This window comes from Camelus dromedarius, chromosome 2, assembly GCF_036321535.1.
Source record: "Camelus dromedarius isolate mCamDro1 chromosome 2, mCamDro1.pat, whole genome shotgun sequence".
Lineage (NCBI taxonomy): Eukaryota > Metazoa > Chordata > Mammalia > Artiodactyla > Camelidae > Camelus > Camelus dromedarius.
The window spans coordinates 117,189,109-117,314,666 of NC_087437.1; the positions used below are offsets into that span (position 1 = coordinate 117,189,109).

The following is a 125,558-nucleotide window of genomic DNA, read 5'->3' on the forward strand; positions in this document are numbered from 1 at the left end:
GAATACTGACGTGTGCTTTTAAAATAACTTTAAAAAATTATAAAAACAATACCTAAAAAAAACCCCACAAAAACTATTTGTCGCCTTTTTTTTTTGTTTTGTTTTTAATCCTGCTTGGAAAGTACAGAGAAGGAGGAAGGAAGCAGAGTCGCCTCCGACTCCACAGAACTGGGACTCCTGATGTCACGTTCGTGCCCTTCGCTCCTCTAAAGTTGTATAGATAGCTCTAGGTTTTGTGCTTCTATTAAAGGTCCAGGATCTAGTTTATGGCTGCATATGAAAATAGACATGTGTTTGATTTAAAGTACAGCTGAAGCTCTCTTCATGCAAGTTCGTTCTCCTTTCTATTTATGGTAAGTCAAGCAGGGAAATCTTTCTATTTGCAAATCCACAGTCATTTCTGTCAGAGGTTAATATAGTTCTTCTGTTGCCACCGCAAGTGGGTGGAATGCTAACTAAACTCATTTACTCTTCCCTGACCTGGTCAGACTCTGGCCGCCCGTGGTTTTTCTTACACAAACATAGCTCTCTGTGGGGGCGGTGTGTGTGTGTGCGTGTGTGCGTGCGCACCCGGGCACGCTGATGTTCCTGTCAGTCTATATTTAATTGGCTTTAACACTGTATGAAGCCTTCTCTGGACCACCTTAGAGCATTGTGTTGTCTTTTTCCTTCCTCTCCTCACCTGAGCATCTTAAGTAGTATCAGTATGACTGATCTGCCACCTAATTGTGTATTGACTTGTGTCTGCTGTTACCTGTTTTTATTCCTAATGTTTTAGATGTTTTTGTGTGTGTGATAAAGGGTTTTCTTCCTGTGAATGCGGCAAGTGCCTTCAGGGTCACCGACTGTTTCTTGGCCTTTTTGTACCCCTCCCAGCATGTCTTTAGTAATTACCCAGGAATATTTAATTAAAAAAAAAAAAAAAACTCAGGTAATCGTTTTCTACTAGGGCCATGTATACCTTTCACAGGAAGATTATTTTCATAGTTGAGGGGTTACCAATGAACACTTACTAGAATCTTGTAGGGTGCTGCTCTCTTACAAGTCTTCAGGACACAGCTGTTCGGTGGTGTCACCAGATCCAAAGCTCCGTGTGTGGTGCTCTGCACACCCTGCGGATCCCGGGGCAGACGGCTCATTTTCTCTCTGGGTTCACTGTTCTTGTTTGGGTGGGTCCGCTTTTCTGCCCGCACATCGGCAGCACAAAGTGTGTGCATCCCTCTTTCCACCCTCAGAATACTGACTCCTGCCACTGAGTTCAATCTTAAATTGAATGAATATTGTGTAGCTTTTGCAGGTATGTTTGTTGTTGCTTGTGCTTTTGGTGTCATCTCTAAGAATCCACTGCCAGAGCCAAGGTCAAAGACTTACACCTATGTTTTTGTCTAAGAGTTTTAGCTTTTACATTTAGGTCTTTGGTTCATTTTGAGTTAATTTTATATACAGAGAGGGGTAAGGGTTCAACTTTATTCTTTTGTATGTGGATATCCAGTTGTCCAAGCACCATTTGTTGACGAGGTTATTTCCCCATTGAGTGGTCTTGGTAACCTTGTCAAAAGTCAGTTGACTGTCGATACGTGGGCTTATTTCTAGACTGGCAGTTCTATTCCATCCACGTGTCTGTCCTCACACCTGTTCCCCAATGTTTTGATTACTGTTACTTGGTAATAAGTTTTGAAATTGGGGAGTATGAACCCTCCAGTTTTGTTCTTTTTAAAGATCGTTTGGCAATACTAGGTCCCTTGCAATTCCATATGGATTTTAGGATCAGCTTTTCAATTTCCACAAAGAAGTTAGCTGGGATTCTGTAGGGGCTGCTGAGTCTGTCAGTTTGGGGAGTACTGCCGTCTTAACGACATCAAGTCTTCCAACCCCTGAACATGGGTGCCTTTCCATTTATTTAGATCTTTAGTTTCTTTCAACAGTGTTCTGTAGTTTTCAGATGACAGGTTTTGTACTTATTTTGTTAAATTTATTCATTAAGTATTTTATTCTTTTCAATATGATAAGTGGAATTGTTGTGAAGTTTAATTTCAGGTTTTTTGTTACGAGTGTATAGAAATTGATACTTGTACATTGATCTTGTTTCATGCAACCTTCAGAACTCATTTAGCAGTTTCAGTAGTTTTTTAGTGGATTCCTTAGCATTTTCCATGTATAAGACCATGTCACCTGTGAACAGAGAGAGTTTTACTTCTTCCTTTCCAATGAACACTTTTTCTTCTTTTGTGTGCCTAACCGCTCTGGGGGAATGTCCAGTATGATGTTGAGTAGAAGTGATGAGTGTGGACTCACCTCTCTTCATCTGGTTTTGGTGTCAGGGTTCTGCAAGCCTTGTGAGAGTGAGCCAGAGAGTGTTTCTCCTGGTTTTGTATCCTGGGCCAGGTTGCTTAAGGTCTGAATGATTGACTCTTTGCAGGTATGTTGAACTTGCTGGTAAAAGCTGGGTTTTCTCTTATTTTTATTGGGAGGTTTTTAACTCCTGATTTCAGTTTCTTTAGTGATTGTAGGGTTATTCAGTTTAATGTTTCTTCTTGAGTCATATTAGGCATCTTAGTGTGGGGATTTATCTATTTCTTCTCAACTTCCAAATATACTGGGATACAATTGTAAATGCTCTGTATGTGATGGGAAATACAAGCTTTAAAATTGTGGGGGGTGGTCTTCTGTGTGTGTGTCCATTAGGTCAGACTTAACCAGTATCTTACCCAAATCCTTATCTGTAGTTACACTACTGCTCTTTTATTTGCTGAGCTGTCCATTACTGATGAAGGCACTGTGATGTAGACTTGCAGTTATGTCAAGTTTTGCTGTGTGCTTCTAAGTTATTTTTAAATGTATGTATGTGTAGGACTCATGTGGCTTCCTAGTGGATTGGGCTCTTTTCTACGGTAACCTGTGTTTTCTCCAGTAATAATTTTTGCCTTCAGGTCTGTTTTTTTTGATAAACACCAACTCTCATTTGAATGGCCTTTGCCTGGCAAGCCTTTTGTCTCCCCGTGACTTTCTGTATCTCAGTGGCTTAGATATATGTGTAGAGAGCACACAGCTGTATTTTAAAAATCCAACCCATATTGTCTTTTAACTGGAACATACTGAAATTACTGATATATTCGGATTTATGCCATATTATTTTGTGCTTTTATTTTTGTTTTTATTTGTTCCACTTTTTTCTGTTTTCTTTTTTCTCCTTTTCTGCTGTTTCAGGAGAACCTGTAGTTCTTTCCTCCTCCTGTGTTTCTCCCGTGCGTCCCTTCACTGCTCACACAGAACACTCTCCTCCTGACACTTCTGATCACCAAATGTGTGCGGCTTTTACCCCATAACAAGCAATTCTCAGGGACACCAGTGGGTGTCCAACAAGTTAACTCAATTCTGACACTCTTTACCTGGCGAGATCATCAGATCCCACAGGTTAAGCCCATAGGACTGCTCCCCACTTCAGATGCCCGTCCCAAGTCCAGGTTGTCACCTGTGCCTCTGACTGATCAGCTGTAAGTCAGAGGGTCCCACGGCCCCCTCCTCAGGTTGGATTAATTTGCTAGAGTGACTCACAGAACTCAGGAAAACCGTTCACTTTCTGTTCACCAGATAATTATAAAAGGATGTGGTAAAGGACAGAGATGAATGTGCAGAGGAAGCGATGTGTGGGGAGGGTATGTGGGAAGGGGCAGGAGCTTCTGTGCCCTCTCTAGGCACGCCAGTCTCCCCAAACCTTCACGTGGTCACCAACCCAGAAGCTCCCCACCCTGCACTTCTGGGATTTCGTGGCGGCTCCATCCCGTAGGCGCGGTCAATCATTAACTCCATTTCCAGCCCTTGTCCCCTCTTGAGAATGGGGGGCAGGGCTGCAAGTTCTAAGCTTCTAACCACGGCTTGTTCTTTGTGGCGATCAGCTCCCATCCAGGAGCCACCCAGTCACCTCGTTAGAACAAAGGACACGCCTGTCACCCAGGGAGTGACAAGGGTTTCAGGAGTCCTGTGTCAGGAAGGGACCAGACGCTGGGACAAACGATGCTCCTGGTGCTCCTGTCACTTAGGAATTCCCAGGGTTCCAGGAGCTCCGGGCCGGGAAGCGGAGGCGGAGACCACCATACATTTTCTATTATCTCACCATTACTTTTGTTTTTCACGTCCCTCTGCCATACTTTTTGAAGTTATTTGATTTTTTTGTTTTAGTGCTTACACTAGAAAATTATCAATGTTTAAGTTAATATTTTACTGTCCCCATCCGCAGCGTAACCCTAACTTCCCTCCCATGCGCACCTGCGTGTAGTTAACGCGGTACAGCTATGCTGGGCTCCAGCTTCCGTTTTTGTAACCCCTCGAGGCAGCACTTGTGTACAACAGTGATGTCTGTTTAGAATTACTCACACATTTGCCACTGTCTTGCATGAGAGATCTTTTATCTCAAAATACCCTCCTTCTGCCTGAGGTCTATGTTAGAACAGGGTTAACAAACCACTATTTGAAAAACTAGGCAGCAGCTGGACGTGGCCCGTAGGCGGCAGCGTGTCTGTTTTATTGGAACGTAGTCAGGCCCGTTTACACGTCGTCTGGGCTTTTTCCTGGTGCAGCGGTGGAGCTGAGCAACGGTTATGACACAGGGTACCTGGCCCAGGCAGCCGAAAATATGTAGTATCTGGTCCTTTCCAGGAAAAGTTTGATCTTGTCACCAAACTGGGTTTGGATCCGCTTGCCCACGGCACAGCAAAGCCAACCTACTGACACCGGTTGTGATGAAGGAATGTACAGTGTTTATTTATTTGCAGGGTGCTGAGCAAGGAGAGTGGACAGCTTGAGCTCAGAGGACCCGAACTCCCCGATGGACGGCTTTTAGGGGAGGGTTTTTATCTTATGTTTTAATTAAATATGAGGGGAGTAGGGGAGGGTTTTTAAAGGCAACATTCAGGGTGAGGGTTGCAGCTCACGGACTTCCTTCTGATTGGTAACAAGGTGGTTCTGAAAAATTTAATCATTAGCCATCTGGTTCCAACCAGTCTGGTGTCCGCTGCTGTTGGTCAGTGTATGGCCACCAGCCTCCACCTGGGTGAGGGTCTTAGTTTCTGCAGAAGGACTCAAAGGTCTGCATCAGATGGTTACGTTTATTCCTTGAGGAGGAACGGGAACTCTGTTTTACTGCTGACTGTTGTTTAAACTGTTGTTACTTTCCTTGCTTGATTGCTTTTCCTTTGTTTCTGCCTGCCTTCACGTCCCTAATTAGTAACTGCTCGAGTCTGCTCTTTGGAACTCTGGGAAGGCCTAGGCGACTAAAACCTTTTTCAATAAACAAGAAGCTGGGACATGGAGGGCCTTTTGTACCTGGGAGGGCCCCGCAGTGTCCTGCTGGGTCTCAGTCTCTGCTTTAGAATTTCCTTTGGAGAGGCTCTGATGGTGGCAAACTGTTTTCACTTCTCTGAAAATACATCTCATTCTTTTTTCCCCCGAATATGGAATGCTTCACAAGGTTCATGTCATCTTTGTGCAGGGGTGGTGCTCGTCTTCTCTGAATGGTTCTAATTTTCACGTGTGTGCTGTGGAAGTGAGCTCTCCCTTATTGTTGGTACTTTCAGAAGGTGTATGATTCTGGGGTAACAGTGCTTCTGTCAGCCTGTTAAAAATACTGGCCAGTCTCCTGCCTCCTTTGTTGCTCCTGAGAAGTGCAGTTGCTGCGCCTTTGATGATAAGCTTCTTTTTTCTTGTAGGCGCTTTTAAGATTTTCTCTTTGTGTTTGGTGCTCTGCATTTTCATTGTGATCTAGCTGGGGGTGAATTTCTTTTTATTTCTGCTTATTTCGTTTAGAGTTTATTAGGCTTTCTAAATCAACGGATTCATATTCTTTGTCAGTTCTGGAAACATTAGTCCTGCTCCATTCTTGAACTCGATCAGGACCCTGTGGGGCCCTTGAGTACCCAAGCCCCTCTGTGTCCCCTGTTTCTTATTTATAGGGAAAAAGTTTCAGTCTCCTAGACCTTCCTTGGGTTCCAAAGGGCAGATTCAAGTGGTTACTAATTAGGAAAGTGAGGAAATATAGAAACAAAGGAAAAGCAGTCAAGAACAATAGTGCAGTAATTGAGGGGGGGGGCAGGGTATAGCTGTAGTGGTAGAGCACGTGCCTAGCATGCACGAGGTCCTGGGTTCCATCCCCAGCACCTCCATTAAAATAAATGAATAAATAAACCTAATTACCTTCGCCCCCAACAAAACAAAACAATAGAGCAGCAGTAAAGCAGAGCCCTAGTTCCTCCTCCAGGGGCATGCATAACAATCTGATGCACATCTTGGAGTTTTTTTTTACAGGAACTAAGGCTCCCCCCACGTGGAGGAGGGTAACTTTAGGCTGAGCACATGATTCCTGGAACATCTCTGTTACCTCCTCACCAACCAGTCAGAAAAAGTCACACCAAATTTTGCCTTTAAAAACTCTTCCCTAAGACCCATCAGGAAGTTGGAGTCTTTTGAGGACGAATGGCCCGTCCTCCTTGCTGGGCCCCGCAGCACACGTTTCTCTGCTCCAAAATGCGACATCTCGGCTTGTTTGGCCTCACGGGCATCAGGCACGTGGACTTGGGTTCAACCACATTCTCTCTTCCTTTTTCTTCAGAAACAATGTGTTAAACTCTTTCTCTCTATTCGTGTCTGTGAACCTCATTCTGGTATTTTCCTTTTGCCTCGCTGAGCTTTCCTAGGGATCATTTCTTCAGCTCAGTCTTTCTACTTTCTTCAGTCTGGTCTCTTCTGCTGTTCAGCCTGTTTACTGAGTTAATTTAAATTAAAGTAGTATATGTCTTCTGAGGTTTTTGTTACATATACTGAGTAATTGTTCTTTTTATTCATATTTTTAAAAACTTTTATTTCTTGAAACATTTATTTTCTGTGTATTTTTAACTGGGGAAAAAATGCACAACATAAAAGTTGAGAATTATGTTTTGTTACTCCTGAGGACTATAGCCCGGGAAGGCAGCCTGTCAGATAGCTCTGAAGGACTGTTCCAGAATAGTAAAGCAGGAGCCAGGATATATAGGAGTTTTTAGCTGGAAAAAAAAAACAACCATGTAGTTGAACTTCAAAAGATTACTGCTAATCACAAAAAATGGGCATCTCAAGTTAATGATTTTAGTGCTTTTCTATGTATGGGAAGATGCAAGAGTCTGGGCTTTTAAAATTATTCCTTTAATATGCTTCTTAATTATCTAGGGCCTGTGTCCTGTCTTTCTCTGTCCTGAGCGCCCCTCAGGGTGCACCATCAGGGGCCCCTGCCGTGACTGATGGCTTTATGGCCATGACATCCTTTGTTTACTGAAGCTGCAGGTGACTTTCTTTGTCCCCATATACTACTACTAAAATGCGGAGTGTTTGCAAATCTGATCCTGTTGCTCCTTGCTTTCTTGTGTTTTTTCCTTACCTCTCTGGGGGAATTTCTTGAGGGCGGGGTTAAAGGTAGGTTCTTCTTGAGAAGATTTGCATTTCTACTGCCATGGGGGTACCACCAGCCTAGATCTCTTTAAACTTTAATTTTAGATTATAGAGACCAGGTAACCCAATTTCAGACTCTCCAGCAGGATGAGGGCTGCTTGTGGCTACAGAGGTTCAGAGTTAAGACAATTTTGGTAGCGCACGGCGGCTGGATGTCCCAGTTTGTGGGAAGGACCCCCTGTTGGGCACCTACTTGGGCTGACTTTGTCCTCTGGGTTTTGTCCTGAAGGCTTTTTGGATACTTAGCAAATGCCCGCTAGGCAGAAGCTGACTTCAGAGCTCTGCTTCCTTGCCACCCTGGGCACCCACTTTCCCTGGTGTTTACCAGCTGAGCAACTGATTAAAAAATATGTTTGTATAGTTAATACAGCATTTTTAGCTTTTTTACAGCAGGAGTGACAGAGTATCTTGTCTACCAGACTACAGGAAATGGATTTCTTGTTTTTATTTTAAAGCCTTTTTTTCTCCTGATTATAAAGGTATGTTCATTATAGGATATTGGGAGGAGGTGGGTGTAGCTCAGAGGCAGGGCATGTGCTTAGCATGCACGAGGTCCCAGCTTCAGTCCCCAGGACCTCCACTAAACGACAACAGCAACACAACCCAAACAAAAAAGGAAATCATAGTAGAAAAAATGCCAAGAATAAACTTAAAAATTGGCCACAATCTCATTCCTCAGAGATAAAAGGTTAGCATTTTAGTTTATTACCCTGTAACTTCCTATGCATATAATTTTAAAACAAGATGACTACAAAGTAACGGGCACAGATGATGTTTTTATTGAGTAATTCCCCACAGAAGCACTTTTAGGTAGCTCCGATTTAAAGTTATGATTTGTGCTTTTGTTGTGGGGAGGCATAAGGAAGAACCCCTTGAAAATTCCTCCATCCTCTGTAGAGTGGGGTTGGCGTCGTGAGACTGTGGTACCATGCTGGGCAGCGTTTCAGGAACGCTTTTAGTAAATGTCTCTGCATTTAGAGCTGGGCAGTTCTGTCCTTCCACGTGGGTTTGTGCATCTCCCTGTATGCGCCTCCAAGGATTCCAGCTCTCCTCCCCTCTCCTGCTCCCCCTTTTGTCCTGCCTTCTCTTTTCCCCTCACTGTGGTTTTCATAAAGATCAAAGCTTATGCCAGTCGTAGTATGTATCTCATCTTTGGTTTTAAATGCAATTCTTTTTACACCACGACTTTTCACTCCCTTTTGGAAGTTTATTTTACTGTTCTCAGTTTTCAAAAGTGTGTTGATATTGATGAAATACAATTCGTATTTTCTGGCAAGACAAGAAAATTCAAACATAAAAACTTTCTCTGCTGGTTGGGCCTCCCCCTCCCTTGGGTGTGTATCATACGTCTGCATTAACCAGTCTCCTGAGGAGACATTCCTTCTTAATCTCATGAAAGGTCATGACTCCTTAGAAGATAACCTTCCGTCTTAATCTGGTAAGGTGCAGTGACCCCACTACTTTGTAGTGTAGATCTGGATTGTGTAAACTGTCAATAATACGTTTGACATATAACCTCTGTCTAAAAAACTTACATAACTGTGCTTTGACCTCTAATGGGCAGAATTGCCCTCAGAGCTTTCTGAAAGGCTGTCTCCCAGGTTGTAATCCTCAGCCTGGTTCAAATAAAATTTCCATTTCTTTCTTAGATCAACCATTATTTGCTCTTTTTGTCAAAAGTATTACACACCAACCCATAAACATGTTTGGAAATAGTATGGTCTAAATCATAAATAAGTTTCCCTTGTCAATAAATGAAGGTAAGTTAACGGATTAACACTGGGAGTACAGCCCCCTCTGTATAGTCCGAATATAAAATATTCCGGGTGTAACAAATACATTCATTAGGACTGAACAGCTCACTTGAATGGACACGAATTATACCATTATGCTTGTTTCTAAGAAGATTGACAGAGAAAGGGTCAAGGTACAGGTGTGCAACAAATATAAATAAAAAATGCTGAACCGTAGGTGTACATGAGGAAAGTGTCACCTACAAAGGCAGGACATTAGACGCCCAGTTTAGCGGAATAAGAGAACACTCAAAAATAATTTTCATAAAACCAAGCTTGGTCATCACTGCTTTTTTTAAAATTTAAATTTAAAGAGAGGCTTCTCATTATATGGGTTCCTTTCAGAGCTGCTTCCGTGGTTTTAAGTTAGAGTCATTTGACTCCTGACACAGTTCTCACTTGCAGGAGATGTGTATGTCTTGGGTTGACTAACTTACTGGCTACAGAGGCTCATGGAATATTGAACCATATGATAAATCAGTCTTCCAAAAGATAGTGGACATGTTTCAGTTGTAGGGAAAAAAAAGATGTAATTTTGTTTTTGAAACGTTGTTCTTGGCTAATGTACAGTGGATTTTAAAGTCAGATGAGCACTAGAACAAAACCTTAATTATCCAAAGTCGATTTAAGTAGTGAAAACACATACACGTATGTAATTAAAATGGTAAGATTCAAGGCACATAAGACCAGAATATCAAACCAGAGTGGGTTAGGATATTGATTATATTTAAATAATTATTTTCCTCTTTCCTTCTGTCGGTGAAGATGACCTGATAGAACTGACCACAGTTACTTTAGAATCTCCGAAAGCATTGCTGGCGGAGGCCTGACCAGGAGGCACGCGGTGCATCTCACTCTGCAGCCTCTCCTCAGGCTCTTTAACGACCGCAGGACCAGCTTGGTCGTTTTTTAAGATGCAGCCTGAGCCGAAGAGCTCTTCCATCAGACTGCTTTTCTTCTCCCTGAAAGCCGTGTCCTTCCCGCTTGCTCGGGAGGACCTCCCGCAGGAGGGCGGGCCGGCGCCGGCCGGCCCCTCGGGCCTCGGCTCCCCCGCGGGCCCGCGACGCCGGCCGGTGCCGAGCGCGGCCCTGGCGCCGCCCGGGGCGGCCGCGCCCCCCGCGGCGGGGAGCCCCTGGTGCAGGTTTTCCGTGGCTTCTGTGAAGGAGTAACGCTTTCTCTGTCTGAAGGGTGTCTTGACACTTGGAGCGGCGTTTTTATCCGGCACGTCGCCCGTGTCATTGACTTCCGGACTTCGTCTAAACTCTTCTTTTCCTGGCTCGTCCTCCTGACCGCCTTCCCCTTCAGGATGGGTCATCTGAGCGCCTTTCGGTGGCAGTTCCTGTTGCTTCAGTAACGTGGGTTTCCTGTCTGGATCGGCCACTGTCTCTCTCTGCGGCCCAGCGTTCTCCAGAGACGGCTCTGCTTCCGGACGCCCCCCGTCCTGGGATAAGCCTGTGTTAGAAACGCAGCCAGCTTAGTGTCTTTAAGAGTGATGGGTTTCTACTGCAAGCTGGATACTTAGCACACTGAGCTACACCTCCGGTCGGGCACATTAAAATGACAAAAAGGAAAGAAAATACATGCATCTGACACTGGAATACAGAGGAAGGCGCTGTCATGTGAATTTATACACACACCGAATAAATGAGAATCATGAAACAAGAGAAAAATGGCATTCATAAAATTTGCGTGATCTCTCCTCCTTCCCCGGGCGTCTGCGGGGCACTCTGCCTGGAGTGCTCGTCTCGGATGACCCCATGGGTCACTTCCTCCCTCCTTGCGAGTCCTACTGAGGTGCCATCGACACCCTCATCTCCCCACCACGGCCCCCTCCCCACCTCCTTCTCTGGCCCGTCTTTGCAGCGCCTGCCACCTGCTCACCTAAACGTCCCACACATCTTCCCGCGCACCCAGGGCGGGCATGTTGCCCTCTCCGCTGCCCCCGCCCCCCAGTGCCTGGATCAGAGCCTGACACACAGCATATGCTCAGAAAATAGTTGTCGAGTGAGTGAGTCAACTTCCTAGGACGATATGAAGTACCAAAAGGACAAAAAAATAGGTGGAAAACGTCAATGGACCGGCGACCACAGCAGGACCTGCACCAGGCAGCGTGGCTTTCCGGGTGGGGCCCGGGGTGTTAATTAAACTTCATTCTAAGGCCACAACGCACAGCTCAGGTGTGGCCCCTCCCGGCCTGTACTGAGGCCCCTCCCCGCGGCTCCGGGGGAACCTGGGGGGCTATTCCCAGTGACTGCTCTCTCCAGGGAGGTTGGGCCTGCCCAGCCGTGTGCGGTTTCACCCGATTTCCCTTGAGCAATATGTTAACATGAAAACGGGGCAGCATCTTCAAAATTCTGAGGGAAAATGATCTCCAACCCGGAATTTTCTTTCTAGTCAATTATTAGTCAAGTCTAGGGTCGGATAATGACACCTCGGGATGAAAGGCACACAGATTTACCTCACACGCATCCATTCTCAGGGAGCAAGTAAGAGGGTGTGCTGGCAGGATGTGATGGTGTTAACCAAGGAAGGGGAGGATTTGGCGGAAGAAACAGAAGGCCCAGTGAAGAAGGGGCGCCAGGCGCCAGCGGGAAAGGTGAAGGGACGCCCCAGGATGACAGCTGTGCTCCAGAGGGATGGGGCACAGGCCCGAGGCCAAGGGGCTTAAGCATTAAGGGCTGACCCTCCAGCCTCCAGCATCCCGGGTCCACTCTGACCAGGGCCTGGCGGAGGTGTCCCCACCCTCTGGTCCCAGCAGTCTGGGTTGGCCGAGGACCCTGGTTTCACCCCCCAGGAATGCTCTGCTCTGACAGACTCCTGAGAGCTGGACATCAGCTCTGGGATCTGAGCAAAGAAGCACCGAGCAGCCCACCCGGGACTCTCCCTGCACCTGCAGAGCAGCCCTAAGGCCACCCGGCTCCCATGGGCCCCTCCTCCCAGGACCCGTGACCAGGGCTCTGGCTGTGCCCCAGGCCTTCGGGAAGCTGCAGCCAGCCTCCGTCCAGCCTGCCTTCTCTGGATGCTTCGTTAGTCTCCATGAGGGGTAGCGCTGCCCTTGGCTCAGCTGGGTTTGGGTTTGTGACTCAGTTTTTCAGAACTGAACACGTTGTTGAAGGGTCCGCGCAGGATAGGGAGGGTGAGGAAAGCAAGGGATGACTGGCATCAAACTGAAGAGGGTGGTGTTTCTGGGGGGCAGGGGAGGGTTGTGGTCACGAGGGGCCCACGGCGTGTCCTAGGGGACACCCACGTTCTGCTGCTTAAGCAAGGAAGTGGCTTCACAGGTGTTCATTTTACAACGGTTCTTTAAATGGAAGATCTCTCTTTATGTGTACTTTTATACACACACAGTAATTCACAATTAAAAAAATAAACTAAGCGTAAAAGAGACAAATCGACTGTACTTCAATTAAAAAAAAGACTAAAGGAGACTTAAAGAGCTGTTAAAATTACCTTCTTGTTTTCTCTTGGAATCCTCTTGGTTTGGGAATTTGCTGATACAGTGAGAAAGTGCATAGATTATTTCAGTTGGTTTTTCTTTATGCCCAATGTTTCCTGTTGTCTTTTTACCCTGTAATTTAGAAAAGCAGCAAAAACACATTTTGGAGGTACAGATAGTTTTACATTGTGTTTTATTCAATGAATACAAAATACCTTTTGTATAGAGCAAGTGATCATAGACTATTTTTGTAAAGAAATGTTTAATTAGACATTGCAAGAATTCAAATTTGCTGTACCTTAGTTGCCAGAGATGGAACATCTTCTGATTTTTGGGTTTCCTGGTGTCTCACACTTGTAAAGGAAAAACTTCTCCTGTCTGCTTGTACTGACTTTGTTGAAGAAACTACAGAACAGATAAATCATGTGTAAGAAACATATTTTACATTTGGAAGCAATATTGATTTTACATATAAAATAACACAGAAGTTTGTGATGTGATAATAAAACAAAATGTACTAGATATTTTCTAAAGGTTTTCAGTAAATTAATAACATTTGCCAGTTTCACTTTTTCACCTCCTATTTCCCCTGTTTTGTCTCATTTTGGGCCACAAGGGTTATGGGTTCCCAGGCAGAGAGCACCAAACAAGCAGGAGTTAGGCTGGGTCAGCACTGCTGTTGGAGGACACGGCTTCCCTGCTTGCAGAGGGGTTCAAAGCTGAAGACAGGCGGGGGGAGGGTATAGCTCAGGGGCAGAGCCCGTGCTTGGCATGCATGGGGTCCTGGGCTCAATCCCCAGTACCTCCATTAACAAAAAACACCAAAAACCAAAAACCAAAACTGTAGACATGCAATGGTGAGAGGGTGAGCCACCTAGGTCTCCTGTGCCAGAGTTCTTGGCCACTGATGGCTGCGCTGCCCACGCCAAAGGGCATGACCACTAAACCCAGCAGTCCCTTTCCTGGAAGTGTTATTCCATTTAAATGACCCCCTGCTTGATTTTAGCGTCCTCTCTGCTGGCTGTCACTCTGGTCTATGAGCCAGAAGGGAACAAAGGAAGGAAGGCCAGGAAATCTGAGGTCACAGCCTTTAAAAGTAAACATGTTGTTACTTCTAGCAAAATGAGAGGGGAGTGTTCCTACTGAACGTCTTCTGAGCAGAATCTTGGGCTGGGAGATCTGGAGGGGAAAATAAGGACGTCCTGTCCTGAAGGAAAAAATACTGCTCAGCAATAAAAAGGTGCAAACTAACCACATGGCGCAACATGGATGAATCTTAAAAACGTCATGCTGAACAAAAGCAGCCAGGCACAAGAGAGGACCTGCTGCATGAGCCCACACAGGAAATTCCACAACAGGCAAACTAAGCTATTGTGACCCAAGGGAAACCAGAGGTGGCCGCAGGCCGGGGACGGGGGACCGCGGACTGCCAGGGCAGGAGGGGGCCTCCTGAGGAGATGGGATGTTCTGCATCTTGGCGGGGTGGTGGTTACGTGGGTACACGCGCTCGTCAGAACCTACTGAACTGCACACTTAAAATGCATGCATTTTATTGAGGTAAATTGTACTGAAATAAAGGTAACTTTAAAAATCCACACACTGGCTAAGGGACATACTTAGAAAGGTCAGTATCTGGCAGACGTTTTGCTTCAAGCTGAAAAGTTACCCTCTAACCTGCCTGAGTAAGGACAGAGAGGACAGAGGATGGGAAGACAGGAAAGGATCTCTCTTCTCCTCTAGCTGTTTCAACCATGTTAGGTTTCATTATTCTAGAACCACAAAATGTTTCAATGCCTAATACAATGATTTTTTTTTAAATAAAAAATTTTTTAAAAATTTTGATGATATAAATTAGGAAAATCTGACTAGAGACTTCAAAATAGATTCTGAGCAAACACAATGAAAACATACCTTACCTTTTGGATAATCTTCTTTGTCATGTAGATTTTTAAGTATCCGATTAGTATAGATGTTTCTAATTTCCAGCTCTCTGTCCTTCTCCTAAAGGGAATTGTAGTACCAACATTTCTATAAATGTTTGCTTTTTCTCAACCTGAGGTTCTTGTAAAAAACGATTTAGGGTGAGCTCAGCGGTCTTTGAGCAAAACTATAGATTCCAGCAGAAAGAGAAATGGGCCATTTTGTTATATATCATTTCTGACATCAGAAAGTACTAGCTTTTTAACAGTGACAAACCATTGTGATGGGGACAACATTTCTGAAGACTCTGCAAGCCAGTTCCTTTCACTGTAGTTTTTCTGTCCCCTGGGACTGTGTCATGAAGTTTTTGTTCTGTGTGGTCCAATACGGTGGCCACGAACCCCGCTGTGATTTAAATTAATTACAAAAAAATTCAGTCCTCAGTCATACGACCCATATTTCAAGCCCTCAGTCGCTGCATGTGAGTGGGGACCACAGTGTTGATCTGTGGGACCGAACACTCTCCTCACACAAAATTCTGTTAGACGGGGCTGCGTTTACACAGCGAGTGCCAGAGGTGCAGCCTGCAACAAAGACATTGTTGTTCAGCTTTATATCTCAGTGCTGACTTTTTAAAGTCTTGGCAAAACAAAAAGTTTGAAATCCTAGTTTGTTGAGGGAAAAAAAGGTGTTTTTTTTTGTTTTTTAAATTGAAGTATAGTTGATGTACAATATACAAGTTACAGGTGAACAATATAGTGATTTACAATTTTTAAAGGTCATACTCCATGAATAGTTATTATAAAATATTGGCTGTATTCCCTGTGCTGTACAATATATCTTTGTAGCTTATTTTATACATAATAGTTTGGACTTCTTAATCCCCACCCCATCCTCCCCCTCCCCTCTCCCCACTGTTTGCTCTCTAGATCTGTGAATCTGGATTTGTTTTGTTTTATTCACTAGTCTGCTGTATTTTTAAATTGAATGGGGTTCTGTGTCCCCTTAGGCTCAAATCTCTGGAATAGTCAGGAGTCTAAAACATCCTTAAAGTTTCTACTTCTCTTTCCCTTGGGTCGGCCCTAGAGGTGACCATGAAGCATGAAAGGCAGTCTCATCCTTCCGGATGAGACAGGACTGGTGGGAGGTAGGAGTATATCCTGAACGCAGGAGGGACCATCGGTGAGAGGCCTGGGTTCAATGACTGAGTCAGAGGAAGTGTCACAATGGGTGGTTTTAAATTACTTTGTGTAACACACTCCCTGGGTGTCTTATTTTTCTTCCATGTATTTTTTTTAACGTATCTTAAAAAAATATTTTATTTGTTATTGTATTATTTAATTATTTTCATTTTTGGTGGAGGTGGGGGGTTAGTTAGGTTTATTTATTTTTAGAGGATGTACTGGGGATTGAACCCAGGACCTCGGACATGCTAAGCATGCACTCTACTTGAGCTATTCCCTCCCCTCTGGCTTATTTCACTTAGAATGACGATCTCCAGGTCCATCCATGTTGCTGCAAATGGCATTATTTCAGTCTTTCTTATGGCTGAGTCGTATTCCACTGTGTGTGTGTGTGTGTGTGTGTATAAATATATATATATATACACCACAACTTTATCCAGTCATCTGTTGATGGACATTTAGGTTGTTTCCCTGTCTTGGCTATTGTAAATAGGCCAATACTTGTTTTTGATAGTAGCCATCCTCATGGTGGTTTTGATTTGTGTTTCCCTCATAAACACTTGAGCATCTTTTCATGTGCTAGTTGATCATTTGTCTATCTTTGGGGAAATGTCTATTTCAGTAATTTTTTTCATTTTTGAATTGGGTCATTTGTTTTTCCATTGTTGAGTTTTCCGTCATGGTCTCTTTTCTGTAAGTTCCCACCATCATCTCTTTTGTTTGTTTCACTTTGCTATTTATTTGTTGTGGAAACTGGGTTGTTTGTGCTGTAGAGTTTCCCACAGTGTGATGTTGATTGTGTCCCTGAGGTGTTATCTATCATGTTCCCCTGACCCCTGTATTTCTTTTAAATTGGTTGTTAGATCTAAATGTTTAATCAATCAAGGTATAGGTTTTTTTGGCAGGAACACTCCCTGGGTGGAGGTGTGTACAGGAGTCAGGAAGTGCACAGCGTCGGATGGTTTCCCTTTTGTGACGATCATTGCTTAGATTCACTAACTCATTAAAAGTTCCAAAATAGTGATATTGTCATCCTATCATTCCTTTGACATTATTGATCAGAATGCCTTTACAAAGAGGATCTTCCCTCCTCAGAAACTATTTGATTACTCCGGGTATGGGAAAGGTGAAAGTAATTGTTTCCTTTCCTTTATTTACCAGTTTTTGAAATAGTGTGCTGGTTCCCTAGTATACTCAAGATGACTAATCACTGAGGTGTTCTGTTTTGTAAGCAGCCTTATGAATTTTTTGATTTCTATACATTTGATAAGTTTCTGTCCACGCAGTTCCCTTTATCAGTCCTTAAACCGCCTCATCTCTGGCCAGTAGGAACCTATTCCAGACTGATGGCTCCTGAGTCTCTCTGACGTTCCCCTGATAGTTCTTACACTTTTCTTGCTTTTTTGTAGGACAGTGTCCCGGGCTCACATAGTACGTCTTTCATGCTCCAGACCTAGAATTTTTTTTTTAAGGTGACTCAGTTCTTTTTAGTGGGTTATGGATTTTGAAGAACAAGCTTGCACTAGGGGTGTTCATTGCAGGTGAGTTGGTCGCATTAGGAAATATGTACTTATTTTTAAAGATAGAATGTCATAAATTCATACTTTCATTTAAATTCACAGCCAGGTCTACTATTTGACCTTATCTGACTTCTGTATTTTCTTTCTTCCATCCCCAAATCCCAGTTCTCAATGACATGAATATAGTTCACCATGTGGTTTATCTCCTAAGATATACACAACAGTCTCAAAATCACCATTCCTACACTGTCAGCGGGAGTGTGTTTCACTAGGCACATGCAGTGAAATTAACGTGCTTTAGGTCGCCTGGAATGGTGTCTCTCTGCGACATTATGCCAACAGTGAATATGCAGTGGGTTCATTTTTTTCCTTCATTTTACTTTGGATTTTTAGGGAATGATTTCCAATTTTTTTTACATTTCATTCTGCTTCATAATTATGCAAAACATTTACATGGTTCCAAAGTCAAATCTACCAAAAATATATTTGAGGAAACCTAGGTTCTACAGCTGTCCCTTCTACTTGCTGCTCTCTCCCCACTTCCGTTGTCATCCTACTACGGGTTTTTCTAATTATAAGCAAATATGTGGATGTATTTGTTCTGTCTCCTTTACTTACATGCTGGCATGCTGCACGCTCCTCTGCCTGCCTTTTTCATTTATCAATGTATCCTGGCGATTACTCATATTACAATGTAAAGAGTCCTCATTCCTTTTTACAGATGCACAGAAATCCATTGTGTGGAGGTATATTTACTTTTCTTTTTTAAAATAAATTTTGGATCCTTCTTTTCATTAAATATTTTATCAATCATTAAGCTTTTCTCCTGTCAAAATTGTTTTTTAATGACTGCATAGTATTTATGTGCATATGGTTGCATATGATAGCACAAATTTATTTTAAAATTCCCTGGTTGTGTCTCCGTGTGTGTGTGTGTGTTTGCCTCGACCAATGGATCTTGAAGCCTCTCCTGTTGGATTTCTAAGCTGGTGGTTATGGCCACGCCCATTTTCTGGCATATTCTCTCTGAAGTTTCCTGAGGCTCCAGAGAAGAAAGGAACAGGACTCTCTCCCTGCTTTACAAGGGAGAGCTTACATCCAGCTTTCTCCCCTAATATCCTTCCCCTGCCTCTCCGTGCTCTCATGGCTCCCAGGAAATCTGAACTCCCTACCTGTCATAAAAGTTAAAGATTCTTGTTTTAAAGAATCGAGCTTAAGATTTACTAGTTGAGGCTGAAAAGACCTGTGTTTCTTAAGTATCTTATCAAATACTTTAGAAATCTTCAAGGCAGCAAGAGCAAACTCTGAAAAAGTAAATATTTTTAATTCTCATTTTTTAGAGCACACTGTTAAAATATTGAAGTATAGTTGCTGTGCAATATGTAAATTACAAGTGTATAATACAGTGATTCATAATTTTTAAAGGTTATACTGCATTTATAGTTATTATAAAATACTGGCTATATCCCCCAAGTTGTACAATATATCCTTGTAGCTTATTTTATACCTAAGAGTTTGAACCTCCTACTCCCCTACCCCAGACTGCCCCTCCCCACCCCCACCCTCACTGGTAACCACCGATTTATTCTCTGTATCTGTGATTCTGTGTCTTTTTTGTTACGTGCACTAGTTTGCTGTATTTTTCAGATCCCACATATAAGTGATCTCATACAGTATTTGTCTTTTTCTTATTTGACTTGTTTCACTTAGCATAATACCCTCCAAGTTAGGGCACACTTTAAAAGATAGTTTTGCAAGCGTATTGGCAAGTGAGACTGTAAAATGAATTTATGTATATATAAAATAGATATGCTAAAAGGGTTTACTGTATAGCACTGAGAACAGCATTCAATATCTTGTAATAACCTATAATGGAAAATAACCTGAAAAAAATAACTGAATCACTTTGCTGTATACCTGAAACTAACACAATATTGTAAATCAACTATACTTCAACTAAAAAAAAATAAAAAAATAAATAAAATGAATTTATGGGCCTCTAAAATTACTCTATTTTAATAATGTTAATTTTTTAATTGAAAAACTTATTTGGGTTTCCACTAAAGTGTTAACAAAAACCAGTAATATTACTTCATGTGATGACATAAAATGATAAAGTCTTTTTAATGATAGATTAGAGCTTTAATTTTTCTAATTACAGTACATACTCACCAGGCTGTTAACTCATTCTAATAATTTCAGATCCTCTATCTGTTCACATGATGGTAGGGAAAAAAGTTAATTTGAGAAAGATATTCCTAAAGTCAAGTAATTACAATTTATATTAGGCATAAATAGCTCTGATATTTTGGGAAGTGGAGTTTCAGAAATTCTGTTACATTTTGCTTTGGAAGAAGTACCTTAAGTTCCTGCTGCAGGCGCTTGACTTCCAGCTGCAGAGCGTTCGTAGCTGCGTGAGCTGCTAAGGTTTTCTGGCTCTCGCTGGCCAGCTGCCGGGTAAAGGCTTTGTTGTTCAGCCTCAGCTGTTTCTCCAAGTTCTGAAAACAGTATACATTTCAACTCTTCTAGAACCAATGTAACATTATACAAAACTTCAAACGTAATGGAACTAACATGTATGAAAAGCGCAAAATTTTAATACAATGTTAGTAGGTGGCTTGTCTAGAGGGTGTGTATTAGAACTAAAAAGCCCCCCTGCCCCCGACAAAGTGAAAAACCCCTGGTCCCAGCTTTAGAGAATAAATGTTTCCGGCCTAATGGTTTTTACATTCTGCACTTGATAAAAAAATTTTTTGAGCAGATCTTGAAAATCAGTAAATGTAATCAATGACTTACTTTAAAACTAAACCGAAGCAGGTCTGTTGAAACGAAGTGTTTTGCTGACCTGGCACAGCGCACTCTCTAAAAGGCTTTCAAGCCTCTCTTGCCAGAGCTGACCAGTGTCAGCGCAGACCGTCCGGGACTACGATTCCCCGGAACTGAGACTGGAGGTTGTGATCGGAACTCAGAGCCACACCACTTAGATGGAGTAGAAGACAGCAAAAGGACTGATTTAGCACAGTGACCGTCTCCAAACACACAGGACTCACTGCTGCATAGCCACCTTCTCTCTGGGGTGAGACCTGTCTTACTGGAGAATTGTTTGATCTGGATTTTGACAGCAGCTTGGCTAAAAGGGCTTTTCTTTACCTTTTTTCCACAAAGTGTGGTCTCCCCCATTCTAACATTAATACTTTCTCATTAAAGAAAAGTGGGAAATATGGTAAGCTAATAGGGTGAAGTAATTGCTAAAAAATCCCACTTCCTGAAATATTAGTATTTTAAAAAATGCCTGTGTTTTAGCCCACAAACGTTTTCCCCCCCACCAAATGCCCTACAACCAAATGAAAGTTCCCATACAACCAAGTGCTTCTGCCAGGAAAATAGCGAATTAGTTCTTGAATTCTTTTTGGCTTTGGTGACAGCATAAAAACAGGAATTACTTAAACATGTGTGTGTCAAAATCTGCGGATGAGAGAGAAACACACTTCCTGTTCCATGACAGAAGATGTTAAGATGAATCCAATTTACCTGAAAGGCCAAACAACGGAACTTTGGTCTAGTAGTTACATGACTGAAAAACGAGGTTGCTCTTTACTTTCTGTAGCTCACATGTCCATTTTATGTGAGAACAGAGGACGATTTTTACCCAAGAAGAAATAACTGAGATAAAAAAGGGGTTAAAGTGAACTTGATATCTTCTTACTACTTCAAGATCGTAGAAAATACTTGTCTCTCACCACTAAGGAATTAAACAGGAAATTGATTCCATTTATGTTCATGTCCATCGAGACCAAAAAATACCCAGTGTAAAACAGGCAGAATTCTCAATATAACCGACGCGTTTCTCCCAAATTACCCTTCATAACATAATCCCCAAGCTTTTGACAGCCGGACACGGCTGAGGAATATCAATCTATTCATTTCTTCAATGATTTAAATTCCTTTTCCATATTTGTTCCCAGGGATATTATTTGGGAAAAATTCCTGTTTCTAAAACACCAGAAGTGCCTCTGTGGTAGTGGCTGGACAAGCTGGAGGGGGTACCAGGAGAGGTGCTGAGGAGATGCAGTTTAGGGTTTAGGGAAGAGCCTTTTACTAAGCAGTCTGAAGTAGAGGGTTGCTTTCTGAGAGGTTTCACACAACACAACCCAACCCAGCAAAACCCCTTCAGCACACGAACAGACACCCCTGACACCAGCAGCTGGACTGCTGGAGAACGGTCACGTCCAGACAGTGAGCCCAGCCACAAAAGGAGCTGTTTCTGCCTCTCCTCCCTGCCCTCGCTGTCCCCCTCCCCATCGGACACCACCGTCTGTGTGCTGTGCCCAGTAAAGCAGCTGGTCACGCTTCACCCCACGGGGGCAAGCATGATGAATGTGCCCCCTCTTCATATTAATTTTGGAAACTGAACATTTCTAGGCCTCTGAAATACAGACCTGTATTTTTTTGTCATTTGCCTCCATTTTTGTCGTAAGAACAGACAATCTTTGAGTAAGTTCTTCCCTCTCTGCAAGGTTTTTGTCTTCAGAAAGCTTCTGCAGGGCCTGCAAGGCATCTTTCGTCTTCAACAGCTCGCTGTCTGTTTCTCTAAGTTTCCTAGACACAGTTCTCTCCTTTCCCTGGGATTTCCTAAGTAGCTGCCTTAAATTTTTTACTTCATTCTGATGTTTAACCATAATTTGAGGTAGATTATTTTGTGAATTCTCGTATTTTCCTATCGCTTTCAAGTGCCTAAACTGAAGTTGTTTCAGAAACTGGTTTTCTATGGCTGTGGCTTCCAGTTTGCGGTGTAGATCAGCTAATTCATTTCTCAGTTCTTTAATCTTATGAAGTCTTGCTGAGAGTACGCGGTGAGTCATAGCATCTCTTCTCTGCATAACCATATTGATTTGAGAATTAAAAAATGCAGTATTCCAGTTGTGCTTTTTTTCGGCTGAGATTTCCTGCTGGCCTGTGTGAGCAGATAACCCAGTTTGTTACTAGTGATATGTCTGTAGATATGTAGGTCCATAAATACACACGTATGTGTAATACCCCCCCCCCCCACTCACATACACACGGACACACGCCAGCTGGAAGGGGAAGGAACTGACATTTAATGAATACCCGTGCTTTAGGCCAGGTATTTGTATTTAGCTATCTCATTTAATACAGTTCTGTAAGGTCAGTGGTAGTCCGTTTTATAGCTAGAGATGATAAGTCATTTGTCCAAGGTTACATAACCAACCACAAAGTGACATAAAACAAATGGAAAGTAAGGTCTTCTCTGACACTAAAACCTGTATTTATTTCTATTATAAATCACAGCCGAGAGTCTAGACTCAGTAGAAGATGTAATACATTGTTGGATGAGCCCTTGTCATGAATCCCTGGGCCAGAGCGTTCCTGAATTTTGGGGGTTTATTTTTTGTGGTGCACCTATAGTGTTTCCATAGTACTCCCAGCAGGGTTGGCGACAGCGTACTTTCATCAAAGATGATTTCTGTGGTGAAATATATGACTATATTTCACTCTAAGTGAAATTAATAAAGATCGGTTTCATGTCAGTTCAAATTAGGTTTTTTACCAGATCAGTTTTGGTGCCAAAGATGTGAAAGACGTTTGGTTTTCAGAGCTTTGTAAATTTCAAATCCAGATAAGGGATTCGAACTGTGGAATCTAACTGTGCACGATGTATGTCCTGTTGTGATAATCTCTACAAACGGCCAGACAGACTTCTAACAGACTCTTCCGTCCTGGGCTTTGCCAGGGATGTGGGACCCCCACCTCTGGAGATAAAGGTCTGTTAACTTTTTGAGAATTTGGAGGGAAACTGTGGGTCCTTCTCCCTAGAAAAGTTCACAAATGCAAACAGAGACAAAAAATGCAAAGGATTTCCTGGGGTCCCCAGACATGGGTCTTAGATTAGGAGTCCTTGCTCTGTAACTAGGAATAAGGGGAACTGGAGAGTCTAGATGGTCCAGCAGTAGCTCAGGGGGTCCCAGGCACAGCTGGTCATCGCAGGCTGGGGGTGGGAGACAGGCTCTGGGTAAACCTGACAGTAGATGTGCCCCGCAGAGAGGAGGCTCTTATTTCCCACCTGGAGACTAGGGGCAATTCTTATGGTCATAGTGGGAAAAGAGTTCCAGCTATCTCTACATAGGGATTATTTACAAGCCTAGGATTGCCCACGTGTGAGTAATCACAGTCTGGGCAGGAGGTCAGGGAGCGAGCAGATTGAGGATATCACACAGCCCATCCCAGTTTGGACCATTAGGAGCTGATGGTGTTGGCACTTTTAAAATCTACAAGGAAATGACATTATTAACAGCCTTTTGAACCAACTCTCTTTCTAAAGATCGTCTTTGCCAATATGCCTCACCGGACTCGAAGACCATCTTCCTGGGCTGTTGAGACAGATATTTACATTTCATTGGTGATGCAAACCTTGATCCTTCAGCTGAGATGAAAGGCAGAAACCCAGCGAAATCCAGGTACTGCGGTACTCTGCAACACAGCCTCCTGTTAACTGAAAACGGAACCAACCTCGCTAGTAGGCTGCAGGACGGGAAGTCGTGCCGGGGGCTAGGCTCTACATTCTGAGCCTAGCTTTCCATTCTTTTGTAATTATCCTTAATTTCTCTATTTCCTCATTCCTTCCATAAACATTCACTTATAACACACATTTTCAATCTAGGAAAACAGTAAAACTGAATATGGACCACTGCAAATACTAGTGCTTTAAATAACAATGTGATTATAACCAGAAATTTGGTCTTGGTTGGGAAATTTTGCTTCTTACCTTTAGGCTGGGAGATTTTAGACACATTATAGTTTTTCTTCTCCTCCTTTTTTTCTTTCACTACAAGCTTCTCTAAATAATTTTTAGTAACAGCTGTTTCTGAATATTCAGAGAGAAAGTCTTCTGAATAATCGTACTGAGAACTTAAACTTCTGCAGGAACACTGAGACCTGCTATAATCAACACTCTTATCCGAAGCGTTACTGTTTCTTTGAAAACTGGGGCTGTTCCTCCTGGACTGTGCAGACCTCCTGCCGTTTTCTAAGGCCACACTGGGGAAATGTCCGTCTAGATTTGTTTCTGGTAGATCAGCCAATGACATAGTAAACAACCTAATAGAAGAAAAGTATTTTTAGATTTACAGCTATTGACAGTCAAATGAACCTATGCTTTATTATATTTAGAAATGCGTAATCAGGAATGCAAGACAACACATTATTCTGAAGTATTTTCTGGAAAAATTTTCAATTTGGTTTTTATATTTTTTTCTACATAAAATATGACTCCTGAGACTGAACTTTGGTGCGATTACATTCACAGGAAATATAAAGTTCACACTGGATAACAGCAGTGACTACGATTTATAAGTGAGTGAATTACAGTCTCATTCTCCAAAGCTGGCTGTTGGTTGGGATTTTCTGCCTTGATCAGAACTGAAGACAATGACAGTATTTGCTAAGTTTGGAGGGCTGCTGTGAAATGCAGCATTTAAGGAAATTTGAACATATTTGTGGAGATACACACATTTTTATTTACTAATGATGAAATCACATACTTCGGAGATTAAATAAATAGAGTAGAATATAATTAATTTACTAGTTTTCTAGAGCTGCTGTTTGTTTTGAAATTAAACTCTTAGTTAATAGTGGGTTGTAAACTTGATCCATGATTATAAAGTTCTTTATGCTTTAATTCAGGAAATTTGCTTTCCTTTCTAACCTTCATTTAAACTCTTCTGACATGAATATGACCTCCCTGATTATGTCCCATGTGACAACAGAAGAAACAGTTCAGAACATGCCAGCCTCCCTGGGAAAATCATCTGGGGCTTGGAACCTTTGGAAGGAAATCCACCCCATGGAAAATTTACGTTTATTTAATAAAGACCTGACCAGATTTTCATCCATACAAACCCCAAACTTTTATAAATAATGGATTTGGGAAATTCAAAAGTCAGTCTGTTTAATTATGAAAAATTTAACTGTTCAATGTGAAAAATCAAAATCTTTTTTGGGAACAAAACAATAGTAGAGTAAGGTAGCCTTCAAAGAAATGTGTTTAAAAGCCAAAAATGAAAATGAAGTTTGATGCTGTGATCCTAATTTCTAAAAACTAACTGCATTAAGATGTACATGGAGTCGCACTGCTTTTATTTAGGGTGAATTTGATTATAATTAAGTACATTTACAGTAATTTAAACATAGTAGTTCTTAATTTACAGATCAGGAATATTTTAGTTTAGTGAATTCATCCCCAAAGCAACTTCCACAGATGCTTCTGGGTTCTATGTAGCTAAAATAACTCTTCAACTTTTTGCTCCTAGCACCTCGCTTAAAATTCAGTGGAAAAATATTATGGTGTTTCATGTCCACTTTAAATTCTTGGTATAGGGCATAGGCGGTGGTATCAAAGTTGATGGAGCTGAATAATCTGTGCACAGACAAGGCTAGATGGTAATGTCTCTCATGTGTTTTGCACAAACTCTCCCACACTTGCAGGGGGTCTGCAATACTACACTGTGTTGTCCCCACAGTCTAAGGACTCTGGGAGAGGTGACAGCCCACAGTTAAATACACACTCTCTAACAATCCAAAAGTTTCATACAAAAGTTATCTCTGAAGAACACAGTGCAGCTCCACGATAGCTCAAGACGGCTACAAGAGAGCTTGTCACCGGTCCTGATCCTTGAAAATCTACAAATAGTGGATTCCAGTGCACACCGACTCCTGACACTGCTGATACGCCCTCTTAGTTGTCCAAAGTGAGAATTTAAAATGCAGAGAATAGGAAATCAAGCACAGAAGGACTTCAAATATATACTCCCCGTAAATAAGTAATATACCCTGGTTTAGTTACACACCAGATGGCTCCGCGTTTCTCTGTAATGCTGCCACCAGAATCCCTTTTATATGAGTCGACCTCAACCACAATTGAAACAAAGTAATCCATCTCCCAAGGGTCTTTAAAAGGGTTATCTTTTCACTCAGTACTTTGAATTCTCCTATTTTATCAAGAAAGTAAGAGAGAAATTAGCTGGCATCAGATCCTTCCTAAGAGGGGTCAAATATCACTCCCTCTGCTGAGAGGTTTTTCCTGTTAATCAGTTTCTGCCTCTTTCTGCATCTGATCGACCCTCAAGGTTTCTCCTCTTCTGATGAAATACATCAGGCAGTTCATAATCTCCCTACTACAGGAATCTTAGCCCATGCAATATTAGTGCTACTAGCACTGTACTTAATATTTAACTAGTGCGTTTCTACCAACCACGTCCACACCATCTCATACTAAGCGCAGAAAGGGAACAGGCTCGGGCAGGGGAAGCGACTGTCCATGTTTTCCAGCTTCAGGGTCAGGACTTTTTTCATTAGGCATCATGACTGCGAACAACACATTGGTGGTAACACCACACAATCCTACAGCACAGAATCCATCCTTCCAGACACATTCTGCCGTGTAACTGGGCGGAAGCACAGGCAAAACCCTCAATTTTGAAGCTTTGCATCTGGGTTAAGAAGAGACCCGGATATTGATGTAAGAGACCCCGAGGGACCAAAAATGTTCTGCTGTAGCCCTCGCAGCCTCGCCTGTCCTCGTCCCTCGGAGCTGTTCCTCCTCACCCTCTTGCTCATGACCTCAGCCCCTAATTTCCTCCCCACCCACCTTGAGGAATCCAGGTTGCCCCAAAGTGGTTGCTAATCTGTAAGAATTTGTCTTTGACCAGCTGTTCCTGACACAAGCTACCCTTCAGATGACCCTTCCTGCTGAAGCCCCATCAAAACCCCCTCCTTCTTCCCCAGCCTAGAACATGCCTTCTCGTGCCCGCCTTGGAGGATAAAGGCTTACTTCGAGTGCTCTCCGTGTGACAGTCCCAAGTTGTCCAACAGCTGCAAGAGTGGGAGTGTGACAGAGCGGAAGGTGACAGACATTTGAAGGCAGACTGACGTGGGTTTGAACCTTGGCCTGTCATTTACTTAGTTAAATGACCTTGGCCATCTGTAAAATGTGACGAACAACAGCGATTTTTTAGGGCTGTTAAAAGGGGGAAGTAAGACAGTGTTGGAATCACAGTGCCTGTCACATAGTAAGCAATCAACAAATACTGGTTTCTCCTCTTGCAAGAGGAATTCTGGGGCAAATGCCAGGACCATCAAGGGCACTGCTGGCGTCTTCGTGTGGGAGGTGCAGACAGGAGTCAGTCTATTTGCCCCTCTACTGTTTTCCCGGGGACAGCACCTTGACCAATCCCATCTGATTGAAGACTCCCTGCAGACAGAGACTGGGCCTTGTTCCTGTTGTGACTTCAGGCCCAGCAGAGTGCTGCCCCACAGGCAGTATCTGTAAATGCCCGAATGACGGCCACGCCACCGCCATCACCTACTGTATGCCGAGCATGGAGGTAGGAGCTAACATACACTGCTTAATTAATCATGACAACAGCTCAGTGAAATAGGTATCATTAACTCTACTTTATGGATGCAAACGAAGGCTCAGAATGATGAAGTAACTCGTCTGAGGTCACAAAGCCAGTGACTGGGAAGAACCAGGCTCTGGATCCAGGTCTGTCTGCCTTTAACCTTCCTTTCATTACACATACTGCTTGACCCCAAACAGACCTAATTTGATCCAATTTGTTTATCATTGCAATCTCGCAATGTTAAATTGTGTCAAGACTTATGGGAAGCCTATGGGAATTACTTGCTACGTGGCTTTTCATTGTTTCAAAATCCTAGAATATGTGAAAATAACCACTTATTCCTTCATTTGTCAGACTTGGTAGGAACAGTGAGATGACGAAGGTAAGGAGGTCAGGGTGGGGAGGTGTCGTCTCCACTCCTAGATGAGAATGTTGAGGTAGGAGGATGTGGTCCTACCCCCCTATAATTAAAAAACCCTCCATCCGAATCACATGGTCATCAAAATGAGCTTTGACTGCCCCATGGCTGATACAGTAGAAAACTAGCCATCCTGGTCTCTCACTTTAACAAACATTGATGTAACACAGAAAAAGGGAGAAAAACTCTAATGGAAATCCATCGGAGCCACATAAACCTTAATGTCTATAAACATCTCTCCTAAAACAGTTGTACCAGATGAAAATGCACCCAGACGGAAGGCTGTCTAGGGTTAGCTGTAAGAGAGGGGCATTTAAAGGCTTCGTTGCCCCCTCCCTGTGGATTGGCAAGAGTCATGGCCTCTGTTGAGGGCTGCACTGTCCCCTGTGGGTCTCTATTTTGCAGAGTCTCTATAGCAAGGAGACAGTAACTGTAGTTCTTTTAAAATGTTTGAAATATCACAATTAAAAATGTCTCAGTGACTAGGAATAGACTTACCATATGACCCAGTAATCCTGCTCCTGGGCATATATCCAGAAGGAACCCTACTTCAAAATGACACCTGCACCCCAGTGTTCAAAGCAGCACTATTTACAATAGCCAAGACATGGAAACAGCCTAAATGTCCATTGACAGGTGACTGGATAAAGAAGATGTGGTATTTATGCAATGAAATACTATTCAGCCATAAAAATGACAGCATAACGCTATTTGCAGCAACATGGATGTCCCTGGAGGATGTCATTCTAAGTGACATAAGCCAGAAAGAGAAAGAAAAACACAATATGAAATCGCTCATATGTGGAATCTAAAAAAAAAAAAAAAGAAGAAAGAAAAGAAGGAGACAAATGAACATAAATACAAAACAGAAACAGACTCACAGACGTAGAATACAAACTTGTGGTTGCCAGAGGGGAGAGGGGTGGAAAGGGACAGACTGAGTTTGAAATTTGTAGATACTGACAGGTATATATAGAGTAGATAAACAAGATTATACTGTATAGCACAGGGAAATATATGCAAGATTTTGTAGTAGCTCACGGTAAAAAAGAATGTGACAATGAATGTTGTTTGTTCATGTATAACTGAAAAATTGTGCTCTACAATTTTTGTAAACTGACTATAACTCAATAAAATAAAATAAAATAAAATAAAATAAAATAAAATAAAATAAAATAAAATAAAAAATAAATGTCTCAGTGAGAAGAAGCCTTGGTAGCAAAATTGCTTGTAATCTTTCCTGCTCGACAATTGGCTATTACTAGTCAGAATGAGATGTACCTTGAAAGCATCAAGCAGCTCTCTGGAATATTCAGTCTGTTAAACGGTGGTTTTTTCATTGGTCTGTTAAAAATTGATTGATGACTAATATCAGGTCTATACCTACACTTTTACGTTGATTAAGTTGTTTTAGAGTGTCTTTGTAGTAATAAAAATAGGCTACACCACATTGTTATCAGTAAAAAATGTAGGCAGTCTCCACACATATAGATTTCTGATTTTGTGGTGTATTATTGAAAAATCTAGGTTTTAAGCCAACCACCTAATTAATTGGCTAATTAATTTAAAGTGTTCAGTTAAGGAACATTTATTCAGTGTCTTCCAGGTACTGGGGTTAGGAAGAAGGCAAACTCTGTCTTCAAGGATTTGAAAATAAAGTTAGTAATTAGTGCTCACTATGTACTTAGCATGCTAGTTTTTGATATATCAAATTTATGACAGTGTGGAGTTCAGATTTTTTTGGCAGCATCTATATTTTGAACAGTGTTTACAGCATAACTGTACCCATTTTATTGCACTTGAGGCATGATTTCATTATGTTCCTATCATTTTAGGGCTCATAGCAGTTTCCTTGCTGTCCGTCGGACTGAGGAGTACGACCCACAGGTGAAAACACTAATGGAAGGACATGATCCTGTCGATGATGCGTCCTTTCTGGCATGCACGCACCATGGGGAAAAGGGATGGCCACTTATATGTACAATAAATGTGTATATCACATTCAGTTAATTATTTTTATTATAGTTTTTGTTTATCATTAACTATATTATAATTTTTATTATAATTATTCACTTAATTATAGAATGGGAAATAAGAATGTTCAAGATCAAGATATATATCTGAATAATTCTGAGTATTACAACATTGTGTAATTGCCTTCAATTTTGCTCTTATAACAGGGCAGACCAAAAATAAACATGTGCAAACACATTTTAAAAGGAACTAACGCATACCTGCCGTTTGTTACCAAATGTCCCTAAGATGTATGAGGATCAACTTTATGTTCTGAGCGGAGGGTTCTTCACACTGTAGTATTTATGAGGTTTCCAGGGTAGTGTTTATGGACATGCTTTGGTCTCTTTTTAAGAAAATAATGTATTTCAAAAAACCTAGAATGATATTACAAAAGGAAAATGTTAAAAGCTCACAAATAAACATTTATGTAAGAAGAAGAAGAACAAAAATGTGAACCAGTATCAATCTGTGTACATTTATTTGCATATGGATTGCTTCATACTTCATACCCTGTAAGGCTTTTTCTCTATCAAAGTGAATCAGCTGCTGGCAACTGACTGAAAAATTTTTGGTTGTAATTATCAAACAGTCCTGCTGAAACAAGATGTGAAGGTGCCCCAACAGAGCAGGGCCTCTCAAAATTTGGGGCATAAAACAAAAGATTCACATGGCTCACCTGTGCCTTCTTTCCAGTACAAAGTTGAACATGAGTAAGGAAAGGTTTTGGATTTTGTGTTATAGAAAATCCTAATTCTTAAAGGTAAATATTCTGTAGCAAAGTTATAATACTTCACAGGGACCATTTAGTTTTGGTTACGACCGTTTCCCAGCCCCAACTATTGTGTGGGTGGGAAACTGTATTATTCTTCACCAGTCCTGCTTCATGGGAAACAGCAGTGCGACTTACAAGATTTCCCTCTTTTCTCACCCATTCTCAACACTTCCTAGTCTCTTTCCCACTTTCTTTTTCCTCTTAGCACATAGCATCAATCTAATGTATGTATTTTACTTATTTAGTTGCCTGAACGTTGCCTGAACGCCCCACTGAACTGTACGCGTCATGGTGGCGGTACTGTTGACTGTTCTGTCTACTGCCGCATCCCCTGTGCCCAGAAGAGTCCCTGGGAAATAGTAAGGGTTCAACAAACATCGATGAAATAAATTAGTGTTCAAGGTGCCTCTGTTTCCTTAATTCCTGTCTCCATATCCACTACTCCTGGCAAACTTCTCGCTACTGCTGTCCCAACTCAAAATGCCCTAAACGAATGCTTTCCCAATATGATAAAGAAATACCTATCTCAAACTAAAAGATAACCGCATGCTTAAAAGTGAAACATTAATTTACATTGTTGTAAGGGTTAAGATAGAAATGCCAACTACCACTTCTGTTAATTAATTAATATTTTTCTGGAGGTACTAGCCAATGAAATTAGACATGAGAAAGAAATTACAGGTGTAAATACTGGAAAAGAAAAGGCAAATTATTTATTATGTGCACATAACATGATTTAAAACTTAGAAAGCCCCACACAACACTATAAAGAGAATTCAATAAAACTATAGGCTACTAGATATAAAAATCAATCTTCCTATATATTAATTAAAATGACTTAGAAAATAGATGAAGAGCTCCCACTTATCAGCTAAAAAACTAAAAATACCTGAGACAGGTTAATTCAAATAATACAAAGAAAACTCTAAAACAACTGAAAGAAATAAAAGAAGATTTATGTGAGTGGAAAGACATATTGTGTTCTTATATAAATAAGAAGGACCAAGGGGATAAAGATGTAAATTCTCCCTAATTTAATCTACATAATCAAAATACTCCTAGTAAAGATGTCAAGAGTAATTTTTTAGGAATTTGACAGAATGATCCTAAATTTATATAATTATGAATATGAAAAATAAATATGAGAGAACACAAAGGAATTTGAAAAAATGATGAGAAGGGACTACCTCTATCAGATACTGAGCTATAAAGCTACAGTCATTAACAGAGCTGGATACCAGTGCTTGAATAGATAAAGCAATGTAATGAGATAAAGAGTTCAGAAACAGAAACAAATCCATGTGCAAACCTAGCATAAGATAAAGGTGGAGAGAAGCAGACATTCAGGAAATGAGATTGAGTGGCAATGGGCTATACATCCGTCTGGAAATCAAAACAAAAATGAATCCTTATTTCATTTTTTATACTTGAATAAATGTTAGATGAATTAAAAATGTAAATGTTACTATATGTAAAATAGATAAACAACAAAGACCTACTGTATAGCACAGGGAACTATATTCAATATCTTGTAATAACCTGTACTAGAAAAGAATCTGAAAAAGAATATACATAAATATGTATAACTGAATCACTTTGCTGTACAACCTGAAACACTGTAAATCAATTATACTTTAATAAAAATTGTAAATGTTAAAAACAAATCTTAAAAAGCATGGCATGTGTCAAGAAATAAAGCTCACAAACCACAAAAGAAACTAGTAAAACTAGCTACCTAAAATTAAAAAAAATTGAGTTATAATTGATTTACAATATTATGTAAGTTTCAGGTGTACAATATCATGGTTCTCACGTTTTTTAAAGGTTATACTCCATCTATAGTTATAAAATTTTGTCTATTTCCCTGTGCCGTACAATATATCCTTGTAGCTTATTTATTTTATACACTATTTGCACCTCTTGATCCCCTACCCCAAACTTTTTCCTTCCCGCTTCCTTCTCCCCACTGGTAAGCACTAGTTTGTTCTCTATAACTGTGACTCTATTTCTTTTTAATATTCACTAGTTTTTATTTTTAGATTCCACATATAAGTGATATCATACAATATTTGTCTTTCTCTGACTTACTTCATTTAGCATAATACCCTCCAAGTCCTATATATATCACATCTTCTTTATCCAGTCATCTAGTGACAGACACGTTGCTTCCAAATTTGGCTATTGTAAATAATACTGCTATGAACACTGAGGTGCATATATGTTTTTGAATTAATGTTTTCATTCTCTTCGGAAGTATTTCTAGGAGTGGAATTGCTGGGTCATGTGGTAATTCTATTTTTTATTTTTTTAGAAACCTCGTACTGTTTTCCACAGTGGCTGCACCAATTTACATTCCCATCAACAGTGCATGAGGGTTTCCTTTTCTCCACGTCCTCACCAATATTTATTATGTTTTTTTTTTGATGATAAGTATTCTTTTTTGTGGGGGGGGGCAGGTAACTAGGTTTAGTTATTTATTTTATTTTTGGAGGAGGTACTGGAGATTGAACCCAGGACCTTGTTTATGCTAAGCATACGCTCTACCCCTTGAGCTATACCCTCCCCCATGATGATAAGTATTCTGACAGGTGTGAGGTGATATCTCATTGCAGTTCTGATTTGCATTTCTCTGATGATTAATGATGTTGAGCATCTTTTCATATGCCTTTTGGTCTTTTGTATGTCTTCTTTGAAAAAAGTCTACTCAGATGTTCTGTCCATTTTTTAATGGGGTTGTTTGTTTTTTTGTTGTCGAGTTGTATGAGCTGTTTATGTATTTGGATATTAACCTCTTATTGGTCATACCATTTGCAAATGAGTGTATCATTTGCAAATATTTTCTCCCATTCAATAGGCTTTTTGTTTTGTTGATGGCGTCCTTTGTTGTGCATAAGCTTTTAAGTTTAATTAGGTCTCACTTGTTTATTCTTGTTTTTGTTTCCTTTGCCTTAGGAGATAGGTCCAAAGAAATATCGCAACAATTTATGTCAAAGAGTGTTCTACCTGTTTTCTTCTAGGAGTTTTATGGTTTCCAGTCTTAACATTTAGGTCTTTAATCTATTTTGGGTTTATTTTTGTTTATGGTGTTGGAAAATGTTCTAATTTCAGTCTTTTACATGTAGCTGTCCAGTTTTCCCATCACCACTTACTGAAGAGACTGTCTTTTCTCCATGTATGTATGAACAGTACCAGCTCTGCCAGTACAACCAGCCATCTGGCCTCAACGGTTTAATGCATGAAATTTGATGACTGTTCTCAATGACTTCTCAGGTTCAGTCCAGCATGAAAATCCGTAAATTAAATAGACCTATATATATACATATGTGTGTGTGTGTGTGTGTGTGTGTGTGTGTGTGTGTGTGTATGTGTGTGTGTGTGTATCAATCAGAAATTTCAAGCTTTATTGGATAACATGGAATTGTGCCATGGTCAGTTTGGGTGGTTATAGACAAGTTATGTAGGTTTCGGTTATTTAACAATTTTATATATTTTATGTATTTTTGACAAAAAGCTCAAATTCATTACCAGACTCAGCAACCAAAGAAACGCCTTCAGGGCTAGAAGCTGCGCCTCTCTACTCCCACCAAGTGGGGACAAATGCCACTACTGCACGGGCTAAAGGAAAAGTCAGCGCTCTCGGGCTAAATTTACAGAAGCACAAACTTTCAGCTCCCCCTCCTGGCCACTTCTTTTTAGTGTTGACCTGATTCTTTTTTACTAGAATTTTCATTCTATTTTAATAAAATTGCAAGACAATATCCCACATTTGACCTTACACATTTGCAATTTGCCCATTTCACCCATTCTTTCAACACACAGGTAAGAGTGGTTACCCTGTGCCAGGAGCTGTGTGAGGCGTGGGGGAAATAGAGAACACGGAAATGTTTCTGTTTCCGTGGACCTGATATGTCAGTAATAAAATAATCACCGTAGGGACTGTTCTCAGCGTTTTAAAGGAATGAGCTACAACTCTGTGAGGACGTATGACAAAGATCCAGACTGATCTAGACAGTGACCCGGGAAGCTCCCCCTAGAGGTGCCATCTGACTTGGGAACTAACTGGGCAAAGAAGAAGGGAGAGCAGGAAGGCAGAACACTGCAGACAGAGGGCAGTGCCGAGGCTGGCAGGGAGAGGAGGCCCACGTGGCTGGGGCCCAGGGGGAAGGGAAGGGTCAGTGGTCTTAGATGGGTCTCCAGAGGTAGGTGGGGTGAAGAGCTGCAGGGTCATGGGAAGGCAGGTTTATGATCTGGATCATTTATGGAAGAACAATGGGCTATGAGCAGTAAACGAGAAAGAGAGCCTGGGGAAGGGATGACACCATCAGCTCTGCCTTTTGAAGAGGACTCTGGCTGCAGGGCGGAGGAGAGAACAGAGAAAAGGCAGAGAGACTCAGACTGCAGAAGGCTGGATAGAGGAAGGCGGGAGCTCAGACTAGGGTGCCCATGACGATGAGGAGATGGGGAAGATGCAGAGGTGACAGTGTCACCACGGCTTGGTGACCCCTTGGATGCTGCGGTGAGGGAAAAGGTCAAGGAGGAATCCTAGGTTCCAGTGGAAGGGGGCCCCGCGGGGTGGGGGACTGTCTGGTCTTGAGGATGTAAAGTGTAGGTGTCTGGGAGGTATTAAGAGGCAATGCCACTCAGCTAGCTGGACTCGGGGGTCTCGCTCAGAGAAGGCCAAGCTGGAGAGATAAGGCTGGGGGGTCAAGAGCGCGTAGATGGCGAGCGTGGATTGGTGCCCCATGTCAGAATACAGGGCGCGTGGGAGGAGGACATGAGGACTGACACTGCACTTTGAGGAACTGCAATACGAAGGGGCCCAGGAGAGGAGAGCGAGCCAGGACGGAAGCAGGAAGAGCAGATGGCTGGGTGTCGGTGAAGGTGCCGAAGCCAAGGCAAGGCTGGGTTTCTAGAGTGGGATGTGAGCAGCAGCTTCAAATTTAAATGCTGCTGAGAGACGGAGCAAGAGGAGGCCTGGGACTGTCTGACTGGTGGTTTTTGTTTCACGGCAGAGATGACACTGGAAGGCAGACTGGAGGGGGCTGAGGAATAAGACAAGGGATGGGTGCACTGAATACAGCAATTTTTTACAGAAGTTTGCCCATCGAAGGGGATGAGAAATTGGGCCATAACTGGAAGATGAAGGGGAACTGGGGTAAGGGAGTTTGTGTGTTTGCTTTTTCTTCTTTCTTTTGTGATGAGAGGCTCGAGCATCTTGAAAAGCCCAGGTAAAGAGCCAGCTGAGATGGAACAGGTGATTACGCAGGCCAGAGAATCGAGAGCTGATAATGACAGCAGAGGGATTCTGACGAGCAGGAGGAGGGGAGATCCAGAGCACAGGGAGGTTTACAGCTGTGGCAGCTGGGGACCGAGGAGACTCCCACCACGTCGCTTTACCCGTCTCTCTGAAGTGATAGCCTGAGGGGAGGCAGGAGGGCGGACATCCCACAGTCCCTTTGCGAGTTTCAGCTGCCCTACTTTGTTACTCTCGTCAGGCAGGGTTTCACTCCATGGAAAAAGAGACAATGGAGGCCGGGGTTTTTTGACTGGCAAGGAGACAGGTGTGTGGGGGCCGGAGGGCAGGGACCTGTCCTATCCATCACTGTATCACTGTGACTGACTGGAATATCGGCGCCCAGGTACTTACTATCAAAGTGATCGGCACAGGAATGAACATTTGTCTCCATTTCAGTTTGCTTCTTTTGGTACTTCTCTAAAAAAACCAAGAAAGAAAGAATAGGGAACAAACAGAGCCTAAATTCCTACATGACTTCTTTTTCTCACTTGGAAGAAGTCTATGCATTCTTTTATTCTTCCGTATGGTCAGTTTTAAAGTTCTTGCCCTAGACACCCTGTCATATACTTAAGAAAGTTAAAGGGCATCTTTCCATTTTTAGCTGAATCCTAAGGTGCTAACTTAGCATCCTCTACTTGGTTTAAAAGTCGTAATTCTCAAAATACATATGAAAAAATACTGTATTCTTATCTATGGAAACTGTAAAATTCATATCCTTTTTTCCCCCAAAGCTTCTGTGAAATAACAGAGAAAGGAAAAATAGCATGGCTGTCTATTCTCAAGGCAGGGAGACCAAATAGGCCACTGAAATAACCCAGGCCAGGACCAGGGTGGTGATAGCCGGGGTTGGGAGAAACGGCAGGATTGTGCACCTATTCTGGGTACATTTTGAAAGATATGTTGACAGACTGAATGTGGGGAGGGAGAAAAACGGGAGTCAAGGAGGACACCAACGACCAGACAACTGGGAGAGAGATTTTCAGCGACTGGGGTGGATAAAGGTGTGGGAGGACCAGGTTTGGGGCAATGTTTTGGACTTGCTGTGTTGGAGATGCCTTAGACATCTAAGAAGAGATGTAGGCAGGCAGACATGGGTCTGAAGTTCAGAGGAGGGTCAGGGCTGGAGATACACCTTTGTGGTTCATTGGCATTTAGGTGGGTTTCGAGACTATGAAACAAGATGAATTCATCTAGAAAGTCATTCTAGATTAAAAAAGAAAAGGTTCAAGGTCATGCTCCGCAATGAAAAACTGGTCTGAAAAAAGTTACCTGTGGGCCAAAGCCTGCAAGTTGGGGGAGGGGGTAAAATCGGCCCCCGTCTGTCGGGGGTGGGTAGTGGGGTGGGGTGACTGGGGCCTGGCCCCTTCCCCTGGTGGTACCCGGGCCAGCTCCAGGCCCACCCCTGCCCGAACGCCTCCAGTGGCCGGACCGCGTGCGGGCGGGCCCCCGGGCCAGGGTGGCTTGTGAGGGTGCTGCGAAGGCGCAGTCACGCTGTCCGAGCAGGGAAGGACGCCGAGGGCGGCTCTCCACCAGGCTGCACGCGCTTTGCCGGAGGAAGGTGCGGGACGATCCGCTACGTTACCAACTCGAGTGAAAGCCAGGCAGCGAGGCCCGAGCTCGGCAGGGGCTAGGGTTGTGGGACCGGGCAACACCGGAAGGCTCGGAAAGTTTAGCAGGAGGCTCCGGCTGCAGCTGGGCGGAGACCTCGGGCTGCGGCGGCGGCGGCGGCGGCGAGGCGGTTACCTGCTCCGCGCGACTCCGCGGTAGCGCCAACCCCGCGGCCTCCGGGCTCGGACGCGTCGCCCTGGAAACTGGCACGAGGGGCCTCCTGGGACTGGTCTGACAGGAGGGGAGGGGCCAGGGGCGGGGCCGCGAGGTCTGCGCGCACGCGCACTGGGCACCGCGTCTCGCCGGGCAGGGGCCAGCGGTCTAGGGCCGGGGTGTGAGTCCCTCCCCACCTGACTGCCTAGAAGTTTGCAAGCGGGCCTCCCGCCGTCCCTCGTTGGCGCCCTGGGCCCGCCTGCACCCTGGCCGCGCCCGATGCACATAGAGGGTTCCCAGCCTGGAAGGGGCGTGGACCGAGAGCGGAGCGCTCCTGTTAACGTCTCATAAAGATGGATTTCTTGGTGAAAGAAATTCTTGATAATAAAGCAGTATGTGTTGGTGTTGAGAATTTACAATGTATAGGAAAGTACCAAGAAAAAGTAAAAATCACCTCAATTTTAGAATTATAGGTGATTCTTATGCAGCGATTGCATAGACATTTTTAGTGATATAAGGGTATAATTAATGAATGTTAATATTACTCTCTTTTCTCTTCCTCACCTCCTCTTCCTCCTCACCTCTTCCATTGTATCAATGCCTTATTGAATGTCCTTGTATATGAATCTTAGGGGTCACCCTGTAATAGAAAAAACAAATCTGACTCCATATGAGATCTCTTCCTTTGCCTTTAACCCTGTGCCCTGTTTTCTGGGCTTAGTCTTGCCAGCCCTGCACTCACGTAAAGATAACAAGTTGCAGAACAGAGAATAGCATTTGTTTTGTTGGAGGTTTTGCAGGAGCACCGTGAGCTGGCCCACGCGGACAGCTGCAGGAACGAAGAGCTCCTACACCAAGAAGTTTGCAACAATCAACCACTCCCCCTCCCCTGTTTTCTTTGTATGTTGGTTTTTTTTGGTATAAAAGTAACCTGTATTCTGACTGGGGGAAGATGGTTCTCTAAGACGTTAGTCTGCCATCCTATCGTCTGCTGGCTTTTCCAATAAAGTCGCTATTCCTTGCCCCAACACCTCATCTCCCAATTTCTTGACCTGTCCTGGAGTGAGCAGAATGAGTTTGGACTCAGTAACAATCCCTGACTGTTTTCTTAGGATAAATTCCTCCAGGATGCCACAGCCGCCTCCTCCATGAGTAGCAAGAGACTTAAAATAAGACTCACTTATCTTAAGAGGACTTAAATATTTGCTCCCTCCTTTGCCCCTAAGGCCCTTGGTCTTGATTTTGAAACCCATCAGAATTGGGTCGCTAGCATTTGAGCTTCTTACTAGATTTTTAATTCTTCTAATTTTCAACACAATTCATATTATCTATACAAATAAGATGGAGAGAGCCTGTTACAAATATCATTAATTTTCCCCCAACGTCTTGCTTGTTGGAGTCCCCGGTGCTGACAAGCCAACTACTTCCCTGCCTGGTCTGAGATGTCAGTGAAACCTTACACGGTCCTCCGCTTGTCAGCTTCTGTTCTTTAGGAGAAACAGGTGGGACAGGGAGAAAACTAGAAACAGGCCACTCATAAAGGAATCTATTGTCTGACAGTTCATTGAAGTTTTTTTCTTAATCTGCCAGAAAATTTTAAAGTAAGGAAGCCGCCCTTTATTTATTTAAAAACTCCTGTGGCAGGGCTGACTCTTCCTGTATGTTTGCCAAAAGCGCTGTAAACACAGCCTCCTGCGGCCCAAGACGGGGTTTTCTGAGCTTTTCCAGCTCCCGAGAGCGCCTCCCTCCTCCTTCCTCCTCCCTCCTCCCTCCGCCCGGAGGCATCTCTCCGCAGGGCTCTGATTGGTGCGCAGCTCAGCCTTGCCTTTTAGGGACTGCTGTCGGCCTTTTAAAATGATAAGGGAAAGAAAGGGTCCAGTGGCTGCTTTTATCAACCAATCAGATATTTTCCTAACAGATCCCCCCGTGTTCCCAGGCCAATGGAGGGGAGAGCCCAAGATGCCTGGGCTGCTCCTCGGAGAGGCAGGGCTTAAGTCGCGCGCGGGGCAGGAGCTCGGACAGCCCCGGGCCCCCGCCAGCCCCCACCTGGCACTTGTCTGTGTCCCTGTCAGGATTTGTCCAGCGCCGCGTTCCCTCACAGGGGTGTGGGGGGGAGTCCTCTTCCCGACTATCAAAATGGTTATCAAAGTGTTTGTTGCCACATCTTCTGGGTCCATAGCGGTAGGTGTCTGATGGAATTTGGGGAAATTTCTTCCTGTCCTATTTTCCGAATAACTCAGACTTGGAGGTAGCAGGAGCGGGTATGGCCCAGCGCTGGCCTTAAATTTCTTTTTGAGGCGTGTGTAAGTAAACGCGGCTCTGCGGATGCCTGTGAGCCCTTTGCTTTCTGCCTTGGTTTGAATGGTGTTGAAGAAGTGCATAAAATGTGTGATCCGGGGTAGCTGGGTGTGGAAGGGGACTCGAGGAAGGGGGCGTGTTTGATAGTAAAGCTTTTAACATGTGATGTGTGTCATGTTGTGCTGCATGTATGATAGACTCAGAGGCGCTTTTTTCTTCCTTTTCTTTTTTTTGTGGAGTGTTTCTGCCATTCATTCTTTAAGACTGAGACTAATTTAAAATTGCAAATAAATGGCACTTTGTGTAACAATATTTGGAGCAGATGATGGACCAGATCACTAAAATGACCCTGGGTGTGGGTGTAGTTACTTGCGTATGTGATGTAACCGTAAGGAAAGTGTAAAGTTAGCATGTGTAAAACTATTTATTATTTGAGGAAAATGATGTCACAGTCACAAGGGCAAACATCTCTAAGGCCACAGATTTAGATACCCTAGGAATCCACACAGACCCAAATTAGGGACTAAAAGCCAACCTCATAACATTGCTTTGTCTGATTTCCTTGCTAGGAATCACTCATCCACCTCTCCAAGTCCAGCCTGCGTTCTGTGCAGTGCAGACCTGCCTTAAGAAATAGGGGTAACAGAGGGACCCGTTTCTCCTTGGAAAGGACCCAGGCTTTAATTTTAGGCTTGAACCTGCAGTGTCTCCCTGGGACTGAAATTTCCACCAGCATTTTAGCATAGGAGGCTGTGGGGAGAATACAGTTTTATTAATCCTGAGAGTTGGAGACCAGCAAAGGGGCTGTTTCCTTTTATATCTAGTTCCTGGGCCTTCTCAGCTTGCAGCTTGGGTTTCAGTGGTCACTCAGCCAGGGATGATAGCCTAGGCGAGTCGCTGGCAGGGGAAGGAGCCCTAACGGCATCTCCTGAATGCCGCCACCCCCAGCCCTGAAAGTTCTTATGGTTTCCACAGAGGGTAAGAAGAAAACACAAGAAAAGAGCCTGGTTGTCCCTTCTGAGCACAATTGATTGGCAACTGTGTAGTGATCTCTTGAACATCTTTTAACAGGAAAAGGTGAGGAGGAATTCTTAATGTAAAACTACAGAATCTCTTGTGGCTGTTGATGGATGACCTCAGAAACTTTCAGTTCATCTAAAAAAGCACATTTTTGGATCATTTAGATTAAAAAAATTTTTTTTAAAGAAAATGGCTTTGGTAGGTTTCAAATAGGCTGTTGATGCTCATTGCTGGAAACTTTTACCACTAACCTGCCAATCTTTTACATATGCTGTAGCCCAGGTTTGAGTGGCCGTGTGTATCCTTCCGGAGACAGTGGACAAATTGTATGGATTTCTTAGGATTATTTGGTGTCCTACATTCTTGAAGTTTGGGAGCACGATTTAGTTAGCCTGGGAGGATCTGGAGGGGTACTGTTCATTCCAGGATCTCAGACAATCCAAGTTAATTCTGCTGCCCTAAGCACATGTTTTTGTGCCACTTTGGGCTGTATGACCTTGGGAAAGTTTCCTTCACCTTACTAAACCTCAAATTTCCTTAACTGTAAAATGCGGATAAGAATAGTATTCTTCACAGCATTGTCCTGAGGATTCTGAAAATAAGCGTGGAGGGCCCAGTGTAGTGCCAAGTAATAAATATCATCATTATTAATGTTGTAATTACTAGCTACGGTTAGCTAATATAATTGTTATAACCATCAGTTATTATAATTATTAGTGAGTGTTAGTTAATATTAATCAATATGATTGTAGTTATTATAATTATTAGTTATTATTAGATGTCTGCTTCTATGATGACATTTCAGAAGAATTGTGTCAAGCCACATGAATGGAAGAATTTCTGTCTTATCCTGAAGAATGAGAACTGGTTATTTCCACAGTGTCGGTGCTAATGGTTCTTCCTGGCTCGGGGAATTTCAGCCAGAAGCCTCTTTGCAGAAGAACCCAGCGCAGCTGCCTGTACTTACACTTTGTGCGTGGGGGTTGGTCTGCAAAACCTTTACCACTTATTTTTTTAGTCTGTAGACTTTAAAAATAGATTTTTGCCTGGAACCAAGGAGGTCACTATGACCTCTGTTGGATGAATGAAATAAATGAAAAAGGGAAAAAACACATGGTAATCTCTTTACAGGGATTAAATATGCAGCTGCATCTCGCATCTTTATTTTAACAGCTGATGCCAAAGTGTGCTCAAATGTTTTACCACTTTACAGAGGGAGTTGGGTGACAGACCCTGGGAGCAGAAGAAGGCTGCATCTTCATGTGTGACCCTCCTCTCTTCCCAAAGACTGTTGTCACAGTGGGCAAAGGACAAAGGGAGAGAGGACAGTCCTCACTGTTTTCAAGGTGCAAAGATCCACCATCTTTAGGGACAGACCCTTAGGTGGCTCCTGGATTTCTCAATCTTTTTTCCAATTTGTTTTGTTTTGTTTTTCTTTCTTTGTTTTCATTTTGGGGGGAGGTAATTAGGTTTTTGTTTATTTATCTTTAGTGGAGGTACTGGGGAATGAACCCAGGACCTTGTGCATGCTAGGCATGCACTCTGCCCTCCCCCGTCCACCCCTTTTTCCAGTCTTGATTGAGTGTTAATATAGTGGGAAAAACATGGCTCTTAAATTAGATGGAGCTGGATGTGAACCTTGGAAAATTCTTTAATTCCCTGGCTCCTCAGCATTGTTGTCTTAAAATGGTGATCAGAGTTCCTGCCTGGCATGGCAGTCAGGATGAGTGGATGGCATAAGAGTGTGCTGGGTGCCTGACAGCGCAGCTTCCAGACTGGTGGTGCAAAGTGATTTTCCACACATGCCTTGGTTCTCATCAACACCCGCCAAGAAGGCAGGGTTCTGTCCATTTTGCAGATGAGGCAATGGAAGAGCAGAGCCCCTGCCCAGATAGCAACTTTCCCAGCCAGGATGGAAACGCAGGGCACCTCTCACTCAAGTGCAGCGTGCTTTTTACTACAGTACAGTGACCTTGTTTGGAAAGGTTTCTAACTGTACAAGACAACAGACGGGAGGTGCCAAGTGAGTGACCCAAAAATCACTCTGATGCATTGCAGTAACCAACGGTGGCCAGTGACTTCAAGGCAGAGAACAATACTTTTTGATGAATAAATGTAACAGGATAGGAAAACAGCACTCTGAGCCTCCACTGGGGTCCCAAAGGCTCCAAGTGACAGACTCCAAGGACCCTGGACCCTCCAGAGGGGCTGCCCAGAAAGACCATGCAGACTGTGGGGCCAGCACTGGCCATGGTGCCCTGGAGAGGGGAGAAGGGCCCACAGGTGGAAGGGGAGTGTGTCTGGGGTGAGGACTACTGAGGTACTGTGCATGCCCCTCCCCTTGATGTCTTCAAGGCGAGGCTTCCTCTGGGAGCCGAGGCTGTGTCCCTGAGGTCAGCCCAGGAAGCCACGTGGAGAGGAGCTGTCCTTCGCCAGGGTCCAGTGGGGCTCCTTAACAAGGACCCACCAAGGAGGGGGACTACAGCGGGGTGCACCCCAACTCGGGTGGGCATCAGGGTGTGGGCCAGCCAGGTGAGCTCACGTGTTCCCCATGCCCCTGTCCCCTCCTGTGGGCTCATCCTAAGACCCTTCTCCAGCCCTTGGCAGAAGCCAAGTTCTCCAAATAGCCAGATGAGTGATGTGATGCCTTTGGCTCAGTTTAAATCACTGGTGTTGGGGGAGTTCAGAGGGCCAGATTTCATTTTTCTACTCTTTTTTTGGGGGGGTGGTAAATAAAATTTAACACTCTATCATGCACCCAACAGTAAGTCAACTGCCCATAGATGTCATTGCTTGTCAGTAAACAGATCCATTTCCCTCTCCTGTTTTCTCCACGGCTCTTTGACTTTCCAGCAGAAGGAAATGTTAAGTCAGGACTTTGGGAAATGTTCTTCTTCTGTTCAGAAATTATAAAATCAAATGAAACCCTTTTTCATCCCACCCCAAGTCTTGACGCATGATAAATAGAGATGGAAATAATGCTGGTGATGGGGCAGTGGCTGAGGCTCCTGGGAGGGCATTTGAGGAGGGAAGACAGGAGTTTGGACAGAATAAAGGATGTTGCCTTCTGAATGTGTAATTAAAAGTCAGCCTGTCTAAAACAAAGACGTCTCTACTCTTTGAAACAGCAAAGTTATCTCTGAAAATAGCCGAAGGAGTAAGTAACTTATAAAGTGGCATGGATAATTATGGACAGGCTGGAAAGTACGTAGAGAAATCATGATTAGTTAAAATAATAATTTAGTCCAACAACCTGTCATCAGGTCTGGTGGGGTTTTGTAATATTCAGAAATTCAGCCGTGCAGCTATGGAATTTGGAGCACAGTTTCTGAGATGAGAAGCAGAAGGTTGGTCTGGGGTTTACCCCAGCGGAGCCTTGGGGGAGGGCCCGTCAGTGGAGAAATAGGCTGCTGGTCCTTTGATTCTGAGAGATGTGACACTCAGGAATGTGCCAGAGGACGTATGCCAGAAGCTAAAGGGACATTCCATCATTACATACTTGTCTGTATGACTTTTATTTTTATTTTTTGTCTACACTTGCCCCAAACTGAAATATTATCTTGGCCTGGATCTTCCTGATTATCTTAGGGCAGCTAAGAGCAGCCTTTAATTTATTGATCTCATGCTTTTAGTCACTTATTTTTGTTATGTTGATGGTACAAACGTTAATTAAAAAGTAAATGTGTGATTACCATTTACATATGTGTGTATAGGTAATTTATATACAAAATTTTATATATAATTTATATTTTTTATATATTAATTAAAATTTAAATTATGGTATTTTATATTTATAATTAATATAATATATGCAATCAAGTTACCAACCAAACCAAATTATATAGAATTTAGTTTTGGTGGTGATTTTATTCCAGGACTTAAGCATCCAATATACACCTTACTTTTCCTTATATTAAAGAAGAAACACTCTTTTGGTTTTTTTTCTTTTTTGAATGGAGGAGGTAATTTCAGGTTTATTTAGTTCTTTAAACAGAGGTACCGAGGATCGAACCCAGGACCTTGTGCGTGCTAGGCATGCACTCTACCACTGAGCTATGCCCTCCCCCAGGGAAGAAACACTCTATACACAAGATGCTGATAGAATCATTCATTTTGGCAAAAATGAATAAGAAAAACATTTTTTTTTGGCGTACAAATCTCTACAAAATGAATTGGGTTTAACCAAAAGAGAATTTGAATCTCGATGTTAGGTTTGGGATGGGTGTGTATCTTTTACAGCATTTGTTTGGAATCCTCAGTCTAGTCCCTCGCTGAGAAGCAAGTTACATGAAAGAGACAAGAAGCCTCAAAAAAGTCATTTTTAATGACTGTTTTCCTTATGAGACAATATTCTATTCAGGGTACTAAAAATTAAGATATTAGATATTTTCACATCAAAGGAAATTCTAATTTAAAATTTTAATCTTACTTTTAAGAAATGACCATATTCTACATCGTTAGCATCTTTGGTGTGTTCTATACCTCGACTGTACAAATGAATTCTTGACATTTTTTTTCACCCAAATAAGCAGCTTATGAATCTGTTCACGTGAGGAGCTTGGCACTATGTTGTGTGCTGAGTAGGGGATCAATAAATAAGTATTGACTGGTTTGTTCAATTGATCTCTCCCAGAGTGCTTACAGCGGGGTCCACACAGTCTGCTGTAACCTGTTTACCAGTGTTTATGAAAGAGAGCATCGTGCCTTTCTGGGAGTGAATTCTCAGACCGATGTAATTGTTTCTGGGGAAGGAGTTCTGAGCTTTCAAGATGACCAAATGCACCCTAAATGGTCGTTGTTAGATGCAGTCATTGCACGTGAACCGTGGGAAGGGAAAGGGCACTGGGGCATTGTCTTAGGTGTGGCTGGCACTTGACCTCAGGGAAGGAGTTGGGTGAGGGTCAGACAGGGGGAATCTGTGGGAGAAGGGGGTTATTTTACCGCGTTGCTGTTCAATGTGCTGGCAGAAACATCCACCAGCTTTTGTAGCTTTCTTTTTGTCCTTCCCCCCAATAATCTCCACGTGGGCTTGTCAGCTTCCTGTATTATTTCTAAAGCTACTCTTGTCCAACGTGACTCATGTTCCTATTTTCATAACTGTGAATGAAGGGCCTTTGAGGATGGGGGTACTGGGTATTTGAGTTTCCTAGCATCTGTTTCTTTGTAACCAGTTCTTATTTATCTATTTTTGGTGTTAAGGCTTAGCAGAAAATTGAAAGTTATTTGAGAACCTCAAATAAAGCTATGAGGAAATCACCATTATTCTTATTAGGTTGATTATACTGTGATTAAAACGTTGATGAGATTAAAAATTTCAGAATTTAAATGATTACTCTGTTGATCCTTTATAATGAAGAGACGTGATTTTATTGTTTTCCTGGTTTAAATACTTAAAAGTATTCGTGTTGTATGGTATAGTTGGAGAAAGGGTTTAATTTATGTAAACATAAGCAAAACAGTTGTTAGAAACAGCCTAACAGTCATCTTTCTCTACTCCTGAGCAGATTAGGAAGAAACAGCAAGAAGTAGTGGGCTTTCTGGAAGCTAATAAAATCGACTTTAAGGAATTCGATATTGCTGGCGATGAAGACAATAGGAAGTGGATGAGAGAGAATGTCCCTGGAGAGAAGAAACCTCAGAATGGGATTCCTTTGCCTCCCCAGATCTTTAACGAAGAGCAGTATTGTGGGGTGAGAGCTGATTTCTTGGAAAATTCTTCTGCGTGTGTATGTTTATCAGAAATTATTTAAAGCAGATCAATTTCGAGGCAGCATTTGCATCTATTCACATTTTTCAGGTCACGATCTATTTCTTCCATCCAACACCTGGATGGTAGGTCCATTGTGAAGAATCAATATTTAAGATTTACAAAATGATGGAAACAGTCAAATGATAATTCAGGAGTTCCTGGGATGATTTTAGGTTCCTTATTTTATTTTGAAGAATCGAGCTCACTGGTTCAAATAAAATATGCATTCAGTTGGAAAGAAATTCTGATCGGCCTTGCAGGGTGCTCCTTCACGCACTCACACAGAAACAGGGCTGGGTTTTCACTTTTGTAAAGAAATTGCAGAAGGAAAATCCTACTGCAGATACAAGAGCAGTTTGCGTAAATGCCTCTAAATAATTAGAAGCTGTTCTGGACGTTTTGATTACAACAGCAACTGTGTTTTATACCTTTAGTAGTTCATTTTACCATAAAAATCACTTTTCCCTCAGAGTTTACAGATTATACTTAGTAAGGCAACTTGTTGAAAAGAAACATTTAAAAACCCCAAGCATTGTAGAGCATGAGAGCTAGCCATCTTAGGGGCCATGCAGGACTTCCAGGCCGCTCTCCGGACGCGGCAGCGGGTCCTGGAAGGTGGAGGCTGCTCAGGCCCGTGCTGCCTCTGAAGCCTGCAGCCTGGCGGGGGGACCTTGACTCACCTCTTCTCTTCTTGCTGCACAAAACTGCTGGTCGCTTAGCTTACGTTCTCTTTATGACATTTCTCTTCTGAAGCAGGTCCCACAGTCTAGCCTAGGGGCCAAGGCCTGCAGCTGCCCATTTTACGAAGTAAAGTTTTACTGGAGCAAAGTTTTACATCCACATGAATTCATTCACCTGTTGCCTATGGCTGATTTTGCACACAGCAGAGCCGAGCAGTTGCGACAGAGACCGCATGACCCACAAAAATATTTACTCTACACGTTTACAGAAAAGCTTCCTGGCCTCTGATTTGAAGCGTGGATTGTTCAGTTGTTAGGTTTTGTATTAGTGTCCTAAGGCTGAGGTAACAAAACAGCCCTGCCCCCAGATTCACAGAGTGAAGTCCCAGCGCCCAGTGTGGTGGTATCTGGAGACAGGGCCTTTGGGAGGGGGGGTTAGATGAGGTCACGAGGGTGGGGCCTTCATGCTGGGATCAGTGCCCCAGCAGGAAGAGGAGGCAGGACTGGCTCCCTCTCTCCTCGCCCTGTGAGCACACAGCTGGAGGCAGCCGTCTGTAAGCCAGGAAGAGCGCTCTGGTCAGAACCCGACTAGGCCACCTCTGGCCTCCGGAACTGGGAGAGGACACATTTCTCTTGCTCAAGCCCTGTCCTGTCGATGGTTTTTCGTTATGGCAGCCCAAGCTGAATATCACAGTGCTTTAAAGTAACAGAAATTTATTTTCCCGCAGTTCTAGAGGCCTGAAGTTTGAAATCAAGGTGCCAAGGGGGTTGGTGTCTTCTGGAAGCTCTGAGGGAAAAATCCATTTCCGGCCTCTCTCCTAGTTTCTGGTGGCGGCCAACAATCTTTGGCATTCCTTGGCTTGTTAAGGTGTCATGTCCAGCTCTGCCTCCAGCTTCACAGGGCCTCTCCTTGTGGGTCTCTCTGCATCTTCACAGGGCCTTCTTATAAGGACCACAGTCATTGGAACGGGCTCCACCCTAGTCCAATATGGCCTCACCATGACCAACTACATCTGTAAATATCCTTATTTCCAAATAAGGTCACCTTCTGAGGTTGTGGGTGGACGTGGATCTGTTGGGGGGCAGTACAGGGAGGTATGAATTTACATGGCTGTTCTTCAGAGGCTTGTCTCAAAGTCCTGTGGGTCTGTTTTCAGTCTTAATGTGGCCAGCACTTGTGTAGTGGAATGTAAATTCCAGTCCAGCTCTCCGGGATTTCAGCTGGAGTTTCAGGAGTGCAGAGAGCACTTCCTCTGTCAGGAAGAGCCCCTCCCTTACTCCCTGCCCTCCAGCCCTCCTGTCCCCCACTCCCCTCCAGACCTGTCACCTCCTGGCATCACTCCGCCCTGACCTGAATTTCTGAGAACTGTGGCTCTTGTTGGATGAGGAAAGGGAGAATTTTTCTGGGGGAGGGTAGTGGTGATGGACAATTTTTATTTTATTTTATTTATTAAAATGTTTTTTGCTTTTGTTTTTTGAGGGGGGAGGTAATTAGGTTTATTTATTTTAATTTATTTTTTCATGGAGGTACTGGGGATTGAACCCAGAACCTCCTGCATGCTAAGCATGCGCTCTACCACTGAGCTATATACCCTCCCCACTTATTTTATTTTTTATGAAATATTTTTTAATAATTGAAAAATGAATACACGTGCACACAGAACAATTAAAGCGGTTCAGAAGTTGCTTGCAGTGGAAATTATTCTTCCTCCCATTTCAGAGCCCTGTCACTCTGGTTCTGCCTCTGAGGTGGGCTGGCTTCACAGGCCTGCCGCCCGGGAAGTCACACAGGGCCGCATGCTCAAGAGAGCTCTCTGCCTAGTTTGATGCTCCACTGTCGCTGTCTTGAAATTTATTATGATTTTTGAACAAGAGATACCTTGTGCTTTTTACACCAGCCCTGCAAATTATGTATCCAGTTCCTGCTCTGACCAATCAGCGTTGGCAATTTCTGGTTTGGCTTTCTAGAAATTTTTGATGTATATTAATGACTGTATATAACTTAAAAATGGGGGCGTACTCTATACAGTTCGTTCTTTTTACTTAATAATCGTATCTCAGGGAGCATTGCCTAGCTGCACATACTCCTGATTTTAATGGCTGCATAATGTTTCATTGATTGAGACGTTTATTATTGGCAGAGTCCTCTAAGGGGGAACGGTCTTTCACAGCTACAAATATTGCTGTAGAAACCCGCTTAGGCACCCAGAGCTTTGTATTCAGTCTGAGCGTATATGTGTAGGATAAACTCCTAGAAGGTGTGCTGAGGTAGAGCATATATGCATATGCGTATATACGCATCTCACGTTTCAGTAGATCTTGGCAAATGGCCATGGCACCAGCTGACATTTTCAAACGTAGTTTGAGAATGGCTAGTTCCCTGTGACTTGGACAACACTGTACATGCAAACTTTTGGATCTCTGCCAATGTTTTAGATGAAAAATGTGTTCTCACTGCTTTGCCTTGGATTTCTGTCTTTATGGGTGAGGCCTAACGTCTCTTCCTCTGTTGATAAGCTGTCTGTGTTCTGTGACTGGCTGTTTTTCTGTTTGGTTACAGGTATTGTTTGTTGGTTTGTCTGCGTACAAAGGGAAGTCGCCCTTTCACTATCATAGATGTTGAAATAGTTTCCCATGTTTCTTATTTGTCTTTTAACTTTTTAAAGTGATTTTTTTGGAATAAAGAACTTAAAAAATTTTGAAATTTTTTTTTAATGGTTCCCACACTCCTAGTCTTGTTTAGAAAATCGTTCTGTGCTCTAAAATCATCAAGAGAATCATCTTATGTTTTCTTCTAGTATTTTTCCAGTGAAAGTAGGATTTTTAACGTCTTACTTTTATTTTAACTGTCCTAGTTACAGTAGAGACAATATTGAGGTATTTTCTTTCAACCTATGTTAACTCCCAGGGTAAAAGGTTTGCAGGTATTTTTCTGCTATAAAAATAAAAATAAAACCTCAAAGGCATTTCTTACTCTGTTTTGCTGTGATCTAGCAATGTTTTTCATTTTAATTGTGGAGGAAAAAGAAAAGATTTTCCGAGTAAGAAAAAAGACTTCAATTTTTAAGATGTATTTTCCTATTATAAGTATGGCTCTAGTGAAATAAGCATAGAAACTATTTTATGTTTAACTGTATTTAATTCTTTTCAGTTCTGCCTTCAGAGAAATATTAGTCGTTTATCTTACTTGCTGCTTTGCTAAATTTGCTTTTCTGCAGTCCGTGGATATTCTTAACAAAAAAGTGCATTAATGAGGCAGAGGGCTTTGTGTCTAGAAAGTAGTAAAAATGATTGTTTGTATTGTAGGTGCAGATTTTAAAAGGAGACTCAAAGGTTCTGAAGGATATGTCAGGTTTAAAATGGCAGAAATCCAGATGGTAACTATTTCTTTCCACAAGATGGAAATGTGTTCTGTCGGAATAACTCTATTATTTAAGTTGACTCACTAGACTCTGGGGATTCTTGAATGGTCACCCAGAAGCCGTACCTGATGATGGCAGCAGGTAGAGGGGACGTCAAGGACAAGCAGTGGATTTCTCGGCACCAGGGCAGTGAGCAGACTGGAGGGCAGGGCTAGTCCTGAGTACCACCGTGCCCCTGCCAGGCTGAATGCCTGCTGCTCTGTGCAAAGCTGATGAAGACGTTATCCCAAGGGCATGGCAGACAGCTCTTAGCTAGAGAAAGGAGACACCAGATGGGAAGCCAGGCACAGCGGAGGCCAGGTTACCCGTCTGGCAGAGGAGTAGTAACTGGGGGTAGCAAACTGGTCTGGCGATGCCAAGTTGGAGTCTGTGCACCTTAGCCGAGGTGAGGGCTGGGATGCCTGCCTGGACCTGGACACAACCAGAGGGGACCTTGACCGTTCAACAGAGAGACAAGTATCTCTGGGGACTCCGGGCTGCAAGGGAGGACAGGATGCCCGCCCAATTAGGGCAGGGGGAGGGCGTTCTCAACACATCGATGCTACCGAACAAGCAACTTCATGTTATTAAAATTTTATTATGCAATATGCTGGAGATGAGAAAAACATATAGCTTATACACGAGTAATAAAAGTGAACAGCCGTGCACACACCATAGGTTTGAGAAGTGTGATATCCCCAGAAATTTAGAAGCACACTGAGTGCATCACCCCCTTCGCGTCCAGCTCCCTCGGCACGAGAGGGAGCCAGTGTCGTGAATTTTGTGTTCACCATTCCTTTTCTTTTCTTGCATCTCCCTTGTGTATATACCTAAGCAACAGGGTTATTGACTGGGCTTCCTGAGTGTAAGGACTGAGATCTTCAACAAGTGTAGAAAATTATTAGGTATGTATTTTGAGTATGGCTTCTTCCCCATGATCTCTCTCTTTTAAAAAAATTTTAACTTAAAAAAGTTTTTATTTTGGGGGGGGGGATTAGTTTTATTTATTTATTTATTTATTTATTTATTTATTTATTTACTTACTTACTTACTTACTTAATGGCAGTATTGGGTATTGAACCCGGGACCTCAAGCACACACTCTACCCCTGAGCCCCTGAGCTATACCCCATCCCCCATATTATCTCTTAGTTTCTCCTAAAGCACCTGTAAGACGTGTGTTAGACCATCTCATTCTCTCTTCTCATTCTTCTCATTTTTCTATAATAATATTTCTTCTGCATTTCCCATCTTTTTTTCTTTTTTCCTTCTCCAGGTAATGTCTTTGGTTGCATTTCCCAGTTAGCTAAGTTTTTCATCTGATGTGTCTGGTTGGCTATGTAACCCACATTTTCACTTTTAGGAGGACTTTTTGGTTCTTTTCCAAGTTTGCTTCCTTGTTTTCTCTAGTTTATTTCTTGTGTTTTCAGGCTTCTCTTTCATTTCTTTATCTATATTAAATATAGATATTTTATGCTTTCTGCCTGATAATTCCAGGCAGAGATCTGAGTGTGTGCTCCGCGATTTCTGCTGGCTTTCACTCATAGGCTACATCTACTTCCCTATTTATTTTGTCATTTTTGACTCTGAACTGTTCATTTTAAAAACGTTATTTGTGGATACTCTTTGAGGCCTGGAATTTGTTTCTGCTAGTTTCCTGGGAGCTCAATAAAAGCTAGAACCCTTTTACATTGGTTTCTGGATCACACATGCCTTGGGAATTTGGATCACAAGCTCTCATGAATTTTGGCTTGTGTTTAGAATGTCTCAGGGAAGAATGCCTTCTCTTTCACTGAGCACCAAAGTTGAATCAGGCAAGTTTCCTTCCTTTCTAGTTTTCATGGGAGGGTTATTTCTCATTTATACTTACATTGAGCATAGAGCCCTCAATGGGGTTCTACTGTGTGTGTGTGTGTGTGTGTATGTATATACGTGCATGTATGTGTATATCTCTGTCTGTATAGATATGTGTGTCTGTGTATATGTTTATATGCAAATATATGTATATGTATATGTGCACATATTTGCGTATATATGTATTTGTATGTGTATCTATGTATATGTGTATGTCATGTTCTTGCATGTGCATGTATATGTGTATATATGAGCATGTATGTGTATATGTGTGTCTGTATATGTGTATGTATATGTGTGCACATGTTATATATGTGTGTGTGTATCTATATATCTGTGCATGTACGTTCTCATATATTATGCATATATATGTGTATATGTATATATTATGTGTGTGTGTCTGTATGCATATCTATACATCTGTGTATAAATCTGTATGTATGTGTGTGCTTGTATGTGCATATGTATGTATGTGTATCTATATGTGTGTATATGTATGTGTGTGTGTTTTATAAAACTCCACCTCAAGGAGACCCTGGCTTTAGCTCCGTCCCTGTTTTCTCTCTGTGGCATCAGAGTGGAAGATGAAGGTCTCCTGGGTTTGTAAGGAGCTCTCAGCCTGGATGGAAGCCTTGGTGTGTGCTTATTCTTAGGACTCTTGATCTCACGTGGCTATATTCTTTTTTTTTTTTGTACCAGCTTAGCAATGCTTTTATGATTTATTTTTTTCTTAATCTGATTTAAGTTTTTTTTTTGAGTTGGTGTTTCAGGGCATCTAATCTGCCATATTAACATAACTGGAAGTTGAAAAAAACATTTCATACTTACGATTTTCTACATCTATTTGTTAACATCAAGTAAAAAGCCCTGACCCACTGCTCTTCAGTCTGAAATTCTGAAGAAGCTATTTGGATTTAAGTTGAAGCAAAAGACAATCTCCTCAACTGTAGGAAAGCCTGTCTTGACTTGAAAGCTTCTACAGTTGGCAACTAGAGATGATCAGATATTTATCTATAGAATTTTGGGGAAATGGCATAAATTTACTTTATTACATTTTACCTACTTACTACTACTGCTGTTAATGCCTCTGTCCTGTAATCTTTTTAACACCACCTAGAAAGTGTGTGATCCAGGAGTCAATCAGAATTTCTGATACCAAAGAATCACTTACTCATGAAGCTGTATTTCCTTAGCTAAGATTTGAGGCAGCTTACAAAAGTACTGTCAGTACAAAAGAATAAAATTAATCACTGAGAGAATCAAGGCAAGAGGTAGGAAAATAGTGAAGCTTTGGCTAGGATAAACACACAGGAATTACATAACATTTTCTTCCCAATAGAAGTGGCCTGTCTTTGGGTTTAAGCTCTTAACACACATGATAGTAGGGCAGGCAGTAACCCAACCATGTTGATTTGAGGGTTGTCCTGTTCATTCAGGCCAGACTCAACCATACCTGCTGAAGCCCTTGGCAACACTGTTTTTTTGTTAAATTTTTTTTGAGGGGGAGGTAATTAAGTTTATTTGTTTATTTATGTAATGGAAGCACTGGGGATCGAACCCAGGACCTCATGCGTGCTAGGCATGCGCTCTACCACTGAGCTAGTTTGTTTAGGGCTGGACCCACCTGGTGACATGCTGACCTGGGTGTGGCCTGGCGTGGGGGGCGGAACTTCACAGGTTTCACATCTCTCTATAGTTTTTCCCATTTTGGCAACACGAGTGTCTTTCTAAGCCTTCCACAATCCTGTGGCTCCTGGTATCGGAGGGGCCTGAGACAGGTCAGGTCTGGGCCCTTAGAGACTGCTGTGATACTAGCAGAGAAATCCTAAGTTGTCAGAGTCTTTTTAGTCCTGTGTTGTTTGGACCCCAATCAGAGTCCAAATCCATAGGAACAAATTACAGGGAAACCGGCTAAAGACGTGAAACTTTTGGAGAAGCCTTTTACTATGTGTATCTGGGTCTTGTCAACAATTCCTGAACATGGATAATTTGTGTGTGTGTGTGAATTCTCACCGCACTGTAACAGGCAGAGTGAAAGGATGAAAAAAACAAATGTAAACTTCCTACCTTTTGGGGTTAGTCATCTCAGGCAAAGCAAATGAGTGTAATCTTTTGTGTTAGCTCCTAACTTAATGAGTAATAAATATAAAGATCGACTTAGGTCAGTATTCTGGCTCACAAGTGTGCATTGGGTTTAATCATTCTTTTCCTTTGCTTCAAGGACTTTGACTCTTTCTTCTCTGCAAAAGAAGAGAATATTATTTATTCGTTCCTTGGCTTGGCTCCCCCTCCAGGCTCAAAGGTAAGCTTGGATACCCCCTTGGGGCCCAATACAGGTCATAAGAATTGAGGTCAAATTTCACATCCAAGACTGTTTAATAAGTGGTGATCTTTAAATTAACATGGTTTTAATACACTTCTTATTCTGATGGAGTCTTTTGCATAGAGATAATGCATGGTTTCTACTAAAACATGTTTCAAAACTGTGCTTTTATTGTTTTTGCTCTGTTTACACCTTGTTACAGTAAGCTTTACAATACCTAAGTTAAGAAATATCATTGCATTAAATAATCTTAAGTGCATTAATTAAATATGTAAAAATATACATCCTCAGATTATGTCTATGAAATTACTTTGTTACAAATTTCTCATAACAGCTTATATTAGTTAATTTAATAGTGATCTGTGCTCCTAGATGAGTTATTTTTATTTAAAATAAATTGAATTTTGATTTTTTAGTCTGATAGGAGGGAAAAAGTAAGGTCTAGACTCAAGAACAAGATAAGTGTCATCAAGTTTTTCCCTCCCGTGTTGTTTCATCTTTGATTATGTATAATTATATCAGTTAGATAAATAATTATGCTAATAAAGCAAATACCATGAATTTGAGTGCCTAGTGGAGACCACCTGGATTCACTTTTTCTTGTCTTCACTGCATGCCTTGCCTCTTCCAAGTGTCTCATACAGGACTCTCCATAGATACAAGTCAAGCACACATTTGTCTAATTCAGTTACTTAATATTTTTTGGTGGAAGGAGGTAGTTAGGTTTGTTTGTTTGTTTGTTTGTTTGTTTGTTTATTTATTTATTTATTTATTTATTTATTTATTCAATGGAGGGATGGGGGATTGAACCCTGGACCTCGTGCATGCTAAGCACATGCTCTACCACTGAGCTATACCTTCCCCTATTTCTTAATTAATTTGTTTGCTTGTGCCCAGAGTCATTTCAAGAGATTTGTGATGACTGAGTCCAAATTAATTCTCAGTGTAGGAGAAACAGCTCCAAGTCCTGCCTTATGGAGGCGGGTCTGTCTCAGAGGCAGGTGGGCGGGTGTCCACGTTCTTCAGATCACGCGTCTGTGGTTTCTTAGAACTTGGTTAACGTGTGCAGGTGCAGCACCAGGTCCTTCTCCAAAAAGTAACATGTAGATTTCACAGTTGGTTAAGGGTTTTATAGGAGGAAGAAGCCTTGCCTTTTAATGAAATACCTTCTGGCTTTGGTCAACTTAAATGCAACATATTTCACACACTTTATTAACAGTTTTAAAAGTGCTAAAGACATCACTTTATTTATTTGTTTTATTTGGTATAGGAGTTTGTTAACTGAGTCACCTTAGTTTAGCTGTTACGTTTAAGAGATGGCGCCTAGTGTTAAGATACATTTCTTGGTGAGGACACTTCTGTCTTGAAGAAGGAAAGGAAGGGTGGAGGGAAGAGTGTTTTAGGCAACGGTAAAAGCAAGTGCAAAGGCCCTGAGGCAGGAAAGAGCTTGGCAATTTCTAAGACCTGCCATGAGGCCTGAGTCACTGGAGTGAGGGGAAGGGGCACCATGGGAGGTGGGAAGGGCAGGTGGGTGGGCCATGGGCCACAGCAGGACTCTGGAGTCTATTTTAGATGCAGTGAAGACATTATTAGGGTTTTAAGCTGAGGGGTAAAGTCATCTTATTTCCTTCTCTGAAACTCTTTTGGCTACAATGGGATGAATGGATTGAAGAGGCACAAATTACTGTAGTTTTTTGGAAGAGATGATAGGGTGGCTTGGACCAGGGTGGTGGTGGGGAGTACAGTACAGAAGTGAATGACTTTAGTGTCTGTTTTGGAGGGAGAATGGGTAAGAATTGCTGATGAATTGAATGTGATGGGGATGGAATGATTACTTCTAGCTGGTGGGTGTAGATACTCATTCTGAAGAAGGACCACATTTGGAAATGTGGTTGAACTGAGAGGGAGAGTCCAGTTTTTACAATCGAAGACTGCGTCGCGGTTTTCTAAACAAAATGGATTTTTCTATCCCTGGTCAATAATAATCCGGCAGAGCTTTGAAATGAGAGTTTTCCTTTAACCTTTCATAGGTCAAATTCTTAGAGCCACCCTCTCCACCCAGAGTCACAAAAACAGGACAGAAAAGTAATAGAAAAATATGTTCTCTCCATGTTCACAGCAAATCCCAGGAATCTTCATTTCTTCCCTTTGCACAGTTCTTTAATGTTTTTTTCATTCTTCTTCTTGTAACACTACAATTTTTAAACTGTGGCTATTGTCTTCATAATGATCTTTTGAAACTTTTGTCTAATGAGCTATTAAATTGTATCATGATCAACTTACTCATTGCTTTATTTTTAATCTTATTAGTGTATCATCAACTTGTTTGTGCTGGCCTCGTAATGGTCCTTTATATAGCTTGTATAATACTCTATCAAGTTGGTGTGCCATAATTTTCTTTGCTTATATTTTTGAACATTTGTTGCTCACAAGTTTTTAAAAATTGTGAGTAACCCTTTCATAATTGTGGCCATGAAATTCCCAGAGCTTTTAGTGAGACAAAACTGCTTAAGTATTTTCATGGGCCAGAAATGTGCCACCCAATAGCTCTCTGATAGGATGATAACTTTCACGGTGTACCAGCTTCACTAAATCAGTGATCGGTGTGTTTAATCCCCTTGATTTTAGGGCCATCAGATTCTATTTTAAAATTTGGCTTCTGATTTTGTTGTGCTACGAATAGAAATTTGGTGTGATGAGTTTCTATCTTAAATGCATCTTTATAACCCAATGTGTATTTTCATTTCTCTACGAAAAGACTTCTTTGAATAATAAAATTTTATTTTTACCTGATTAATACATGCATAATATTGTAAAGGTCAAACAGTGAGGCCAGGATTATTACAGAAAGTGGTCGATGCTGCCTTGAATCCTCGCGTATGACTTTTCTTTAGTCTTTTATTTGTGCCTGTTTTTGTTTTTCTTGTTCCTGGGAGATTTTAGGATCTTCTTTTCGTTTTGAAGTTGTATGAGGAGCTGCTTGGAATTGATCTTTTCTTCCTCGTTTGTGCTGGGCATTTGCTGGGCTTTTTTAAAATCTGGAAAGTCATGTCCTTCAGTTCTCAGAAACACTGGGGGCACTATTTCTGTGGTCATTCTCTTCCCATTAGTTTCCATTTCCTTTGCTTTGCTCTTTTTGAAATTCCTTTTATTGGGATGTTGCCCCTCCTGGACTAATCATACAATATTTTATTCTTTGTTCTGGCTTTTTTTCACTTAGCTGTCAAGGTTCATCTGGTGGGCAGTACATGTCAGTACTGCTTTCCTTTTTATGGTGGGATAATATTCCATTGTACGAATAGACCACATTTTACGTACTCATTCCTCCGCTGATGGACATTTGGGTTGTTTCCACTTTGGGACCATTATGAAAAATGCAGCTATGTCCATTTGTGTATCTTTTGTTTAATTTTTCTTTAAATATTACTATGTTTTATTACAAGCTGCTTTGCAAAAGAATCACTTGGACAGTTTTTTAAAAACTCAGTTTTCAAATTTTTATTCATTTTTTTTTTTACATTTAAAAATTTTGGGGGGTTGGGGAGGTAATTAGTTTTGTTTGTTTGTTTATTTATTTATTCATTTATTTAGATGGAGGTGCTGGGGATTGAACCCAGGACTTCGAGCATGCTAAGCGTGTACTCTACCACTGAGCGATAATCTCTGCCCTAAAAAATTCAGTTTTTAAAAATGTAAGTGAATAAAAGCAGACAGTTGAAGTGTACATTCAATACCATCTCAACTACAAGGGGATAGACAAGGGACAAAAAAATATAATGAAAGGAATGATGAAAAAAAATGTTCACAGCGGGTTTCTTTAGGAAGATGGTGGGATTGTGGGTGATTTTTTTCTTTAAACAAAAATTCAGATGACAGAGTTCTACTTCAGACCTACTGACCCTCAATTATGAGGGGAGAGGGTCGTGGATCTTCAGTTTTAAAAAGTTCCTTGGTTGATTCTGATGTACACTTCTGTTCAACAGCCACTAAGTTAGGGCTCACTTAGCAAATATTCATGTATATGCCTCTCTAAAGTGAATGTGATGTCATATTTGCTTTAGTTAAAGAACTCAAACATTACAGAGAAACAATGGGGTCACTTTGTTCCTCTCCCCATCCCTGTTTCCCTCCTTTTTGGGGACCACCAACATCATGGATTTTTAAAAAAACTATATAAAACTATGTATTTATCTTCACAAGCAATACATATTTTTTTGTATTTTTAATGGTATTGCAATTTTTTGGAATGTTCTGCAGCTTCCTTTTTTCAAAATCAACATTATGTGTTGAGATACAGCCACACTAATGTATGTAATTCTGTTTCACCTTCTGCTGTGTTTCATCTTATTCAATTGAAAAAAAGGTTAATCTCAGTTTTTAGATCCTTCCCCCGCCCCAGTTTGTGCTTAGGTTCTGTCATATTGTGTGAAGTTCTGTTTGATTAAGTGGAAAAAGGGGATGGCCGTGGAATGATAAAGCCCAGCCCAGAGGGACCTGAGGGGACATCCAGTCCAGAGCCTTCTCTTTCTGGAGGAGGCGGCTGCAGCCCAAGGAACTTGGGTGGTTTGCGCTAATTAGCAGCACTGTCCGAGCTGGAACCTTTGGAGTTGTCAGCATTGCTCGGGTTTACAGGTGTTTATGCCTGGCACTCGGGCAAAGTCCTTCAAGTATCCTTTGGGTAGACGGACACTTGATGATTTATGGAAACGATGTTATTTGTCACAGTATCGTTTTGTAGTAAACAAGTCGTGGAGAAGTGTCAGCAAGGAAATTAATCTTGCTCAAGCTAAAAATAGACACTCTTGAGTATTATGGAGAGAATGTGTGCTTATACAATGATGTTCAGTATCATAAGCAGCATTACTGCTTTTAGAGCACGTTTCTTGTCTTAGGTGGGCTGTCCCAGGCCAAGGGCCAGGTCGGTTTTCCCGGGATAGCTCTGTAAGTATGCACTGTCTTCGTAAGGTCAACCCCAGCTCTTCACAAGCATCTGGTTGTGAGCATCACTCTTAATACCACACTCAGGTGAGGCCTTGGTTGCATAACCAATTTCCAATTATGCCCCGGTAACAGGGGCACAGATTCTTACTGGACCTAGACAAATAATGATACTTCCATAAAAAGTAAAAAGAGTTGAGATTATAGTCATTACCTGTTAGAGAGTTTACAGGAGATTACTTGCCTGTACTGGGATTGGAATTGTCAGTGAAATTAGATTTTCACAACGATCGAGGCTAATGCTATTTATAACAATAAAATAATAATTCAAAGAAAAATAGAAATGAAGGGAATAAACAAACAAAAAGAAAGCTGGAGTGCATTAATAATATTATATGTAGAGGAATTCAAGACCAAAAGCATTAACTGAATAAAAGCACTAAGCTAGGTAAAAGAGGTCTTATATAATGAAAAATGTTAAAAATCTATGAAGAAAATATAACAGTCGTGGATCTTTATGGGTCGTACTACATGACAGTCAAGTACATAAATCAGAAACTCTTACAAATATAGTGAAACTTGTTAAAAACATACCTTTCAATAAACATATTGTACTTTGTACATATTACACACTATTTTAAGCATACAAACACATGGAATGAGCAAGCTTAATTTTTTCCAGCAAACTTAATTTTTAAAAATTTAAAACTTTTTTCTTCCAGCTTTATTGAGGTATATTTGACACGTAGCACAACAGTTTAAGGTACGCAGCATTGTGATTTGACATACATCTGTGATGGAATGAGCCACAGTAAGTATGGTGAACAGGCATCATCTCATATAGATACAGAATTAAAGAATAAGAAAAAAAGTTTTTCCTTGCGTGAGAACCCTTAGGATTTACTCTCTTAACAACTTTCATATATAATGTACAGCAGTGTTAATTATATTTATCATATTAGACAGTACACCCACAATACTTACCTTATAACTGGAGATATGTACCTTATGTCCACCTTTCATCCAACTCTCCTCCCTCTCCTCCTGCCTCTGGTAACCACAAATTGTTTCCTATGAGTTTGTTTGTTTTTGAAGTATACTTGACCAACAACACTATGTTAGTTCCTGGTACACAACATAGTGATTCAGTATATCGGTACATTTCAAAATGATCGCCATGGTAAGTCTAGTTACCATCAGTCATCATACAGAGATATTACAGCATTATTGACTATATTCCTCATACTGTACAGTTCATAACAGTGATTCATTTATTTTGTAACTGAAAGTTTGTACCTCTGTTTATTCCCCTGAGCTCCTAGTTGACACTTTATTTGTAGGATAAAACTATTCTTGAAGCGACCTAAATCTCCAAGTGTTCTGAAAAACACTCAGGCACACCAGCAAGCATCTCGATTCAGGCTATAAATCACAGGCAGAAGAGTCAGCAGATTTTGAGAAGGGTCTCAGATTCTCTTGGCATCCTGCAAAGAGGCATCCTTGGACCCAGTTGCAGTTGGATGTACAATGGGGCTGTGCTCCATGAAGAAAGTTTGTCCTCTTAATCTCCCTTACCTACTTTTCTCCTCCCTCCATTCCCCTCCCCTCCGGCAACCATCTGTTTGTATCTATGACTCTGTTTCTGTTTGGTTATGTTTGTTCATTTGTTTTGTTTTTTAGATTTCACATATAAGTGAAATCGTACAGTATTTGTCTTTCTCTCTCTGACTTATTTTACTTGGCAGATCACCCTCTAGGTCCATCCATGTTGTTGCAAGATTCCACTCTTTTTTATGGCTGAGTAATATTCCATTTTATATAAATATACAAACCACATCTTCTTTATCCACTCATCTGTTGATGGGCACCTAAGTTGCTTTCATATCTTGACTATTGTAAATAATGCTGCAAGGAACATTGGGGTGCATATACTTTTTCAGATGAGTGTTTTCATTTTCTTCAGATAAATACCCAGGAGTAGAATTGCTGGAATATATGATAGTTCTATTTTTAATTCTTTGAGGAATCTCCATACTTTCTTCCGTAGTAACTGCGCCAATTTATAATTTCATCAGCAGTGTATGAGGGTTCTCTTTTCCCCACATTCTCACCAACTCTTGTTATTTGTTGTCTTTTTGATAATAGCCATTCTGACAGGTGTGAGGTGATATCTCATTGTGGTTTTGATTTGCATTTCCTTAGTAAGTAGTGATGTTGAGCATCTTTTCAGGTGCTGTTGGCCTTCGGTGTGTCTTCTTTGGAAAAATGTCTATTCAGGTCCTCTGCCCGTTAAAATTTTTTTTCATGTTGAGTAATATGGATTTTTTGTATATTTTGGATATTAATCCCTTACCAGATGTATTGTTTGCAAATATCTTCTCCCATTCAGTAGGCAGCCTTTTGTTTTGTTGATAGTTTCCTTTGCTGTGCAAAAGCTTTAAGTGTGATGTAGTCCACTTTGTGTTTGCTTTTGTTTCCCTTGTCTGAGGAGACGTATCCAAAAAAAATACCGCCAAGACTGATGTCAAAGAACATACTGCTTATGTTTTCTTCTAGAAATTTTATGGTTTCAGGTCTTACATTTAGGTCTTCACTCCATTTTGAGTTTGTTTCTGTACATGGTATGAGAAGGTACTCCAGTTTGATTCTTTTGCATGTAGCTGTTCAGTTTCCCAACACCATTTATTGAAGAGACTGTCTTTTTCTTGCTGTATATTCTTGCCTCCTTGTCATTGATTAAGTGACCATGAGTGTGTGAGTTTATTTCTGGGCTCTCTATTCTGTTCCACTGATCTGTGTGCCTGTTTTTGTGCCAGTGTCATGCTGTTTGATTTTGTGGCTTTGTAGTATAGTTTGAAACCAGGGAGCATGATACCTCTAGTTTTGTTTTTCCTTTTTAAGATGATTTTGGCTATTCGGGGTCTTTTGTGACAGCAAGCAATTTAATAGATATGTATAGGATATATGTACATACACACAAGAATAAAAGTATATTAGATAGATATTAATAGAATGTATCCTTCTCTTACACTTTCTGAACAATTTCCAAATCTATTATGTTCTTGGTTACAAAGAAAACCTTCATAAATTTCTAAAAGGGATGATTTTACAGACTACATTTTTATCCCAAGTGTATCATTACAACTTGAAAGAGAAATATCATAAAGGCTTAAGAAATAATTATATATACCATTTCAAATAACTCCATATCCAAGGGAAAATGAAATGGAGATTACAAATCATCAAATAATAAGCAAAAGAGATTATTTCATACCCCAAACCCAGTATCTAGCCAAATACCTATACAGAGGAAAATTGCTAACTTTAAATATTATTATAATTAAAAAGGAAAGGTAAAAATTTAGTAAAATAAATATTCAACTTATAAAAGTAGGAAAGCAGAAAAATAGAATAAAAATGTAGGCAGAGGATCAACAAATAGAAAAACCAAGATTAATTTAATACAAAAGGGAAGTATGTGTGCGCATCTCTGTGTGTATATATGTACATAACTTACATATAACTTGAGTACATTTATGTGTAATTTGACTATATATAATTTGAACAGACAAATGAAATAGGTGAAACCCCTGACCAGTTGACATGTTACTTAGAACACTTTCAGTTATACCTGGATCAAATTTTGTTATGCATTCAGAGGGGAAAAGTCTGAATAATACGTTAGTAAACTGTATCTAGCAATGAATTAAAGGCAATACCTCAAATTAAAGTAGAATTTATTTTATCAACATAGTTCATTATATGGAATTTTTAATGAAGAAAATCCATAAGATTGTGTCTATAAATACCAAGAAGATATTTTATATGTCATCAGATATTCCTAGTTAAAAGAAACATGGATTAAAATATAGTAGAAGTAAACTGATTAAATATGATAAATGTCAATTATCAAAAGACAGCTATATCATAATGAACCATGAAATATTGAAGCATTTCTCTTAAAATTGGAAGCAAGATAGGCATGCCTGTCACCATCACATCATTAAACATTGTTTTAGAGGCTGTAGTTATCACAATAAAGTAAAAAAATGAAGTATCTCATGTGTATATAACACATATGAAATATAAAAATTATCTTTATTTGTGCATGATATAATTGTATGCCTAGAAATCTCAAGAAACTCCAATAAAAGCCATTAGAATTAATAAGATAGTTTATGAAATTTCTGGGTAAAATAAAAACATACAAAAAGTAGTAGCCTTTATTTGTATCAACAATAATGGATAGGAAGTTAACATGTAGAAAACAAATCCCATTCAAAATGGTGATAAAAGTCTATAAAATGTTTAGAAATAAATTTATCTGAAAGGCAGACACCAACAAATACTAGTTAGAGAGACCTATGGTATCCTAGGATAGGATGCCTTGACAATAAGAAGTGAAACATTTCTAAAGTAATAAATACATTTACTACTACTTCAACGAAAAACCTATTAAAATATTTTTGACACTAGAAAAAGTGATCTTAAAATGTATTGGAATAGTGAATGCCTGAGGAGAGCCAAACATTTTTTGAAAAAGGAGACTTTGTGTAGCAACTTGCTTTTCTGAATATTAAAATTCATGTTAAAAACTACTGTGATAAAAGCTATATATTTACATGGGAACTGATAAATATGTCCATGGATATGTTTATATATTTATGTATAGACGAGTGTGTTAACGGATCCAAGTATACATATATAACTTAATAAATGACAAGAATAACATCTGTTTTTGACTTAATAGTGTTATTTTAAGTTTGTATATATACATTTGTTGAAATACAGTCAGTTTACAATGTTGTGTCAATATCTGATGTACAGCGTAATGCTTCAGTCATACATGTACAGACATATATTCATTTTCATGTTCTTTTTCACCACAGATTACTACAAGATATTGAATATAGTTCCCTGTGCTGTACAGTATGAACTTGTTGTTTATCTTAATTCAGTGGAAAATGATGGCATATAAATAGTACAGGCACAATTTGTCATCTGTCTGGAAAAAAACAGAGCCCTACTTAACATTATATACAAAATTAGATTCCAGGTGGGTTAAATCTGTAGATGTTAATAGCTGATATAAAATAATAAAACTACATTTCAGAGAATAAAAGTTAGCTAAATTTGTGTATAAAAGGCTACAAAACAAAAAATCACACAAGTTGTAAAAAATCATAGCCTGGAAAAAAAATTTGTGACCTGGTAAAGGCCTAATATTTCTATTATATAAAGAACCTCTGAATATTCACAGTAGAAGACAAACAACCCATAAAAACGGGCAAAACACGTGAAGGCATTTATCTGAACAGGAAATGTAAGTAGCTAAAACTCATGAAAAATATGCCCTTCCTTTTCAGTAAAGAGGAAAATGTAAATTAAGACAAAAATGAAATTCCAGTTTCTCCCCAACAGGTTGGCAAAGATTAAAGCGAGCAGTCGTCTTCACTGGTGACGAGGACAAAGGGGACAGGGACAGGCACCTTGTCCCGTGGGACTGTGAATTGTGGCAGTTTCTATTTTTAGAAGGAAATCTAATCTTCCCCACAATTTTATGCAGTTCAGTATAGTGTTGTTGGTAGAGGCACAGACGTGGGGACGTTCTGAATAACCATCAATCAGGAAATATTTGAATAAATGATTATATATTTAATATGAAGGAGATGTTAAAAATGGTGAGTTAGAACCACATGAATGAATCTGGACAAATGTCCATGAGACATCAAGCTAAAAAATTAAGCTGTGCATAGTGTGTTCCCATTTCTATTTTTAAAAAACCACAAAAATAAAACAAAAATAGCCTCCGTGTCTGTATTACAATAGAGTTAGGTACATATAAAAATTCTGATAGTAAGTACTGTAGGAGCCTGGGGCTGGAGGGTGTGTATGTGGCTCAAATTGTTTCCAGGAGCTTGAAGGGCCTTTGTAATAAAAATAATCCCCCACCCCAGTTTTACTAAGGTATAATTAAAATGTAACATTGTATTAGTTTAAGGGGTACAGCATAATGATTTGGTATATATTTATTGCAAAATGATCACCACAATAAGTTTAGTTAGCATTCATCACCTCACATGGTTACAAGTTTTTTCCTTATGATGAGAAAAATAACCTACTATTTTAAAAGACTGGGAGCCGCTGGATAAGTCAAGAAAACATAAAGTAGAAAGTGTATGCCAGCCCTGCCCCTAACTTGCAGTGTGACGCTTTTTTGCTTTTATTTTCTTGTCTCTAAGGTGTGAGCAGCAGGGACTGCCCTACCAACGTCGGTTTTGGTGGTGCGGTAAAGAGAAGGTGCGGGGTGAAGACAAACATACTTTGAATGATTAAACAATGTTGGGACACAAGCTATTATCCTCAAGAAAATTCTCAACCAGTCTTAATTTATATGATGCAGGTGACAAAATTGCCTGAGGAGGCGTCTTCCCTTCCCAGTGGTGACATGGCCGGAGAGGCACAGAGCGCTGCAGAGGTGAGAGTCGAGTCTCGAACCACCTTCCCAAAGACCTACTTCCTCAGAATGTAATCTTTCTAATCTTTCTAGAATCCTTCTACAGATTCTAATCTTTCCCTGTCTAGTTGTCCATCTACCTCCTCCATCTGTCTGTCTATCTGCCTGCCTGCCTATCTATCTACCTACGTATCTATCTATCTATCTATCTATCTATCTATCTATCTATCTATCTATCTATCTATCTATCCTTTCTATCATCTATCTTTTTCAGTCTTTAAAATTATAAAGCCCCTTTCCACGTAAGCAATAGAAAACCAATACTGCCTAAGTATGGAACCCTTTGGCATTGTCTTCATAAGCCTTAAATGGGTTAATGAACTTCTTGTTAGGGTCTGTCTTACCCTACATACACGGGAGTCGGCTCTGCTGACTGACACCGACAGATCCAATCAGCGACGTCGAAGTTGGCGACCCTGTCCTCCGGTGGCTGTGATTCATAGGTAGAGGTCCATGTTTGCTTCATTTACATGCTGTATGTCTAAGTCAGAAAACCACAGCACACGTGGTCTGGTGTTTACCTGGAAGCTTATCCAAGGTTGGTGACACCATGGGTTTCCTTTCTGACCAGGGAACGGAGAAGACTGAAGAGAGTGGAGAGCACGGGGCAGAAAAAGAGGAGAATGAAGATGCGGGCGACCTCACCGGATCCCAGGAAAAGGATGTGAGTGTTTGCTGTTTTCACTGGCTTCAGTTCAGTTCCACAAGTGTTTTTGGAGCTCCTACCAGGTGTCGGCCGTCCTTCTGGGCACACAACAGTGAGTGTGAAAGTAGGGAGCTGAGGGTGTAGCCGGAAAAAAGCAGGCAATTTTCACTCAGTGCGCTAATTGCCATGTGGGAAGTGGGTAGGCGGCTTAAAGGAAGACTGAGGAAGGAGCCTGGACCCAGGCCTGGAGGGACAGGCCGCACAGGCTCCAACAACTGGTCATTGTGTTGTTCAGATTAAGTTGGGTTCATGTTCTTTCTAACATGAGAGATCTTACGGTTTGGTTATGGGCCGTGACGGACTCCCAGAGTATATCCACCAAGAGGCTTTGTGGGGAGCCGACAGGAGCTGAGGACAAGAGGGGGGCTGTGGGGACGGAAGCCCATGCCAGCTCACATCCAGTCAGGGGAAGGGCAGGTCCTGGCGGAAGCAGGGCCTGTGATCTGATTCTAAAGGGATTCCAGCTCAGGGGCTGCAGGATAAAGGGCCAGGGGGAGACTATGTTGCTAGAAGCACCACGCTAAGGTAGCGGGCGATCAGACAGGCTGCTTATTCAAGGAATTCTGGAGATGTGGCTGGGAACCCAGGCAAGGTGGAGACCTTGGCATCCAGGGAGCCTGAATAGGGTGGGGTTGCCCGCATCCGACTGAGCTACCCCTTGGGGAATTTCAGTGTGCTTCTGCCTTGGTCCAGTGTAGCAAAGGCTGTTTACCAAACCCTGATCGTTTGCATTGATACCTATTTATTGATTCCAGGAGAGGCATGGACAGCTTTTAAAATGACTGGACCCTTGTTCCTAGCAGAAGGAATGTAGTTAGGAAAGGGGCCAAGACTGACAACCCCGCTTTGGAAAACGCGGGTTGTCATCAGTTTGTCTTTATCCTAAGAAATTTAAATTTGAGAGGAACCACGGCAGTAAATTCCCTCATATTTGAACACTGCTATTTCAGAATATTGATAATTTAAGACTCTTTGAAGTTTCTGCTTTGAAGAAACACAAGATCTTCAACCTTGACCTAGAAGTTAGGTAGAGTTTCATGGCAGCCTGTATAATTCAGAGATAATAAATTTAAAATGACATACAGTTTACTTATCTTATAATTTAAATAAATCCATGTTTTTATAATTTGAACTTTTCATGAATTGCCTAATGCACTCTTACAGCATTATTGATTTATGCATTGAAATTTAGTTTACTCCTTATAAGACAGAGACAAAGATAAAACACATTACACCCCAATCCCTTTTGCCTGGGAGACCAAGAGGAAGGTAGCGTGTTTATAATCAGACCCTGCCTCCCACAGCAAGACTGGGATTTGCTTCAGAGGCTCAGCCGCTGGGCTGGTTAATCTGATGATGTGAAAAGCCATCCAGCCTGGCGATTCTCTTTGTAAATATTTTTTTAAAAAATCGTGAGCCCTTTATAAAGTAAATTATAATCTTGTGACTCCTATAGAAATTTAAAAAATCGTTTTGTTATTTTTGCACTGGCTGTGATGAAGAAGTAACTAAATAGGAGACATTCTTATTTTGGATGCACAGAGTATTAACATCAGTGACCCATTCTTTAATAATAGTTGCTCTGCGGGAAGATAGATTTTGACTTCTTCCCATCTGACAAGTCATACTCTTTGACTTACTGTAATTCAGTTAAATAAGAAAGAAAAAAAAAAACCATGATCTGTCAGTGAACATGAAAAACGACATCATCACATGATCAGCTTTGGGACTGACTACATAGAAAACATGATTGAAATTTAAAAAGGAGGCAGAAACGACCTGATATTTAGAATACTCCTTGTGTTTCTGTGCTTCGAGAGCCTTCTGTCGGCATTTCTGGTTTCGGATTGTTTTTCAGGGTTAAGGTAGGAAGGCCGGCCTGGCCATTCGTCCTCACACCTTCCCCGCTGCGCACCCGGGCTTCCGTGGGCTCATTTGTGATGAACAGATAGGGCAACTCGAGCACCGTGTTCGACCTTCCTAACATGGATTTTTAAAGTACCAGTCACATCTTAGTAGGCTTTTCTGGATAATTACTGCCCAGATAAACCCAAGGCTTTTAGATAAAAACTGCTCTGTTGAAACCATCTGGAGAAGATTTCATGGCTTCTTACCTTCTGCTCCTCCCTGCCCATTTTGTATTTGTTTATTTTTGGGGGGAGGTAATTAGGTTCTTATTTATTTATTTATTTATTTATTTATTTATTTATTTATTTATTTATTGGGAAGTAATTAGGTTTATGTGTTTATTTATTTCATGGTGACACCGGGAATTGAACCCAGGACCTCGTGCATGCTAAGCGTGTGCTCTGCACCTGAGCTGTACACCCCCGTCCCCCACCACTGTCTTTACACAGCAGCTTCCCGTGCTCCCTTCTCTGACCAGCACGCTGTGAGGGAGGTAACACCCCATGATATTTGTGCGCTGAGATTTGGTTCCAGAGACTCATGTGCATGGAATGTTGGCGTCAGTGATTCCTCTGGACGTGATGAGATTCCTGCCTGCCCACACCTCCCCCCGCAACCCCGGGCTGGCAGGAAATTCAATCCCGGCGAGGTGTTTGGGAGACTCAGTCTTCCCTAGGGACTCAGAGTCATCCTGGCTTCTCAGTGGTGGCGGGACGGGGCGAGGGCTCTGGTTCTTTGTGGTGGTCACGCTGGGACGTGGTTTATGCTGCTCGTTGCTGCTGTTGAGAGCTGGTGTCTCCGTGTGGGTCAGGCCCTCTGCCCTGGCTGGGCTCCAGCCCTCTGACCGCATTCGGCTGCTCCCTGGGGCAGAGTGCCCAGGTGCTCCCCAGATGCCCCAGTGGTCCCTGACTCAGCCTCTGTATCGGGCGTCACTCCTGGGACACCCACCACCTTCTGCCCACTTCTCTCTTCCACCTGGCTGCACCCATCTCAGCTCCAAGCTCTTCCTTCCAGGGAGCATCTAGCTTCATCGCCTCTCCGAGCCCAGGGCTTTGAAAAGCAAGGCCTATCACTTCTTCCCTAGGGACGGGGAACCAGAGCAGGCACGTGGCCATCTTCTTGGAGTGTGGGGAGGGACAGTGGCTTTCTTCTCTCTCTAATTTTCTGTAGTAGGGAGAGCAAAGTGAGAGCTCACAGCCTGATTCAGCCCCACCATTCCTGATGAGGAATGTGAAAGTGTTTTAACCTTTTATCTGGAAACAGCTACACACTCGCAGGGACACAGTGCCGAGTCCTGTGTGCCCTTCCCCTGGTGTCCCCCAGGGGTGACATCTCAAATGACACAGTAGAGATGGAAACCAGGAATATCTCTGCTAGGTAGACTTACAGACCTTCTTCAGAGTTGGCCATTTTTCAAGCCTTTCATTTGTGTGTTAAGAACCATTTTCAAGTGTGCAGTGCTGACAGTTCCCTCCAGCGGCTGGCGGTGTTAAGCCGAGTGACAGACCCGCTAAGTGAGTGTCTGAGTCATGTTTGTCTCTGATCTCAACTATTGCCCGTGCTTACCCAGCACACACTTGTAGACACTCAGAGGGTGCTCTTTTAATGGGGAAAAATGTTTGTAGAAGAATATCACATTGATTAAAAAAATGAGAAATGTAGACAGAAACCATGGTCTCCTTTAATGACATGGATTTCCCCGTCCACCAACCCAAGCTTCTGGGGTTCTTAACCACAAGATGCTAAGATGTATATTACCTACTTGTTGACAGGTTGGGGCAGCATTTGGGAGGCAAGATGGTGAACACTGAAAAGACCATTAATTTCTGCCTAAGAAGATCTTACCTGTAGGACTTAACAGTCCCCTCCCCTGATGACCCAGGGAGGATGAGGAGACGCTTGTGAACAGTACTAGAAAAGTAAAGGAGGAAAGTGGAAGGTGACTTTGGCATCTGGGCACACCCTGAGAAAGGAACTGCAGACTGGGGGTGTTGTGAGAACTTTGGGAAACTCTGGACATATAAAAGATGCAGCTTATTCATCATTGCGTTTGGTTTTCATCGAGGTCAAAGGTTTTAAAGTTGCATTCTTTCCAACTCAGTGGTCCTCTTCAAAATCTTTTAAGACCTCGGCTTGACTGACTCCATGATTTTGGTCTGTACATCACTTCACTTGGCTTCCTCCGAAATCGGTCTTGAGGATGGTTGCTTAACTGGGAAGTAGGCGTTGGTTTAGGTCCTCAACCAGCTAGTGAGTCTAAGGTTGCATCCAAGTGGTGCCTGCAGATGGAGAGAACCCTGCTCTTGCCCTCAATCTCCGGCCTCCCTGAGATCGGCTGCCCTCCTCCGGTCACTCTGGGCTGGCCCTCCCCTTCCTCTCACACCAGCCACTGCCTGACACTCACCACGGCCGACACCTGTCCTTGGTCCTGGCCGTGTGCCACGTCAGCAGCCTGCCTCCCTGGCCAGGTTCCCAACAGAAATAGCGCTGGTGAGGTTCTAAGGCTTCCCACTCCAGAGGCTTCCTCTGACTAGCTTTCTTTGAAGCACAACAAGGTAAAATGATTTTGAGTTGTAGTTTCATCACGTGAATGGTTCACATCCTGTTCTAAGACCTTGCAAAAGCTTGGCTTAATGGACCATGAGATTATAATGATCTTAAACATAACCTTTTGCCCACATAATTATTTGCTAACCATAAAAATCAATTCAGGCATTATATCTAGATGACTTTTAAGGATCTGCCTAATTCTGATAGTTTACAATGCTGTGAGCTAAGGTTGGACATTTAAGTTTTTATTTAATTAGTATATCCCACCTCCTCCTAAGAAAGATTTCAGGCAGGAGTGGCATAAATACCTTCATTCGACGTTTTATTGACTGACTGAGTGCTGCCCTGTGCCCGGAAGTCCAGGGACTGGGGATGGAGGAATGAAAATGACCAAGTCCAACTCCCAGAGACCTTCTACTCTGGTAGAGCTGGTGATGGTCATATCTAAGATTCTTCAAAGCTTATTTGATTTTTTGAACGTAAGTAGTTCTATGAATTCTGTGAGCAGTTACTTTCTCAAATGTCTCTTTCAAGAAATTAAGGTATATTCAGATATTAATAAAAGTCCTAGTTCTCTTGGTAATTTCTGCTAACTAACCTGTAAAAAGTTAAGACTAGCACTTATAAGTAAGGCCCCCTGCTGCCCTCCAACCTAGCTCTAAGGATCCATTTTTAATAGTGTGTTTCTTGCTAATTCATTTGTTTCAGCTGTACACAATTAATAAAAATAATTGGATTTAGAAACATGTAAAACTCTGTACAGCTGATAATTCTGCATTGCATATCATGAATTTTAATTTGATCTCACGTGGATAGGAAAATTAATGTTGTTTGAGATCCAAAGAGTTAATGGCAGTCTTTATATGTTTATTTATCCAGTACCTTAACCCATTTATTGAGCTTGTACCTCGATTCTAGACAGTGGCAGGGTCCTGGAGATCCAAAAATAAATGAAGACACACTTTGTGCCCCAAGGAGCATACAGACTAGTTAGGGAGACAGATAAGTAAATGTTGATTTTGAGAGCCAATAAAGCCTTCTGGGTCAGGAAAGTCTTCCTTGAAAATATCATTTTAAGTAGTGTCCTGGAAGGTGTCCTGGAAAGTGTGGAGGAAGTTGCATGAGACTTGTCGGCTGAAATAAAGAATGATGAGCCTGAAGGGGTGAGTGGGGGCCAGATCATGATGGCCTTTCAGCCAGCCTAAGGTTTACGGATTTACCTTGATAAGGGAAAGGTGGGTTGTGTCTTAGAACGGTATCTCTGGCTACAGTGTGGAGAACAGGCTGGAGATAAGGAAGACCTGAGGTGGTGTAACCCCTGGAAGGGAAGATGGAGGTCATGGCCGATGAAGGTCAAGGTGTGAGCAGAATTAGGCGATTATAAAGAGGTGCAATCAACCAACACCTGAATTTGCAGCAAGAGCAGGACCCTCTTTTCCTGGATATTATTTTAACATTAAAATTTGGTGTTGCCGGAATTTGTCTGGAGATTCCCAGTGCTGAGAAACCTCTTGGGCTGACTCAACCTGGGCCAGCTGGATCAGGTTTTCACATTTTGTCTTTTCTATTTTTGGGGGGGTTGTGTGGGGTAATTAGGTTCATTTATTTATTTATTGTTATTATTACTTTTTTAATGGAGGTGCTGGGGATTGAACTCACGACCTCAGGCATGTTGAGCATGCACTCTACCCCTGAGCCATACCCTCCCCCCTTACATTTGGTACTTTCCTTGCCAGAATCAGAAATCTGAGAATGTTACTCCAGAACTCCAAGACCGTGAGGCTGGGCCAGGGAAGGTGGCGGTGTGGCGGGTCCTCCATCACTTGCCTTCCATGATTCTACCTTTTCTGTTACTCATCTCAGAGGCAGCGTGGTAGAGTAGGAAGGACACTAAACTAGGAACCAGGAGTCTCAAAATGTTTCCTGGTTCTGTGACTTACTTGTTCTCTGATTGTTCGCAAATTACTTAAACTCTGTGGTCTCGGCGTCCTCATTTGTACAAAGAAGGGACTAAGTAAGAGGGTGTAAGTGAATATAAGATTGCTTTCAACTCCCCCAGTCTAAAATTCTGTGAGCTCACTGCCTGCGTTGTAAGGCCTTAGGGATTTTTAGGGACTGCTCTCCACTGAATTAAAGCAATTGTAGTCCTGTGGCTCCAGAGAGGCTTCTCAGAGGGCTGTTTTGGGGAGGGATGGAGAGGTTCTTACTTCCTTGCAATTTCAGGAGATATCACCTGGTTCTACTACTTTGATCCCGGGGAAAACAGAAATCCCAGTGTGTTGGCAGTGTAGAGACCTGTTTGAGCTGGGGATGGCCTCACCCTTTCTTACCTTAAAGTTTCTTTCTTTAACCAGAAATCAGTGTTAATACTACACAGTTCAGGAATGTTCCCATTTTGTTCTGATGGAGGAAGTTTTTGATCTGCTTTTATTAATTGGTTCAAAACTGAAGCAAAGGCATACTTATAAGGACACAAAGGCAGAAAAGACAATTTTATTCAAATTGTCTGACTGCTTACATATGTGGCCTGAATTTCCCCAGATAACTCTATAGATCTGCAATATGCTTTGGATATAGAGGCAGAATTAAACATGTAATTAAGCAGTACTACTAATGAATAGTATTTTCTCAGGAATGAAAGTGATGAAAATATGTCCTTAATCTTGTGAGATTCCAAGATGCATGAAATAAGTAGGCATTGCTGAGTTATCATATGTTTGCTGTTTTTTATTTTCTCAATAAACTAATATCTTTAATTTTGATGAAGCATGCATTTTATTATAGTTCACTTAATTTTTATTTATTTATTAAAATTATTTTTAATGAAGTATAGTTGATTTGCAATGTTTTGGGTGTACAGCAAAGTGATTCAGTTATATGTATTATGTGTATATATACATTTATTCATTTTCAGATTCTTTTTCCATCATAGCTTATTAAAAGCTATTCAGCATAGTTTCCTGTGCTGTACAGCAGGTCCTTGTTTATGTGTTTTATGTAGGGTAGTGTTGTACATGTCAATCCTAAACTCCTAATTTATCCCTTCCTCCCTTCCCCTTGGGAAACCATAATAGTTTTCTGAATTTTTAAATTCAACTTAAAGCTTACATGAACTTCTATTTTTTCCTTTAATTTCTATTTATGGACCTAAGGAAGAAGAGGGAGAGACAGCCACGGAACAGGTACAGTAGCAAACTCCACGGTTGTGCTTAACAAAAACAGCTTTTAGGTGAGAGAATTGCAGCTTTGGCCTCATTCTCCTCGTGCTTCGTGATACAGAGAAGCTGATGCAACCCGTGCTCCCAGAACGTCCTCCTCTAGCTGCTGAGAAGAGAGAGATAAAATGAGTTGGAGGCTAATTTATCAAAGGGAAGTGGGCAGAAAAATAGGGAGTTTTGCTCCCTAGCAGGCACTGGGCGAGGAGTCCTTGATAAGGACCTTTAGGATAATTTTCACTAGTTGAGCATGACCAGGTCAGCACGCTGTTCTTGGATGGCTGACAACGTGGGAGAGGTGCTACCTGTCACAGTGATGCATAATTGAGATGCTTACCCGGCTGCTCGCCTGTTGAATCTGCGCTTTATTAGCTGGACACTGGGGAGTTGTAACTTTAAACTCTAACAGGGACAGAATCATGACAATGTGTAGACAGTTCAGAGAGTGTTGGTGGATTCTGGGGGCAGATCCCAAGTGACGTTCTCGAATTCTCCCTACTCTAACTTCATCCTCTCACGTTAGCTACATCGCAGCTACTTTCGTTGTAGTCAAGAGTTTTAAGAGTATTGTCTTTGAACATTTTTGGATTAATCACTTTAAAATGCTCATTGGAGAGCTAAATGAAAATTGAGAACGCAAAGATATGGAGAATATTGACCCAAAGTCATGTGTGTTGTCTGGGTATTTCAGGGCCGGGTCATCAACATTAGAAAGGGTCTCAGATGTCAAGAGAAACTCCCCCTCAAACTTGTGTTGATTTTTGAAATTGCAAATAATTCATGATCTTTACAGACAACTTAGAAAATACAGATAAAAGAAAAAAATAAAAATGGCTTATAAATGCATTTCCCAGAGATAACCACTAGCTACACACCCACACATGCACACACACACATTTATCAAACCTTGATGAATATACTTTTATAATCTACTTTTGTTCATGTAATTAATCTATATTTTGGGGGGATGGTAAATATAGATTGCTTCATTATTTTTAATGTTATTTCTATCAAAGTAGTCCCTGTTCTTAGACCTAAAAGTTATTTTTAGCCTATTCTATACCATGAGTCTTTTTTGCTTTTGTCAGTGAAGAACTTTTAATTGGAAGTGAGTGACACAAAACATAAACATAAAAATTCTAGATAGACTCTGTCAGTGATAGCTGTGTAATGTGTGTATGTACATACACTGACAATAGTCTGAAGGGGAACAGTATGTGCTGATAGCTTAGCTGTTTTACTATTTTTTATTAAAATTCTTTTATTCTAAAAGAGAAGGGAGTCATAATTGAGGCAATTCTATTATTTCATTGTCCATGATTTTTCATTATAAGTTACAGCTCTTCAATAATAATTCTTTAGTTTCTCTCTTGCTAGGCAAACTTCTATTTTTAAAAATCCCATTTTTATATATCATAGTAAGACAAACATGCTATTCATTTGGAAGTAATTCAGATTATATGTGTTGGTTGCTGAAAGCTTTGGCTTCAAGAAATTAGGGGGTTATAACAAACTATAACCAGCTTAAAACATTTAAAAGCCTCATCTTTTTGACAAAATTCTATTTGCTGAGATTCTTTTTTGTATTTTATTCTCCCATCTGCCTTCTGAATTTTTAAAGTCATTTGACGAGACTAGTCTGTTAATTTGAGTAAAGACTGTATGCTTAAGTGAAATCGTGAAACTCATCAGAAGTAATGCATTGCTCTGCAGAACCATCCCAAATTGTGGGGTCTGTATTTGGGAGGATGATGTCTTTGTGTGTGTGTGTGTGTGTGTGTGTGTGTGTTATGTGTTGTGTGTGTATGGGTGTGTGTTGTGTGTGTGTGTTTGGTGTGTTGTATGTGTGTTGTGTGTGTATGGGTGTGTGCTGTGTGTGTGTCAGGTGTGTACGTGTGTCCGGTGGGGGGTGCAGAAGGACCTCCACTCTAATCTGGTCTTTTACGCTCCTTTCCTCACTGTATCTGTTGACCCTGACTCTTCTCAATAACAATGTAATTTTTGTCAGAATGAGACGGAAGAAGTAACAGAGGAGGGAGCAGAAGGGGACGCAGAGGAAGCGGAGGCTGACAAGGGGGAGGAAGAGGAGCCCGGAGAAGAAGAAGAAGAGGAAGGAGATTCTTAGGCCTCCTCGTGCATTGTGTGCCCGACTTTCCAGGTAGCCGCGTGGTTCTGGGGGTGAGGACTTGTGTGTCAGTCTCGTCTGGACCACATTCCACCTGGGGGTAGGAGTGGAGTCCAGCTCAGCCTCTTGGTCTGGCTCCCCGAGGCCCTGGGCTGCGCCTTCTGGGGCCGCAAGGCTGGGGAAGCCTGTTTCTAGGGCGCAGTGGTTCATATGATTCCTTTAAAAAAGCCTAACTTTGAGACGAGTAGGGTTTGTGTTGCACTTGTCCCTGCCTCTTCCTCTTTGTTTAAGTGAAAGCACAGGAAATGTCCTGTTGTCAGCGTCCGATCACGTGGATTCCTTTACTGACCAGAACACTTGCACATCTACAGGGGAGTGACAGCTGATGTTCATAATGGTGGCAATAAATTATAACCTAAAACCCCACAAAGCTGCCTGTTTATGAAAAAAATACTGCTGCTGGAGATTCAGTGATAAGGGCTTGATACTACATTTTCATTTATTCAATATTCGCCAGAGCACTCAGGTAGGAACACTTTGGAACATGGTGAAGTCACTGTAGGTATCTTTGGCAAGCCTGCTTACCACCTTGTAATTTTAAACTTCTCCTGACGGTGAAAAAGAATGACGGCGTTCTCAACAGTCTGGTGAGTGTCACATAAACATATTAATAACGTAATGATAGTGGAGACTGAGGACACAGGGGACGTGCTCAAATATCATGGACCAAGCAGATAAGACGCTACACAAGAAAACACCTAAAGATCACTACGTGCTACAAAAACATCTGGTTCTAGCCGACACTTAGCCAGTAAAACGTTATGTTATTATTAACATTATTTGACCTTAAAACCAGATCTGAGGGCAGCCATTTATTTGTTCTCTAGGGCAGTGAAGCTGACAGTTTGTTCTGGTGCTATAAGGGTTCTTTTTAAAATTTAAAATAAAATAAAACTTTTTTTAGTCTCCTTATTGTCCATATTCTGCCTCTACTGAAACACGTAAGACAGATTTTGGGGCAGGAAGGAGAGCATGAGAGAGTAAGCACCAGGCACACAGTGGGTCTTCAGTTAAGGTCTGTGGTCAAACTCAGAGCCTTTCTAGGGAAGGACGGACAAAAGGACTCAGCTGGAGAAGGAAAAAGAAACCTTCGGTGTTTCTTAAATATCAGCTAACAAATAGCGCTGCTCTGAGTACCAAGGAGCGGTCTGAATAGTGTGAACCTCTCCTCTTCATCTCCTTAGGCTTACATACATAAGCATTAATATAAAAAATGGTGAATGTGTTTTTAGGAAACCTTGGAGCTGGTGAGAGTAGCCATCTCAATTTGTTCTTGGACCACTGAGGATTCATCACTCCTTTGTTCAGATTGCAAAGCCAGGCTAGCCCATCACTTGATCTTCTTCCACTGGTTTCTTCCCTGTTCTGGACACAGAGAACTTTACTTTAGGGCCAAGTGATTGTCATTTTGGAAGTGATCCCATTTGTTTATTTTTAATTTTCTTCTGTGGTTACTAGGGAGAAGTCTGTTTTCAGTCTTATTAGCCTCCCTAATAAGGGACCCAGTTTTAACAAAAGAAAAAAGACACATTTATCTTTAGAAATTCTGTCTGAAGAGTGATGAGAAAGGAAAATATATTGATATTCATCATTATTCCCCAAAAGAAAAGCCCAAACAGCAAATACTGTTTAAATACATTTTTAAAAAATGTTTTTCTTCTTCTTCTTCTTATTGATTATAAATTTACTTTTTTGGGGGGTGGCGTGAGGTAATTAGGTTTATTTGTTTATTTATTTTTAAATGGAGGGACTGGGGACTGAACCCAGGACCTTGTGCATGCTAAGCACACTCTCTACCACTGAGGTATACCCTCCCCCATAAACCCATTTCTATTCACTCTGCTTGTAACGTTCGTTTAAAATCATGCAGTTTTAATGTGGTAATTAGAAAAAAAGAATTGAATGTGAAATGGCACATTGAGAGAGAATCCTTCATGTGGCCAAGCTGAATTTTTTTTTTTTTGAAAGGCAAGTACAGTTATGACCAGCACATTTTGCCTGTTTCTCTGATGGTTTCTGGTTTGGAATTTAGTCCCTAATAGTCTGTTGGGAGGTCGACATGTCTCACAGTGAAGCCATGACTTCGGTACCTCCCTAAGTCCCACCCGACCCTGTGGAGAGATTCAATATCCTCCTTGGAAATGCAACCTGGCGGTGCAGTCATGCATTCAATGGGGCAAGACACTCTTCTTCCAAAGGCACACCTGCCCCAGAGCTCACGGATATACCAGGCATTTTATTTGAAAAGATGGTTTTTGGGAGAACGTGGCAATGAATGGAACTAGGAAAGATTTCTTGTGTCCTGTGTCTGTAATTGATGCTAAATGAACGTCCCAGGAGAAATAGTGTATAATATGAGATGAGTTCCGTCTCCTGAAAAGCTGCTGCTTAACACTGTCCTCTAGTCCAGCCGCGGACCGTTTAAATCTCCTCCTCCAGGGCTAAGCTATATACCCAGCCTCTCCATTTTCCACGGAAACGCAGTGGGGAAACTGTGTTTGGAGATGTCTGCTTCCTTTTGGTGTTTGATGATGTGTTGGTACAGAGAAAAGATAGAAATCTAGTCTGGTTTTCCCCGAGAAAAGCTGAGTTTCCTTTCTTTATGCTTGATGAGTAGTGGTTTCTAGAACAAGAGGCAGTGCTTCCCTTGGTTGCAAGTTAAATAATTAAGTTTGTGGTAAACTTTCTGTCGGTCTTGCACCATCTTCTCCCTAATCTTTCCCCTTTCTTTTAGGAAATCCAAGCCACGAAGCACCATTTCAACTGTCTCCCCACAAACCGAACTCCACAAAATACTTTGGCTGGAAGCTACCCCCGCTCCCTCAGCCCACCCAGGGTTCACCAAGGAATTGTATGATCTGACACGGTTAGATGTACACCCATGTGTCTACTTAATCATATCAGCATGGAATTAGATGTGCAGACGACACACGCATCCCTTCATGGGCCTGACATGTGGCCTTTGGTTAATTTCTCTCTCTCTTTTTTTTTTTTTTTTTGCTCTGCATGAATAGACCTCGCTAATACCCTCTAAAAATGATCTCAAAATAGAGAACTTTGTAAAACGACCGAAGTGTTTCCTTGTATGTATCTATGCTTCCTTTCTCAGAATTAGCTTTCCAGAGATCAATCATACAAATAAAAATTAATAGCAAATATCTTGTCTCGAGGAGCATATTTCTTTTTTTCTTTTCTTTTTTTTTTGGGTAAATGGTTTTACCCATTATCTTTTTTAAAATTAATTTATTTTTTATTGCAGTACAATCAGTTACAGTGTGTCAGTTTCTGGCACACAGCACGTCAAGGAGCATGTTTCTTCATTTATAGTCTCTGTGTAGCCGGAACTCTGTCTGTTGCCAAGTTTGAATTCTCGGTAGAGCTTCTCTGTCTCCACTGGGATGGATGTTTTTTGTGGCGCTGATTCTTTGGTCCAAATGACACTCATTGTCTTGTGATGTCACGTTTTGTGTTAGTCACTCTGCTGTGCATGTTATCTCCGAAGCTTTGTTCACGGGTAGCCATCACTGTCCACCGTGTGTAGAGATAATGGTGTGGACGAATAAATTTGCAACCTGGCATCCTTTGCACGATTCTCTGCCAACAGGAGTGGCTGCTTCTGCATCTCTTGCCCTTGACTGATTTGCAGCCATGGCTACGATGTGCAAAGCCTGTGGCTATAATTTTGCCTCCTGGTGCGGAGTGTCTGTTCACCAACAGCTGGTCCAGCCCCATGACTTTTTCACCAGGTAGATTTGAAGCATTTCTCTGCTCACCTTGCCCCACCTCAGTGTATGAGAGCTATTTTGTCTTTCTTGTAAGATTTTGCTGACACCTCTCCCCTCTCTGCGTCTAAATGCTACCTGGTATATTTCTCCTGCTGCAAACATCGCATTTGTACTGTCAGAAGGGCCCTTCTCCTGTCTGTTTTCCTATTTCAGGACAGTTATGGCCGTCAACTTGGAGTGGCCATAAACTTTTCCTTCTCCTGAATCTGCCTATTGATTAAAATATTTTTTTGGTTTTATTGAAATGTAATTGACACAGAACATTGTATTATTGTATTAGTTTTAGGAGTACAGCGTGATGACTTGATGGATGTAAACTGCCTATTGATTTTGCAGCTAAGCATGTTTGTGGCTGTTGGAAATGCCATCCACGGTAGCAGAAGTCGTGTGGATCACGGGAACTCTGGAACAAACAGCTCTTTTCCTGTTACCCTGGCAACAAAAAGAGGCATTTAAAAGAGAATTAAGATTATTTTGTTCCAAATCATTGAAGTAGACAACTTTGGAAACAATTCTCCCTTTGTTAAAAATAGGATGAGAGACTGCAGTGAAATGGAAATTCATATAGCTGAAAATTAATGTCTCTTTTGTAGTTCATTGAGTTAAATTATGTCCTATCTGAAAAACGTGCACAGTTTTATAGAAACTCCATGCTCAAGTAGGCCCTAAGTGGTTGCTGTTGGGATGGAGACAGTTTATTTAGTGAGGTGCCAATTTTCCTCCTATTTCTCCTGTTTTTAAATGAAAATAAGTATTTGTGCTAATAAGCAAAAATAACAAACCAGGTCACTTATTTAAATTGAACTTTTTCCTATGTTGCCTTTCTATAGTCAGTAATGTTCTAGGAGAGCATTTTTATTTACCCATGTTTTATTTTCTTTATAAATTATTATTAAAATGCAAAAATCGCTTACATCAATAATATTATATGACTAGTATCACTTCTCTTTGAGATTTGGTTTCACCTGTCACACTAACCACCAGTGACTAGTGGCTCCAGTGGCCCAGTGACAAATATGAACTGTGTGATGTCAAAAGATAGTTTAGGGTGGGGGGTGTAGCTCAGTGGTAGAGCGCATGCCTGGTGTACATGAGGTCCTGGGTTCGATCCCCAGTGCTTCCATCAAGGGGGAAAAAAGTGAACACCACACAGTGAAAAAGAAGGCAAGTGAGGAAAAGAGACATTTCTGACAGTACTATTTGAGACCTAGCCTCTTCACGAAATGAACCGTTACATTTCCTTAAAAAAAAAAAAAAAAGAAGAGTTAAAAAAAGCCGCATGCTTTATCAATACAGGAAGCTTCTAGAAACTAAACAACATTATAAATATGTACAAAAGAATAACTCAAAAGGAAAACCCAAGTGAAAATAAACAAAATCCTTCTGCAAAAAAGAAAAGGCCAGCGACATGGAGTAATTATGTGATGATCTGAAGCCAATAGAAGGCTAGAGAGTTGATTTATTAGTCTACAGATGGAACATTCAAAGTAACAGTTTCTTTTTTAATTTGGAAAGCAAGTACACAAAAAACGGAGCACATTTTTCTGATGACCGAACAGTAAATGCTTTCTTCTCCTCATCTGTTCTCCACTCCCCTCACCTCCCCCCAGGGGTTTCCTAGTATTTTTTTTTAGGTTGAAATCTTCCTTTGGTTCAAGGATCTGAGATATGAGTTAAGGGGGGGTTTGTGGTTGTCACTGAGTTTTCTGATCAAATGTGAAAGATGTAGAAAGGGAATGGAATGGATTGCCTACAAAATTCCTTGAAGAATGTTTTAAAATATTTTCTTTAAAAAACAGTGCGTAAGTGTCCAAGCTGCGCACAGCTGGTGAATGGAAGGTGACCCTAGTGAGCTGTAATAATAAAGAAGGACCACTAGGTGGTGATGAAAGAGAAGCTTCTTGATACAGTGTTGCTGTCCTGGGAGCTCCCCTGGTACCTACAGGTGAGGGTACTGTTGGGATCAGAAAGCGGGGGTTAGGTATTTGTCCACTGGACAGAGAAAAACAAACAAACACCCTCCACGCGAATTGGTCAGTCAATTAGTGTATCATTTAAAATGCTTTCATCCAAGATAATTAATTTTGGGCAAAATATTGTGCATTGTTAAAAGCTATTAAAACCCAACCTCCTCTTTGAATTTCACATCCGTAGGTCAGCTGTCTTCCAGAACTAGAGATCTGGAGGTTGTTTAAAGATGCAGTAATGCTTCCAGGGGTGGAATATTCAAACCGGACAGGGCTCAGCCAGGAGGGTGGGAGTAGCTTGGATGGAGGGGGTGTGGGGGTTGGGGAAGCACGTGGGGGGAACTCATTCAAGTCCAACAGATGCATCTTGTCAGCTCAGGAGTGGAATGCCTCCTCTCACCGACACATGAAGCAAACTTACAGTTTAGAATTAAAATTAGGCTGCTGATCATTGTGTTTCACAGTATTTTTATCCACTAGTGTTTATTGGGTGCCTATTGTGAGTCAGGCTCTGTATTAAGGGCTCTACGTGATCCCTACAGTAACTCGGTGAGGTAGACATGGTGCCCATTTTACGGATAAAGAAACTGAGGCAAGAGGACGTTCAGTACTCGTGTGAGGTCACACAGCCTGGAAATGGCCACGTGGGGACTGAGATCTATGTATGTCCCACTGCAAGGCCAGGACCAGCCTCCCCAGCAAAGCCTTTCCACTCTGTCCTTGACCACACCCATGCCCCTGGGACAGTGACTGGACGGGCGGAGGGCAGTGTGGGCCTTGTCCTAAGAGCGCCTTCTTCCCTGGAGTCCTCTGGTCTACATAGGCTGTCTTTAGACTCCACGTCACGGTCAAGGTATTCAGGCCCTGGAGGAAGGTGACCCGCCCTTCTCAGCTGTGATCTGTCGTGGGCTGATTTCTTAGTTAATCATCAGAGGGCAATTCCATTCCCTTCTCGCTGTGGCTACCAATGCCAGCCTCAGTTCTAGAGGGATCTGAACCACTGTCAGCCCACAGCACTCTAGAAATTGGTTGGTGGCTTCAGATCCTAAACCTTAGGTTATAGAGAAAAAACCCCTAAAAATTGTCATCTGCCTTTTCCAGTCTGGTTGTCCTGAGGTGCACCCCACCCACTGATGCTGAAGGATGCACCCAGAATCCTCTGGGGCTTACCTGTCAACTGCTGTCCAGTGACGCACCAGAAGCAGCCAGCCCCTCACGGTATTTGTAGCTGAGAGGATGGTTCCTTCTGGCCCCTAGCTGGGGATGACTTAATAAGGTGAATACGCCTTAATCCCAGCACATGAATTTTAGTTTGCCTGTTTTGTAGCAGGTCACCTTTCTCTGTGGTCCATTATAAAAAACGTTTATTTTCTTTGTCTACCCCCTGGAAAGAAACAAAAGTTATCTAAGGAGGAAAATAAAGCTTATGTTAAAAAGCTTCACACTCATAGACTAATTTCTCCTCAGATTCTGCAAAAATAAAGCAGAGAAATGCAACCTGGTTTTATTTTTCTCTGAGGACTTCTCCTTAGGTAGTATCTACAGACAGCTTTCTCCAGGCTTTGACTAGATTCATAGAGATTTAAACCTTTAAATACTGGTAGGTCAAACCGACTAGAAATGCACCTTGATGGCGTTTCAGAGTAGTTACACAAAGATTTCTGTTGTTGATGAAAAAGTAATCAGTCAATCTGAGAAGGAAATGGAAATTTTTATTTGAGCCAAATTTGAGGATTATAACCTGGGAAGAGAATCTCAGAAAACTCTGAAAACTGGCCCACCAGTTAGAAATCAAGGTTTATAAGTTTTTCGAGACACAGGGCTGTACATCAAATGATGTATTACTGACAGTTTACACAATCCAGATCTAAGCGTCATCCTAACCCAGATCTAAGCGTCATCCGGTTGGGCGACTTACAAGATCAAGAAGGGATGTTATCTTCCAAGGAGCTGTCTTGTTGAGGCTGGGAGAATGTTGCTTTTGATGGTGGAGCAGGTGTTCCTGCCAGTGGGGGAGGTTTGGCCGATGCATGACACAGGAACACAACGCGCAGTCGGGGGAGAGGAGGTCAAAGGGCTGTGAAGACATTTTTTATGTTTAAATTTTTTCTTGTCTTGCCATAAGATAGGAATTTTATTTCACACTGTGCTATCTGGAGATTCTCTGTGCAACACTGAGGTAGGAGAATGGGAGTTCTGTGTGTCTCATGAAGACACCTGTCGATGGTTCCCCACTTGGCTTGAATTTTTATTACCACGATGGCATCTTTGACCCACTATGAAGATTCTTGGTGGGGTTCAGACACCAAAGTATTCTTCGAAGCTCCTCAGATTATTAAGATGTGCACCTGGGTTTAAAAAATTCTGGCCAGAAGAAATTTAGACCCTGGGAACACCCAGTTCTTTCTCCCTTACCTGTAGGAGCCAATCAAATGGATCATTCCTGGTGGACTTTTACAGAGGAACCAGTGGTTTTCTAATGCATATTCTTTAAGCCATGGAACTCTTTGGTCAGAAGGATCTGCAGTGTGAAAATCAGACGGAGGGAGAGCCGCTCTGAGTATAGTTGTGGAGACCTTGACCCCTATGGGGACTCAATTCAGGGTACAGTTTGAAAACCCTTTGTTTGGCGGTAGATTTTTTTCTTTTTCAATCAACTTCATTGAGGATTAATTTATATAGTAATAGGCACCTGTGCTGTTTTTGCAACACTAGCTGTTGGAGGACATGGCTGGCCGGTGCTGAGGGCGGTAAAAGAATTTACCAAAGACAAAGGAAAGTTTGAGAAACAAAGGAAAAGTTTCATAGACATGCTGCTAAAGGCAACAGTGGGCCACACAGATGAGAGGTGTCTGCGTGAGCACCGAGGGTGGATAGGGGAACAGACTTTGACGGGCTATAAGTGAGGTAAGAGAGTTAGTGTCTGTGAAGAGACAGTGGGATTTATGACTCCGATAAGGAGGAAACACGGACTGAGACAAGTCAGCCATTGTGAGGCTAGAAGTTTCCCAGGGCTGTTAATTCTGCCAGGGCAAACACACAGCAGGAAAGGGTATACTTTGTTTTCTGAGGCATTTCAGGTGGACATCTGAGAGCCCAGGAGTGGGGGTGGCAGGGCCTCGGCAGACAGCAGTTGGCACTGCACTAGCCGGTTCTCCAATTTTCTGACACTAGCGGGATGTCTTACAATTCAATTCTGACACTAACCCCAGGGGTTAGCTCAGATCCTCCAGGTTAAGGGCTCAGTCCCATAAGACTGCCCCAACTTCAGATGCCAGCTGAAAACGGGGGCCCCAAGCTTTCTGCATTTCTGTCTGGAGGACTACAAATCAAGACATTCCCCCTCTGCCCTGCCCCAGGCTTGACAATTTGCTAAAATGACTCACAGAACTCAGTGAAGCACAATACACATAATCCATTATGTAAGGTACAAATGACCAGCCATACAGAGAAGGGTCCTGAGCATGCAACAGAGCAGGACCCCGTGGGGTCCTCCCTCGTACAGATCCTTTCCATGTCCTCCACTTCTTGTTAGTAGGACATAGGCTTCCTTCAGCCTCCTTGACCTTCCCTGAGTTCCAAGGGGCAGCTTCACACAGTTGCTAATCAGGGAAGGGAGGGAACACAGAGCAATGGAGGAGCAGTCAAGAAAGAACAGTGCAGCCTTGGGCAGGGTCCTGGTTCCTCCTCAAGGAACATACCTAACTGTATCTCTGGGATCTTCTGCAGGAACTAAGGCCCCCACCCACGTGGAGGATGGCAACTTCAGGCTGAGCACAAGGTTCCTGGAGTACAGCCCTTTTATCTCCCCACCAGCCAATCAGAAGAAACACACCTGGCAGCCCCCACCCCAAATTTTGCCTATAGAAACTTCTCCCCCAAAAAGCATTGTGGAGTTCAGGGTTTTCGAGCATGAGCTACCCATTCTCCTTGCTCAGAATCACAGTAAACTTTTCTCTGCTCCAGACTCCAATGGTTTGGTTTGTTTGGCCTCACTCTGTGTCCAGCACACAAACGTTTTTGTTCAGGAACCTGCACAGGTGCCTCTGTCCCTGTGGAGCAGGAAGACACCACCCTCCCAGTTCACTGACATGCTCAGCAACTGGGAAGCTTCCCCTAACTTTCATTCATTTATTCCAGCAAGAAATGGATTTATTTCAGGATTCATTCATTTCAGTAAAAAATGGGTTCATTTTAGGGCTAACAGAGAATTGCAATACCAGGTCTGCAACCATGGGGAGCCACAAACAAATTGTCTCATGGCAAGGGAGGGAAAACACTTTTCCTCTTTTTAAAATCAAGGTTTCTTTGTGTGGGCTCACGTGATTAAATCATTAGGTGGGTGAATGAACATAATCTTCAGCTCCTCTCCCTTCCTGGAAGATGGGGCAGGTGGGGCTGATCCGTTTAACCTTCTCATCACAAGGTTGGTTTTCCTGGAAACCAACTCTCAACCTGAAGCCACCTAAACTCCCCCCACACCTCTCCCCCTTCCCCAGTTATCTGATGATCCAAAGGGGCTCCTTATGAATAACAAAGTCACTCCCGTGTCCTATCACTAGGAAGTTCCAAGGGTTTCAGGAGCTCTGTGCCAGGAATTGCAGATAAAGACCAGATATACAAAGACATTCCTATCTCTTATCACTAATGGAGTTCCAAGGGTCTCAGGAGCTCTGTTCCAGGAATTGCAGATAAAGACCAGATGTATTTCATATTATAACCACGGCACCAATGTTAATTGTTTGATGAGTTCTGAGAAATGTGCTTACTCATGTCCAACACCTCTGTCCATCAAGATCAGAACATTTCTATCACCGGGTACAGTTCTCTTGCATTCCTTTGCCTTCCAGCCCATCCACAGGCAACCACCACTCTGCTTTCTGACTCCATTGAGTTCCTTGTCTAGAACTTCAGATAAATGAGGAAAACAGCTATTTTCTCTTTGTCTGGCTTCCTTCCCTCTTAGAAATGTTTTGGAGATTCATCCATGTTGGTTTGTACCCTTCTGTTGCTGAATATGGGATTATCCTCTGGTAATTTGTTTCTTTATCTATCTGTTAATGGGCATCTGAGTCATTTCTAGTTTCTGGCTATTTTGATAAAAGCTGCCATAAATTTTTATGGAGAAGACTTTTCGTACACTAGTTTTTTTTTTTATAACATTTTTATTGATTTATAATCATTTTACAATGTTGTGTCAAATTCCAGTGTAGAGCACAATTTTTCAGCTATACATGAACATATATATATTCATTGTCACTTTTTTTTCTCTGTAAGTTACCATAAGATCTTGTGTATATTTCCCTGTGCTATACAGTATAACCTTGTTTATCTATTCTACATTTTGAAACCCCAGTCTATCCCTTCCCACCCCCCCGCCACCTTGGCAACCGTAAGTTTGTGTTCTATGAGTCTGTTTCTTTTTTGTATTTATGTTTTGGTTTTTTTTAGATTCCACATTTGAGCAATCTCATATGGTATTTTTCTTTCTGTTTCTGGCTTACTTCACTTTGAATGACATTCTCCAGGAACATCCATGTTGCTGCAAATGGTGTTATGTTGTCGGTTTTTATGGCTGAATACTATTCCATTGTATGAATATACCACCTCTTCTTTATCCATTTATCTGTTGATGGACTTTTAGGCTGTCTCCATGTCTTGGCTATTGTAAATAGTGCTGCTATGAATATTGGGATGCAGGTGTCATTTTGAAGTAGGGTTCCTTCTGATACATGCCCAGGAGTGGGATTCCTGGGTCATACGGTAAGTCTATTCCTAGTCTTTTGAGAATCTCCACACTGTCTTCCACAGTGGCTGCACCAAACTGCATTCCCACCAGCAGTGTAGGAGGGTTCCCTTTTCTCCACAGCCTCTCCAGCATTTATCATTTGTGGATTTTTGTATGATGGCCATTCTGACTGGTGTGAGGTGATACCTCATTGTAGTTTTGATTTGCGTTTCTCTGATAATTAGTGATTTTGAACATTTTGTCATGTGCCTCTTGATCATTTGTATTTCTTCCTTGGAGAATTGCTTGTTTAGGTCTTCTGCCCATTTTTGGATTGGGTTGTTTGTGTCTTTTGTATTAAGTCGTATGAGCTGCTTATATATTCTGGAGATCAAGAATTTGTCGGTTACATTTGCAAACATTTTCTCCCATTCTGTAGGTTGTCTTCTTGTTTTACTTCTGGTTTTCTTTGGTGTGCAGAAGCTTGTAAGTTTCATTAGGTCCCATTTGTTTATTCTTGCTTTTATTTCTATTGCTTGGGTAGACTGTTCTAGGAGAACATTTTTGAGATGTGTGTCAGATAATGTTTTGCCTATATTTTCTTCTAGGAGGTTTATTTTATCTTGTCTTATGTTTAAGTCTTTGATCCATTTTGAGTTTATTTTTGTGTATGGTATAAGGGAATGTTGTAGCTTCATTGCTTTACATGCTGCTGTCCAGTTTTCCCAACAGCATTTGCTGAAGAGACTGTCTTTATTCCATTGTATATTCTTGCCTCCTTTGTCAAAGATGAGTTGACCAAAAGTTTGTGAGTTCATTTCTGGGCTCTCTATTCCATTGATCTATATGTCTGTTTTTGTATGAATACCATGCTGTCTTGATGACTGTAGCTCTATAGGATTGTCTGAAGTCTCGGAGAGTTATTCCTCCAGCCTCTTTCTTTTCCTTCAGTAGTGATTAGCAATTTTAGGTCTTTTGTGGTCCCATATAAATTTTATAATGCTTTGTTCTAGTTCTGTGAAATACGTCCTGGGTAATTTGATAGGGATTGCATTAAATTTGTAGATTGCCTTGGGCAGTGTGACCATTTTAACAATATTGATTCTTCCAATCCAAGAGCATAGGATATCTTCCCATTTTTAAAAGTCTTCTTTAATTTCCTTCATCAGTGGTTTATAGTTTTCTGTATATATTTCTTTCACCTCCTTGGTTAGATTTATTCCTAGGTATCTTATTACTTCAGGTGCTATTTTAAAGGGGATTGTTTCTTTACTTTCTTTTTCTGTTGATTCATTGTTAGTGTAAAGAAATGCCACTGATGTTTGAACGTTAATCTTGTAACCTGCTACCTTGCTGAATTCTTCGATCAGTTCTAGTAGTTTTTGTGTGGACCTTTTAGGGTTTTCTATATATAGTAACATGTCATCGGCATATAGTGACACTTTTACCTCTTCTTTTCCAGTTTGGATCCCTTTTATTTCTCTCTCTTGCCTGATTGCTGTGGCTAGGACTTCCAAGACTATGTTGAATAGGAGTGGTGATAGTGGGTAGCCTTTTCTTGTCCCAGATTTTAGTGGGAAGGTTTTGAGTTTTTCACCGTTGAGTACTATGCTGGCTGTAGGTTTGTCATATATAGCTTTTATTATGTTGAGATATGTTCCCTGTATACCCGCTTTGGTCAGAATTTTTGTCATAAATGGGTGTTGAATTTTATCAAATGGTTTTTCTGCATCTATTGAGATGATCATATGGTTTTTGTCCTTTCTCTTGTTGATGTGATGTATTATATTGATTGATTTGCATATGTTGAACCACCCTTGTGTCCCTGGCATGAACCCCACTTGGTCATGATGTATAATTTTTTTTTTATTGTCAGCTGGACTCTATTTGCTAATATTTTGGTGAGGATTTTTGCATCTATGTTCATCAGTGATATTGGCCTATAATTCTCTTTTTTGGTAGTGTCTTTGCCTGGTTTTGGTATCAGGGTGATTGTGGCTTCATAGAATGAGTTTGGGAGTATTCCCTCCTTTTCAATGTTCTGGAAGAGTTTGAGAAGGACTGGTATGAGTTATTCTTTGTATGGTAGAATTCCCCAGTGAAGCCGTCCGGTCCTGTACTTTCATTTGTAGGGAAGTTTTTTTTAATTGCTTATTCAATTTCATTTCTAGTGATCAGTTTGTTCAAGTGGTCAGTTTCTTCTTGGTTCAGTCTTGGTGGGCTGTATGTTTCCAGAAACTTGTCCATCTCCTTTAGGTTATCCAGCTTGGTTTCATATAGTTTTTCATAATATTCTCATATGATATTCTGTATTTCTATTTTATTTGTTGTAATTTCTCAATTTTCCCTTCTTATTTTGCTTATTTGTGCTCTCTTTTTTTTCTTTGTGAGTTTGGCTAGAGGTTTGTTGATTTTATCTACTTTTTAAAAAACCAGCCTTTGGTTTGATTTTTTTCTATGGTTTTTAAAAATCTCTATTTTGTATATTTCCTCCCTGATCTTTGTTATTTCCTTCCTTCTGTTGCCTTTTGGGATCTTTTGCTCTTCTTTTTCTAGTTCTTTTAGTTGGTGGGTTAGATTGTTGATTTGAGATTGTTCTTCTTTTTTGAGGAAGGCCTGTATCGCTATAAACTTCCCTTGCATCATTGCCTTTGCTGTGTCCCATAAATTTTGTGTGGTGGTGTTTTCATTTTCATTTGTCTCAAGGTATTTTTTAAATTTCAACTTTGATTTCTTCATTGACCATTCATTTTTTAATAGATTGTTGTTTAATCTCCATGCTTTCCTTTTTTTTTTATCTTTTGTTTCTCTGTAGTTGATTTCTAGTTTCATGGCATTGTGGTTAGTAAAGATGCTTCAGATCATTTCTATCTTCTTAAAATTGTTGAGGCTTCTTTTGTGCCCAAGTACATGATCAACCCTAGAAAATGTTCCATGTGCCCTTGGAAAGAATGTATATCCTATTTTGGGGGGGAGTGTAATGCTTTGAAGATATCCACCATATCTAATTTTTCTATTGTATTATTTAGATTCTCTGTTGCCTTATTTATTTTCTGTCTGGAAGATCTGTCTAGTGATGTTAATGTGGTGTTAAAATCTCAGACAATGATTGTATCCCCATCAATATCCCCCTTTATCTCTGTTAGTAATCATGTTATGTACTTAGGTACTCCTATATTGTGTGCATATATATTTATGAGTGTAATATCCTCATCTTGTATCACTCTTTTTTTCATTATAAAATGTCCTTCTTTATCTTACTTTATGGCCTTTGTTTTAAAGTCTATTTTGTCTGAAATCAGTACTGTTACACCTGCTCTTTTTGCTTTTCCATTTGCATGGAATATCCCTTCCATCTTTTCACTCTCAATCTTTGGAATGGTTTCTCCGCTTCTTCATCTTGCTCATCTCTCTCTGGCACTGTGGCTTATGGAGTATCAGTTATCTATTGTGGTCCTTAAGGAGTTTATTTATCTATCTAATGCCTATGTAGGAATAAAACTTAAAAAAAATAAGAGAGAGAGAGAGAGAAGGAGAATTTTAAAAGAAGGGAGAAGAAAGGTTTGAAAACAGTGTATAATCAATAATAGAGAGCAATTTGAATCAGACTAGCAATCGAGTTGAAATGTCTTTTTAAAAACCCTTAAAAGAAAGGAAAAAAGATTAAAAAAACAATATTTGAAACCCGTGTATAATCAATAACAGGAGATGAAAATCAAAAGAAATGAAAATGAAATCAGGTGGATTTAAAAAATAATAATATAACTACTTTAAAAGAAAAGCTTAAAAGAAATTAAAACTGGATGCACATACAATTACTCAGAAAGTAGAAATTAAAATGGTAATAGAAAATAGAAGATTAAAAAAAGATAAAATAAAGAGGGAATTTTAAAAGAAGGCAGAAAAAAAGATTTGAAAACAGTTTATAATGAATAATAGAAGAGCAAGTTGAGGCAGAACAGCAATTGGGTTGAGACATCTTTTAAAAACCTTTAAAAAAGGAGAAAAGAGGATAAAAATATTTGAAACCTGTGTATAATCAATTACAGTAGATTAAAACCAAGAGAAATAAAAATGAAATGACATGGACTCCATCGGGCAAGATGGCGGAGTAGAAGGATGCTTGCAGCTCACCCTCTCCCAGAAATACACCCAAACGCACAATTACAGACCTACTTAGCCAACCAGAGCACCTGCTGAATTCCGACAGAACATTGCCGTCTTCGACAAAGATGCCAAAAATCTGGTAGGAGAAAAGGAAAAAAGAAAGAAGAAAAAGCAAAACAGTGCGGGACCAATCCTGCGGGGAGGGAGCGGGAAAGGAGGACTGGCGCTCGCTCGCTGGGTCTCCCCTCTCCAACGGAGAGGCCAGCGGGATGGAGGGGGAGCTTCTGAGGCTCAAATCTGCCCTGAGCACCCCTTGACCAACAGAACTGAATTAAACAGGCACAAAGGGTCCCCGTGACACCCAGCCCGAGACGCGAGCCAGCGGCTGGGGCCAGGACAGGCCACCTGAGCTGGGAGGAGGTTGGGGCGGCTGCACTGAGACAGCCCCGGGGACTGCAGGGGGCTGCGTGCTGTTACTGGGAGGGGATACAGAGCAGAACAACCTCGGTCCCCCATAAACTGCGAAAAAAGTAAAGCAACCCGGCTGGTGTGCCCTGGAGGGAGGTGCGCTGTAGCCTGTGTCTCTTCAGACCGGCGCTGCCATTACTGGCACTTCTTGCTAGAAGAGAGGCGGGGCGCAGACACAGCTGCCACCTCCTCCTGTGTGCAGCGCCCCGGCGGGGGCGGGGCCGAGCCCTGAATCCGCACCCGGGGGCTCTGCAACCTCCTAGGCAGGACTGAGGCTTGTCTACAGCCCATGGCAGATAGGATCTTTCTGCCCTGGCACCTCAGAGTAGTTGCGCCACCAAGACAAACAAGGAGCTGAGATTTGGCACTGAGCAGGGGTGGGGCATTCCACAGTCTTCCCCAAGCCTGCCTACTGAGCACTGACCTGAGGCCGAGTGGGCAGCTGCACAGAGCAGCAGAGTGACTAGCACCGGAAGAGGGTGTGCGGCCACCCCAGTTCCTGGCAGGAACGCAGCACCTGACCACGGTGCTGGGAGGGGGCGTGATCCACGCACCTGCCTCACCTGAGCGCAGCATCTGACTGCGGCATCGGGAGGGGCAGTGACCCGCCTGCCCACCGGGTAAGAGCTCAGCTCCTGACCCAGTGTTGGGAGGGGGCGCGATCTGCTAGCCGTCTGCCACTGGGAGCAGCAGAGATGAGGGCACCAACAAAGGGCCTCTGGAAACAGCAAGCTGAATTTGCGAAACAGGGTGAAGACACAAAGACCTCTTGATAAAATCATTAACAGCACACCGTCTCCAGGAGAACTAGATAACTGATACTCCTTAAGCCACAGTGCCAGAGAGATATGAGCAATATGAAGAAGCAGAGGAACCACTCCCAACTAAAAGAGCAAGAGAAATCCCCTGAAAGCACAATCAATGAAATAGACACTGATGGCCTACTAGATCAAGATTTCAAAAAAGGACTGATCAAAGTACTGAAGGAACTAAAAGAAATAGTGTTTGGAGATATAAAATATGTCAAAAATGAAATAGAAGCTATAAAGAAGAGCCAAGTAGAATTAGTAAATGCATTTGCTGAGATGAGAGCTGACCCAAAGGCTGTGGAAAGCAGGCTGGATAATGCAGAGGAACGAATAAGTGACCTAGAAGACGGGACAACAGAAAGCACCCAATCAGAACAGCTGCGAGAAAAACAAAAAACAATGAAAACAATATAAGGGACCAATGGGATAATATAGAGCATACCAATCTATGCATAGTAGGGGTTCCAGAAGGGGAAGAAAGAACAAAAGTGATTGAAAAGGTATTTGAAGAAATCATGACTGAAAACTTCCCAAACCTAAAGAAGGAATCAGATATCCAAGTACAGGAGGCTCAGAGGGTCCCAGATAGAAAGAACCCAAACAGACCCACACCAAGACATATCACAATCAAGATGGCCAGAGTCAAGGATAAAGAAATGATCCTAAAGGCAGCAAGAGAAAAACAAAGAGTGAGTTACAGGGGAACCCCCATAAGGCTCTCAGTGGATTTCTTTACACAAACACTACAGGCCAGAAGGGAGTGGCAAGATACATTCAAAGTCCTGAATGAAAGAAAGATGCAGCCTAGGATACTCTATCCAGCAAGGCTATCCTTTAAAATAGGAGAGATAACTTCACAGACAAGCAAACACTAGAAGAGTTTAGCAACACTAAACCCATGCTAAAAGAAATATGGACAGGTCTACTCTAAATAGAAAAGAAGCAGGATGCTACAAAAATGAGAAACTCATAACTGGAACGGAGATAACTGCCATGAATTACAAAAAGAATAAACACAAAATTGTAAAAGAAGACATCTAAATCATGAAGAGTGGGAGAGGGAAGCAAGGAAAGCCACTGTGGAAAAGAGTATGGATATTCCTCAATAGACTAGGAATAGACTTACCCTAGGACCCAGTCATCCTGCTTCTGAGCATATATCCAGAAGGAACCCTACTTCAAAATGATACCTGCACCCCAATGTTCACAGCAGCACTATTTACAATAGCCAAGACATGGAAGCAGCCTAAATTTCCATCAACAGATGACTGGATAAAGAAGAGGTGCTATATTTATACGATGGAATACCATTCAGCCACAAAAACTAACAGCATAACGCCGTTTGCAGCAACATGGATGTTCCTGGAGAATGTTATTCAAAGTGAAGTAAGCCAGAAAGAGAAAGAAAAATACCATATGAGATTGCTTATATGAGGAATCTTAAAAAAAAAAAAAAACCCAAGAAAAAACCGCAAAACATGAATACAAAACAGAAACAGACTCCTAGACATAAAATACAAACTTGTGGTTGCCAAGGGGGAGGGGAGTGGGAAGGGACAGACGTATCTTAAAATGCAGAATAGATAAACAAGATTATACTGTATAGCACTGGGAAAAATATACAAGATCTTGTGGTAGCTCATAGCGAAAAAAAAGTGACAATGAATATATACATGTTCATGTATGACTAAAAAATTGTGCTGTACAGTAGAATTTGACACATTGTAAAATAACTACTACTGAATAAAAAAAGTAAAAAAATGAAATGACGTGGATTTTTAAAAATAATAAAAAATATTTTAAAAGAAAAAATTTAAAAGGGATTAAAACTGGAAGCATATATGTTTAAAAAGTAAAAATTAAAAAGGTAATAGAAAATAGAACAGGTAAGAACAGATTAAAATAAACGGGGGTGTGTTCTCCTGGAGACTGTGTGGTTTTAATGTGAAGTCTTTCTGTCTTCGTCCTGTTTTGGAAGCTCAGCTTGCTGTTTCCAGAGGCCCTCCGTTGGCGCCCTCGTCAGGGCTGCTTCCAGTGCCGGTCGGCACGCAGATCGCGCCCCCTCCCAGCACTGGGTCAGGTGCAGCTCTCCTTCGCTGTGGACGGGCGGGCCACCGCCCCTCGCGATGCCGCAGTCAGACGCAGCAGACTGGCTCAGCAGGCAGGCTCATCGCGCCCTCCCAGCGCGAGGTCAGATGCTGCCTTCCTGCCCGCAAGGCGGGGGCCGCCCGCCCTCTCCCGGCGCCGGTCGCTCGGCTGCTCTGTGCCGCTGCGCGCTCCGTCCCGGGTCGGCGCTCCGCAGGCGGGCTAGGGGACGACCGAGGAACAGCCCCGCCCTGCTCCGGGCCAAATCTCAGCTTGTTTGTCTTGGTGACTCGAATTCTCTGAAGTACCAGGGCAGAAGGATCCTGTTTGCCTCGGGCTGTAGACGAGTCTCCGTCTGGCCCTTGAGGCTGCGGAGCCCTTAGGTGCGGATGCAGGTTTCGCCCCCGCCCTCGCCTGGGTGCTCAGCGCAGGAGGACGCGGCGGCTGTGCCTGAGTCCCGCCTCTCTTTGCCCGAAAACCTTCCGGGAGTTTTCAAAGATGGGGGTATGCACCCTTCCCCCCAGGGCACATCAGCCGTGCTGTTTCACGGAGGGCCCAGGTTGTTCTGCCCTGTGCACCCTCTCATCCACGGCTCACAGCGCCCTGCAGTCCCCAGGGCTGCCTCAGCGCAGCCGCCCCCGTCCTCCGCCCGGCTGGGGCGGCCTGTCCCGGCCCCCAGCTGCCGGCTTGCATCTCAGGCTGGGTGTCGCAGGGACCCTATGTGCCCATTTAACTTAGTTCTGTCAGTCAAGGGGTGCTCCGTACAGATCTGAGCCTCGGAGGCTCCCCCTCTGTCCCGCTGGCCTCTCCGTTGGAGAGGGGAGACCCAGAGAACAAGCGCCAGTCCTCCTTTGCTGCTCCCTCCCCGCAGGACCTGTCCTGCACTGTTTTGCCTTTTCTTCTTTCCTTTTTCCTTTTCTCCTACCCGATTTTTGGCGTCTTTGTCTTTTGAAGAGGGCGATGTTCTGTCGGAGCACTGCAGATGCTCCGGTTGGCTGACGGTCCGTGGATGTGAGTCTTGGTGTATCGGTGGGAGAGGGTGAGCTATGAGCATCCTTCTACTCCACCATCTTGGCCTCTCCCTGTACACAAGTGATTTTATTTCTCTTGAGTAAATACCAAGTAGGGAGATTTGATTGTAGGTGTTAGGGACAGAATGTACTTGTCATTCATTCACCTCTGTAACCAGAGCACTGTGCCTTAAGCCCAAGCATGAAGTGAATTTCTTGGTCAGAAAAGGGAACTCATATTTATTGAATGTTTGCTACATACCAGATACTCTTTAATGGACTTTTCATTTATTGTCTTATTTAATCCTTCCAATGACTGTAAGACCTAAGTGTTATTTTTATAGAAGTTTATTTCCAGTTGGGGAAATAGAGGCTCCAAAAACTTAAGCATCCTGCTTAGAACACACACTAGGAAGTTGTAGACCTCGGATTCAAACCTCTGTTTGACTCTAAAGGGCAGTTTTCTTTGTTCCTACTATTTTTGGTCCCTTCCCACACAGTAAACGTGATCTAATCTGTGGGAGAATCCTTAAATTCTCCAGAGAGCCTCTTTGGGATCAGCAGAGACCTTCAGGTTAGGTCCTGCTGCAGTGATGTCTAAGAGTTAGCCCATAACCCTGGGACACTGATTGTTTTTGGCATCATTTACTGTTAAAAATAAGGCCATCATGAGCTGGGTTTAAATTTTCACCTGGGTTGCCTGTGTTAACGTTTTGCTATTAAACTCATTCTCCCTGCCACCTTGCGGAAGTTTAGACCAGTCACCTGGCACTTCATGTGTTCATTGACAAGAATGAACTCTTCCACCGTGTTCATTGGCTAGTCTGTATTCTGGAGCTCTTCTCTTGAGTTGTGGGAATCTTCGGGGCAAAAAAGGGAGTTTTGTGGGATCCAGTGTTCAAGACTTTATGTCCATCTGTCTTCTTCAAGTGGGCGTAAGATATAGGAGACGGGTCTCTGCAGAGTTCAGTGTGGCACCCACATCACAGTGAGGACAGAGTGGGCTGGAAGCAGGCTGCCCTTGCTGGAATGCCCTGGGTTGCTCATATTGATGAACAAAGTGTTGAAATACTTCTGCAGCAGTCGGTAAATAGTATCCTGCCCTGGCTCTCCTCCTGGGACGCCCTCCTCTCCACTGCCCCATGACCCAGCAACTAAAGGGTTAGCACCCAACTCTGCAGGGCCGCCCTCCCCCACCTGGTTCCAACGTCTTCGCCACCATCCACTCCCACTGATTGGCCACCATGACATGAAATTGCTAAGTCGTTTGAACATAACTCTTGAGTAAAAGTTATTTGCAAAACAGATTTATAGGCATTAGGTCACCTGTATTCTTACCTACTTTTCAGTATCAAAAAGCCGACAGCCCATTGTTTTATCCCTTTGTGTTACGTACATATAATTTAAGTATAAACAGTTGGTTAAAGCCGATTTTCAAGTTTCTCTGGTCGTGCCAAAGCATAAGCAGACATTACAATATAACAGATATAAACATGAATTTTGGGGTCAGACAGCTTCACTTTTTAAAAATAATTTTTAAGTTTTTACAATTTTAAAGGTTACTTTCCACTTACAGTTACTACAAAACATTGGCTCTATGCTCTGTTTTGCACAATACATCCTTGAGCCTGTCTTACACCCAATAGTTTATACCTCCCAGCCCCCACCCTTATACTTCTCCTCCCCGCACCTCCCACTGGGAACCACTGGTTTGTTCGCTATGTCTGTGAACCTGCCTCTTCCATGTTACAGTCACTAGTTTGCTGCATTCTTTAGACTCTACGTAGAAGCACTGGGAGACAGCTTCACTTTTGATTTTTGGTTCCACTGCTACCTAACATGTGTGATCTCTGGTGAGTTATGGAGAGTCACACAACTTCTCTGTGCCTCAGTTTCCTGATCTGTAAAATGGATACAGTAATATCGACTTCACAGTTGTTAGGGAGAAGTGAGTTAATGGGTGCAAAGGCCTCACACCAAGTGCTCCCAACACGTTGGCTGCTGTATCTTGGTTGAATTCTTGTGGCTCCCTCTGATGAGTGCTATTTTAAGACATTTGTGGCTCTAGCTGTTAATTCCAAAAGAGCTTCTTCTGTTGCTTCAGACTGACTTTGTCGAAGTTGATTTCAACTTCATGCTTTTCTGTCTTTATTTTTTGGTCAGAGATTCTTTCCCTAAGGATTAATTCATTTAAAATAGTAGAAAGTAAAGAGAAAACAGGCTTTACAAATGAAAAGCAAGCTTAATGCTTGAGTTTTGGTCCTTTTTTTTTTTGCCTATTGAATTGGAGGGGAGGAGGCCATCACTGTGAGCCTTGCCTCTAAAGTCAACTGAGTACAAAGAAGTGTGGCTTTTCTGGGCAGAAACCCTGTAAACTCCTTAGGGTTTGAATCTTTGATTTTATTTATTTATTTATTTATTTATTTATTTATTTATTTATTTATTTATTTATTTATTTATCTTTGATTTTAAATCATTAATGATAAATATGGCGATTTCTATTCTGACCAGCCATTCTTTTCCTTGTATTTTTGAACTGAAGTAACAAAGCTTAAGGGCAAAAGCTATAGCAGCCTTCATTCTAAAAATGTCAGGGAGTTCCACTCTAAAAATGGAAAGACAGGCTTTGTTTTGTGTGTGTGTGTGCGCATGCGTGCGCACGTGCATGCGTGTGTGTGTGTGTGTGTGTGTGTGTGTGTGTGTGTGTGTGTGTGTGTGTGAAGACGATAATAAGACCAATGAGATGGAGACACTGAGCAGGAAGTGGAGAGCAGGGAGCTTCCAGATCGAATGCACAGTCCTCACGATGGCCGTGCACTCAGACACTCGTCTTCCTTCTTCCACGCACAGACCCACGGAGAAATGGTTATGGACGGTCGAGAAAGTTTTTCTAAAAGATAACGATCATTTCCTATAAGAGTACTTCCTTTGTGAACACCTATTCTTGGTTCAAAGTTCATTTGATGTATCTTGGGGATGACAGGAAGAAACTAGAATTAGATCTAAGAAATGGAAAGTTTTTCTTTTTTGGTGAAGGTGGTGGGAGATTCTTTCAAAAGATGCAATTGCAGGTAAGGTTTTATTTTTTTTTATGAAAAATAATAATACAGTAGCGGCCCCAGACTCCTCTTTCCATCTACCAGTATAATCTTGATGGCAGCTAAGGCTAGCTGTCCTTTCAGGTCTATTTAAATTTGGCTCAAACTCCTGTTTTGTTCATAGTAGAAAACCTGTCCTGCACTGGGAACTTTTCAAAGGAAAAGAATGTCTTGATGAGATGTTAGTGTACTGGAGAGAAGAGCTGCCATGACGATACGTTTATGTGTACGTCGAACACGTGCGTGTACGTGTATCTGTTATAGCTGCTTTGCCTTATAAGACAAGTGGCATAATTTTGTTTGACTGAAATAATTTTTAAGTTAAAAGAATGGGAAGGCAAACCCCATGAAGATGGATTCTTTCCAAATAATTACAGCATCCATGTGGCTGAATTGGGACTGGTCGGATCTTGCCGTGTTTGGCTCACTGGGGTGTATTTGTGGGTATATTGGTGGCAGAGGCGGGACTCGAATATGGATATTATGACGTTGCACACTTCTCCCGGATGTGCCCTCTGAAATCATGGGGAGAACTGTGAATTTTATCTGAGTGCCTTTCTTCTGGTCTTGCCCATGTTCAATCTACTACCATCAGTGACATCAAACTTTATCACTTCCCTGCTTGAAATCCTTCCTTTCCTGCCTCCTGCTTTTAGCATGAAGTCTGGACTCTGTGTGTCCAACGAGGCTGTGCTGTCCGGAACTGCTCTCTCGCTACACTTCCCGTCACACTTGAACGATAGTGAATTGATTTTTTAAAAGTGTCTTATGTTCTCTTTTGCTTCTGAGCCACTGTCCCAGCTACTTTCTCCCCTAGGGTGCTTTTGCACATTTCATACCTAGAAAATCCTCATCATTCAAATTTTAGCCAAGACATCATTTCCTCCGTGCAGCCTCTCCTGATGACAACCCCCCTACCCCAATCTTTTCTGTGTCCAGCGAGCCTCTCTTAGCAGTTCACCCAGTCTGTTTGTTTAGAACTCTTATCACCTTGTTAAATGATAAACCCGAGGCCAGCCTGGGGTAACTGGGCAACGGCCACTGCGACCAAGGCTTCTAGGAGGGGCCCATCAGCTCACTCTTTAGTCTTCCTGGTTCACCAGCACAGAAGAAGAGGTGATCCAGAAATGTCGTGCCCACGCCTCAGCCTGCTGGGGTCGGTGATCACACAGCCATCCCTGAACTGCTACTCAGTTGGCTTGGCCAGGGCTGGGGGACGGTGGGCACTGACAGTGCGTGGTGATGGGGTTTCTCGTACACCTCCCTTCCTTGGCTGGGGCAGCGGTGTGCCTGTACGTGCCACCCTCAACTCAGGGACAACTCTGTCATCGAGTCTTTGTCACAGAACCATCATGCACTTAACGTTGTGCATATTTCTTTATGAACCACGTCAGAAGAAGAAGGAATCATGGATGAAACTGGATGAAATCAGAATCAACCAGTGAAGGAAACTGTTATAAATAAATTGAGTTGAGAAGTTCAGTTCAGGAGGCTGGAACATGTAGTGCCATTTGCTCAAAAGCATGTTAATGGCTTGTGCTTGAATGTGAGATCTCTAAGTCAGTGGTTGGCTCTGCAGGGCAGCGTGTAGTCAGTCTCTCCCTTTGCTCTATTTCAGCCGCACAGGTGCACTTGGCTGTTCCTCAGACACCACACGTATGGCCTTGGTCTTGCCTCTGATCTTGCTGTTGTCTGCCTGGCCCTCCCCATCTCCATGGCTCATTTAGGTCATGAGTTTCAGACATCTGCTCAGTGTCATCTTATCAAGTCCTCCCCTGACCACTCAATTTTATTTGTTTGTTTGTTTATTTACTTATTTAGGTTGGGGAGGTAATTAGGTTTCTTTCTTTTATTTTTTTAAATGGAGGTACTGGGGACTGAACCCAGGACCTGCATGCTAAGTACGCACTCTACCACAGACTCTACCTTTCTCCGCTGACCATTCGGTTTAAAATGGAACTCTCTCCCCCCAAATTAAACATAGAGTTACCATGTGACCCAGAAATTCCACGCACAGGTCTATCTCCAAGCAACATGAAAACATATGTCCACACAAGAACTTGTTCACCAATGTTCACAGCAGCATTACAAAGCAGAAACAGCCAGGTGTTCAGTCCACTGATGAACAGATTGTGGTCTCTGGGGAGCGTGGAGGGTTTTCAGCCACAACCTGGAACAGCCTGGAATGGAGTCCCGCACAGCCTGCAACGTGGGTGAACCTTAGAGATGTTGGGCTGATTGAAAGAAGCCAGACACCAAAGGCCACAAATGGTAAGATGCTATTTATATGAAATGTCCCAAATAGGCAAATCCAGAGACGGGTAGATCTGTGACTGCCAGGGACTGGGAAGAGGGGGCAGAGGGAAGTGGCTGCTAAGGGGTATTTTTTTTGTAGAGGGGCAATGGATAATGAAAATGTCCTGAAACTAAATTAGAGGGGATGGTTGCACAAGTCTAGTGAATACACTAGAAACCACAGAATTGGGCAATTTAAAAGGGTGAACTATATCCCAACAAAGCTGTTATTAAAAGACGTGAACTCTCGGAACTCCCTCCTGGTACTCATTATCTCCCTTTGCTGCTTCATTTTCCTGCTAATCCCCACTTACTGTACCATTTATTCTGTTTACTGCCTGTCTTACCCACCCTGGATTATTAACTCCATGCAATTGGAGAATTTTATCTGTGCTGTTCACGATTATATCCCTTGGGCCTAGATTAGTGTATACAGTAGGTGCTCAATAAATCTGGGTTGACTGATTGAATACATGTGACTATACAGCTGACCTTTGAACAATGTGGAGGTTAGGGGCAATGGCCTTCCACACAGTTGAGAATCTGACCTTAACTTATAGTTACTCTCAGTATCTGGGGCTCCAAATCTGCAGATTCAACCACTGTGGATGGTGCAGTACAGTGGTATTTACTACTGAAAAAAAAAAACCCATGTATAAGAGGAGCTGTGCGGTTCCAACCTGTGTTATTAAAGGGTCAACTGTATAAATTGAAGCTGGCACAAGGATGTCCTTTTGAAAAGATGATAAAAAGATGGTTGCTCAGATAATGAAAAGAGAATAAAAATGGAGACACTTCCGTGTTAGATGAGCATAAAAAAATGACTTAATGAAACTGAGTTTGAGTTGAAAACCTCAATACAGAATTATGACCTAGTGTCAGACTCCATGCTCTGTGAATAACTGAACGTTCCTTTCTGGGGTCACTTTGCCTACAAATGTGTGGTCCAAGCAACTAATAATCAATCTTTCACTCTCTCTTCCTCCAGGAAAACTTTAGTTCCCTAATGTTTTAAAGTATAGTGTATTAAGAGAAAATTTAACTATTTACAATAGCCAAGACATGAAAACAACCTAAATGTCCATCAACAGATAAAGAAGATGTGATTTTTATACACACACACACACACACACACACGCACACACACGCACACACGCACACACTGGAATATTACTCAGCCATAAAAAAGAATGAAATAATGCCGTTTGCAGCAACATGGAGGGACCTAGAGATGATCATATTAAGTGAAGTAAGTCAGACAGAGAAAGACAAATATCATATGCCATCACTCATATATGGAATCTGAAAAAAATGGTACAAATTCTATTTACAAACCAAAAACAGACTCACAGACATAGAAAACAAACTATAGTTACCAAAATGGAAAGGATGGGGAGAGATAAATTAGGGGTTGGGGATTAACAGACACACTTTAGGATAGTATGAAATAGATAAACAACAAGGACTTACTATATAGCACAGGAAACTACATTCAATATCTTATAATAACATGTAATGGAAAAGAATCTGAAAAGAAAAAAAATATGTATAACTGAATCACTTTGCTGTACATCTGAAACTAACATAGTAAATCAACTAAACTTCAACAAAAATTTTAAAAAAAAGAGAATTTGAGGTTCATTAAGACCAACCAATCAGCAGATGATTGCTACTGAAATGATAGTTTGTTACTCTCAGTTCCTGAAGGAGGGGCCACCCCGCGCCATGGGAGGGCTACACGGGAAAGCAGCCGAGTGGATCAGGAAGCAGAGGGACAGGGGGAAATGTGGGCAAGCGGCTTGATTGTGGTTCCTGTGGGAAGCAGCAGCCTAGGCAGGCAAGCTGGCTTAGGAAGGGTTAGTTTGAACAATTCCAGTGGACTCTGGGGCCTAGAGACGGCCTAATTGTCTGGTACCTGGACCTGGGGTGATTAGAGCAGGGGAATAGTGGTCCAGCATGTGAGAGGAAGTGGTCAGGGTGCGGGTTCCAGATCAGTTGGTTCTCATTTGGAAAGCATATAAGTTACTGGTTCTCTCTAGGAATTGGCTAGCCCTGGGAAGAGCAGTCTTTCCAGGGTCAGCAAGACCCCAGATGCCAAGGCATCAGAATACAGAAAATAAGTCATGGCTAATACACCTGAAGGGTGCATAGCACTAGAGCTCAGATCTTGGAAACCAAGATAATCCTGACATGTCTTGCTTTGAGAATACAGAAGCAATGGGGGTAAAGCATATGCTGGGGTGGGCACAGAGGTCATCCATGAGGAGGTTCCCAATGTGGGGTGGCCAAGTACTGGGGAATTGGGTCTGAAAAGCAATGATAACAGTCAGATGGAACAAGCCACATCTAGAAAAACCTCAAGTCTGTGAAGATGCTGAACAGATCCTGAAAAATGCCAGTGACTTGTGTCCTATCCTGGTCGTAATGTTCACAGGGGCTTATGAATTATCTGTTCCAGGCATACTGTAACATAGCTGAGCTAAGTTATGAGCTCTTCACTAAAATTTTGGCCGACACCCAGACATTATTAGTCTTTACACCCTTAGACCTGTTCAAGTCATTCTGTTGGAGGTTGTGAATGTATACAGTTCTTTTTTATTCTGGCCTACATGTATCTTTATTGAATAATGTGTTTGATACGTGTGAAAAGTCAGAGCTGATTTCTAACAATTTCTAACTATTAATTGTATTTCAAATGCTTAGCTTACACACACTGCACATGTACCTTCGCAGGCATGCTCGCACACACATGGTTGGATCTCCTGCTCCAAATTCCTAAAATGGCACCAGAACACTGCTCTTGGAATCAGGGAAATAACCCTGGTTCTTAGCTTGAAATATGCTGGGGAAATGTCTCAGCAAAAGATTAAAATCAGTGCACCATTATTTCCACAAGCCTTGTTTCTTTGCTAATTTACTCCCTGCCTCTCAGCTCTGAAGCCAACAATTGTTGCACAAAGCAGTAGATGACATCATATATCTCCTGCTCCTTGAAGTCCAGCCAATACTTGATTTCACTGTTGCTTGGTGGCATTTGGAGGGACATTTTATGAGGATGGTGGTTTGGTGGCCCCCACTAATTCTGAGCCATAACCCAGCCTCTGAGTCCCCCTCCTTGGCTTTGCTCTGGAGAATGGACATTGGAACAGAATGACTGTTCTGCAGAGAAAGAGAGTGAGACTGAGAGTTTCTAAAGCTGGATCCTTGTTTTGTTTTCTCCATAATGTTCCTGTTTAACTCAAGGGTGGTTGGGTGGAGTCTTTCCTTTAGTTAAGCTATAAGTAAAAAAGTGAACCTATGTGGTCTACAGGGAAGGCGAAACTAACACAGATGTTTCAGGGGTCACGAACAGATACATGTCAGACTCAGGATTTGAACTCAGGTCACTCCATATCTTGAGATAATGACTCAACTTCTCTGCCCTGTTTATACAAGACAGATATTGTAAACATTGTAACTACTCTCTCTGAAACTTTTCTCTCTTTCCTCTTCCTCCTGGTCGGGGCTCCTCCTTCCGATGCCCTCCCTCTTCCTCATCCTCCTCTCTTCCTTCTTCTTGTCATTCTTCTTCTCCCTTTCCTCCTCCTCCCCCACCGCCTTTCTTCTCATATTATCATCGTCGCCACATACCGAATGCTTACAATATGGTGTCTTGAGTCTCGTGTCACTGTTTTACCTTCCGTGTCTCATAAAGTCATACAATTGGTATCATCATTCCTATTCCAGCTGACACTCAGAAACATTACATGGTTCACCTCAGTTCTGACTGCTAGCAAGGGGCTGGGATTTGACCCCAGATCTGCCTATCTTCAAAGCTGGTGCCCTGAACTCTCATTGAGCACAGTGCCTTGATATCCACTTATCTGTGTCTTAATTGTGCAAAAAGAAAAAAAAAGCACATAGTTTTCCCCCTTGGAATGGGTTCAGCGGTGCTCAGTCCTTGTAGGTTTTGTAAAATTCCGAGGTCAGTAATAATGCCCCTCGTGTTGTTTTATACTTGTGTAGATTGGGTTGAAACTTCATAATGCCAGCCGGGATTCTGATGCCCACCCAGAGCTGGTCACATCTCAGCTTGTGTGACCCTCACATGGTTGATGTGTGGGGCCGGCTTCCAAAAGGTTCTCTGAGAGACCCCTCCTGGAGCTGGAGCTACTACAGTGACACAGATGGCCCCCCAGAGATCTTTGCTTTCCTTCAGGGCCCAGAATGATCCACCTGTGCTTTACCTTGAGTAATTCTGATCATCCGGAAAGAATTTATGCCTACAAAACATCAACTATGGGTTTTAGTTGGTTGCTGATATTTTTACTTTATTGTGTCAGTAATACATGTTTGAAGAGGAGTGTTTTTTTTTTCTTTATTGAAATAATTCATCATAGGAACCTCAGTAAGAGGCCCCACCAGGATGTGAAATAGTCATAAAGTAAAGACATTTACATAAATACATAAATCCCATTCATCAAACCAAGCTGCGTGCATGGCTGTTGGTAAGACCACATCTCATTCACAGTGCTCTCCAATGCCAGATCTGAGACGGATTATTCTTTGATATCAGAGGGTCACGATGGTTTTAATCCAAGAATGCCACAGTAGAAAATGTGTGAATAGAAACTAAGATGCCAGTTTGTTTTTAAGCAGTATCTGTAATCTGGGAAGCAGGCTAGGAGGACCTGGTAACTATGGCAACAGCATTGCCACAGTGAAATGGCCCTCGGAGCTCAAGGCGGTCGGGCTGGGAGGCTGACTCCTACAACAAAGCCTTTTCTGTGTACAGTGAACCCAAGAAAGCTGTGGGCTATAACAGTGGCCATGATAAACCTACAACCTGAGGACCCATGAGGAAAAATGTGAGTCTTAATCATTGCACATTAATTATTTTAGGAAAAGATGAATGAAAAATGCTAGCAGATCTGATGAATGTTGCCACGTGATTCGAGCTCTTCTCCTAAAAGGTGTCTTGGCTTCATTTGACATAAGAGATTTGATGTTCGTGGTCCACAGAGTCTGGATGTGTTCTTTAACTAGTTTTTATTTTATGTACAAAGTGCATGGTGGCCAAAGCTATCTTGCAAATCTAGAAGGGACTGTAAAAGCCGTCTTTCCTACAGAGTTTGTTTTGAAATAACCCCCAGTTTAGAATATTCTGCCTCCACGAGGTGCTATCTTCATTGGTTTTGCCATCAGTTCCCCATTCAGAAATTGAAGCAGGATTAAAAGTAGCACCTTTTTCGTTGTGTATGATTTCCAAGGTTGTCTCCTGGAGTCACATTATTTAGGGAGTTTATTGTCAACAAACGGACGCTCAGCGTGTTATAAATTCAAGAGAAAAGATCCCAAGTTAATACAATATTTGGGATGGAAAGTACTGAGTCTGAAAAGGGGTTTAATTTGGAATTTTAAAGAAAGAGGAGTGCTTAGTTCGGAAGTTTTAGTGACAGTAAAAATGTGTCTGAATTCCAGTTCATTCTGATCTATGACAATGGTCAGAAGTTACAGTGGTAAATCCTAGGCTTTGTGGTTTGATCTTGTTTTTTTTTTTATTTTAGATTTTTTTTTTTTTATTTTTCAGGTGTAAGATTTTGGGTGAATTACTTAATCTCTTTTTAGGTGAGTCTTTTTTTTTTTTTTAAATTGAGGCAAACTTGGTATATAATATTATATGTTTCAGGCGTACAACATCATAATGTGACAGAGTGGTCACCAACAAGTCTAGTTACCACCCATTCCCACACAATTTACCCCCTTCACCCATTTTGCCCACCTCAACCTCCTTTCCCTCTGGTAACCACCAATCCATTCTCTGTATCTATGAGCTTGTTTTTGTTTTTCTTGTTCATTTGTTTTGTTTTAGATTCCACATATGAGTGAAATCATATGGTATTTGTCCTCTGCCTGACTTATTTCACATCACGTAATATCCTCAAGGTTCCTGTATGCCGTCACAAACAGCAAGATTTCATTCTTTTTCATGGCTGAGTAGTTTTCCATTGTGTGTATGGAACCACAAATTCTTTATCCACTCATTCATTAATGGACCATCAGATTGTTTCCATATCTTGGCTATTGTAAATGATACTGCAATGAACATAGACGGTGTGTATATCTTTTCAAATTAGTGTTTTCATTTTCTTTGGATAAACACTCAGAAGTGGAATAGCTGGATTGTGTGGTAGCTCTATTTTTAATTTTTTGAGGAGTCTCCATACTCCAACTTACATTCTTACCATCAGTGCACAAAACTTTCCTTTCTTCTGCATCCTCACCAACACTTGTTATTTGTTGTCTTTTTGATAATAGCTGTTCTGACAGGTGATATCTCATTGTGGTTTTGATTAACATCTCCTTGATGATGAATGATGTTGAGCATCTTTTCATGTGTGCCTGTTGGCCATCTGTATGTCTTCTTTGGAAAAATGTCTATTCAAATCCTCTGCCTACTTTTTAATGTTTTTTTTTTTTTTGCTGTTATTGAGTTGTATGAGCTTTTTATATATTTTGGATTCTTTTAAAGGGGAAATAAAAATAATGTCACCCTTCAGAATGTTGTGAGCATTTAAATGACATAATCCACATGATGTGCTTAGCTCTGTGACAGTAAGGGTTCAGCACTGCTCTATAACATCAGTATACGTTAATGGAGCAATTATGGCTAAGTTAATCAGATCACGCGTGTGTATCTTTGGAAACTATTATGCAGTATAGAATGTGTTGATGGAATGGTATAGTAAAAGTTAGCCTAACTCTCGGCTTGGGTTTGAAGATATTCAAGATGGTAGCTTCAATTTCTGGACTTGACAGCTCACCATAGGATTCACTATGGGATGGGAAAACCATTCTGCTTCATACTCAGCATCTTGCCCTGGAAATGGGAAGAAATTTTTTTTCCAACAGAGGAGAATTAGAAATGCACGTCTTAGTGAGTGGTATTCCTTGGGCAGCTGCCAGCCTGGGGTCTAGAACAGGGAAAAGGGGACACTAAGGGGAATTCCAAGGACAGGGAATCATAGACTATGGTCCAGGCCCATCTCCAACCTCTGGAAGCTTGAATTATGGCTAAGAGCCCAGCCCCATCCTCCCGTATCTTAGAGCCATGTCATCCTGTGTTTCACCTTCCCTTTATTTAGAGCCCCAAATTAGTCATCATTATTCTTGTTATTTTATACAGTCTGTGCTTTTCACTGACAGTAGAGTATTCTGTGAGTCTTAAACTTAAGAATGAAAACTGTTGGAAGTCTGACTGTGTCTTCCAGTAGATGGCTTGGGTGTTGGTTCCTCAAGTCATAAGGTCATAAGAACAAGATCTGCCACTCTTGTGTGAGGCGATAAGTCTAGGGCTCTGGGGGAGAAAGGACAGGCCTCCTGGCTCTTCTGCTTTTTGGTTGCGTGGCCTGGAGTAGCCTTGGTTCATTAGGAAAGCCACGAAGAATACTAGCACCTAACCCACTGGGGTGACAGGAAGATTATATTAAAATATACCCCAAGTGCCCAGCATAACTCATGGTGCCTCCAATGTCCTCAGCTCAAATTAGCAAAAGTGCTTCCTAATACAGTGCGGGGGCTTCTAACTGTCCCGTAGCATCAAATTAGGTGAATGAATGAATGAACGAGCAAATGAATGAATGAGTGTAGGATGGGCTGAGATCCAGAGCAGAAAGTGTTAAAAAAAAATAGGTAAAATTTTATTGAAATCTTTTATTACTAACTAATGTCATATGAAGATTAACCATGGTGTGTAGAGTTAAAACCCAAAGGAGTATGTGTTTTTCTGGCAGGAAGGCAGTGAGGTCTCCACAGCCCTGAGAGTGGGGTCAATGCGGGGGTGGAAGGCGCCCCTTAGGGTGCAGGGCACTGAGGTCTTCGAGGGTCTTGGGTGGAAAGCCAAGTTCAAGGATTCCCACATATTGGGTAAGAGGACTGCTTGCTTTTTTTTTTTTTTCATTATATAAAACATATATCCTTGTTCCCTCCACCTGATGACATCTGTTGCCTGAGAAGGTAAACACTGTTGAAAGGGCCTCATAAATTTTAAATAATGTTAAATGATTTTTGTACCTTCTGTTTCACGACAGCCTCTATGCATATTGGAATGACAGAGTGCACGGAAGAACAAGACTCTTTTTCTGGGATGTGCACAACGTGGGGGGTGGGGGGCACACGGGGCAAAAACGCCTTTATAAAGCTCTCCACCCCTCAGCAGTTTGGAAACCCTGGGGAACTGAACATATCCTGGCTTCTGAGTCAGAGTTTCGTATTTAAAGTTACATCCTGCCTCACAAAAGCTGTGTGATCGTGAGCAGGTCACGAGGAAAACTCTCTGAGGGAGCCTTGCTTTCTGGATCTGTAAATGGGGGGTAATGCTCATTCCCTTGTATGCTTCCTGTGAAGACGAACGCAGACAACGCAAGCCAAACAGCTGGCATACAGCAGGTGCTCAATAAAGGTAAGTGTCCTCTCTCTCGGCATGGGAGTTCCATTAAAATTCATATCCAATCATCAAAAGGCAAAAATCCTCCTTCGAGAAGAGGATCAATATGATTTTGAATATTTGATATCGAAATAGTTACTAGATAAATCAAGCTTTCTCTGCATGAGTTTGGAAGTGATGGTTTCTTTTTCTATTCTTTGGGTGGCTGTCCTTAAAACTGGACGAGGCACTCGTGACGGGAGCCCGAGGGTAATCCACCCTCTCACCTGCTGTGCGATGCAGACCTCACAGCGCGGAGCCCAGCCCCGTCCTCCCGCATCTTAGGGCCATGCCACCCCGTGTTTCTCCTTCCCTTTATTTACAGCCCCAAGTTAGTCATCATTATTCTTGTTATTTTATACAGTCTGTGCTTTTCTTTTTCTTTCTTTCTTTTTTTAAGCTGTCCTTTTCCGTGAAAGTCTACTACTTTCTCTGTGGGGCGGGCATGGGATGGGCAGGGAGCTGTGGGATTCAGGGCTGTAGACACAAGGGTGCTCCCGCCCCTGCCCCGGTGGGCCACGAAAGTTGGTGGAGCCTCCCTGAACAACACATCTGGGAGAAGAAGGCAGCTTGCTAAGGGTTGTTACGCTCCTAGTGCTTCCAGAGGCCCCTGGGAAAGAACCGAGCCCTCCGCACTGGCTTAGAAGAGAGGGCTGGTAGCAGTTCTCTCCGTGTCCACCTGTCTCTTCCCCTGGGCCTCTCTTCCCCTCCTGCTGTTTCTGTCTGTGCCTCTCTCAGTAATGCAGCAATAGAAGCCGCAGGGCCGGGGCAGATCCTACCACACTCCACCCAACTCCGTATGTGTGTGTAATGACGACCCAAAGAAGGTCAAGAACATTCTCGAAGGGGTAAAGGCTCCAAAGTGTGGGTATGAACCATGTTGAGCATCAAAATGCATGCGTCTGCACCAAGTGCCCTTGACCTACACAGCGAGCCCGCCGCCATTCCCATCCCCCAACATCTGCATCATTTAAAAAAATTATGAATATAATACACGTTCATGATAAAAAAAAATTCCAACAGAAGGGAAAGTCAAAATTCACTTTCTCTTGCTGATCCTTTTCCTGGTCTTTAGAAGTAATAATAGTTTTTAATAATGGTTAATATTAGTAATGTATTCATAATTAATAAATACTAGTAACAGTTTTTGTATATTTTTTTGGAATTCAAATATAAAGTTTTTGTAAGTGAAAAACCAAGTTGTAGAGTGGCAAGAAGACCACATGTAGTATAGGGTGGGATTATACATTCTGTTCTGACTTTTTTTCCTAATTGAAGTATCCAGGCAATCTTTCCAAATCAGCACATACAGATTTTTCTCTGTCTTTTAAAAAACCACGTAGTATTACTGTACTGACCTCCCCAGGCTTACCCTGTAGACTTTGGGGACAGTTTCTACTCATTTGCTGTAGTGAATAATGCTTCCACAAACACTTCTGTGCAGTCATTATTGTATATTTATGCAAATATCCATAGGCTAAACTCTTAAGCAGCATTTCAATAATTTAAACTGCGTGAGTTTGTACATTTTAAATACATGTTGCCAAATTCCTCCCCAGATATTGTACTGACGCTCCAGCCCACGCTGTATGGGAATGCTTGCTTCCCAAACTGAAACTTCAAACTTTTGCCAACATCGAGGGTAAATCATTTTCACTATTTTTGTCTTAGTTTCTGTAATCATGGCCAGTCTGGGACTGTTTTTCTGTGCTTTCATGTGAACTACCTATTCAAATCCTGGTTTTTTTTTTCTCCTCCCTATTGGGTGGCTCCTTACTGATTTGTAAGAGCTCTTTGTACAATGAAGAAATGGTTTCTTGTGCTCACAGACCATGTTTATTGAGACTAGTTTAATCATTTGTCATTTGTCTTCTGACTTCAGCTATGCTGTGTTTTCTTTCCCTCACGTAAAAACTGGGAAGGACTGTGGAGTTGAACTCCTAGCCTCTTTTATGGCTGCTGGGTCGGTAGTCTTTCGCCAGGGAGGACCTTTGCATGAGGTTGACCTTGTGCGTGAGTGGTGGGAGGAGAAGCAGCTGTGTCTTGCAGAGCAATAGCTGCCGTCCTCACTTTACAGCCCCGAGGAAGTTGCTGGAAACCTAACCAAAACACCTCCGCCCTGCTGCTCCCAGGAGGGCTTCTGGCTCTGTGGTTATCCCCTCATGACAGGGGAACGCCTCTGCAGGTGTCTCCTTCGGGAATGACAGCTTGCTCTGCCTGATTTATTGAACGTCGTGGGATGTGGGCCTTTGGGGAGGCTCTGCTTGATCTGTGTGTTCCGCTGAGACAATTATTTGGGTGAAAACCCCAAAGAATGGGTGCAGAGGGAGTAGCATCTAAAATGCCTTCCTTTTCCCCTGTAAGCTCTGGGGAAACTCAAGGGACGCCAGTTAAGTCAGATCCAGAGCCATTGGGCCTGTTAGTGACTCGGTCAGACTGTCTCTTGTCAGACATGGAATGACAGCTTAACAAACCATAATTATCAAAGTTTTCCAGTTTGGTGTTGTTTTATATGATTCTTTCAGATTATTTGCTTAGGAAGTATTTCCACGATGGTTCAAATAAGGTTCAGTTCTCCATGTTTAATTTAAATACATTAGTTTCCTAAGTAACAAATTACCATCAGCTTGGTGATTTAAAACAGCAGGAATCTATTGTCTCACAGACCTGGGGAAAAGAAGTCCAAAATCTAGGCGCCAGCAGGGCTGTGCTCCCTCTGAAGGCTCCAGGAAAGATCCTTTTTTGCTTCCGGTGACTCCAGGAATTCGCTGGTTTGTGGCTGCGTCATCCCAATCTCTGTGTCCCTATTCACGTGGCCTTTCCCTCTACATCTCTGTGTGTCCTCTCCTCTAATAAGGACACACTGGATTTAGGGTCCACTCTAAATCTAGAATGATCTCATCTTAAGATCTTCAACTTAATTGTATCTGCAAAGACTCAATTTCCATATAAAACAACATTCTGAGGCTGTGGCGGACATGAATTTTGGGGATTTGGTCCATTTAGTCCATCACATCACTATTCAGTTCATCACATCACTATTCAGTTCATTACATCAACTGAGGCAAACAATCTGAACACTTTGGGTGAATGCAGACTTATCTGCAATACTCTGATAACCTGAAAGCTGCAAGTAGCTGTTGCAGAATTGACATTGTTGAGAGTGAAATTTAAACTAGTGCAACAAGCTCCTGGAACCATTTTGAGAAGAAACTTATTGTCAACAAATTTCCCCCCCAAATGATAATGCCAAAGCAATAAAAGTCTTGAAGAGTCTTGGTAACTTCCCACAGGCAGGCACAATCTTTATCATGATCTTGGCAAGAGCCTTAGAGTCCCCATCTATAAAATGAGGGTAGCAGCGTGCTTTATTTACTGGAGTTGTCTGAGTTAAATAAGAAAAATGCGTTTGAAGTGTTTTGGTGCATATCTTGGAATATTGTAAATGTCCGGCAGAAGACAGCGTTCAAACTCTTAAGAACTGAGAAAAGACCCCCAGCACAGCATACACAATGAAAACGACGGGGATATAGGCGTTTCTTAAAAGCAAGTCATAAAATAAACACACCTAAGGGCCCAGGCATAGAGTTATAGATAGTTGGGTCTTATCAGTCAAGGTCCCCACAGAAAGTAAATCGCACAAGGGAAAGCCAAGAAGGGCTTGATAACAGTACTGGGTACAGAGGTGCACAGGCAGGTATAGGGAAACCATCAGGGTGAGTGCACTGATGAGGGCGGGTGGGAGGGAGTTGTACTGACTGTCACCATCCTAGGAGCAAGGAATGAGAAAGACGAAGTGGTCCAAGGGTTCTGGAAGGAGAAAACCTCTCTGTAGAAGGATTCATTCTACCTTAATGAGAGCAGTGACTAAGTCACTCTGCAGGAGGCAGTTGAGGGAATAAACGCCATGAATGTACTGTTCTTCCTCCTTCCAGTCTCCTGCCAGGGCTCCCCTTTGCTGAATCAATTTTGAAGCCAGAGAGCAAGGGGTGGGGGTGGGGGGCTTGGGGATCACCAGGGTGATGTGTGTGTTCAACCCAGCTCCCATAAAAGCCAACTCCCTGGGGCTGGGGACAGGGTGGAGAAGGCTGGGGACTAGGTCTTGGGGAGGCACACTGAAAGGCATCTGTCTGACTCACTCTCTTTATTGCTTGAGTTCTTGGTCAGATTGTGGCACGTCCTTTTTGTAGAATAATATTCAAGAATATTCTCTTGAATAACAGTCAGTTGGTGACTCAGCATTCTCTGCAATGACCGCATGCTGGCGTAGCTTCTGGTGACACCACTGGACAGGCTTCCCCAACAGGCTTATGGCATCAGCTAGCTTTGGCAAATGATGGAAGACTGTTGTGGGCAACATCGTGGTCTATGGCACCTTCAGGGATGGCTGTAGACACGTCCGTACCCCGAGGCAGCTCCTCCTGAGTCCTCTGGGAAGATACAATTCTGGGCTTACTCTCATGTGAATAATCAAAATTGCCTGGAGTACAGCAATTCACAGACTAAAGGGTTGGATCCTGGCTCCTGGAGAAGCACCCATCTCACTGGGTGGCACCTGGGTCGTACTGCTTCATTTCGGCTCCCTGCATCCCATCCCCTGCCCCACCCCTATGTACTTACAGCATGGGCTGACCTGGGACTGGATTCAACATCACTTGATTGTTTTCTGTGTAAGTTTAGTGCCCATATTCCCACCCATTTGTATACCCAAGGCTTTCCAAAAGATAGGTTCCAGGTGTGGTGGCTCAGCAGAAACTCTCTCCAAAGCAGGGTAGCTAGTGAGCGATTCGAATTCCACTTTCCAAGTCTGGGAAGTTTGGGGTGTCACCACTCAGCACACCTCAACCCAAGTGTCCCAAGTTGCTTCTAGGGCCAGAGTGAGCTCTTCCTGGGTCCATCTGCTTGAAGGTAAACCTCATCACCAATGTGTCCACCTCAGACTCGAGGGGGAGCTGGAAGGCTGCTTGGATCTGGGGTTCGGTAAGGGACAGAGCATCAGGGAGAAAAGAAGGGTTCAGGCTGTGATTCTGGTGTCTCACCGGCTCCCTTGATCTGGTCCACAATGTTAGGGGCCGTCTGCCTTGATGGAATCTTGTTTCCTCCAGCCCCCTCTACACACTTCTGCCAACATCCTATCCTAGGGTGTTGTTCTAAAACCTTACTGACCTGGCATTCAGAGATCAAGTTCAAGCTCTCAGTCTGGCCCCAACCTGTGTCCCCTGATTTACCTCCCACTGTGGCCCAACATAGACTCTCTACTTAAGCCTGGATGTTCAAGTAACACACCTCCTGTCACACCTGCACCCCACACACTTATTCACCATCATCTATCTCCCCAAGTGAAACCCTGTACCCACTGAACACTCATTCCCCATCCCTCCCCCCAGCCCCCGGCAGCCATCAGTCTCCTTCCTGCCGTGATGAGTCTGACCACTGCAGGCATCACATATAAGTGGGACCATGCAGTGTTTAGCCTTTTGTCATCTGTTTATTGCGGTAAATATTTTAAAACACGTCTCCACCATGAACTGTGTAAGAATTTCTACACCTGGGGTCAGAGTTGCTGGGTCATAAGGGTCATAAGGCTTAATTTCGCTAAGCTGGGCCAGACTGTGCTCCAGAAAGCACCCCCTGAGCCTTGACTCCCAGCAGCAGAGCCAGCAGAGCGGTCCCAGTATCCTTACATCCCTGCCAGTTCTTGGCATGAGCCAGCTTTTGAATTTGTGCCGGGCTAATGGGTGTAAAGTCAGTTTCCATAGGATAAATCTGCATTTCTCTGACTACAAATGCTTTTGAGCGCGCCTTCCCATGCAGGCCCCCATTCCCCGTCCCTCCTCTGTAAATGGCTTTTAACCATTCTTCTCTCACGGTTGTTGAAATGTTTGTGTTGCTTGCAGACATTTCTTGTTCCACACGTTTTGATAGCTTGTTGGTTTTCTTTGTCACAACATCTTCTCCCCCTCTGTCATCTATCATCTTAGTCTGTGGTGATCTTTTCTGGAGCAAAAGTCCTTCATTTTCATGTAATCAAGCTTACTAGCTTTTCTGTGCACCTGAAGTTCTGTCCAAGAAGCCCTCCCCCACTTGTTAATCATAAAGACATTCTCTTCTGTCTCTTTCTATCATCTTCATAGTTTTACCTCTCTCGGGGGTCTTAAGTCCATCTAGAGCACACCATTATTTAGGTACAGACTCAATTCTGTGTTGTTTGATTTACTTACAATTTCCTCAGTACCATCTGTGGAACAATTTACTCCTTGCTGACTAGTTTTTGCTACCACCATTACCATACATGAGATTTCCATGTAGACCCAGGTTTTACTCTGCCCTCTCTATTCTGTCCTCTGAACACACTGTCTACTTTCCTGCCTTTTTTTTTATTACTATAACTTTGAGGTATGTCTTGGTACCCAGGTGGAGAAGCCCACTCCTTCACTTGGCTTTTGAAAAGCTGACTCAGCATTTACAGACCTTTCTTCCTCAGTGGTTCTTGATTTCCTCAAAACACCCACGTGAAATTTCCATTGTGATTGCACTGCATTCATGGGTTAATGTGGGAAGAATGATGTCTTTGTCTAGGGTTTTCCACCTAGGAGTTATACTTCATGGCCCTTGGCTCCTTCACACCCAGTGACGAGGGTCAAGAGCGACACCTGAGGGCTTGAAATGGGGCACTCCCGCCCCGGAAGGGGCGCATGTCTCTCCTGGTCCCTGCAATCCACCAGAATGGGTTTCAACAAGCCCAAGAGAGGGCCGCGAATGCTGTCTTCTCCCCAGGCCCCTCCTCCATCTGCGGGGGGCAGAGGGAGGGAACCGGATCATCTAATTCTTTCACCTCCAACACCCACAGACTCAGCACGCCCATGTGCCCGGTGACTCGTCTCCATGTGCCTTTTAGTCCATTTGTGTAGGTCACTGCCAGGCCCCCCAGAGTCCCAGGTCCTTCCTGCTCCCCTCACTCCGAGCACCCTGAGATGACAAGTAAGATTCTGGACCAAGACACAAACACAAACAACCAAAAACACTTCCAGGCTCAGGAGAATGAAGAGAAGCAAGTGATTTAGGGTTGACCCTTGAAGGATGAGAAGGGAAGGGGACAAGTCACCCATTTTCATGGGGTTCAGCCTGGCAGCGTGGAGAAGACAAAAACTCCAATAAAAATCCCTGTTCGTTCTTGCCTGAAGAATCAGAGCAGAGTTTGGTGAAGCCACAGGCACTGAAGAGCCAGGGGAAACCCTGGGAAGGAGAGAGTCAGAGCAGGCTGTCCCCAGTTCTGGGCCTGAGTGTCACCTTCCTGTCTGACCCTTGAACCAAGCAGAGATGGGACAGAGCCCAGCTAAGGAAAAAGGAAGTCAACTGAGAAATGAGTTCCTGCTGGAGAGACAGTTTGCAGTTTGAGTCTAGGGAAATTAACTGTTACTCAATAAACAAACATCCACATCCTTCGAAAGACGTGGTCTCCAAAGCACCAGGCTCATCACGTTCAGGGTCTGATACACAATTCTTCGGCGTATTTTTATTTCCCAGCCTCTGTTCTCACACATTCCTCCTCATAACAGCTGAGTTTTTCAGAGTGTAGTTTAAAATTTGTGATTTCTCAATTTTGACAACTTACCCTTTATAGAAGTGGTTCTTATCATTTGCAGCATGTTAAATTCACTGGGATTCTGATTCAGTTGATCTTGGAGGCAGCCCTGGCATCTCAGAGTATTAGCAGCGGCCCCAGCCCTCCTAATGTGCAGCTAAGGTTGACTGCCAGGGTCTGCCCTTCTCCCTGCTCCTCGGGGGCCCGCCCGCTCCCCACCCAGCTCACACTCACCGCTCCACCCAGGAAGGATCACCACTGGGACTGAGGGCAGGACGGCAGTGGCGTAAGAGGGGTCCAGCTGCCTGGCTGCTCCAAACCCCTGCTCAGGCACCGCCCCCCAGCCCCCCTGGGAAGTAGGCTGGGGCGTGAAGGGCCCTGAGAGCCATGACCCTCTTTGTGGATATCTGGGCGTTCCCAAACCAGCCCTTAACTTTCCGTCTTCCAAGGACCCTCCCCTAGTTTTCGGTCCTCAGATGACCCCTGGTTTTCCTGCTCAGTCCTGGGACCAGGGGCTGGAGGCGGGGCTGTAGCAGCATCTTGGGCCAGAAGGTCGTCCACTCTCCCTTTAGTTATGAGTTCTCTTCTACCCGGTCTTTCGCTCTCTCTGGAACTCCTCGTGTTCACATCCCAGGTCTCCTGCACCTGGCTTCCGGACTCTGGCTTTCCCTCCTGGCTTCTGTTTCTTTGTGCTTTGTTTCGTGTTTGAGGTATTTCCTCCGTTTGACCTTCCTGAACCACAGTGTGGACCTCAGCTGTGGCCAGTCTCTCTGCTGCTCATCTTGCAGTTTTCAGTTAGGAAATTTCAGAATGTCTGTTTCTGCTCCGTCTCCCTCTGTGTCTTCCTTTTTCATTTGAAGTCACCTGAACCATCTGTTCAGCCTGGTCTTCCTCCTTCAAGTGGCTGGGAGATGCTGCATTTTAAAAATACTTTTGCCATCTTGCCAAACTGCTTTCAACAGGAGCTCGCTAATCACACCAGAAAATGAGTGTTGAAACATTTGATAAAAAATCCCATTATCCAGACATATTATCTGTGCCTTATTTGCCAGGCTTGGATGTGTCCTAAGGGTGAATTCATCTTCCACAAGAGAATATGACCATGACCCCAGTAGAGGGATTTGGACCCTCTTTTGAGCATTGTCAGTATGACTGTTGGGAATGTTAGAATGTCCTGCAGTGGCTGCCATGAGGACAGTCCTCACTGGGGTGTTCAGACTCGGACACCAAGCAGTCACACCTCAGCAGCATCCTGTAAACGGCACGCTCTGACATTGTGACAACTGTCCCTGTCTCTGCCAGTTACAGGAAAATCTAAGTACATATTCAACCAGATATTTTCCATTAGGATTTTAATAATTCCACAAACAAAGACATATGAAAAAACACAGCCCCAGCTGTTAACACAGTGTTCACAGCTCCTTAGAGTCCCTTCTCCTGACTGTTACCTCATTATGTAATCACACGAACAGAAGTCAGTTACTTACATTAAAAGTAATCTAATCCAGCCTCCCAAATCATAGCTGAATCCACTTTACAGAATTTTATTTGGCTCAAAAGATTCTCTTTAGAGTAATTTAGACATTTAGAATGTCTCATTTAGACAAATGAGCCACTTGCCAAGATTTCAGAACTAAAAATGAATCTGGGTCACTAAACGTGTCCACCAAGCCAGGCAGCACCCTGCAACAAGGTGAAGTGATACTCCTTTTTTACTAAAACAGGCGTCATTTTGCTTGCCCCATCCCAGCCCTTGCTGAGAGAGTCTTCCGCCCCGCCACTCCCGTCACCACGAAGGAAAGGCGGTGCGCCAACCCGCTGCCTGCCAGCATCCAGTCAGCACCTCTCTTGAGACTGTTTGAAAAAAGGATGCACTGGGTCAGACAGAGGTGAGGTCAGATCTGTAAGGCCTAGTAGCCCAGGGGCCGGTAGCCACTGGCCATCAGTCTGTGTGTGCTGATGAACCAACACCCAAAGCTGGAAGGTGAGTGAAGCGGACGTGCAGCGAAGAGCGTAGACATCTATGCGGCTGCGAGAAGGGAGTGTCTCCTGATGACTCCCCATTCCTGGGAGGCTCAGTCATACAAGTCACCTTTTCACTGGATGTGATACTCCTGACAACCAAACCGGCCCTGCCCGGGATGAGAAAAAAAATTTAAAAGCAGTAATGCTGCTTAGAATCATATTACAAATATAAATTTTCTGTTCCTTTTAAAAATGGACTTCTTTTAGGTTAAATAAATATTTTTAAACATCTAAGTTCCTGCTGATTAAAAGAATTATATCTTTTTTGAGTTTTTCCCTTAGTGGTTGAGCTAGGTGTTACAATCTGACTGCAATTTCTTATAACGCACTTCAGACTAACACTCACTTAATTCTGGTAAAATACAGACTTTGCTCTAATATAGTTCTATTCCCTCCTCCAATTGTCCTGTTGCTATTATATATATTAAATCTATAAATGTTAGAAAACCAACAATACAGTGTTAGAGTTACTGCTTTGTAGCATCCAGTCTATTGAAGAAGTTAAGAGAGTAAGAGAGAAAAAATATATTTAGAGACATCAGCCTCCATGTTTACCATTTCCGGTGTTATTAATTTCTTCCTCTGGTTTTGTTACCAGCTGGGGTCATTTTCTTTCAGCCGGAAGGGCTTCTTTATTGTTTCTTGTAAGGCAGCTCTGCTGGCAACGAGTTCTTTCACTCTTTGTCCGGGAATATCTTTATTTTGCTTTCATTTTCGAAGAACAGATTTGCTGGATGTGGAATTCTTTCTACCCCCACAACAGTTTTATTGAAGTATAGTTGACATCTAACATTGTGTTAGTTTTAGGTGTACATGGTGATTTGATATATGTGTATATTGCAAAATGGTTACCACAACAAGTAGAATTCTTGATTGATAGTTTTTTTTTAAAAAATTTTAAGCATATTGAATATGTCATTCTCCTACTTTCTGGCTTTCACTTGTCAGATAAAAAGACACCTATTAATCATTCATATTGATGCTCTTTGTGCCTGAATTGTTTTTCCCCAGATCTTTTCAATATTTCCTTAGTCTTTGTCATTCTACAATTTGCTATGCAGTGTATAGGTCTGGCTAGCTTTGAATTTATCCTATTCAATGTTCATTGGGCTTCTTGGATATGTAGATGTTAATGATTGAATATTTGGGTTCCTCCCCAGATTTATATAATGAAATCTAATTTCCATTGTGGTGGTATTGGAGGTGGGCTTTTGGGAGGTAATTAGGTGACTAGTGTCCGTATAAGGAGAGGCCAGAGAGCAAGCTTGCTCTTTTTCTGCCCTGTGCGGCCACAACAGGAAGTTGTATCTCATCGGAACCCAGCCGTGCTGGCACCCTGATTTGGATGCCACGTGAGAAGTAAATGCTTGATATTTACATTACCCGGCCTATGGTGATTGCTTTAGCAGACTGAATTAAGATGGTAGAGCAATGCCTTTTTGTAAATTTTGGAAAAACTTGGCCATTATTCCTTCAGTTTTTTTTCTGCTTCTTTTTCTCTCTTCACCCTTTCTGGAATTTTCACTGCATGTAGATGTTACGTTTAATGATTTCTCACAGGTCTCTGAGGCCCTGTTTACTATTATTCAATCTTTCTTCTCTCTTATCTTCAGATTAGCAATTTCTATTGATCTGTCTTCAAGTCCATAGAAACGTTCTTCTGTCGTCTTAAATGTGTTGCTGGGCCCTTCTGGTGAAAGCTTCATTTCAGTTACTGGACTTTTCACCTCCAGAATTTCTGTGTTCCTTTTTATTTAGAATTTCTATCTCCTTATTGAAAGTCTCCATTTATTGATTCATTGTTGTATAATTTCTTTTAAATTTTGTACATGTGGTTTTCTTTAGTTCCTTGAATGTATTTATAATAACTGCTTTGGAGCTTTTGTCAGCTAAACCCAACCTTTGGGGACACTCAGTGACAGTGTTTATTGAATTTTTTCCCCTGGTGTTATGGGTCATTGTTTTATTTACATGTCTTGTAACTTTTTTTAAAACTTGGTATCTTAGACTGTATTTTGCATCAACTCTGAGTTCTGATTTTCCCCTAGATGTTTTTATTGGTCTTTTTTCCTTTGTTCCTTTGTTTAATGACTTATTTAGGCTAAATCTGTGAATTGGCTTTTTTTCCCTGTGGTATATAGCTGCTGTTGAATATGCTTTCTATAACTTTTGTTGTTGTTGTTTTGTTTAAAAGCCTGGTTTCTTAGGGTTCACTTCCCTATCTGTGCAGCTTAGCAGTCAGCCAGTGAGGCTGCACAAATATTGAACTCTGTTCATGGTAGAGTGGGTCTTGTCTAAGTACACAGATTCTGTCTCTGAAACTCTGTGTTGAAATTCAAAGTTGAGGAAAAAAAAGCGTTAGTGAGGGTCAAACTAGGAAATGGACTGATGAAAGCACACACTTAAAAAATTATTGATACATAATATATATTCAAAAAAGGGCATGTATCCTAAATATTCAGCTCAATGAATTTTCATAGGCAGAGCACACTTGTGAACTGGAACTCGGATTAAGACTCAGAACATAACCAGAACTCCAGATGTTCCCCTCAAACACACTTCTGCTCACTCTCATGCCACCAGGGTTGGCTGCTTTTCTGACTTCTAAAACTGGAGGTTAATATTGCCTGTTTTTGAATTTTGTGTCAATGGAAACTTACAGTAGGTCAGCTTTGCTGTCTGGCTTTTCTCCATGTTACGTCTGTGAGATTTCATCTACATTTCTGCGTGTTGTTGTAGATGGTGCATTCCTCTTTCTGTACGGACTTTCACTGCTTGAATCTGTGGTCTGCAAAGTACCCAATTTCCTAAGCACTCCCAGGTTTTACAACAGCAGAATATACAAATTTGCTCCTTGGGACCAAATGATATGCAGACTTTGATATCAGGCACATGAAAATATGCTCATCATTACTAATCATCAGGGAAATGCAAATCAAAACCACAGTGAGGTCTCACCACACACCTGTCAGCATGGCTTTTATCAAAAAGACAAGAAATAACAAATGGTGGCAAGGATGTGGGGAAAAGGGAATCCTTGTACACGGTGGCAGGAATGTAAATTGGTGCAACCACTATGGAAAACAGTATGGAAGTTCTTCAAAAAATTGAAAATAAAACTACCATATGGTCCAGCAATTCCACTCTTGGGTATTTATCCAGAAAGACAAAAATGAAAACATGAATTCAAAAAGGTATATGCAGTCCTATATTCATTGCAGCATTATTCACAATAGGCAAGATATGGAAGCAACCTAAGGGCCCATCAGTAAATGAATGGATAGAGATGTACTATATGTGATATATGATATATAAATATATATGTGTTTATATACATAAGACATAAAAAGAATGAAATCTTACCATTTACAACAACATGAATGGATTTAGAGGACATTATGCTAAGTGAAATAAGTCAGACAGAGGAGGACAAATATTGTATGATTTTACTTACATGTGGAATCTGAAAGACAAAACAAATAAACAAACACAACAAAACAGAAACAGAGTCATAGAAACAGAGGACAAATGGGTGGTTGCTAGAGATGGGGGAGGAGAGAAATAGGTAAGGGAGATTACGAGGTACAAGTGTGAAATTTACAATGTGGGGACTATAGTTAATTATGTAATATTTTCATATGGAAATGTCAAATCACTATGTTTTGTTACAGGAACTAACACAGTGTTGTAGGTCAATTATACTTTGAAAACAAACAACAGATGCATAGAAAAAGAGATCAGATTTGTGATGATCAGAGGCTGAGGGGGAGGACTGGATGAAGGTGAAAGGTACTAGCTTTCAGTTATAAGATCAGTAAGTATTAGGGATGTGATGTCCAACACGATAAATATAAGTAATGCTGCTGTCCATTATACATGCAAGTTGTTGAGAGTAAATCCTAAGTGTTCTCACTCAAGGAAAAAAAAATTTTTTCTGTTTCTTTTATTTTGTATGTATGTGAGTTGATGGATGTTTACCAAAGTTAGTGTGGTGATCATTTCATGATGTGTATAAGTCAAATCATTACACTGTCCACCTCAAACTTATTCCGTGCTGCATGTCAATTACATCTCCTAAAAATGGGAAGAGAGAAAAGAACTAAGGAAGCCCCAGAAAAGAATGAATGTGTTCTCCTTACAGAAAGCATCTCACAGCTCCAATCAGGGATTCAGAGAAGAAGAGGGCACTTGAAATTTACAGGAGATGAAGATGAGTTGGGGAAGCGGCTCTCTCAGCACATGGCTCTCATTTCCCTTTCAAACAATTTAGTTCCTTCAAAGTCCCTTGCAAGCTGACTGTTGTAGGTGCACGTCTTGTGGAGAGAGGAGGGAAAGCGGGTAACTCATTTCTCTTTCAGCATCAGTTCTTTGCTCTCCATTTCTCTCCCAGAAATGCTACAGACCAGGAGGAGAGGGCACAGTGTTGTGGGGTGGAGTGAGGGAGAAGGAGATGGGAAAAGAAATATAAATACTGGTGAGAAATGAAAGAATGATGATTTTGACTAAATTTAGAATTTTTTGAAATATGGTTTATTTATTGTTTATAAATACATCCTGAAAAAAAATAGGGACAGACTTTAAAACCAGTGGATGGCTGTGTTTATTTTAATTTTGGGTGAAAGGTCAGAAGAAGTCTCCAGGGAATAGCTGGAAACAGATAGAAGCCAGTCCTTGGGTGAGTGGTTGGCCTGTCTGCAGAGAGAGCATCTGAGCACTAACAAAGAAAACCTTGAGTTGAGATGATAGGAAATTGAATTATGAACTCTTCTGGACCCCAAT

General features: G+C 42.1%; 3 protein-coding genes and 2 non-coding genes across 8 annotated transcripts in view; 3 read left to right on the forward strand and 2 right to left on the reverse strand.

Annotated features, from left to right (window-relative positions):
* GET1 (guided entry of tail-anchored proteins factor 1) overlaps positions 1-138 on the forward strand; it is a 13,625-nt gene extending 13,487 nt beyond the window's left edge. For all 4 annotated transcript variants that reach the window (XM_010993783.3, XM_064476013.1, XM_031459757.2 and 1 more), the window contains one exon: positions 1-138. This exon is cut by the window's left edge and continues 1,889 nt beyond it. The gene's annotated coding sequence lies outside the window, so the exon portion shown is untranslated.
* A 5,306-nt stretch (positions 139-5,444) lies between these two features.
* On the reverse strand, positions 5,445-5,550 carry LOC116155900 (U6 spliceosomal RNA). Its single transcript, XR_004139805.1, has one exon. It is a non-coding gene; the product is annotated as a U6 spliceosomal RNA (small nuclear RNA).
* A 4,389-nt stretch (positions 5,551-9,939) lies between these two features.
* Positions 9,940-24,435, reverse strand: LCA5L (lebercilin LCA5 like). The gene is made up of 7 exons (XM_010999035.3): positions 24,114-24,435; positions 21,769-22,283; positions 19,690-19,827; positions 14,622-14,706; positions 13,004-13,110; positions 12,720-12,837; positions 9,940-10,721 (listed from the first exon to the last, which is right to left on the reverse strand). Exons 1-7 carry the CDS (start codon positions 24,433-24,435, stop codon positions 9,997-9,999), a joined length of 2,010 nt encoding a protein of 669 aa, XP_010997337.3. The 3' UTR covers positions 9,940-9,996.
* Positions 24,436-39,973: 15,538 nt separating this feature from the next.
* On the forward strand, positions 39,974-80,511 carry SH3BGR (SH3 domain binding glutamate rich protein). Its single transcript, XM_010999034.3, has 8 exons — positions 39,974-40,191; positions 46,833-47,018; positions 55,233-55,313; positions 66,676-66,750; positions 67,361-67,453; positions 75,106-75,135; positions 77,177-77,326; positions 80,088-80,511. The coding sequence occupies exons 1-7, from the start codon at positions 40,147-40,149 to the stop codon at positions 77,291-77,293; spliced, it is 627 nt and encodes a 208-aa protein (XP_010997336.2). The 5' UTR covers positions 39,974-40,146; the 3' UTR covers positions 77,294-77,326; positions 80,088-80,511.
* A 1,678-nt stretch (positions 80,512-82,189) lies between these two features.
* On the forward strand, positions 82,190-82,261 carry TRNAT-GGU (transfer RNA threonine (anticodon GGU)). Its single transcript has one exon. It is a non-coding gene; the product is annotated as a tRNA-Thr (tRNA).
* The last annotated feature ends 43,297 nt before the right edge of the window (positions 82,262-125,558 follow it).

What these genes read in the sequence shown, in the direction of transcription:
- LCA5L (XM_010999035.3), bottom strand. Translation starts at nt 24,435, where the DNA reads ATGTCATTGGCTGATCTACCAGAAACAAATCTAGACGGACATTTCCCC. An exon ending in GCCTGCAGCAGGAACTTAAG is followed by an intron (nt 14,707 to 19,689) that starts GTACTTCTTCCA and finishes AATTCCCTTTAG; the next exon opens with GAGAAGGACAGAGAGCTGGA. An exon ending in CAAAGAAGATTATCCAAAAG is followed by an intron (nt 13,111 to 14,621) that starts GTAAGGTATGTT and finishes TCTGTTCTGTAG; the next exon opens with TTTCTTCAACAAAGTCAGTA.
- SH3BGR (XM_010999034.3), top strand. Translation starts at nt 40,147, where the DNA reads ATGGTTATCAAAGTGTTTGTTGCCACATCTTCTGGGTCCATAGCG. An exon ending in CCGGATCCCAGGAAAAGGAT is followed by an intron (nt 67,454 to 75,105) that starts GTGAGTGTTTGC and finishes TATGGACCTAAG; the next exon opens with GAAGAAGAGGGAGAGACAGC. An exon ending in GAGAGACAGCCACGGAACAG is followed by an intron (nt 75,136 to 77,176) that starts GTACAGTAGCAA and finishes AATTTTTGTCAG; the next exon opens with AATGAGACGGAAGAAGTAAC.